The sequence below is a fragment of the Gopherus evgoodei genome, unplaced genomic scaffold (genome assembly GCF_007399415.2).
Source record: "Gopherus evgoodei ecotype Sinaloan lineage unplaced genomic scaffold, rGopEvg1_v1.p scaffold_52_arrow_ctg1, whole genome shotgun sequence".
In the NCBI taxonomy this organism is placed as follows: domain Eukaryota; kingdom Metazoa; phylum Chordata; order Testudines; family Testudinidae; genus Gopherus; species Gopherus evgoodei.
This window is the reverse complement of record NW_022060073.1, coordinates 1291831-1414309: the sequence shown is the minus strand read 5'-3', so window position 1 is coordinate 1414309 and position 122479 is coordinate 1291831. Positions and strand designations below refer to the sequence as shown.

General features: G+C 62.1%; 7 protein-coding genes across 18 annotated transcripts; 3 read left to right on the top strand and 4 right to left on the bottom strand.

The window, feature by feature from the left end:
• Window positions 1–5258: 5258 nt before the first annotated feature.
• LOC115643214 (INO80 complex subunit B-like) lies at window positions 5259–8917 on the top strand. Its single transcript, XM_030547098.1, has 5 exons — window positions 5259–5444; window positions 6160–6358; window positions 6719–6837; window positions 7410–7585; window positions 7966–8917. Exons 1-5 carry the CDS (start codon window positions 5384–5386, stop codon window positions 8428–8430), a joined length of 1020 nt encoding a protein of 339 aa, XP_030402958.1. The 5' UTR covers window positions 5259–5383; the 3' UTR covers window positions 8431–8917.
• LOC115643209 lies at window positions 8701–14237 on the bottom strand. The gene is made up of 3 exons (XM_030547080.1): window positions 10169–14237; window positions 9973–10107; window positions 8701–9565 (listed from the first exon to the last, which is right to left on the bottom strand). Exons 1-3 carry the CDS (start codon window positions 10405–10407, stop codon window positions 8701–8703), a joined length of 1239 nt encoding a protein of 412 aa, XP_030402940.1. The 5' UTR covers window positions 10408–14237.
• Window positions 14238–17301: 3064 nt separating this feature from the next.
• Window positions 17302–21763, top strand: LOC115643219 (WW domain-binding protein 1-like). Its single transcript, XM_030547103.1, has 4 exons — window positions 17302–17382; window positions 19182–19284; window positions 19509–19670; window positions 20164–21763. Exons 1-4 carry the CDS (start codon window positions 17320–17322, stop codon window positions 20844–20846), a joined length of 1011 nt encoding a protein of 336 aa, XP_030402963.1. The 5' UTR covers window positions 17302–17319; the 3' UTR covers window positions 20847–21763.
• A 558-nt stretch (window positions 21764–22321) lies between these two features.
• On the bottom strand, window positions 22322–25281 carry LOC115643223 (mannosyl-oligosaccharide glucosidase-like). The gene is made up of 3 exons (XM_030547107.1): window positions 24983–25281; window positions 24387–24577; window positions 22322–24260 (listed from the first exon to the last, which is right to left on the bottom strand). Exons 1-3 carry the CDS (start codon window positions 25196–25198, stop codon window positions 22523–22525), a joined length of 2145 nt encoding a protein of 714 aa, XP_030402967.1. The 5' UTR covers window positions 25199–25281; the 3' UTR covers window positions 22322–22522.
• A 4837-nt stretch (window positions 25282–30118) lies between these two features.
• Window positions 30119–36412, bottom strand: LOC115643212 (programmed cell death protein 4-like). The gene is made up of 11 exons (XM_030547089.1): window positions 36307–36412; window positions 34348–34621; window positions 33434–33531; window positions 33091–33204; window positions 32650–32871; window positions 32220–32317; window positions 31937–32051; window positions 31746–31853; window positions 31425–31535; window positions 31010–31149; window positions 30119–30478 (listed from the first exon to the last, which is right to left on the bottom strand). Exons 1-11 carry the CDS (start codon window positions 36331–36333, stop codon window positions 30427–30429), a joined length of 1359 nt encoding a protein of 452 aa, XP_030402949.1. The 5' UTR covers window positions 36334–36412; the 3' UTR covers window positions 30119–30426.
• Window positions 36413–42400: 5988 nt separating this feature from the next.
• On the bottom strand, window positions 42401–69633 carry CCDC142 (coiled-coil domain containing 142). 6 transcript variants are annotated; one of them, XM_030547083.1, is made up of 13 exons: window positions 69269–69633; window positions 68119–68243; window positions 67861–67947; window positions 52420–52585; window positions 50055–51629; window positions 48815–48901; window positions 48406–48567; window positions 47535–47695; window positions 47088–47240; window positions 46395–46509; window positions 45025–45202; window positions 44499–44710; window positions 42401–42736 (listed from the first exon to the last, which is right to left on the bottom strand). In XM_030547083.1, the coding sequence occupies exons 3-13, from the start codon at window positions 67909–67911 to the stop codon at window positions 42480–42482; spliced, it is 3117 nt and encodes a 1038-aa protein (XP_030402943.1). In that variant the 5' UTR covers window positions 67912–67947; window positions 68119–68243; window positions 69269–69633; the 3' UTR covers window positions 42401–42479. The 6 variants fall into 6 exon arrangements, with proteins under 6 accessions (XP_030402943.1, XP_030402946.1, XP_030402944.1 ...); XM_030547086.1 differs by having other exon boundaries at window positions 50055–51554; XM_030547084.1 differs by having other exon boundaries at window positions 67861–67944.
• Window positions 69634–69724: 91 nt separating this feature from the next.
• TTC31 (tetratricopeptide repeat domain 31) lies at window positions 69725–98970 on the top strand. 7 transcript variants are annotated; one of them, XM_030547096.1, is made up of 19 exons: window positions 69725–69843; window positions 74705–74787; window positions 77109–77199; window positions 77839–77970; window positions 79320–79573; window positions 81203–81286; window positions 82554–82622; window positions 82852–83031; window positions 83260–83391; window positions 86135–86189; window positions 86535–86625; window positions 88893–89034; window positions 89197–89301; window positions 89856–89943; window positions 90308–90500; window positions 91304–91378; window positions 91903–92005; window positions 92469–92578; window positions 98547–98970. In XM_030547096.1, exons 1-19 carry the CDS (start codon window positions 69792–69794, stop codon window positions 98581–98583), a joined length of 2076 nt encoding a protein of 691 aa, XP_030402956.1. In that variant the 5' UTR covers window positions 69725–69791; the 3' UTR covers window positions 98584–98970. The 7 variants fall into 7 exon arrangements, with proteins under 7 accessions (XP_030402956.1, XP_030402951.1, XP_030402950.1 ...); XM_030547091.1 differs by lacking the exon at window positions 98547–98970 and adding an exon at window positions 96129–96620; XM_030547090.1 differs by lacking the exon at window positions 98547–98970 and adding an exon at window positions 96011–96620.
• Window positions 98971–122479: the final 23509 nt, after the last annotated feature.

The window sequence follows — 122479 nt, the reverse complement described above, 5'->3', positions numbered from 1 at the left end:
TCTTCCGGAAGGGCCCAGGGAGGGCCTGGGCTAAGGACGTACAAGGTATAAATTCGGGTTGCTATTGTGAAGCTGTATTACGAAAATCTAGGTGTGTGGATCCACCACTGCTAGCAGGGCCTGACGCATGTACACCCCAGACAGACACAAAGGGAATACGGCACGTGGACCTCACAAGGGTTGTTCCAAAAAGCAGCAGCATCCTAAGAAAAACTAGTTCAGCTGATTCCTCTGGAGGGAGGGGGGAAGGGAGGAGCAGTGGAAACTTACCAGGAGTAGAAAACAGACCTGGTGACCAAGGGGAGTTTAAATCAAGAAACAGACAGTCGGGAACATGCTTGGGGAATCCTTTCTTCAGTCCAGGAGGGAGAGATCACCCAGCAGTAGCAGCTTCCTGGGGCAGCAGAGGCATGCAGCTTTTCCTGAGCCCAGATGGCCCCAGTGATTCTGTACAACCCAAGGGACTCGTGCCCTAGCCCAGAGAATGCCCTGGAGTGGGGAGGAAACTGAGGCAGGGGCATGCATTTAGTGTTTATTGCTTTGTAGGATCTGTGCTCTCGTGTGCTTTACACAATTAAGTATAAAAGAGAATAAGTGTGTTAGACTGGGCAAAGTGTGAGTGTGTGTTGCCTGCTTCACAACTACTGCTTGCCCGTGAGAGTGAAACTGACCAGAACCGTCACACCTTTGGGTGGAGTTTGGGGCGAGTGTCTGTTTAAGTGCCGGGAAGTCTGAAGTGCTCAAGAGGCAGGTTTCAACTCTCAGAGGGTCTGCACCCAGCCAGAGAGTGTGCTAGGGACCCTAGACTGGGGCAGTAGCGGACTCCATTCAGGATCTAGAAGCATAACACCCCCCAGGGTATACAGCGCACAGAGATCCGGCTTCCTCTCACAGCAGTCCTAGTGGGTGGCCAGGCTGGGGATGCAGTAGGATCTGTGACAGGGATTCAGTCTGGCTTTGAGCCATCCAATGATGGAGAATCCCCGACCTCCCTTGGGAGTCTTGGAGTGGTTAATCACCTGCACCGATAACTAATGGTGCCTAATTTGGGAGATCTTCACCATCAGAGCGAAGGGCTGTGAATTCCTGGGGGGTGGCGGGGGGTGGCAGATTGCTGTGTAAGTCTGGCCTGGAGGCTAATGGTTCAACCTCGGTGCCTTGATGGAAAATCCCCCAAGCAGCCACGCCTGTAAATTAACAAAATTGTATGTGTGGGCATTTCTGCAATACTGGGAACATGCCTAGTGCTATCCAGCCGGTGGGGCTGTGCCCAGCAAGCACCGGGTTCCCTGTCCCAAGCCCCTGTGTGGTGTTCTGCGGTCTGGAGCCGCTCTGAGTGTGAGTACTGACTTCAGGCAGACACCCACTGGCCGATTAGCCACTGGGCCACTGGGGCCCATGCCCAGGGGCCCCAGACTCACAGACTCATAGACTTTAAGGTCAGAAGGGACCATTATGATCATTTACTCTGACCTCCTGCACAACGCAGGCCACAGAATCTCACCCACCCACTTCTGTAACAAACCCCTAACCTATGTCTGAGTTATTGAAATCCTCAAATTGTGTTTGAAGACCTCAAGGTGCAAAGAATCCTCCACTAAGTGACCCATGCCCCACGCTGCAGAGGAAGGCGAAAAACCTCTAGGGCCTCTGCCAATCTGCCCTGGAGGAAAATTCCTTCCCAACCCCAAATATGATGATCAGTTAAACCCTGAGCATGTGGGCAAGACTCACCAGCCAGCACCCAGGAAAGAATTCTCTGTAGTAACTCAGATCCCATCCCATCTAACATCCCATCCCAGACCACTGGGCATACTTACCTGCTGATAATTTGGAAATTGATCTTTGATTAATTGCCAGAATTAGTCTATCCCATCATACCATCCCCTCCATAAACTTATCAAGCTTAGTCTTGAAGCCAGATATGTCTTTTGCCCCCACTACTCCCCTTGAAAGGCTGTCCCAGAACTTCACTCCTCTAATGGTTAGAAACCTTTGTCTAATTTCAAGTCTAAACTTCCTAGTGTCCAGTTTATACCCATTCGTTCTTGTGTCCACCTTGGTATTAAGCTTAAATAATTGCTCTCCTTCCCTAATATTAATCCCTCTGATATATTTATGAAGAGTCATCATATCCCCCCTCAACCTTCTCTTGGTTAGGCTAAACAAGCCAAGCTCTTTGAGTCTCCTTTCATAAGACAGGTTTTCCATTCCTCGGATCATCCTAGTAGCCCGTCTCTGGACCTGTTCCAGTTTGAATTCATCCTTCTTAAACATGGGAGACCAGAACTGCACACAGTATTCCAGATAAGGTCTCACCAGTGCCTTGTATAACGGTACTAACACCTCCTTATCTTTGCTGGAAATACCTCGCCTGATGCATCCTAAAACTGCATTAGCTTTTTTAACGGCCATATCACATTGGCAGCTCATAGTCATCCTGTGATCAACCAATATTCCAAGGTCCTTCTCCTCTGTTACAATTGGGGAGCCCTGAAAAAATGGGCACCCACGGGCCCTGACCCACTCCGCTCACCTGGTGCTCCTGCCAGAGAGCAGTGTCGGGGTGCAGGGGCTTGGCCCGCTCTGCCTGCCTGGCACTGGGGGGCGGGGCAAGCCTCCACGCCCCAACCCCATTTCCCTGGTAGGAGCGGGGGGAGCAGGGTGGGGCTGCAGGTGGAAGGGGTGGGGAGGGGCCTCCCACTTGCTGTGGCCCAGGGCCCCACAAAAGCTTAATCTGCCTCTGCAGATACCCCAGGCTGGTGTGTGTCACCAAGCTTGTGAAACATGAATTTCTGGATTGTTATAACAATCTTACCCTGGAATCACAGACAGGCCCCTCAGACTCTCCAGTCTATCCTGCCACCCAGACAAACTGGACTGTTATAAACAGCCACTTACACCAAAACTCACACCACATTCCAGTCTCAAGAGAGCAGTCACTTACCCCCAGATCAGCCGGTACCCTGGATCTTACACTGCAGATGATGCCAGTAGCCAATCCTGTAGCACACAATCTCAAGGTTTATTAACTAGGAAAAAGAAATGAGTGTTATTTACAGGGTAAAGCCAGCAAATCTGCCAACAAATGAGTTCCCATCTAAATCCGAAGAGTGACCAAATGGTAGCGATTTGTCAGTTCAAATTATCTTTCAGGCAGACCCTGGGGTAAACCCTGGGGGTCTCAGTTGAGAGTCTCTGGCCCAGTCAGAGTTCAAACAACCAGGAGAGATGGGAAATTGTTTTATTTCCTTCATTCAGCTTCCAAGTCCAGAGGATGGTGGATCTTCCTGGCAGGCAGCATTTCCCAGGTGAGATAGGGCCATTAACCAATCCTTTGTATTGGGATAGTCCTTGATGCCCCATCTGATTTTGATAGGCCTTCTGGATGGGTGGTGGGGAGGGGAACCGATTCCTGTGCCTGAGTTCACAAATGCAGAGCAAACATTTTCAAAGTTATCAAGTAAAAGGTACATGTTTTCTTAAAGCCTGGAACCCAGAGATGAACGCAGGCAGCAATGTGCAAATATGTCCTAGTCTAAACACTGAACACATCCTAACACCTGGTTTGAGCAAGATTAACATATGGGTGACCTGGTCTGGGCTCTGGCTGTGATACTGCCAGTTCTTAGCTAATGCCTGCGGCCTGGGCAAGACCTGGCAGCGTCACACATAGGACACACTGAGGAGCACTGGCCCTTTCTCCAGTGCGTCAGAGCAGGAGGGTTGGAAGGGACTTTGCCTGTGTTGAATGGGAGGCAAGGGAGGGAATTAGGAGGGTGTGTGGGGAGACTTTGGACCCTCTGGGATGGATGTAATCAGGCGATACAAGGCCGAGAGAAGGACCAATGATCACCAGGAAGTGTGCAGGGAAGGGGAAGGGGAAGGAGCCTGACCCTCGCACGTGAGAGAGCGCCTAGGCCCAGGGCAGACACCTTGCACCAGGAAGGCCGAATTGTCAGCACCTACGAGAAATGCTGGGTCCCTTTGCCCAGCTCCGGTCCGACAACACCGCACCAAGCAGACACACACGGGGATAGCGTGTGGCCAAGGGAGCCCCTGGGTTCACGGGCAGGGGGAATGAATGCCCCTCCTCATTCCCATTACCGGGCAGCTGGCTGCCCTGGAATCTTGCTAGCAAATCCATCCTCACGCACACGCCTCCAGGGCTAGTCCCCCCATTTCCAGGTGGGAACTGGGGCCCAGGGAGACCAAGAGACGTACCAAAGTCACAAGGAGTTTGGGGCAGAGCAGGAACTTGACCCCAGGCCTCACAGGCTACTGCCCAAAGCCCTGGACCATCCTTCCCGTCATGTCCCTAGCTGCTTAAGGCAGTGAAATCAGATGCTTCTGTGCATGGACCCCCAGTTGTGTTGCCCCCACTCTTTCCAATGCTGGAGAAGCTGTTGGCCCTTGCACTGGCTGCCCTCCATGCCCCTCCTCCCCCACTACAATCCTCTTTGCAAATCTGCTCACCCTATTCCTAGGGCTTCTGCCTGCCGGGTGGGGAGACGTGTGCCTTCTGCTGCCCTTCCCTCTATGTAAGCACTTCCCCAGGCCCTATTGGCGTGGTACAAGCCCCACAGTGGAGGCATGCCAGGGCTACCCTCATTGCGCAGGCAGGAACTGGGGCACAGTGAGTTTAAGTGACTTAGCTGAGGTGACACAGGGAGTCTTGGACAGAGCCAGGAATTGAACTCCTAAGTTACAGGGCGGGAATCCCAGCTGATCCCTTGTCCCAGTCCAGTGCCCTTTTATCATTACCTATAATTTGCACTGCAGTGGCATGTGGGCCCCATCATGGAGCAGGACTCCCTTGCGCCAGGCACTGTACCAGCATAGAACAAAAAAAGATGGTGTCTGCCCCGAACAGCTGACAAGCTAGACTCTCCTTCTCCCTTTCACCAGCTCGGTGGCTCCCCATCTGCAGGAGGTGGCCCCCCAACCCCCTTGCACCAGCAGGCTGTGTTGAAGCAGGCTCTGCCAGTCCCCGGGGTTAATGGGTCACACCCCCTAAGCCAGGGATGGGGGAGGCTCCTGCTGGCTGGGACAGGGTGGGAGGGGGAATTCTGTACTGGCTGCCAGTGGGTCAGAGCCTGGCTGGGGTTGGGGGCTATAGGACCCCGGTGCTGCTCCCTAGTGTGCAGGCCAAGCACCCCACTTGGGCAGCTCCTCTCGGACCTTAACTCTAGCCCGGTCACAAAGTGCCCGGAGCCGTGTTTCTAGAGGGAGCCTTTTAGAACGGACAGAGCCCAGAACAAAGATGGCCGCTGGCCACTGGGGAATATTCAGCGACTGAGCTCCGTGCGGGGCGGAAGCGGGGCCCGAGTCCGTTCGGAATAGCCCTCCCCGGGCTGCCGGCACGTAGCTGAGTCTGGGCCCGATGAGCAAGGCGTGGCGGAGGGGGGGCGCCCCCGGCGGCAGGATGGAGGGGGCCGAGGCGGGTGAGGAGCGAGCGCGGTCCCCAGATCCCCCCCCGGCCGCTGCCGACACCTGGGGCCCGCCCCCTCCCCCCCGTAACGTCTCGGGCCGCTGGGGGCGGGAGGGAGCGGCCGGGGGGGGGCTCGTGGGGGAAGTGGGAGCGGCCGCTGGGGGGGGGCTCGGGAGGGAAGCGGGACCGGCAGGGGGGGCGGGAGCGGCCGCTGGGGGGGGGCTCGTGGGGGAAGCGGGAGCGGCCGGGGGGGGCGGGAGCGGCCGGGGGGGGGCTCGTGGGGGAAGCGGGACCGGCAGGGGGGGCGGGAGCGGCCGGGGGGGGGCTCGTGGGGGAAGCGGGACCGGCAGGGGGGGCGGGAGCGGCCGCGGGGGGCTCGTGGGGGAAGCGGGAGCGGCCGCTGGGGGGGGGCTCGTGGGGGAAGCGGGAGCGTCCGTTGGGGGGGGGGTCGTGGGGGAAGCGGGAGGGGGCTGGGGGGGCAGGGCAGGGGTTATATATGGCCCGTACTTGCTCCCCACCCCAGCCTTGAGGGCCCGGGCCCAGCCCCTGGCTAAGCAGACCTGTGGTGGGAGCAGGACAGGGGGCATAGGACCTTGGGGGGGCTGTTCGGTCTCATCCCTCCCCTGGGGAATCAGTCTTGTGCCCAGCCCCCTGGGAATGCGCCAGGCCCGGTGCCCCTGTGCCGCCCGTGGGCACGAGGTGATGTGAGCGTCTGCGTGTGTTCCCAGGGGACCAGGACGAGTCCAGCGGGCACAGCTCCCACAAGAAGAAGCACAAGAAGCACAAGAAGAAGCACAAGAAGAGGCATCACCATGAGAACGTGGGGCCCAGCTTCTCCTCCGAGACCCTGGAGTCCAGCCCCTTGCTCCCCAAGCCCCAGCTCAAGCTCAAAATCAAGCTGGGCGGGCAGATCCTGGGCACCAAGAGGTAAGGGGGGCCCCAGCATCAGCTCTGGGTGACGGGCATGGGAGGGTTGTGCGACAGTTTCAGGGCCAAGGCTTATACTTCAAAACAGGACTCGCCATACTGGTGAGATGTGGCCAGGATCCATGCCTGGATCAGACCAGCCTGGTCTCTTCCTCCAGGATCAGCAGGCCCCCCTCGCCCTGTGTTCCCGCCCTGCCTCCCACCTCCCCAGAACGCACCCGTGGGCCCCCTGCCCTGGAGCTGTGCACTGGCCCGTGCTGGCATTGCGCTGGAAGACGCACACCCACAGATCCTAGTGCGGCTCTGCGTGGTGCGAGCTCTGCTGCACCCTAACGGGCAGGGTCTGGGCTGTCTCTTCAGCGTGCCGACCTTCACGGTGATCCCCGAGGTGCCGCGCTCGCCTTCCCCCCTCATGGTCGTGGACGATGAGGACGAGCCCATGGAGGGGGTCCCCATTGAGCAGTATCGGGCCTGGCTGGGTGAGTGCTAAAGGGGGATCCTCGCTGTGCAGCTCTGCAGCATTCCCAAACAGCAGTCAAGGAAGCCCAGCCCTTGAATAAGGAGTGGGAGGGGCCCCTGGGGCGGCCGCTTGGCTGGAGTGAGGCCCCTGGGGCAGGGAGGTATCGGGGTTCCCACATTCACCCGGCCAAGCTCTAAGTGCTCTAGTTTCCCTCTCATAGGCAGTAACACAATAGCTGTAAACAGCTTTGGGGGACCCCAGCTTCTCCCCCGTGTTGGGTTACCCCAACTCCATGGCTCTGGAAGGCCGGAAGCTGCTCCCTTGACTCTGTTCCAGCTTGGCTGGTGAGGTTGTGGGTGCTGCCCGGGGAGCCAGAGCTGAGCTCTGCCGTACTCGGGTTTCCCCTGGTGGGAGCCAGAGACAGATCCAACGCCCAGGGGCCAGAGGAAGTGTGCAGCCAGGTCCTAGTCAGGGTTTGTTGGGACGTCCGCCCCTGGAGAGAACAGTCCCTTGGGAGCAGGCCAGCCACTGGGAGTTACCACCTCTACTGGGCCCCCTGTAACGCTGTCTCCCCACGCCGGGACTGTGCAGATGAAGACAGTAACCTGGACCCATCGCCCCTGCCGGACCTGGACTCGGAGAGCTGCTTCCCTGCCCGCGAGGACGAGGAGGAGCAGCGCTGGCTGGATGCGCTGGAGAAGGGCGAGCTGGACGACAACGGCGAGCTCAAGAAGGAGGTGGATGAGTCGCTGCTCACGGCCAGACAGGTGAGGGGGGCTGGGAGCCCTGCAGGGGTCAGTCCCTCCCATGTGGCCTAGGAAGGCTGCGGGCAGCTGGTGCCTGCTGCCCCGTGCCAATGGCCCATGTGCGGCGGTTCTGGCTGCAGCGGCCTGTTTGGTGCAGAATGGAGCCGGGGTAGCACAGAATCCCCTGTGCCCAAAACTCTCCCATGCATGGGCCTTCAGAGCCCCTGTGTCCTGCTGGACTCCCTGCCTTCACTGGACAAGGAGGCCCTGGCACACGCACGGTCCCCAGAGCCAGCCGATCCCCCCAGCTGGGGCCGGATTGGAGCCCCTCCCCCAGCGGGGAAAGCCCCCTCAGCCCATGCATTGGGTCTGACCTCCCTTGCGCTCTGTGTCCCCCGCAGAAAGCCCTCCTGCACAAGCAGCAGAGCCAGCCACTCCTGGAGCTGCCCATGGGCTACAAGGCGAAGGAGATGACGGAGGAGATGCTGGTGAAGCGGGAGGAACGAGCCCGGAAGCGGCGCCTGCAGGCGGCCAAGAAGGCAGAGGAGAACAAGAACCAAACCATCGAGCGCCTCACCAAGACCAACAAGGCCAAGGTGAAGACGCTGCGGGAGCGCAAGGCTAAGCAGGCCCCATGCCCCATGATCCGCTACTGCAACGCCGCGGACCGGATCACCGTGTCCTTCCCGCCCGGGGTCACGCTGCCACTGCCGCCCGGCACGCCGCCACCCGTGCCTGCAGCCACCACCTGCGGGGTCAGCGGCTGCCCCAACCGCAAGCGGTACTCCTGCTCACGCACCGGCGTGCCCCTCTGCAGCTTCGCCTGCTACCAGAAGAACCTGCAGCTGCAGGAGGCGGTCGGCTAGGGCTCCTGGCACCGACCCTGCTGCCAGGCTCCACCTCTTCGAGGGCTTGGCTGAAGATCCCTGCGTCCTTCTAGGGAGGCTCGGGGGATGTTCACGCTCCATCAGCTCAGGATGCAGCTGCTGCCCTTGTGACGGCGAGATGAGGACCCTGGCGTCCGGGACCCCTGCTGGGACCGGCTCATTCCCTGGGAGCTGAGTCAGGTCTGAGCCCAGAGTCGCTGCAGGGTTGGGCCTGTCTGCCCCAGGCCGGCACGGAGGCCCCAGAGCAGCTTACGTGACTCCATGCAGCCTGGCCTCCTCATGTCTCTCCCTCCCTGGTGACTGGGAGGGATGGGAAATGGCACAGGCGGGCACTGGGCTCGGCTGCGTGGGGTCTCCAGGCCCTGCCACGGGGAGCTGCACCCTGCCCTTCGGGGCACTGCTGAGATCTGCTGTGCTTGCGGGAGGGAGGAGCGTCTTCCAGCTCTCGGTGGATGGGCTGGCCGGGCCCCTACACTCCTCTGCCCCAGTGCAGGGGGCCAGCACTAAGTGGGACCTGGTGTGTGGCCCAGACTGGGACTCCCTCCACATGCTCCGAGCTCCCTCTGCTGGAGCCGGGTCCCAGGAGAGTCGCACTCTTGGGTGCACATGAAGTATCGTCCTAGAGCTGCAGTTCCTCACTCTTCTGCTCATCCTGTGCCGGGGCTGGCAGCGCCTCCGCCCCCTCGCCGGGCCCAGCGGCCCTGTGCAGAGCACTCGGTGGGGGAAGGCCAGGGCTGGCCGCGCCTCCCCCAGGTCCCCTGCACCCAGCGACCCTGTGCAGAGCACTCGGTGTGGGAAGCCCAGGGCTGGCAGTGCCTCCCCCTCACCCAGCGACCCTGTGCAGAGCACTCGGTGGGGGAAGCCCAGGGCTGGCTGCGCCTCCCCCAGGTCCCCTGCACCCAGCGACCCTGTGCAGAGCACTCGGTGGGGGAAGCCCAGGGCTGGCCGCGCCTCCCCCAGGTCCCCTGCACCCAGCGGCCCTGTGCAGAGCACTCGGTGTGGGAAGCCCAGGGCTGGCAGTGCCTCCCCCTCACCCAGCGACCCTGTGCAGAGCACTCGGTGGGGGAAGCCCAGGGCTGGCCGCGCCTCCCCCAGGTCCCCTGCACCCAGCGACCCTGTGCAGAGCACTCGGTGGGGGAAGCCCAGGGCTGGCCGCGCCTCCCCCTGCACCCAGCGACCCTGTGCAGAGCACTTGGTGTGGGAATCCCAGGGCTGGCAGCGCCTCCCCCAGCTCCCCTGAACCCAGTGGCCCTGTGCAGAGCACTCGGTGGGGGAAGCCCAGGGCTGGCCGCGTCTCCCCCAGGTCCCCTGCACCCAGCGGCCCTGTGCAGAGCACTCGGTGTGGGAAGCCCAGGGCTGGCAGTGCCTCCCCCTCACCCAGCGACCCTGTGCAGAGCACTCGGTGGGGGAAGCCCAGGGCTGGCCACGCCTCCCCCAGGTCCCCTGCACCCAGCGACCCTGTGCAGAGCACTCGGTGGGGGAAGCCCAGGGCTGGCCGCGCCTCCCCCTGCACCCAGCGACCCTGTGCAAAACTCTTGGTGTGGGAAGCCCAGGGCTGGCAGTGCCTCCCCCTCACCCAGCGACCCTGTGCAGAGCACTCGGTGGGGGAAGCCCAGGGCTGGCCGCGCCTCCCCCAGGTCCCCTGCACCCAGCGACCCTGTGCAAAACTCTTGGTGTGGGAAGCCGGCTGGCAGCGCCTCCCCCTGCACCCAGCGACCCTGTGCAAAACTCTTGGTGTGGGAAGCCCAGGGTTGGCAGTGCCTCCCCCTCACCCAGCGACCCCGTGCAGAGCACTTGGTGTGGGAATCCCAGGGCTGGCAGCGCCTCCCCCAGCTCCCCTGAACCCAGTGGCCCTGTGCAGAGCACTCGGTGGGGGAAGGCCAGGGCTGGCCACGCCTCCCCCAGGTCCCTTGCACCCAGCGACCCTGTGCAGAGCACTCGGTGTGGGAAGTCCATTTAACTTCTGGGGTGTAGCTTTAGGGCTTAGGACTGGCAGCCCTGGTGCTAGTGGGGACCCTACAATAACACAGCTGTGTGCAGCATTCAGAACAAATGGTTTTACCCTCCAGCATACCAGGCTTCCCTTCCCCATGTACGTCCGGCCTGCGGAGCTGTGGGGGGATCAGGGGCTTTGGGGCCTCCACCTCTAGGAAAGGCCACTCAGCAGCAGATCACCTGGCCCCCTCACCCAGGTTCCTGTGTCCGGGGTGCCAGGCCAGCTCTTCGCAGGAAGATGTGAGAGGGTACCCCCCCCCCCCCATTGGACCGTTATGGACCAACCTCTTCAAGGGAGAAGCGCCTTCCTGTCCTGCGGTTAGGGTCTCAAAAGTGGTCAGGGATGGCTGGGTCTGAGCTGACCCCGGCCCCCACCCTGTTCCTGATGCAGGTCAAAAGGGTGGACTCTTAACGTTCGTGAGCTAACCTTGAGCTGAGCCTCCTCTCCAATCTTTAGAACCTCCCATGCGCCTGCCCCCCCGCCATCTGCCTGTCCTTCCTAACCCACCTCATCCCCTCGGGAGTAGCAGGGGAGGGGCCTGGTGCCTATAGACACAGCTGTTCCTTCTTGCCATGTTCCTGCAGAGCTCCTGCTTTCAGTGGCACCCTAGGGCAGGGAGTTCCCCAGGACGACGGTGGTGTGTGTCTTTGTCCTTGGATTGCATTGTCATCTCTTCTCAGACAGGGGCCTCTGGCCCCATCGGGAACCTCCTTGGCTTCTGCTCTGTCCTTTCCCCAAGCTGGCCTGACCAGAACTGGACACCAGACCCCAGGGCAGGGCGGCCCCTCAGTTTATCGAATGCCCCTAGCCCTGTTTGCCTGTTATTCCCCCCGCTTCTCTCTGCACCCTGACAGCTTGTTGGCTGTGCACTCTGAGCTGAGCTGCCTGTGATGCCAGCGGGTCCTGCCCCTGAGAACTGAGCCCCCAGAAAGTGCATGAGGAGGTCAGATTAAACCCACCAATGGGCTTTGGCATCTGTCAGCCTTGAATCCCAGGTCCTGCTCCTTCCCCTGGCTGGCTCTGAAGTTCCTCATGGGCTTCTCTCTGTCCTACAGTTTCCTACCACAATCGGGTGGCCTGGCTGCCTGGCCCTTCCAGCAATTTATGTTGGTTTCAAGAGGAAAGAGGAAGGACAGAAATTTTCCTAACTAAAGAGCTTCTTCCCCTGCAGTTTCTGGCGGCTGTAACCCAGGGGCTGGGCCCAAGCTGGCTGTGTGTGTTTGAGGGGGGTCCCTTGGTGGGCTCCAGGGACCTGCCTCCAAGCCCTGGCTGGATGATGCAATGCCCATCTCGCCCCTTCAGGCTGCTTGGCCCATTGGAGACCCAGGCAGGTCAAGGCAGCAGGTACAAACATCATCAGATCCAATAGAGGCACCTCAGGTAAACCAAAGTCATCTAAGCTCAGAAACCAGAGCCAACGCAAACAGATTTTATGCTCGTTAAGACCACCACAGAGCAAAGGCTTTCCACTAGCGGTTCAGAGACAATCGCCGAGGCCTGTCCTGGGACATACCACCATGCACGGTGACAAGATCGCAGATGCAAAAGCCCCCGTCTCCCCACTCCTTTCCCTTGGACTCTCGCAGGTCGCCTCTGCTCCCACCCACCAGCCAGTCACACCTGGGCTCTGTTCTGCGGTTCAGCTGTCAGGGTTGAGGACGTCGCAGCACAGCCACTGCCCTGACCATCCCCTCCCTAAGGTATGGTCAGCGCTCTCCCAGCTCCCCGGTAATGAGCCATGGCTCTGAATTCACCACAAAGACTTCACCAAATTCCTCCACGCCTCTGCTGAAACCATGGGTGGTGTGTGAACTCGGGGAGACTAGTCCTCCCCAGCCCTGGGCCACCTGACCATCTCCAGCCCAGAGTGCTGGGTGGTGTGAGGACCGGTCCCATCTACCTGGGCCAGCCACAAGCCCCCAGCCCAGGCAGCAGAAGGGACCTGAGGGTGGAGTGTGGGTGGGGCCACGTGGCTGTTGGGGAAAGTCAGCCTTCCCTGGCCTGTGATACCTGCCTCCCATGGCTGAGGCTGTATTACAGCCCAAGAGAACCTGGTTTCAGCTTCCACCAGCGGTTCCTTGGCCAGGAGCTGAGCCCATCCAGGCAGTGGGCACATGCTGTGGTTGTGCATGAGGACGGGTAAATAGAGCTGTCGCCTGCATATCACTGACCCTGGCTCCGTGTCTGGGCCGTTCAACTGGCTGCGGGTGGACATTAATAGGAGTGGGAAGAGAACTGATCCCTGTGGGATTCCCCAGACGAGGGGCCTAGCGATGGAGGTGCAGATTCCCCTCAGGAAGGACTCAAACCATTCTAGTACCTTACCCTGAGTCCGACCCCTCAGCAGTGTCCCACGAGCGATGGTGTCGAATGCTGCAGAGGGGCCCCGGGGGTGGGATGGGAGCTGGTCACAGCACTAGGCAGGTGAGACACAGCCCTGTTATTTACCCATCATCATGCACGACCACAACACTGGCCCCAGACGGAGATGAGATGGGCTCAGGGCTGAGGAACTGCTGGCGGAAGCTGAAACCCACAAGACGGAGGTGCCGCTGGCAGGCAGAGGGAAGCACTTGGAAGAGTTTGCAGCCATGGCACAGTCCCCGGTAGTGGAAAGTTCATGCCCACAATTGGTTGGTTCAGTCTGTAGTTTAGGGGGCTCCCAGATTCCTCTTTGGAGCTGAACTCACATAAGAGCACTCACAACGCCTTCTCCTCCCTCTGGCTGGCTAGGAGACGCTGTCCCAGCCTGGCGGCCAGCGACTGGGCCCGGTTAGACAAGCCCGTGTCACTTCCCAGCTGGACTACAGCAGCGCAACCTGCCTGGGTGTGAAGCCACCCCTTGAGGAAACTCCTGCTCCAGAACCCTACAAGACATCTCCCCGCACTGCGAGCCCAGCAGGTCCATCCTTGGCTCTGTGCTGGCTTCCCATAGACTGTGGATCAAAGTTGTCAATCCTTGTCTTGCAGATACTCAGTTATCTGGGTGCAGGCTGGTAAGAGCTCCCATGCGTCCCTGGGAGGAGGAGAGCTCTGCTCCACTGGCACAATGGGCCTCTTTACAATAAGGGTAAAACTCTTCTGTTCAGGAGCCAGCGTTTTCCTGGGGCCAGTCCTGACTATGCCATGAACGTCCCCAGACAGGAGCAGGGAATATGCCTGTATCAACTTGTGAAGTGTTCTCGGCCTGGGCTGAAATACTGGCACCGTGGCTTCACTTCAGACCTGTTGTGGTGCAGTCTAGACTCGATGGCTGCCCTGCCTGGGAACCGCAGGAAGAGCCCTCATGGAGAATGCATGGGGGGGGGGGCATCCACTCTATAATTCCCAACCAGTGCCCCCCCCATGGAACATACAAGGGCCCGGAAGGGAGAGGGCACCTCAGCATGGGAGCACACGGCACAGAGCTGGTGGTCCTGTTTAAGAGGGGTTCTGCTGGCAGGCTGTGGCCGCTGCATGTGAGAGGGCAGAAGGGACTCTGGCTAGCGGGACTCACTCATGAACCAGCAGGGTGAGCTCTGAAGAAGGGGCGGATGTCTCAGGCCTTCTGTTGATTTCAATACTCCAGGGTTTTCTGGGTAAAAAAATCCCTTTGCTGAGGCTGTGTGCCTTGCTTTCCTGCCCTTTGGCCCCACTGGGGTCAAACTAAGTGCCCCCTGTGACGTTAGGAGTGTGATATAATATCTCACTGAAGGATGACAGGGTCAGAAAGTGTTAATTAACTCACAGACTGACCTGACCCAGGGCCAAACTTTAAAGACTGGTTAGGAAGATCTGTAAATTAAGAGCTTGGAAATGCAAGTCTGCATTGTTATAGAAGGAGAGGTGTTTGCTCAGGTCTTGTGATGTAAGCAAACAAGTCTTGTCTATTGCTGTAGCTTTAATTCAAGGATAAAAAAAGGAATATTAACATTTAGGAATGTACTTGAGGGAAATAGTATTATTGTCTCTGTGTGTCTTTGAAGGTTGTGGTAACCTGTATCTGAACTGTTTAATGGATAAATTACCCTGCGCTAATTACCAGGATTTTTGGGAGAAGGAGAGTTAAGCCTATTATTTTCTCAGGCCAAAAGGCTGCTGGAAATGTATGAAGACCCTGGGACAGGATCCTTCTTTATCCAAGATCTGCTTTGGGTTTCAAGAGGAGGAAACCTTAAGCCACAAGGATTGAGATCCCCAGTCACTCACTGGAGTCACCCTGAATACGGACGTTGAACTATAACCCATGGACTATTTCTAAAAGGACTTTTGGCAACTACAAGCTCATCTCTGCTACGTATCTGAACCTCAAGAATTGAATTCAAGTTTGTCTATATATTGATCTTTTAACCAGCACTCTCACTCTCTTCTTTTTTTAACTCTTCTTTTTTTAATAAATTTTAGCTTAGTTAATAAGAATTGGCTGTGGCATGTATTTTGGGTAAGATCTAAGTTATAATAAAACCTGGGTATGTGGCTGATCCTTTGGGATTGGAAGAACCTTTTCTTTTATATGATGAAGTAAGATTTTCAGGAATCATCATCATATCTGACAGGTGTGTCTGGATGGAGACCTGAGGCTGGGCACTTTAAGGGAACTGTGATGTTTCAACTCCTGAGTAACCAGTGAGGTGCTGCAGAAGCTGTTCTGTGCTGGTTGGTAAATCTAAGTATTGGAATAACCACCAGCTACTTTGGTTCGTCTGCCCTGTTTTGTTTGCGAGTCACCCTAACTGAGTGACCTCAGCTGGCTCCCACGGGCAGCACCGTCACACCCCGAGCTGGAGGGAATTCGGGGAGAGCCTCTGGAAGTCAAGGGCTGCTGGGCCCCACATCCCAGGGAAGGGGGTCAGAGAAGAGGTCTAAGCTTGGGTGCCTGCCCTAAGGCCCCAGAAGTGGAAATAGGGACTAGCCTGCAGCCAGACCCTGCTGGCTCGGAAGTGGTTGGATGTCTGGGAGTGACTCCACTCACAGCAGCCTGGCGCCTGCACAGAGGCAGGGGCGGCTCCAGGCCCCAGCAGGCCAAGCACATGCTTGGGGCAGCAAGCTGCCGGGGGCGCTCTGCCGGTCGCGGGAGGGCAGCAGGCAGGTTGCCTTCGGTGGCATGCCTGTGGAGTGTCTGCTGGTCCTATGGCTTTGGCGGACCTCCCGCAGGCGTGCCGCCAAATTCGTGGGACCGGGGACCTCCTGCAGGCAAGCCACCGAAGACAGCCTGCCTGCCGTGCTTGGGGCAGCAAAATACCTAGAGTCGCCCCTGCGCAGAGGGCACTGGGCCAAGTGCTAACACCAAGGGACAGCCCCACCCTCTGCCCCAGACACGGGGCCCTGGCCACCCTCTGTTCTGCCCTGTGCATGGAGCAGCCTGGGCAATCGGAAACATGCCCTTGAGCCCCTGTGCACCACCAATTCCTTGCCCCACCCACAGCACCCAGATCCCACTCCCGCCCTACCCACAGCACCCAGACCCCCAACCCATCCTGCCCTGTGCACAGCACCCAGACCCCCACCCTGCCCTGTGCTGTCCAGACCGCCACCCCGCCCTGCGCACAGCACCCTGCCCACAGCACCCAGACCCCCAACCCATCCTGCCCCGTGCACAGCACCCAGAGCCTCACTCCGCCCCACCCCGCCCACAGCACCCAGACCCCCAACCCATCCTGCCCTGTGCACAGCACCCAGACCCTCACTCCGCCCCACCCTGCCCGCAGCACCCAGACCCCCACTCCGCCCCACCCCGCCCACAGCACCCAGACCCCCACTCTGCCCCGCCCTTCCCACAGCACCCAGACCCCAACCCATCCTGCCCCGTGCACAGCACCCAGACCCCCACTCCGCCCCACCCTGCCCACAGCACCCAGACCCCAACCCATCCTGCCCTGTGCACAGCACCCAGACCCCCACTCCGCCCCGCCCTTCCCACAGCACCCAGACCCCAACCCATCCTGCCCCGTGCACAGCACCGAGACCCCCACTCCGCCCCACCCCGCCCACAGCACCCAGACCCCCAACCCATCCTGCCCCGTGCACAGCACCCAGACCCCCACTCCGCCCCACCCCGCCCACAGCACCCAGACCCTCACTCCGCCCCGCCCCGCCCCCAGCACCCAGACCCTCACTCCGCCCCGCCCCGCCCCCAGCACCCCGGGAGCTCGCCCCCCCTCGCTCAGTCTCTCTCCCCCTCCCATGCAGAGGACCCTGCCAGCCCCGCCTGCCGGGAACAGCCAGCAGAGGGCGGACTGTAACAATTAGTGCCCGAGAGAGTTGCTTGGTGGTTCCATTGGCTGGCGCCCTTGTCAGTCACGCTCACAGTGGCTAGTATCTGGTTTCCATTGGTCACAGCTCATATCAGTAATAACTTGGTGTGGATCTTTTCTTCCATTGGGCAGATACCTGTTAAATTCCACCCAGAAGGCGGGTTTCCAACCTCCATTGGTTTTCGTACCTATCAGTCTCTCACCGAGAGCGAAATCAGCCCTGCCTTTGGCCAGACCTGCTGGCAGTCAGTCACTGAGAGGCGGGAAGGCGATCTCCATTGGCCAAGCCTCCCGTCAGTCATTGTCGGGGCCGGGTCTCGGTCCCTTTGTCTCCTGTTGTTGGGCGTGAGGGCGCAGGTAGGTCGCCGATGATTGGCTGAGGCGGGCGGGGGCAGCGGCGCGGATTGGCGGCTGGCCGCAGCTCGGGAGCGGATTGGCCGAAACGGCAGCGGGGGGCGGGCGTCGCGGCCCGGGCGTGATGGCGGCGGCGGAGGCTGCGGCCCGGGCGGAGGAGACGGGCCGGGCGGCCGGGATGGCGGCGGCGGCGGCCTCGGGGCCGGGGGAGCGGCGGCGGCTGCGGGCGGCGGGGGCCGGGGCGGCGGCGCGGGAGCGGGGCCGCGGGGGGCTGTAGGCGGCGCCATGGAGCGGCCCGGGGGCTCCGAGGGGGCCTGGGCCGCGCTGCTGGGCCGGCAGCAGCAGCAGGTACCGCGGGCCGGGCCGGGCCGGGCTCCCCGGGCGCTGCCGCCGTTCACCCCCCCGCCCCGTCCCGCCCCCCCGGTCCGCACGAGCTCCCCCTCCGCCCGAGTCCCCCCCGCCCCCCCGGTCCGCACGAGCCCGTCCCCGTCCCGACCTCCGCCCCCCCGGGTCCGCACGAGCCCCCCGTCCCGCACGAGCCCGTCCCGCCCCCGGTCAGCACGAGTCCCTTCGCCCCCCCCCGTCTCCGCACGAGCCCCCCCGCCCCGTCCCGCCCCCCCCGGTCCGCACGAGCCCGTCCCGCCCCCGGTCAGCACGAGCCCCCTCTGCCCCCCCTGGGTCCGCACGAGTCCCCCCCCCGCCCCCGGTCAGCACGAGCCCCCTCCGCCCCCCCTGGGTCCGCACGAGCCCCCTCCCCCGCCCCTGGTCAGCACGAGTCCCTTCGCCCTCCCCAGGGTCCGGACGAGCCCCGCCCCCGTCCCGGCCTCTGCGCCCCCCCCCTCCGGGTCCGCATGAGCTCCGCCCCCGTATCGGCCTCTGCCGTCCCCAGGTCCGCACAAGCCCCCCCCGCACCTCCCCCGGGTCCGCTCGAGCCCCCGGCCGCAGCGCACGCTTCCGTGTGTGCAGTGCGGACTGGCCGGGGCTGGGGGCTGATCTCTCGTGTCCCGCAGCACGTGCAGTGATGGGATCGGGGGACCCCTGTGCGGTGCCTGCCCGTCTGCCAGGAGACATTGGCTGCCCTGGCAGGGCTTCCCCAGCAAACCTTTCCTAGTGTAGACAGGACTGGAGCGAAATCCAGCCCCGCCATTCTTACAGCGAGTGAGGGGCGTCTGTGCGGGGTCTTGCCCGTTTCAGAGACGTCCCTGGCTCCACTCAGTGTTTGAAACCAGCCTGGGAACCCGTGGTGCCGCCTCCGGTGGTGCACTGGGTCTGTTTCGCTGTGATTGAGTCCTGACTGACCTAAGCCAAACCACAATAACCCCGATTTAAAGCAAACTAGAGCATTCACACAGGGCAGTGCACTGGCTGGACGGAACCGTTTACAGTCACACCTGCTGTCCAAATGGTGCAGCTTTCCCATGACAGGGCCTGTATCGCTGTAACATCACACTCCAAAGCCAGCTGGAGCAGGTCTGTGTAGCCAAGGTCTCGGGCCTTGGAGCAGACTCCTCACACGGAAGGGAGAGAGGCAGCTGTGACCCCGGCCTAGGGACAGCCCCCGAGGGGGTTGATGAGAGAGGCTCGGGGGGGACCTTGGAGGCCAGGTGCCTGTGAAGGGAGAGCAGGAGCTGCAGTGGCTGGGATCCCTTTAGCTGGACAGGGGCACTTCATCCTCAGTGGCACCTGGTGCTGAAGCAGGTTGTTGCTAAGCAGCAGCCCTGGCTCCATAGGGAAGTGTGTGTGCGTTGGGGGTGAGGCCCCGGCGGGGCGGGTTCACCTGCATCAGCCTGACCCCTCTGTGCACTTATGGGGCTTGGCCTGACCCTGCCCGTACTTGCATGAGGCATCTCCAGCAGAGGCTCCGTGGATGCCCGGCCTTTGTCCTGGAGCGCTGCTGGGGGGCATCGTGTGGCTAGGAGACTCTCAGCCATTGCAGTGGGGCAGGGAGCGCAGCAGGGTCTGCGTGGGGCTCATTCAGCCTGCTGCCAACCAACCTGCAACACAGGGGGCTCCCGGGCTACCCTGCAGACATCCTGGCAGGGCAGTGCCCCTAATGGGGTGCCAGTGCGGTGGGAGGGCAACACACACTGTGGGAAGAGGACTGGGGGGGTGGCTGTGGAGTGTCATGCCAGGTCCTCTCCCTGCAGGCTCGGGAATACTGCCCAGGGGTGAAGAACCAGCCCTATGTGTGTGAGACGGGCCACTGCTGCGGAGAGACTGGATGCTGCACCTACTACTACGAGCTCTGGTGTGAGTGGGGAGGAGGCGACGCAGCACTAGGCTGCCGCGGTCTTGGGGCCAGCACCTGCCTCTCGGGGATCCTTATTGCCATGGGAGGAGCGCTCAGCCTCTCCTGGCAGGGGGAGCTCCCAGCTGCTCCAGCCCTGGCCTAATCCAGCAGGGGGTGCTGTGGGGCGGGGCTGTTCTGGGGGCTCCTGGAGAAGGGTTGTTCTCAAGTGTTCTCCTGTCTGCAGGGTTCTGGCTCCTTTGGACCATCCTCATCCTCTTCAGCTGCTGCTGTGCCTACCGGCACCGCCGCGCCAAACTGCGTCTGCAGCAGCAACAGCGGCAGCGTGAGATAAATCTCATCGCCTACCACGGTGCCTGCAACTACCCCACCTCCATGATGGATCTCAGTGAGTGTTGCACAGCCTCTCTCCCTCCGATTCCCGTCCTCAGCCCAGCTCGGGCGGTCTGGCCGCCTGTGCATGGCGCTGCCCCCCCCCGGCAGGCTCTCAGACCCGGGAGCTGGAAAGCCAGCCTAGGTCTTACCCCGCTGTTGCTGGAAAGTCGTGCATGGGACCAGATCCCTCCCTGCCTTGGTCTGAGGCTGCGTCCTCAGCAGCTCAGGTGTAAGATCTGTGGCGTGGCTCTGGGCCCCACGGGACGGTCAGCCCGGGAAGCACAGTGAGGGCAGGGTGGCAGGCAGGGCTGTGTCTGGGGCAGGGGGCAATGCCAGGAGCACACAGCTGGGGGGCTGACAGGAGGGGCAGCTCCAGAGGCCTGGAGGTGAGCGGGGCTCACAGGGTGGGAAGCAGGTGGGGTTGCCGGGGAGAGGGCTGTGGTTGTGGCTGGCCCCCTTCGGGTTTCCAGGTGACTCTCTCTCTATCTCTCTCCACCCCCCTCCAGGGATGCTGGCTTCCTTTAAGCTGCCCGCCTATGAGGAAGTGGCTCACCGTCCCAGTACCCCTCCTCCCCCCTACAGCACCATCCTGGCCCAGCTGGGTGGGCCGCATAGCCGCCTGGGCTCCAGTCCCCTGACCCTGTCTCCCAGCTCAGAGAATTTCACCAGCTGCTCTTGCGAGTCGAGCTGCCTCACCTCCCCCAGCAGCACGTCACTGTCGGTGCAGATCACAGATGAGACGGAGCACAGCCAGGCCAGCACGCCCAGCGAGGAAGGTGGCAGCAGCAGCACGGGCACTGGCGCCAGCTGGGAGCTGCCCGAGGAGCCAGCCCCCTGCGAGGCCCCACCCAAGCAGACCCTCTTCTCCTCCAACGTGGATTTCTTCGAGGCCGACTACCACCGCTGCTCAGACATCGAGGAGGAAGAGGAGGAGGGCATGGGGGAGGAGGAGGGCGCAGCCCAGGGGGACAGCAGTGAGCACTTCCGGCACCGGCGCCTGACGGGCGATTCGGGCATTGAGGTGGGGCGCTGCCAGGAGGAGGAGGGTGGGGAGGACAGTGAGGAGGAGACGCACCTGCTCAGCAAGGTGGGGCCCGAGTCCCCCCAGCTAATGGAGCGCAAGAGCCTCTGTGGGCTCCAGAGCGACGGGGGCAGTGAGGAGCCCGGCTCGCCTGTCCTGCCTGTCTGAGCCAAGCTGGGTGCTGCCCTAGACAGCAGCTCCCCGCTTCCTGCCCTGTGACCCCAGCTCCCTTCCCCTGCCCGGCACCTCCAGGGCTCTGGAGCGGCCCTTCCCATCAGCCCCCACCTCTGTGCTGCTGGCCAAGGGGCAGAGGTCCCTGTCCTATGCCTTACCCTGGCAGGCTGCCTGGGAATCCTGCCCGGTGGGGCTGAGAGGCAGCACCCTGGCTTCTTCCTGCCCCACGTGCTGGGCAGCTGCCTCTCAGCCCTTCCCTCTCCTGAGTGCTTGTACCTGGGAGCACTGGGGCTCTGTGCTGCCCAGCGTGGGCTTTCCCCTCTGGCGGGCAGGACAGCAGGCAGCTCCTAGCTGCAGCAATGGGGGGGCTCCCACCCAAACCCCTCCTGGCCCAGGGCCCTGCCTCCAGCTCTGCTTCTGCCCTGTGTGCTGGGTCGGGGACAGTTTGCAGCAGTGCCATGTGGCTGACTGACCCCTCCCTGGGGTGTGGACTCTTGACATGGAGCCCCCAGGGAGAGCATGCCCGAGGGGGGCTGTCACCCCAGACTGACTCTCTGTAGACGATGTGTGTCCCTCACTCTGCGTGCTACTGTCGTTTGTTGGGTACCATGCATAGCGCTGTCTGGCCCGGGGCCATGCCCCCGGCTGGGTCCTTCCCCTCCCTGTAGAGTTCCCACTGGGACTGGGTTTCGGTGGAATTGCACGAATCAGATTATTCCTGCCCAGTGCCCCCTCCCTCACCCAAGGGGCTTCTCTGGGAGAGTGGGGGGGTGGCTGGCCTGGGGCAGCTAGCAGACCTTCCCCATGGCACCCTGGTGCTTGGAGTGGGTGGGGGCTGCCTGGGTGAGGGACGAGGCCTCTGCTCCCAGCGTGCAGGACAGTTCTCATTATTAAAGAGATGTGGAATTACAGCCTGTGAGTGTTTGTGTGGGGGGGGGGAAGAGAGGCAAACCTACATCCTGCTGCTTGGGCTCTCAGCTGGGGGGGGGGGGGAGAAGAGGCAAACCCACATCCTGCTGCTTGGGCTCTCAGCTGTGGGGGGGGGCAGGGGGAGAAGAGGCACACCCTGCTGCTTGGGTTGTCAGCTGTGTGTGTGTGTGTGGTAGGGGGAGAGCAGGGCAGCTCTGTGGGGTGGGGGGTCCAGCTACCAGTGGGAAATGGGGATTGCAGGCAGCCTGCTCCTCACAGCTGCCCGGGCTTGGTGCAGCTCGGAGAGGGGATGGAAGCTGCTGGGTTCCCCTCCAGAGCAGGCTGCCTGGTACATGGTGGAGCAGCACCACAGACCCCTGCCATGGCCCAGGATTGTGATGAGGGTTGCAGGAGAGGCACCTCCAGGGGAAAGGGCTGTGGCCAGCAGCCCCTCTCAGCTCCAGGCAGTGTGGTCTGCCAGGCCCCAGTGCCCCATGGCTGGCTGTGCCCACCCCCTCCCAGGCTGCTGAGTCCCAAAGATGGCAGCAGCCAGCAGAGGCTAGAGCTACTCAGCTTTATTCCTTAAAAGAATTAGAACCCCCCCCCCCACATTCTTATGAAAACACCTGAGAAAGACGAACGGGCAAAGGCCCGGGCAGCGCCGGGTATCCCCGTAATGCAGCCCCCACCCCCACTCCGAACGGTGGCTGCGGGGTCCCAACTACCAGGGTTAGACTAAGAGGTGGGGGTGCCCCTGGCCCCTAATACTCCTCGGCCATCATGAGCACCACCAGGGCAGACCAGCCGGTGAAGGGGTAGCAGCCCTGGCCCTGGCCTGTCGTGTCGCTGTACTGCTCCCACAGGTAGCCGCTCGCCACGTACTGGCGGTACAGGTTGGCAATGAGGTTGGCGCGCAGCTCCTGGTAGAGCACCGCTGTCTGCTGCTGGTAGGGCCCCTCCAGGCTGGCGTAATGGTGCAGCGCCCGCACCGCCAGGTAGTTCATGTTGATCCAGATGGGGCCCCTCCAGTAGGGGGGGTCGTGCTCCGTGTTGTGTTTCATGTAGAGGGGGCTGGTGCGGGCGAGTGAGCGCAGGCCGTAGGGGCTCCACAGCTTCTCTTCGCTGCGCATGTCCCCCAGGATGCTGCCCAGGCGGGGCGAGTCGGGCCGCAGCAGCTGCAGCAGGAAGGGAAAGAGGCTGACGTAGCCCAGGGCCCCCACGAACTGCAGCTTGGGGGGCTTGCGGACCACCCGCACCAGGTGCGGAGCAGGGAGCTGGTGGTGGGGCTGCCCCGGCCCCACAGCCACCTTCTGGCGCTCCAGCCCCACGGCCTGGCTGTGGTTGCCGTAGTCGGCGAACATGCTCAGCTGCTTGGCCCAGTGCTGCTCCTCCAGCAGGGCGTTGTCACTCAGCGCCTGCTGCATGTGCCGGTACTCGGCAGCCGGCTCGCCCAGCCGCTCGGCCAGCTGGGCCATGACTCCCGAGGCCAGGGCCATCCAGCAGCGCAGGTCCAGGTGGCGCTCGGCCGGCGAGGGGTGTGAGGCGCGAGGGTAGTCGTCCAGCCCGGAGGTCAGCGTCTTGGGGTTGAGGAAGAGGTCGGTGTCCTGGTCCCGGCCCCGCCAGCGGAAGGTGTAGGGCAGCGGCCCCACCTGCGTGGTGTTGTACCACTCGTACCACGTGCGCAGGCGGGGGAAGAGCCTCCGCAGGTAGGACAGCTCTGTGGGGCCCTGGCCCGGCTCCCGCAGCAGCTGCTGCAGCACCAGGAACAAGGTGGGTGGGTTGGCAGCCTCGTTGTGCTGCAGGATGAATTCAGGAGGCACCTTGGCTCGCGCCTCGTCGTCCAGGATCTGCTCCCGTGGGATCCAGCCCTCCACGTTCATCAGGTCCAGCCAGTGGGCGATGACCTCGCGGCTCAGGGCTGGGTCCCAGCGCGCCAGCAGCAGCTGGTGGAATCCCTCATCCCAGAGGAAGCCGCGGGGGAAGAAGGAGCGGGAGGGCACGGCGGTGAACAGGGGGCCCTCGGGGTAGGGCAGGGGGTGCTGGCTGTGCGCAGACTGCACGATGGAGTGCCCGTGGAAGTAGCCCATCCCACCCAGCATGTTGCTGAGGGCAGCCTTGGCAAAGCTCTGCTGCTGGGGCGAGAAGCCCTTGCGGGCCAGGGAGAAGGTCTCCTCGAAGCGCCGCTCGAAGGCGGCCATGTGCCTGGCCAGCTCCTCGCTCAGCACCGCCCCCACCAGCGAGCCGGGACGATCGGCAAAGCTGCCGGACTCAAAGGTCACCTCCACGCGGCAGGGCAGCGCCAGCGTCACCTGGTGCAGCAGCAGGTGGCTCTGGGGAGCTTGGTCCGGCTCCCCGGGCAGCGCCCGGTACGTGTCCACAGCAAAGTAGCGGCGGCTGGGCCCGCCCGGCGCAGCGTAAACAAAGCGGTTACTGAGGCTGCTCTTCACCACGTCTGTCAGGCGGTGCAGCCCCGGGCTCTTGGCATCCAGGTGGTTATAGCTGCAAGAGAGGAGGGGTCAGGCCTGGAGCCAGGAACACCCCACAGCCGGAGCTACTGCCCCACTCTCCACAGCGCCCCCTCCTGGGAAAGCCAGGCGCTTCCCCCCTGCTTCGAGCCCCCGATACCTGGCATAGCCGAGGGCTTCCCCGCTCTCTGTGGTGGGCTTGTGGAAGCTGATGTTGAAATGACCAAGTTCCTCCGATGTCCCAGTCACAGACACCAACCGCGTGTTCTCCACGTGCGGCTGCAGCGTCCCCTGCCCGTCTGTGGCAACGTAGAAGAGCAGAGAGATGAGGGAGGTCTGGTCGCCCACGCTCTGCAAAGAGGGAGATGGACATTGGGCTTCACTCACCCTGCAGCTCTCTGTGCTGGAGCCTCCAGGACCCCCCTGCACAGCCACGGGGGGCAGCCCCGAGACCCTGGCAACCAAGGGATCCACCCACAGCAGGAAACACCCTGTGTTCCCTAGGGACAGAGACTGGGGCAGGAGAGGAACCACCACCAAACAGGGGCCGGGTGGTGTGATCCATCATGGGGCTCAAACGGGGGGTCCCCACTCCAGGGCCTGGCGCAGGCAAGGAGCCAGGACTCCTAGCTCTGGGAGGACACCCAGCCTGAGGGTGACAATAGAGACTTGGGGGAGGGGGGAGCCCAGGACTCATGGGTTCCCTTCCCAGCTGTCACTGACCCTGGGCAGGGCCCTTCATTCCCGTGGCCCCACCTCCGGCCAGGCCGTGACCCGCCAGCTCCAGTCTCCACCGTGCTCCCCGCCCGGCCGCTTCACGAAGTCGGTGCGCAGCGTGAGGCCGTGGTCACGGATCTCCTGCACCCCAAAGTGCAGCCCGTCGTGCAGCAGCCAGCCATAGCCAGGCAGCCCGTCGCTCTGCTCGCACGTATGGCGCAGCCGGGCCTCTGCCGCCGCCTGCCGCAGCCACATGAGGCCTGGGGAAGAGAGGGGGAGGCTGAGAGTGGACCGCGCTGGGGGAGCAGGGCCGTTCTTAGTCACAGGCAGAATAGGCAGCCGCCTAGGGCACCACTAGGTCTGGGGGTACCGCTCTGCCGGGAGCCCGGACAGATGGGAAGCAGTGGGGCATGTAAGAGCAGGGCTGTTGAGTCCTAGAGAGAGATGAATGCAGCACAGTCTGAGGGGGTGAGATCGGCTGCTGGGGTCTCTGGGAAGGGGTGGGGGAAGGAACTCACCTGTAGGGTGACCAGATATCCTGATTTTATAGGGACAGTCCTGATTTTTGGGTCTCTCTCTTATATAGTCTCCTATTCCCCCCCACCCCATCCTGATTTTTCACACTTGCTGTCTGGTCACCCTAGGTGGGGGTAATTGGTACCTATATAAGACAATGCCCCAAATATCGGGACTGGCCCTATAAAATCAGGACATCTGGATCTGGTCACCCTAGCTGGGGAGCACATCTCTCCCCTGAGCTGGCAGTGATCCATCTCATCCGGGGGGAGCTGCACAGGGCAGGATGAGCTGCTGTGGCTCCATGGGTGCCCCGTCCCTGAGATCAGATGCTGTGCTAACTTCACCATGGTCTGTTGGGCTGGCGGTGGAGCCCACTGGCGTGTGATCAGAGCTGAGGTTTTGCTGCTGCTGTTGCCACTCTGCACCCCAAGAGGTGGATTTTGGGGTCCTGCAGTTTTCCACCTATCTCCTCCTCTCCTGCAGCTGTTGGACCAGCAGGCTGGGGGGTGAGCCAAGCATGAAAGCAGTACTGTGCTGCCATTTAGATTGTCATTTAACAACTTTGTTTGCCAAAAATTCTTGCTAACAATCCTGAATCCAATTTCAATTTTTTTTTAAAATCAATATCTTAGCCAAAAACAGTAAATTAAATTGTTGACAATTATTAGTGACAGGTTTGGTTTGAGGCAGGGAGTGGGCCAATTTTCATCAGAGAAACAAAAAATGTTGACTGACTTTCCTATAGCCTGTTACTCCTGATAAGAGCCCTCCAACAACTGTAATATGCTCATCTCCTTACTAGTGTATAAAGCAGGGGTCGGCAACCTACGGCACACGTGCCAAAGGTGACACGCGAGCTGATTTTTGATGACGTGGCGGTGGGCTGAGCGGCTCAACCTGCTGCTGCTCTGGGGTTCCGGCTGCTGCCCCATTGCCACGTGGGGTCCCAGGTGCCAGCCCCCCTCAGCACCCGCTGCTGGCCTGGGGACCCCCAAGGAAACCCAGGCTGGCAGTGGGCTGAGCAGGCCAGCGGCTGATACCCTGGCTGAGCCACTCAACCCGCTGTCGGCCTGGGGTTCCATTCACTCAGCTGGTAGCGGGCTGAGCAGGAATAAATTCAACAAAATAGGAAAACAAGAGCAACTAATGACAAAGTGCAAGAACCTAGAGCAGTGGTCCCCAACCTTTTTCATCTGGCAGGCGCCAAATGAAGGACTGCGGCAGTGAACGAGCATCTGCTGAAATGCCGCCAAAATTCGGCAGCATTTCAGCAGCGACGCCTCTGGATGACGCTGCTTATTGGTGGCAAGTGGTGTCATCCAGAGGTGTCGCCAACAAAATGCCACCGAATTTTGGCAGCATTTTGGTGGCTGCTCGTCCGCCAGCCAGTACGTGGGTGCACTGAGAGGCCCCTGCAGGCGGCATGGCACCTGCGGGCACCGCGTTGGGGACCCCGGACCTAGAGAGCCTCCTGAAACACGTCAATCGCTTTGATTTAAATGGAGTTGAACTGTACGAAGAATTGAGTACAGTCATCAGTGATGCCACATGGAAAATGGATGGACATTGTACAGTTCACTCACATCCACAAACTGGTTGACATGTATCCTAATGTGTACGCTGCCATCAACCATCAACCCTAAGCACGGCCTGGGGGGAGCGCCCGGCCCGGCCCGGGACAGCCCCGCCCCCCGGCCCGGCCCCGCCCCTACCTGCCACGGGCAGCCCCGGCCCCGCCCCTACCTGCCACGGGCAGCCCCGCCCCGCCCCCCGGCCCGGCCCCGCCCCTACCTGCCACGGGCAGCCCCGGCCCCGCCCCTACCTGCCACGGGCAGCCCCGGCCCCGCCCCTACCTGCCACGGGCAGCCCCGCCCCCCGCCCCGGCCCCGCCCCTACCTGCCACGGGCAGCCCCGGCCCCGCCCCTACCTGCCACGGGCAGCCCCGCCCCGCCCCCCGGCCCGGCCCCGCCCCTACCTGCCACGGGCAGCCCCGGCCCCGCCCCTACCTGCCACGGGCAGCCCCGGCCCCGCCCCTACCTGCCACGGGCAGCCCCGCCCCCCGCCCCGGCCCCGCCCCCCTACCTGCCACGGGCAGCCCCGCCCCCCGCCCCGCCCCTACCTGCCACGGGCAGCCCCGCCCCCCGGCCCGGCCCCGCCCCCTACCTGCCACGGGCAGCCCCGCCCCCCGCCCCGGCCCCGCCCCCGCCCCCCTACCTGCCACGGGCGGGCGCGCGCTGCGGGGCCGCATGCCGAAGTAGACGTGCGGGCGGTAGGAGCCCCAGAAGCGCTCGGGCGCGGCGCGGGGGCCGCTGCTGCCGGCGGGCAGAGCGCGCGGCGCCGGGTGCGGGGTGACCACGCGGCGGCCCAGCCGCCAGCGCCCGTAGAGCCCGTAGGCCAGGCCGGCAGCGCCCAGCGCCAGCACCGCCAGCAGCGCCCAGCCCCAGCCCCGGCCCCAGCCCCGCCCGGGAGGGGCCCCGCGCTCCCGCCGCGCCGCCTGCGGGCCCCGCCCGCCCTTCTCCGGGCCGCGCCGCCTGCGCTCCCGGGCCATGGCCCCGCCGCCCGAGACAGGGACCGCCGGCCCCGCCCCCAGCGCCACGTCAGAACGGCCCCGCCCCCGCCAGCCCCGTCCCCAGCCTCACGTCAGCCCGCCGGCCCCGCCCCCAGCGCCTACGTCAGGGCACCGGCTCCGCCCCCAGCCTCCACAGCAGGACACCGGCCCCGCCCCCGGCCTCACGTCAGGACACTGGCTCCGCCCCCCGCCAGCCCCGTCCCCAGCCTTTACAGGACACCGGCCCCGCCCCCAGCCTCACGTCAGAAGGCCGCCCCGCCCCCGCCAGCCCCGTCCCCAGCCTCCACAGCAGGACACCGGCCCCCCCCACGTCAGCCCGCCGGCCCCGCCCCCAGCGCCTACGTCAGGGCACCGGCTCCGCCCCCAGCCTCCACAGCAGGACACCGGCCCCGCCCCCCCCACGTCAGCCCGCCGGGCCCCGTCCCCTCACGTCAGAAGGCCGAGCCCCGCCCCTGCCCGCCAGGTCCCGCCCCCAGCAGCTCTCCGAGCCCCAGCCCGTCACGTCGGCAAACCGGGCCACGCCCCCGCGCTCCCTCCTGCACCGACGCTCGCTAATGTCACTCGCACGTCACCATCCTGAGGAGCGCGCGGCTGCAAGGCCGGCATGCCCCGCGCGGTGCGCACCGGCCACCGTAGCCCGACTCCGCCGCGCTGCACGCTGGGAGCTGTAGTCCAGGGCACAGGGCACAGCCAGGCCCCGCTCCCCGGCTGCAGCTCGGTGCCCAGCCAGCCAGCCAGCGGGTGGGTGCAGGCGGGGGGATGGGCTGGCAGCAGGGCCCTGGGGGCCGAGCTCCCAGCCCGCGCCCTGCAGCCGGGGCCACGCTGGCTGGGCTGCCCCCCCCCCCCCCCGGAAGAGAAACCCAGCGGACCAGCGGTTCCTTGGGACACATCTTTATTGTGGGAATGAGCAGCGCTGCCCCGCCCCGCCCGCCCGGGAGGGCCGGCCACTCCTGCCGCACCCAGCTGCTGCCTCCCTGCCAAGCCCAACAGCGGGGACGGGCCACAGCCCCCTCCGGGCGCTGGAAGGCAGAGCTGGAGTAGCCCACCCCCCCGGTCCCACCTGGCTCACGTGCTGGGCTTTAAGGCCCCTGCCCTGGGAGATGAGGCCCAGCCCATCACCTCCCCGCAATACCCCCAGGCCTACAGGCCCCCCAGCTCCACTCCCTTCAGATCGCTGCCCTTTGTCAACTGGCCCCCTTAGGCCAGGCAGAACCCCCCACTCCAGCTGTCACACCCAGTGCTCCTGCATGCGGCCCGTACCCGCGGTTGGTGCTACCTGCTCCCACTGCTACAGCCCAGGGCAGCTCCACTGTCATGAGTCGTAGGGTGGCACAAGGCAGTGGATTGTGGGTAATGCTCAGCCAGTCACCTTAGGGGCAGAGCTGAGCCTAGTCTCTGGGGCAGTGCTTATGTGGGTCCAGGGGGGAGAGCAGGATCTCTGCCTAGAAGAGGAGCAGAGCTGAGATGTGGGGAGCTGGGTGTGGCCCCCTTACCTGTGTCACTGCCCATGATGCAAGCTGATCAGTGTGACCCAGAATCCTTTGCTCTGGAGATTGTTCCTGGCCCTTGGCATAAGATACAAGGAAACAGCTTGTCCTGTGTGGCCTGGTGCCCAGCCCAGGGGAGAGGCCTGGACATGTCTTTTGCAAGCCCCCAGCTCCGCTCCCGGGGCAGCGTAAGGATACACTGCCTTCCCCTAAGACAGGCTGGTTTTACCCAGCCCAGTCCGCAAGCCACGCCCTGGAGTGGGAAGGGGGGCGCCAGGGAGAATGCTGCAGATGGAGTTACAGCCAGGCCTGCGCCTCCAGGCCCCCTCAGCTGGACTGACATGTGGGGTGACCTCAGTCACTCCATTGTGGGGAAGGAAGGAATCCCAAAGCCCCCAAGCTGAGCTCCCCCCGCCCCCCTGGGGGTAGAGTGAGAAGCAAGCCCTTTCCTGCACTAGCCAGCATAAGAGGCTGGGGCGAGGGAGAGAGGAGATGCCCCCTTGCTAACCCCACTGCATGGAGCCAAGCGGCGGGGGGGGGGGGGAGGCACAGACACAGCATGGTTGTTAAGACACAGCCCCACTAGGCGAGGGAGGGGCATCTTCCAGCTAGGGCTGCAGGGAGGTGGAGGGGGCAAGAGTCCTGCAGCTGCGCCCAGCCCTCCCTTCCTGCTCCAGGGCAGCCCCAGCTGGAAGATCAGCCCACCAGCCCCCTCCCTGCTCCTGGACCCCACCTTACCTCCCCCACCTCCCCCCAAGATCCATCACAGCCTCTGCACTGCCCCCTCTGGGGGCTGGGTGGTTCCCTGGCACCATTCCCAGTTGGAGACAGACAAGGAGGAACTCCAGAGCTGGGGGACATCAATCACCTCCAGGGGACTGTCGGGCTGGGGCGGATGAGATGGCCAGTTACTGCTTGATCTGCCCCCCATCACCCTCGCTCACAAATCGCTTCCGGCCCCTTGAAGAGAGGAAAGACAGGAATGTCAGTGAGCCAGACCCCAGACAGCCCAGCCCTGGGCTCTCCCTGCATACAGTTCTGCTGGTGCCCCTCACTCCCAAACTGCAGGCCCTGCTAGCTCAGCACTGCCTCCCACCCTCCAGCTCTGCCGGTGCCCCTTACTCCTGACCCACAGCCCCTGCCAGCCCAACCCAGTCCCTACTGCTCTGCCAGTGCCCCTCAATCCTGACCTGCAGTCCCTGCTACCTCAGCCCAGGATTCCTCACACAGCTCTGCCGGTGCCCCTCAATCCCAACCCACAGCTCTGCCGGTGCCCCTCACTCCCGCCCCACAGCTCTGCCATCTCAGCCCAGGGCTCCCCACACAGCTCTGCTGGTGCCCCTCAATCCTGACCCGCAGACCCCAGCTATCCCAGCACTGGGCTTCCCCCCATCTCCAACCCACAAGCTCCTTCTATCCTAGCCCTGGGCTCCTCTGCAGTTCTACTGGTACTCCTCAATCCTGACCTGTAGCCCCCCATGCTGCAGGTACCTGGCTGGGCAGGTGTCTCTCAGCTGCTTGGTGATAACTCCCTCCTCGAAGCAGAGATCCACCAGCCGCTCCAGGATACGGTGAGCAAGGGGCACATCCAGGCTGATGTCTCCAAGCTCGTCATAGACTCGCTGAAAGCCCTGGGGGGATCAGGAGAACTGGGATCAGAGCCAGGAATGCTAGGGCAGAGCAGGGAGGGGCCATGATGCCCCCAGGAGACCTCGCTTCCTGGACTGGGAATGGCAGCCTGTGCTGCAGTCAATCCTAGAGGCTGAATCTGCTCCCACAACGGCCTCCTCGCCCTCTGCTGCAGCCGGCCAGTCTGCCAAGACTTCACGGCTGGCACCCCCACCCTATTCATGGCACCAACCCAGCCCCTTGCTCCCCGGGCTCCTGTCCCAGCTCCGGCACTCACCCGGTTCATCTGGTCCAGGGTCACCAGGCCCGTCTCCCACAGCACTTTGAGCAGTTTTACCATCATGACGACAGGAGTCTCGCCCGTGGACTCCAGCACCATCACTACAGCCTGCGAGGGTGGAGGAGGGGCATCAGCATGGGGTGTGCAGAACCAGCCACTGCTGGCATCATGGGCACCCCCCAGGATCCAGGTAGCAAGCACAGCTCCCACGGCTGGGCCGTAGCAGCCACTGGGGGTGCCACGGGTACTGCCCCCAGCCAGCGCTGGTGATCACAGCGCAGCCCCAGACGGACACCCCAGGCCAGGCCTGTGCCCTACCTCATAGACCAGCTCATGATGGAAGTGAGGGACCTCCAGCTCCCGCAGGCAGTGCTCTGCCTCCGACACCTCCCCGGACAGCAGGTACTCGCGCAGCAGCAGGTTCATCTGTGGGGAGAGGTCCTGAGGACTCAGCACGGGGATGGGCAGGCGCCCGCCCAGGCCTCACCCAGCCATCTGGGGGCGCTCACCTCTTTGATGAGATGCTTCACGGGCCTCTGGCCACCCCCCACTCCCCACACGTTGTCCAACTGGTTGACGTCCTGCTTGATACGGAGCAGCACTGCGGCGCGGTCCAGGGCAGCCCTGCAACGAGCAGACAGTGAGGGGCAGGGGGCTCCTGGCTGGGGGCAGAGCAGACCAGGCTGGTGCCAGGGTAGCCCTGCAAGGAGCAGACAGTGAGAGGCAGGGGGCTACTGGCTGGGGGCAGGGCAGGAGCACTCTGACCAAGGCAGTGGGGGGAGGGACTCTTACCGGGCGTGCTCACAGTCCACGCGCCCCTTGTAGCGGTCCAGGAAGTCCAGGGGCAGGGCATGGTCAGCCACGGCCCGGGCAATAAACTGGCCCAGCATCTGCAGAGGCACGAGCGTGTGGTCAGGGCGCAGACACCAGGGCCTGGCACAGCATCTCCTCTGCCTGGCAGGGCCAGGTCCTAGAGCCCCCACCCAACCCCAGCCAGCCCCCCATCACCATGGCATTCCCAGCCTAGCCCCACCCTCCCAAGGGCATTCCCAGCTCCTTCCTTCCCATGCCTCGCCCCCCCCGGGGTATTCCCAGTCCTACCTCAGGCATTCCGCCCTCCCAGCTCCCCCCCTCATGCCATTCCTGGCCCTGCCCTCCAGCCAGCTGCCCCCCTTGTCTCCCCAGCCCCACCCCCACCCCCCAGAGGTATTCCCACTCCCACCTGCGGAGCCTCAGGAGTGTCCAGGATAAGGTCAGGCAGGTCCTTGAGCATCTTGTCAAAGGCCCTGGCGATGTCCTCTGAGGTCATGACCTTGCCCACGAGGTCCGAGAGCAGGCGGGAGGTCAGTTCCCGGTGGCTGGCCTTGCCCTCCAGCGCCAGCGCCACAGCCAGCGAGGGGACGGCATGCTTCCTGCTGCCCAGGTTCAGCTCCCTCAGCAGCTCCTGTACCAGCACGGCACGTCAGCCCAGCCCCGCTCCGGCCTCCACCCTCGAGCGCTCCCAGCCCACCCCCACGCCATCCTCTTCCTCTCTCGACGGCTCCCAGCGCCCTTCCCTGGTACTGCAGGGGCCCCCGGGCCTAGCCAGAGGGATGTGGCCCCTGAAACCCTCCCAGACCAAAAGCCCGCGGGGAGGGGCGGGGGGTTGACTCTCCAGACTCACCATCACCTCAAGGGTGTCCCCATGCTCAAAGTACTCCAGCACCATGGGGTGCACATTCTTCTCCAGCTCCCCCTCCTCCAGCTCCGGCGTCACTGTGGCATAGACCGTGTCGCCCTGTAGAGAGGGGCAGAGGGGCTCATGGCCAGCGGCACCCCCAATGGGACAGGCCCCACCCACATGAGCACCAGTCCAGAGTGGCTGGCATGGCTGAGTGAGGGCAGGCAGGCAGGCCAGGGGCAGCAGTGGATGGGTGCTGAGGTCCGAGCTCTGTGACACTGGGCTCTGGGGGGAGGGAGGAAGGGGCCCGGGATTGTGCCACACTGCACTGCCCTTGGGAATGTACCTGAGATGACTCGTCGTAGTTGGGGTCCCGCGCGTCGGGCTCCTGGTACCCGTACACCAGGCCAGGTGCACCCCACACGCCCTTGCCCCCAGCGCCACCTGCAGGAGACACACTGGTTCAGCCACCCCCATGGCCCACAGCATCCCAGCTGGGCACCAACTCAGCTATGCCTGCTACAGAAAACGGACTAGGGGGCTCTGGGCAAGGGAAGTGCACTGCTCAGCGCCCCCAGGCCAGGGCAGAGCTGGGCACCAGAGCAGCAGGCTCTCAGCCCAGGCATGACTATGTCACAAGTGTAGTGAGTTCAGTGGGGCCCAGCAAACCCACAGCACGTGGAAGGAGCAGCTCCCACCCAGCACAGGAAGAGCAGGGGACTGTGTGGGGATTGAGAGAGGTAGAGGGGAGGATCCCTGTGTCTTTGGGGCAGCGGGAGTGGTGGGGAGGGAGCAGGGGCTGCACTGTGCCGGGTGGGGGGACTGGGGAACTGCAGTGTGGGGCAGCAGTGAGCTAGGAGGGACTGCAGGCTGCACCGTGGGGCAGGGATGTGCCCCAAGGCAGCATGAGGGGCCAGGGGGATGCGGGAAGGGAAGTGGGCAGGGAGCCTGCACTGTGAGGCAGGGGTGTGCCCCAAGGCAGCATGAGGGGCCAGGGGGATGCGGGAAGGGAAGTGGGGAGGGAGCCTGCACTGTGAGGCAGGGATGTGCCCCAAGGCAGCATGAGGGGCCAGGGGGATGCGGGAAGGGAAGTGGGCAGGGAGCCTGCACTGTGAGGCAGGGGTGTGCCCCAAGGCAGCAGGAGGGGCCAGGGGGATGCGGGGAGGGAAGTGGGGGGGCAGGGAGCCTGCATTGTGAGGCAAGGGTGTGCCCCAAGGCAGCAGAGGGGCCGGGAGCCTGCACTGGGCAGCTGCACCTCACCTTTCTTGGGGAGCCCACGGCCCTTGCCCATGCGCGACTTCCTGTCGTTGGTCTTGCCCTTGGGGCTGCTAGGGTCGGGGCTGGGCTCCCCCCCCTCGGGTGCTGGCTCCCGGGTGGAGTCCCGGGACGAGGTGCGCCGCAGGCGCTGCTTGGCCTTGGCCTTGAGCCGGGCTTCGTGCAGGGCCTTCTCCTGTGGGGTCCAGGGGCGGGACCCGTCGCCATCCATCAGCTCCTCCTCCCGAGTCTCGTCCTCTGAGCCTGCCTGGCCTGTGGCCTGCAAGGCAGGGTGGTGTCCGAGCCGCCCCGTGGACTCCCCACGCCCGCTCCCCAGAGCCCCGCTGGGAGGCAGAGGAGCCAGGGGCTGCCCCACAGAGCCCTTCCTATGCACACCCACCCCGACTCCAGTCCCAGCCTTGCCCAGCAAGGGGCGCTCTAGGGAGCAGCTGGCTGTGAGTTCACACAGCTCCAGACAACCTCCCACACCAGGGGGAAGTGGAAGAGCCAAGGCCCAACCGCAAATGTCACGCCAAGCAGGGGAGCAGCCTGGGGCCTTGCCAGCAGGCTGGAGGGCAGCTGAGGGGCTGCCCCATTCCTCGCCCCCAGGGATGCAGCCAGCTCCAGGACAGGTCTCTGCCCTCAACCTCACTATGGGGGGTAGCACCCTCCTGCTGCACCCCCAGGCTGAGAGCAGAGTCGCTCAGACAGGCCAGGCTCCTGGCATCCCAGGCCATGTGAACGGCCGAGTTCGCCGCTGGGAGAGAATACGGAGAATCGGGCTAGAGCCAGGCAGGACCGGGCAAGCCCCACCAGTGCCCCCCACTTCCAACCCACAGCCCCCTGGGCTCCCCTACCCCTGCCAGTGCCCCCCACTCCCGACCCACAGCCCCCCAGGCTCCCCAACCTCCACCAGTGCCCCCCACTCCCGACCCGCAGCTCCGAGGGCTCCCCAGCCCCCGCCAGTGCCCCCAGGACGGACAGAAGCACAGGGGGAGCTCGTGCCCCGTGGCGCTCGGCCCAGCGCACATGGTGACAGGGCAGAACACGCCCGGGGGTGCTGGGGGCCGGGAATGGAGCCACGGGGGGGCAGGGCCGGCATGGCCAGCAGGAACTGGGGGGGAGCAGATTGGGAGGGTCTAGGGGGGCTCGAGCAGGGATGGGGGGGCTCGGGAGGTGACTGAGGGTCGCAGGGGCAGGCACGGGGGGGTTGGAAGGAGATTGGAGGGCAGGCGGGGACTGGGGGGACTCGGGAGGGGATTGGGGGCGCGCGGGGAGGGCTCGGGAGGGGATTGGGGGCGGGGGGCTCGCATAGGGAGGGGGCGGGGATTGGGGGCGGGGCCGGCGCGGCCAGAAGGAACTGGCGGGGCGCAGATTGGGGGAGGGTCCGGGGGCCGGGGGGGCTCAGGAGGAGATTGGGGGCGGGGCCGGGGTGGCTCGGGAGGGGGCTCGGGTGGAGATGGGGAGGGGGCGGGGCCGGGGGGGGGCTCGCGAGGGGGCCAGGGGGACTCGGGAGGGGGCGGGGCTAGGGGGCTCGGGAGGGGGCTCGGGTGGAGATGGGGAGGGGGCGGGGCCGGGGGGGGACTCGCGAGGGGGCGGGGCCGGGGGGCTCGGGAGGAGATTGGGGGGCGGGGCCGGGGGGGGACTCGCGAGGGGGCCAGGGGGACTCGGGAGGGGGCGGGGCTAGGGGGCTCGGGAGGGGGCTCGGGTGGAGATGGGGAGGGGGCGGGGCCGGGGGGGGACTCGCGAGGGGGTGGGGCCGGGGGGCTCGGGAGGAGATTGGGGGGCGGGGCCGGGGGGGGACTCGCGAGGGGGCCAGGGGGACTCGGGAGGGGGCGGGGCTAGGGGGCTCGGGAGGGGGCTCGGGTGGAGATTGGGGGGCGGGGCCGGGGGGGGACTCGCGAGGGGGCCAGGGGGGCTCGGGAGGGGAAGGGGGCGGGGCGGGGGGGCTCGCGCGGTACTTGCCAGGGCGGGGCTGACCGAACCCGACATGGCCGCAGGTGGCAGCTCCGAGCCGGGCGCGACCCCGACCCCGATCCCGAAGCTCCGCTGCGCCTCGCTGCTCCGCGCGCCCGCCCCTTGCGGAAGTGACGCACTCGGGGGGCGGGGACGTCAAACAACTCCTGGCAGCCGCAGAGCCCAGGCCGGCCCCGCCCCCAGCCGCGCGCCCAATGCCCCGCCCACGCCAGCGGGGGGCGGGGCCGCTGCACGGACCAATGGGCGCTCTGCACCTCCCCCTAACGGCCCCCGGAGCAACGGCTCCACAACCCCCGGACTGTCCCATGGATCGGGGGGGGAGCAGGGAGCGGACTGACCCAGGACTCCGGGGGGGAGCAGGGAGCGGACTGACCCATGGATCGGGGGGGAGCGGACTGACCCATGGATGGGGGGGAGGAAGCGGACTGATCCAGGACTCGGGGGGGGCAGGAAGCGGACTGACCCATGGATCTGGGGGGAGCGGACTGACCCAGGACTCGGGGGGAGAGGGAGCGGACTGACCCATGGATCGGGGGGGTAGGAAGCGGACTGACCCAGGACTCCGGGGGGGGGCAGGGAGCGGACTGACCCATGGATCTGGGGGGAGGAAGCGGACTGACCCATGGATCGGGGGGGAGGAAGCGGACTGATCCAGGACTCGGGGGGGGGGCAGGAAGCGGACTGACCCATGGATCGGGGGGGTAGGAAGCGGACTGACCCAGGACTCGGGGGGGGGCAGGAAGCGGACTGACCCATGGATCTGGGAAGGGGAGGGGGCAAGGACTGGGCTCAGTCCTGGTTCTTCTGGGGACCCCACCAGCCCAGGCAGTGGGTGGGGGGCAGAGAGGAGGCCAGGGGTCTAGGTCTGTGCACTGGATCCATCCCTGAGACCCCAATATCACACCCCACTGCTCTCTCTTGGGCCCAACCCCCGTGGTCCTTGCACTGACCAGGGTTGTCTTGGAAGGGGGCAGCCAGAGTGACAGATCTGGGTGAGGAGTGTGCTAACTGTCCGTCACGTGGGCAAAATTAAGGGGCAATTAAATGCCCTGTTGTGTTGTGAGAGCTGAAAGAAAGGAAAGCCACTACGCAAGGTACTGGCAAGGCCAGACCCAGAGGTAAGCCCTGCGGCTGATGGAATTTCCTGGGAACTGATTGCCACACGGGCTGGTGCAGCTCTTGTGTCTGGGTGTGAGAAAGCCCAGAGAAAGGAGCAGGCAGCGAGAGAAGCAGTGGTGGCCATGGCCTGGAGAGGGAGGCTCAGGGCTGGCTGGAGGGGCAGACATGGGACTAGTAAGGGAACTACCTGTGTGCTTCTGCTGTGTCCAGGGAACCAGGACCTAGTGTGGTGTTTGTGAATGAACTGGATTGTGCCACAGCAATACCGGCTGACATGAATCAGCCCTTTCTCCCCATGATGGAAACTGCCTGCAAGGCCCCCGCTGTCAGCTAAAGCCAACCACTCACACAGAGGGGCAAGAACACTGCAGGCCCCATGCTGGGAGAGCTGGAGGAGGTAGGGGACAGGGAAACCAGAGGGCTGGAGGCCACATCTGCCTTGGGCCCAACCTCTGGCTGACAGGGTGTGGGGGAAGTATGGCCCCAACTTCCAGCCACCTCAGGGGGCAAAGGAGACCCCGGGGCTCTGCCTAGGAACCTGCGGCTGCTCCCTCCCTTGCTGTGGACCTCCCCGCCAGTGCAATGGGCCGATGGCCCCATGGCTGGGCTGCCCCTTGGCTCTCTGCAATTCACCGTGGTGGAGATAATATAATATATGGAGATATACCTATCTCCTAGAACTGGAAGGGATGTGCCGGAGCCAGAGGGAGCTGGGACCCCTGATGGAGGATGGGCATGGGGCTTGGCTGGATGACAAGGTAGCAGTGGCCTAAGAACCCTTCCTCAGAGACAAAGGAGTGGGGGGCATGGCAAACCCTTGGGGGACCAACCCACCACAGGGGCGAGCTCAGGCCTTGCCCAGCCCCAAGCTGAAAGGAGGCTGCTGAGCTCAGCTCTGGGATTCCTTTGTAAGCGCTTCCGCGCCTGCCAGCCCCTCCTCCATCACCCTGCCCCACTTCCTATGCCCAGCTTCCCCCATCCTACACCACCACCTTTCTGCTTCCCCGCCACCCCTCACTGTCCACCCAGCCCAGCTGCATGGACCCAGCCAGGAGTGCTGCAGGGTAATGCTGCACCATGCTGCACCTTCTCAGGCTGTTCCTGAGTCCTTGGGGACCTGGGGGTACGGGCGTAGCCGCCCTGCACATCCACGCAGGCTCGGAGCACTGACACCAGGCAGCTTGTCCAGTTGCCCTCCACTCCCCCCTCCTGCTCCCAGGGGAGCTCTCGGGAAGCAGGCTCCTGCATCGGGCAGGGCTGGCAGAGGGAGGAGGGGGCGTTTCTGGGGTGCAGTCAGAGCAGTGTGGGCAGCCCAGCAATGGCTGTTGCCCCTCACCCCCTGTCCAGCAAGAGGAGGCTGGCCCTGGGGCCCAGTTGAGGGGTTGCCTCTCTCATTGTGCTGATCCATCACCCATCCGCTGGCTCTTGGGCGCTGTGGGCTTGCAGCGAGCGGTGCCCTGACCTGTGGTGCGGCTGTGGGCTTGCAATGGGCTCATGGGTGGTGGCTATGGGCAGTGCCCTGCCCCATGGCGGTTGTGGGCTCCTGGCAGGCAGTGCCCTACCCTGCGGCGGGTGGCTGTGGGGTAGCGGGTGGTGGCTGTGGGCAGTGCCCTGTCCCATGGCAGTTGTGGGCTCCTGGCAGGCAGTGCCCTACCCTGCGGCGGGCGGCTGTGGGGTAGCGGGTGGTGGCTGTGGGCGGTGCCCTGTCCCATGGCAGCTGGCTCCCAAATAATCAGGTGTATTAACTCTACATGGATGTGCCAGGCCTAGCTTAATGCACACTGCTGCTCCCCCTTGCTTCCAACACAGAAAAAGGAGGCCACCAGCAGAACCCCCACACCCTTCTGAGGAACCGACCCTGTCCCTATATGCCACTGGTAGTTGAACCAGCTCATGGCTTCAGTGATGCTGTGAGACTCAGACAGCAGCAATGTGGCCTCATACACTTTAATGGGAGTCAGAGGACACCGGCTGTGGCTCGTGTCTCCTTTGCAGCAGAGAGGGCAGCTGAAAGCTAGTTGTGCGGTGTGGGAGCATCTCACTTTTGTCTGCAGTCAATGAATGGGACTGGAAAAGACCAAGGTCACTACTTTGATCTGACGACCAAAATCCATCTTGTTTTCCTTCAACTTCCTTGTGCTCTCCCACTGGAACATGGCCCAATCTTACATAAGAACGGCCAGACTGGGTCAGACCAATGGTCCATCTAGCCCAGTGTCCTGTCTGCCGACTGGCCACAGGGAATCATCAAGTGATCCATCCTGTCGCCCAGTCCCAGCTTCTGGCAAACAGAAGCCAGGGACACCATGTTCAACCAACCCAAAGCCTTCAGCCGCACACCAGTCATGTAGCCAAGAGATCACCTCCAACACTTTCTGCCTTGCCACATGGGGGCTGGTGGACTCTCAAAGACGTTCACTTGGACTTCCCTTTACTTCTGCTCCCTTCCAAGCTGCCCGAGGCCTCCTATAATCTGTGTGGTTCCATGGGCTGCTGTGTCATTGGTTTCAATGTGCGTCAGCAGCCCTGGAGGAGACCTGCCAGCCAGCCTCTGAATCCCATGGTTACAGCTCCTGTTTTCACGCGGGCAGACAGCACTGTCCCGTGGGCTTGTGTCCCTGCCTGAATTCTCTTCCACTCCTCTTGGAGTCACCACTGACGACTGGTTGCATTCTTGCAACGGTGGAACCAACTCTAGCCGTAGCTGCTTATTTCAGACCGCAACAACCCCCAGCCCCGGGTTTGTCCTCTGTATATTTTTGTTCCAGGTTCTCCTGTCCTTGATTTCCTGAGTATCTGAAAACATTTTGATCGGTCTAGCTGGGCTGAGAGCCTCCTGGCTCTGTGCCCTCGGTCAGACGTTGCCAGTCTGCTGCTTTGGTTCCTCCTCGCTCCACTTCCCTCGTTGCTGATCCTTTCCCTTGGGGCGGCGGGACAATGATGTCTGAATCTGGTTCTGCAGCATGCAGGAAAACAAAAGCTTCTTGGACATTGTGACGTACAGTACCAGACCAGGTATCTTCTCCTCTGGTGTAGCTGGAAATCTGTTCTGTCCTCTGGCAGACAAAAGCAGCACAGCCAGGGCAGGGCAGAGCAGAGCAGCAGTTCCCTCATCCGTGGTATAGAGCCACACCTTAGACAGGATCAAGCTGCCTCTCTGACCTCTCCCCAGTTTGCCCCTCCTGTTTACCTGGCAGGTGACCTGGATTAAGCCTCACTGCTCAGCTCTCTCCTTTGCAAACAGGTCAGGAATACATAGAGTCAAACACAAGTGTTGTTCAAAGCCCCAGGGGTCCCAGCAACAAGGGCCTTCCCTGAGATACAGACCTGTCTCCCCTCTCCGTTTGCTAGCAGCTGGGAGTGGGTGACGGGATGGATCACTGGATGATTCCCTGTTCTGTTCACTCCCTCTGAGGCGCCTGGCACTGGCCAGACAGCTGACAAGACACTGGGCTAGAGGAGCATTGGTCTGACCCAGTCTGGCTGTTCTTATGTTCTCGTCAGTCCAGGGCCCACAGCCCAGCCATGCAGCCCTCACAGAGAACAACCGACCAACACTCACAAGTCCCTTTACCTGCAAGCCCGTGGGGTCACTGACACCCCGTTTCCACTCCCGAACCTTTCCAAGGGGGTGTTTTGGGGGAGGAGCCACCGATTTGGGAACATTTTTCTTTGCAAATCCGGGAGTTCCACAGCTCAGCCACATCAGAGCAACTGAGAGGGTGAAGAGACGTGGTGCGTGGGGAGATTTATCCTGTCACGAGGAGCCAGTGAAAACCCAGCTCCTAGTCAAACTCCACGACCAAAGTAGCAGTGGGGCGGGGGTGCCCCGTAAGAGCCTATTGCTCAGGAAGGAAGCTGCAGGTGGGCAGGCAGCTGGGCGGTGGTGGGGAGCTGTCACTCGGGGTGTCATGTACAACCCACCAAACCCCAAATGGAAAGGAGTCATCACCACACCCAGGCACGTGCCTTTGGTGAACTCACACTGGTCTCTGCCACTGATTTAGTTGTAAGGAGGTGGGACTGAGGAACCAACTTCTGCCCTGTACGTGCCCACAGCAAGCAGAACACAGCTCAGAGCCCCAGGGCCGTTTCCTTTCCAGGACTCCCCAGCACCTGGAGCCCGCAGCCAGACCACCCCATGAAGTGAGGCCAGTCAAAGCTGCTCCATGCAGCCACAGCACCGGTGTCTCTTACCAGCTCAGATCCCAGAAGCTCGGCAGGGCTGGTGGCTATAGGGGGTGCTAATGCCCCGGCATGGTGCTAGAAGGTCTGTGCTGCAGGGAGCAGGGTGGGGGCTCAGTAGGGGCACTGACCCCAGTGCCGGGCCAGGGGCACGGGGCTGTTCATAGTCTGCAGGGGCCTGGTCCATGCAGCCAGGCCAAAGTCACTGGGCTGAGCTGTTTGTGGGGGGCAGCAACTCCCCCCAGAACACATAGGCTGTCCGCTACCCTGCCCGAGCCAGCAGCTCCCTGCAGAGCTGGCTGCAGGCAGAGAGCCTGGCCCAGCCCTCTCCTGCTGATGGCTGTGGGGGCCTTGTCTCAGGGAGTTCTGTGCCCAGCTGCCCTCGCAGAGGCGCATTGCATGCTGGGATCTGTAGTCCCAAGGGAGACTGGCTGTGGTTTGCTCTAGGAGGCAGGTTGGGGAATGTGCCACCCTGCCAGGCAGGGCCGGCGCTTCCATTTAGGCGACGGGGCACCAGGATTGGGGGGGGCGGGGCAATTTTGCCGCCCTCGGCGGCAATTCGGCAGCAGGGGGTCCTTCTGCGCTCCGGGTCTTCAGCGGCAATTCTGCGGCGGGTCCTTCACTCCCTCCGGGACCCGCCACTGAAGTGCCCTGAAGACTGGGAGCACGGAAGGACCCCCGCCTAGGGCGCCAAAACCCCTGGCGCCGCTCCTGCTGCCAGGCACGCCTTGGCTGGCCATGCCAGGGAGGGTAGAACAGAACCACAGAGCCATGGAGCTTTGAGGCTACTTGGCTGCTCTGTTTCTAACCACAAATACGTGGCTGGGCTCTGTCCCCAGGCTGGGGAGCCCAGCTGCTCAGGGCTCTGCGCTCTTGGTGCAGGGCAGGCTGGGCACCTTCCAGCGCCGCGTGCCGTGCAGCCGCAGGGAGAGCCACTCCTGCTGGGTGCTCGGAAGGTAGGACTCCGGGGTGCAGCTGCCTTGCAGGTGGCTGAGGAGGTCGGAGCTCTGGGTCTCCAGGGCGGTGCTGTTGCGCAAGGCCTGCACATCCAGGCTCTCCAGGCTGTTCAGGCTGCCCGTGGGGAAGTCCTGAGTGCGGACGCCGTTGCGTGAGCCTGGGCCAAGGAGAGGAGATGTCAGCTGGGGGGGGGGGTGGCATGAGGGGAGGCTAGTTGGGGGCGGGGCTAGGAGAGGTTAGCCAGGGGGGCGAAGCTAGGAGAGGTTAGCCAGGGGGGCGAAGCTAGGAGAGGTTAGCCGGGGGGAAGGGGGGGGGGGTAAAGGCAGGTTAGCTGTGGGACAAGGGGCAGAGGGGAGGTTAGCTGTGGGAGGGGTCGTGAGGGGTTGTTAGCCTGTGGGGGGCAGGGGGAAGGTTAACTGTGCAGGGGTCGTGAGGGGTAGTTAGCCTGGGCGGGGCAGGGGGAGGTTAGCTGTGGGGTGGGAGGCTTGTGAGGGGTAGTTAGCTATGGAGGGCGGGGTCGTGAGGGGTGGTTAGTCGGGGGGGCAGAGGGGAGGTTAGCTATGGACGGGGGGGTCGTGAGGGGTAGTTAGCCTGGGCGGGGCAGGGGGAGGTTAGCTGTGAGGCAGGGGGGTCATGAGAGGTGGTTAGCCCGGGGGGGGCAGAGGGGAGGTTAGCTATGGGGGGGTTGTGAGGGGTGGTTAGCCTGGGTGGGGCAGGGGAAGGTTAGCTGTGGGGCGGGGGGCTTGTGAGGGGTAGTTAGCCTGTGGGGGGGTTGTGAGGGATGGTTAGCCGGGGGGGCAGAGGGGAAGTTAGCTATGGAGGGGGGCGGGTCGTGAGGGGTGGTTAGCCTGGGCGGGGCAGGGGGAGGTTATCTGTGAGGCAGGGGGGTCGTGAGGGGTGGTTAGCCTGGGGGGGGCAGAGGGGAGGTTAGCTATGGGGGGGGGTCGTGAGGGGTGGTTAGCCTGGGCAGGGCAGGGCAGGGGGAGGTTAGCTCTGAGGCAGGGGGGTCGTGAGGGGTGGTTAGCCCGGGGGGGGCAGAGGGGAGGTTAGCTATGGGGGGGGTTGTGAGGGGTGGTTAGCCTGGGCAGGGCAAGGCAGGGGGCGGTTAGCTGTGGGGCGGGGAGCTCGTGAGGGGTAGTTAGCCTGTGGGGAGGTCGTGAGACGTGGTTAGCTGGGGGGGGGGCAGAGGGCACGTTAGCTGTGGGGTGTCGTGAGGGGTGGTTAGCCTGGGCCATCCTCCGACTGCCCTGGTCCCCCGCCCTGCTGGGGCTGATCAGAGCTGGGGGAGGCGATGCCCCAGGCCGGGGGAGGCGGTGCACCACGCAGACTCCTGCCCGCTCCGTACGAACAGCTGCTCCCCCTGGAATCACTCAGCGCATGCGCAGGGGTCTGGGGCGAGTTCATCTGGGGAGCTGGGCAGTGGCCCCTTGGACAGGATCTTGCCATCTGCGGAGGAGCCCAAACCCAGTAGCACGGGGGATCCCAGCCCACTGCCCCCTGGCTGAGTAGCCCTCAGCTTGGCTGAGCCATCCCAGGGTATCTCCCAGCCACCCATACCCAGCCCCACCACCTACGGGAGGGCCTCAGTCAGGGGATACTGCTCCCCTGTGCCCAGCTGGGCCACGGACAGGCACCTCCACTTCGACGGGCGCCCACTAGCCTCCCTGCCACCGCTGGGCCCAGGGGTGCCGTGCAGGGTGGAGCCGGTCCCCCCCAGTGCCCCCCCCGGCCGGTGCAGAGCTGAGCAAGTCCAGCTGGTCCCCGGGCCTGGGAGCAGGACTCCATGTGCTCAGCACATGCACATTGATTGTGCGCCGGGAACAGCACCCAACAGAACCCATCTCTGGGCACGTCCGGGCTCCAATCTCTGACCCGCCCTCAGGCAGCTGGCTGGGGCAGCCCAGCCCCACGGCACTCACAGCACTTGCGGAAGGACTCCCAGGTGTGGGAGGGCAGGCAGGCCTTGCTGCTGGGCTGCTGCAAGAGGCAGACGATGGCGTTGTCCATCTGCTGGAAGATGCGCAGCGACAGCACCGACTGCTTGATCTCAGGCGACAGGCCGGACTCCTCCGACTGCACCAGCTGCCGCACGGTGTCGAAGTCCTGCTTCAGCTGCAAGGCACCCTGCAGGCTGGGGAGCCCCGGGTGAGAGTGGGGAAGAGATCGCAGCCCTGGGCGCCCCCAATTCCAACCCGCAGTCCCCTGGGACCCGAGCCCTGGGTGCCCCCCATTCCCGACCCACAGCCCCCTGGTACCCCAGCTCTGGGCTCCCCCCAGCTCTGCTAGTGCTCCCCAATCCTAACCCGCAGCCCCCTAGCACCCCAGCCCTGGGCGTCCCCCAATCCTGACCTGCAGCTCCCTGGTACCCCAGCCCTGGGCTCCCTCCAGCTCTGCTAGTGCCCCCAAATCCGGACTCGCAGCCTCCCACCCCGTGAGCTTCATTACCTGAACTTGATTTTCTGGGTGAGGATGTGATCCATCCAGGCTTCCACGAAGGCTGATATGACATGGGTGAGCGCGGGCACCTGGGACTCGCGCGGGAGCAGCTGGATGCCCTGCAGGACCTGGCCCAGGACACTCTGGGCGGCGGCCAAGGCGTACTCACCTGGGGTGCTCGGCAGGTCTGAAAGAGGTGGAGAAGGGGGCAACATTACCCCTGCCATGGCTGGAAGGAGCTGTGAGGGGTGTATGCCCCACACTGGCACTGCCAGGGTTACAGGGAGCTGGGGAGCTCTTCAGGGCACCCGGGTGCAACTCCACAGCGTGGTAGGCCCAATGCAGACGGCCAGCTGGGTGGCTGCAGGCAGGAAGAGCCCAGGGAGAGCTGGCAGCACTGGCCAGGGGGCCGGGCCCAGATCTCCCAGGCGAGCGCTGGAAGGGCCACACGAGGGCGGCAGCAGGGAGTTCAATTCCCACCTTGGGGAGCCTGGAGCAGATCCGGAGCTGTGGGAAGGGCCTGCTGACAGGCAGAGCAGGGAGGGGGTATGACTAGGCAGACCCTGCCAGGTCCCCGGCTGGAGCCCAGAGGAGGGTGGGGCTGGCAAGGAGATGGGCAAATCCTGGGGAGAGGGAGGAAGGACTCGGTGTGAGGCCGATGGACCGTTTGTGGGACGCTCCACCGGGGGCGGCTCTAGACATTTCGCCGCCCCAAGCATGGGGGGCGCTCTGCCAGTCACCGGTCCCGTGGCTTCGGTAGACCTTCCGCAGGCGGGACCAGCGGACCCTCTGCAGGCATGCCGCCGAAGGCAACCTGCCTGCCACTCTCCTGGCGACCGGCAGAGCGCCCCCCACAGCATGCCGCCCCAAGCACGCGCTTGGCGTGGTGGGGCCTGGAGCCGCCCCTGCGCTCCACCCCCGAAGGGCAACACTTTACAGTGACCCACTGTGGCCCCAAAGAGCCGGCTGTGCCAGCTCGGCCCCCAGGGGGCGCTGGCTGCCGAATCGCTTGCCCACTGGAGGGAGGGGCGGGATGGAGGAGGGCAGCACTCACACTGCGCCCCCAGCAGCAGGTACCTCCAGTTCTCACTGGGACCAGTGGGGCAGCACCAGGCCCAGAGACTCAGGCTGCAGCCAGCCCAGCATGCTGGGGTTAGTGATCCCTGCAGGGAGAGCCGGGTCAGCGGCCTGCTAGCAGGGGCTGAACCCAGAGCCAGTGCTCCAGGCTGCCTTGGCAGGGCAGGGCAGGGCAGGGCCGGGCCAGGACAGACCTGGGCAAGAAGGAAGCTGCTGTCAGCTTGACATGCCAGCTATGAGCAGCTCTGCCCACTGGATCTGTCGGCGGGCAGGGGCTGGGCACAGGACACGGAGGGACGTACCTGCACGGAGGCCTGCTCTCCAGTGCTTGCCCAGCGGCATGGTCTGGCCGAAGATCTCTGCCGACATCCGCTTGCAGTTGGTGGAGAACATCCGCAGCACGTCCTGTGAGAAGCTCTGGGGAACAGAGGGGGAGCTGGGCTGGCACCCCACCCTTGGGAACTGGCAGCTTAGTCCAGCAAGCATGGCAGCGCCCTGCCAGGACGCAGTAGGGTCCTGGGCACGTGTGCCAGGAGATGGAACAGAGCCAGCCTCCATTCAGCGCCGCCAATCTGGAGCTGGCCCCACTCCCAGCCTCCGTCCAGCGCCGCCACCATGTGGCCGGCCCCGCCCCCAGCCTACCCAGCACCGCACACTCCACACCACCCATCTGACTGGAGCTGCCACCAGCCGTTCCCCCTACAACCTGCCCACCTGGATCACAGCCAGTCCCCTCCCTCCCCCCCCACCCCCCAGCCCTGCCCTGCGGCCCAGAACAGGGCAGGGGACAGCCAGGTGCAGGGGTTTCCAGCCCGGGCCCAGCTCTGTGGCCCAGCTCCCCGGGCTCGCCAGAGGAGTGCGGCCAAGCCTGGCCCCTTCTCCCAGAAGGGCTGCGGCTCACAGAGGAAGGGGCTGGCCTAAGGCAGGGACCCTCCCCTGAAGCCCTGAAACCTGAACCCTACGCAGCCACCGTGAGGCAGGGCAGGGTCCCCTACCTGGATTCTGGCAGCAGTGGAGTGGATCTGTAGGCACAGTTGCCGCTCCTGGTGGGAGCCAAGGGCCGGCCGCACCCACCTGGGGCTGTCCCCCACCTCAGGGAAGGCCCCACTCACAAGCTCCGCCAACCTGGTGGTCTCTGCCTTTAACAACTGCCGAGGAGAGGAAGACGTGAAGCCCTGAGCTCAGCCATAGGCAAAGAGAGCCTGGCTGGGGGCCAGCTGCAGCCCCCCCCCCCCCCCCCCCCCGGGCTTGGGATCCCAGCCCCACCACCGCTGTGCCTGGGCACACTACAGGGAGGGACGCTGGCTTGGGAGCAGCTGGTGCTGGGGGTCGGTTGTCTCCATGACTCCCTATGGCTGCCGGAGGGAGAGGCCGCAGGCCCAGCCAGCAGCTCCCTGGCTGCGGGTCCCGGCCCGAGGAAGTGTCCCAGGAGCCATACTTGCCTGGAGATCTCCCTGGGTGACGAGCAGGAATGGGCAGAGGGACCAGGCCGCAAGGTGCTGATAGGCCTTGGCCATGAGCCAGGAGCAGGAGGCCTGCCCCGTGGCCAGACAGCGAGTCAGCAGCTCCAGCCGGAGGCTCGGGGAGACGAGGTTGCTGCTCGCTGCAAGGAGGGACAATGGGTTAATGGGCAAAGCCAGGAGACCCCGTGGTATAGAGTGAGCTGGCACAGGGGACAGCCCAGCAGGATGAGGACTCGTGGGGCGCGGGGGGGAGGAAGGCAGTGCCAGGGGTGGCCCTGGAAGGGGGGGGGGATTGGCGCTGGGGTGGTGGGGTCGGGCAGTGCCAGGGGCGGCCTGGGGGCGCGAGGGGGATGGTGTGAGGATTCAGGGCCGGGAAGTGCCAGGGGCAGCCTTAGGGGCATGGCAGCATCTGGGGTGGCCTGGGGGTGGGGAGAACAGGCAGTGCCAGGGGCGGCCTGGGGGCGCGAGGGGGATGGTCTGAGGATTCAGGGCCGGGAAGTGCTAGGGGCAGCCTTAGGGGCATGGGAGTGGGGCCGGGCAGCACCTGGGGTGGCCTGGGGGTGGGGGGAACAGGCAGTGCCAGGGTGGCCTGGGGGTGCAAGGGGGATGGTGTGGGGATTCGGAGCTGGGAAGTGCCAGGGGCAGCCTTAGGGGCATGGGAGTGGGGCCGGGCAGCATCCGGGGTGGCCTGGGGATGGGGGGAACAGGCACTGCCAGGGCCCTAGAAGCTGATTTCTCAGCAGAGCACTGGGGCACATGTCCCCACGGTGAGCGCCCCCTCTGGCTGATACAGAACCCTGCTCCACCTCCCTGAGTCTCCAGCCCTGCAGCCGAGAGAGCCCTCACTCACCAGTCCTTGCAGTGAGCGGAGGCTCCAGGCATTTCAGGGCGAAGGCCAGGGGAGGGTGGAGCTCCCGGAGCAGCTGCGCAGTCCTGCTGTGCGCCGTGCCCACTGTCCTAGGCCCAGGCACGCACTTATCGCTGAGGCTGGAACCCAGGGCCTGGCAGAGCCCTGCGGAGAGGGGAGAGCACCACGGTGGGGGAGGGAGATGCTGCCACCACCAGGGGCCCCTGAAACACCCTGCCTCTGTCCCCCCGAGGTCACCGCAGAGCCTCCCCACTCCCAGCGTGCCCCCAAAGTACCCCACGCAGGGCTCCCTGTTCCCAGAGCCCCTCCAGTCCCAGTGCCAGCAGCCAGGTCTCCCCACAGCACTCCTGCCGGCCTCAGGGCCTCCAGGCCAGCAGCCCCTGGGCCTTACCTCGGTCCCAGCTCTGGAAGACAGCCTGAGAGATCAGACACAGGCACAGGCGCCGTAGCGCCGCTTCGCACTCCGGGGGCACATGGGCTGCAAGCAAACACGGGTGAGCACCACGACAGGGAGGGCCGGCTTTAGGCTGATTCGCCTGATTCCCCTAAATCGGGCCCCACGCCCAAGCCCCGATATGGCGTACGGGCAAGAGCCCCAGGCTCAGCTGCTGTTCCAGCTGCCTCTGCTGCCCCGATCCTTTAAATAGCCATCTGAGCCCCACCGCTTCCCCAGGGCTCCCACAGCTATTTAAAGGGCTGGGGCAGTGGAAGCAGGGCCCTTTAAATAGCCCCCAAGCCCATGGCTGCTGCTACTACCCTGGTGGGGGAGAGAGGGAGGAGGAGGAGCACTCACCATATAGGGTGGGCTATACCCCCTATACCCGCATCCCCTGCCCACAGCCAGCCCCTGCTGCACCCCCTGCCCGGCCCACAGCCAGCCCGTCTCCAGCCAGCCCCACACTCCCTGCCCTGCCTGAGGTGTACAATAAAGTTCCTCTTAACCAACTCAATATTTATAATATATGACACAATGTACGTAATATATAATTTTGTTATGATTTATATAGTTATGGAAAGTAAATAATACATGGAAGAAGTGAAAGGCACTTTTTTTACGTTTTGTTTTTTTTTTAGTGATCCCTGTCGGGGCCCCGCACTTCCTAAAGCTGGCCCTGAGGACGGGCCCTGCCCCTGGCGGAGGAGGAGGGAATCAGGCCAGTCAGCCTTTGGCTTCCCACTGCTGGTGCCAACCAGGGAGCCAGATACTGCCAGGCCAGGGCAGACCCCTGGCCTGAGACCCCAACTCCTGCACCAGGAGCCATGCCGCAGCCCTGATGGGAAGGATATCTGGGCACCAAAACCTTAACCTGGATGGGAGCCAGCGCCCTCAGAGGGGAGACACACCGTGTCCCAAACCCTCCCCCAAGAGCCAGCCAGTCCCTGAGCTGGGTCCGGATCAGCGCCAGCATCCCTTGGAGAGGAAAGACCTCATGTCCTATTACCTGCCCCCCGATCCAGTCAATCCCTGCCCCAGGGCTGGATCAGAGCCAGCACCCCCTGGAGAGAAAAGACCCTGTGCCCCATTCCCACCCCCCATAACCAACCAGGCCACCACCCTGAGACGGGATTGGAGCCAGCGCCCCCTAGAGGGGATAGGCCCCACGTCCCAGTCCCCACCCCACTGCACTCACCCTGACTCAGTGCCTGGCTCAGCGCCTGTGCCAGCGCAGCTGCTGCCCTTTCTGTGCACTGGGGCAGGCCTCCACAGGGCTGTGCCTGGTCCTGCCGCAGCTCCAGGTGATGGGCCAGCGAGGTGGTGGTGGCCTCCCAGAAGAGCGGGCGGTACTGTGCATACAGAACCTCAGCAGCCTCCGAGTAGAACGCGTCCAGCCAGCGCACAGACTTCCAGCTGGGCAGGGAGGCCGGGCTCAGCCTCTCGTCCAGGTCCAGGCTGGCGGCCGGCGCCATGAGGGGCTCTTGGTCCTCCTCTGCCAGGGGCTTCTGCTTGGGCCTCTTGAGCACATGGTGCCAGAGCGTGTCGGTGGAGGCCACCAAGACTCCCAGAACAAGGTCCAGGAGCTCCTTGTCCTCCCTGCACAGCACCTGCAGCTCCTCAGAGAGGCTCGGGAGCCCCTCCACTATGGGAGGCCCACAGGACCCCACATCTGTCTCGCTGCTGCTGCGGTCCGTGGACCAAGGCACCACAGCATTCTCCCAGTGCACTTGTTCCAGGCTGTCCCTCTGTGCCCGATGCAGGAGCAGCTGGTGGAGTCGGTGGGCAGCCAGCCTGCCTCTCTCGGCTGCCAGCACGCCCAACACCCGACCAATGGGATAGGCCTGAGCGCCAACCCCCACCTCTCCTTTGTGCCGGAGTGGAGTGGCAGGATCAGTCCCCGGCTCGCCAGAGGCTCGCTCCAGGGCCTGGTCGCTCAGCAGGTGGTTGTAGATCTCCAAGCCCTGGAACAGGTCGGAGAGCTGGGCAGGGGAGACGGCGGCGGGGCTGGCCCGTGCCAAGCAGTGCAGCTGCACCTCTACGTAGCGCTCTACCAGGCGGATGGCGTGCAGGGCCAGCAGATCCAGCGCTTGCTTCATGTGTGTCACTGACTCGTGAGGCTGCAGCAGCAGCTCCCGCAGCCAGGGGTCACTGCGCATCTTGCGCTGCAGCCCGCTCCAGTGGCTGGTATGAGTCCGCAGCTCCTCACAGAGTCCCCTGAGCTGCCTGCTCCCCCCAGGGTCCCCTCCCCGGTCCTTCAGCACCAAGAGAGCCAGGAGGTGACGGACGAAATCCGAGGCCCTTTTGAGGCGGTGGCTGTACTCGCGGGAGAGGCGGAGGCGGTGGCGGTGCTGCAGCAGGGCGTGCAAGGTGGCACAGTGCTTGGCTACACAGGGGTGGACAGGGTGGTAGGAGAAGGCGCCCTGGGCCGTGTCACTGGTCGCCGGCTTGACGTGGCCTTGGAAGGTCTCCGTGCGGGGGTTCTCCTGCACACAGAGGCAGCGGCTGAGTCCCAGGAAGCTGTGCTCCACCTGGGCCAGGCGGGTGAGGGTGCCGGGCGAGTCCTCCTCATCGCTGTTGTAGGCACTGGCGCTGGCATGCTGCTGCAGGAGGCGCCGCACACTGGGGTTCACACAGTTCCACAGCAGGGCCTCCGCCTTCTGCAGAGACTTGGCAAAGCCACTCAGGGAGCTGCAGCCTGCAAGGCACGGAGTCTCAGGGAGGAGGAGCCCCCTGTAACCTCCTCCAGCAGCGAAAGCAGAGCCAGACTGGGCTGAACGGAGAGGGCACAATCTGTAGGGGAGCAGAGATATGCCCTCCCACAGCCCGTCATGCCCTTGCAGCTGTGCCTCCAACATTCCCTAGGCACTCCCAGCTCCAGTGGCCTGGGGTATGGGGAACCACAGGGGACCTGCTTTATAGCCCCTGGACCCCCCATAATTACCCCATCCTCAACCCACCACTCTCACATGCTTCTTTGGGGGGACCCCCCCGCCAGCCCTGCCCTGGGGAAAGGAGCGAGACCCCTCGCTGGAGGCCCCAGCACTATGGTGCCTGTGCTGCAGAGGGACAAGGGAGCAGCTCCAGCATAGCTCTGTCTCCCCTGCCTCCCGCTGCTCTCAGAGCTGTGACACGGGACTGCAGGTCCCCCTCTGCCATCTGCAGTTCCCTGCACTTCCTCAGCCTGCCCTGCTTCTTACCCTCCCCCATCCCTGTCTCTGCTGCGCTGGGACCTCAGCTGCCCTTCCCCTGCCTGTAATTCCCAGGGATTAAATGGCCCAGACTGAACAAAAGGAGCTGCAGGAAGGAGGCACAAATGCAATTAAAGGATCAAGGGACTAAAAAGAGCAGCCACCCAAGCCCCAGGTGTCTACCTGAGCTGCAGCAGCCACGCATGCCCTGGCCCGCAGCGAGCAGCCTGTGCCACCACAGGCCGCCAGGGAGTTGTCGTCACAGCCCTCGATTGGGGCTCACGGTCTCTGCCTTCAATGGGAGGCTCTGGTGTCCAGCTCTCCTCCTGCCCGAACCGGTGCTGCCCAGCCCCACCGAGTTTCTGTGCTCACCTGAATCCGCTGACTCCTCTCGCTCCCCCTGCCCAACAGTGGGAGACACCTTCTTGGGCCCCACCAGTGAGCTCAGCGGCGGCAGGATGGAGCCTGAGGCCTGTGACATGCGCGACATGATGAGGATGAAAACAGCGTTCAGGCCAATGCCATCTACTCCGATCATCTGCAAGAGACAAGGGCTGGAGGGTCAACCGCAGCATTGCCCGCAGTGGCAGCTGCCAGCTTAGTTGCCCCTGACCCTGACCCTGACCCCTCCTGAGGACAGCAGCACCCTGACAGCCCTAGTCACACGGACCTCAGCTGCCACCTTAGGGCAGTGCCCCAACCCCCAACCTCCACGTGCAGGGGACAGGCACCCAGAAACTGAGAGGGTGTCCACATTGCAGTGTGAGCCCAGGGTTTGAACTCAGCCTCAAGACTAACCCCCTTCTGCCTACACACAAATCACACTAGCTAACCCAGGGTTTGGACCCAGGGCCCCATGGGGGATAGGGTGGTGGAGAACCTGAGCCTCAGTCAAGCTTGGAGCCAGGGTTCAAGCCCAATGTAGATGCATCAGCCCCAGTGGACTTGTGCTCTGGCAATCTGCCCAACGTAGCCACAATCCCAAGTCCCGACTTTCTTTGTCTTCCTGACAGGCAGCTTGAGCGGCCAGTCAGGTTTCCCCACCTTGCACCAGGAACATGGACTGGAGTGGTCCCGCTTTGGGAGGGTGCAAGAACTCACGGCTCTGGGTGGTTGGACTCAGGCCTGCATAACACAGTGTAGATGCTGCAGCCGCAGGCGGGGCCAGGGTGTAAGAGCTCCACACCGGGCTTAGGGACGAGTGTAGACGCTCAAGGCCAGGGTGTAAGAGCTCCACACCGGGGCGTAGGGACGAGCGTAGACGCTCAAGGCCAGGGTGTAAGAGCTGCACACTGGGGCGTAGGGACGAGCGTAGACGCTCAAGGCCAGGGTGTAAGAGCTGCACACCGGGGCTTAGGGACGAGCGTAGACGCTCAAGGCCAGGGTGTAAGAGCTCCACACCGGGGCGTAGGGACGAGTGTAGACGCTCAAGGCCAGGGTGTAAGAGCTCCACACCGGGGCGTAGGGACGAGCGTAGACGCTCAAGGCCAGGGTGTAAGAGCTCCACACCGGGGCGTAGGGACGAGCGTAGACGCTCAAGGCCAGGGTGTAAGAGCTCCACACCGGGGCGTAGGGACGAGCGTAGACGCTCAAGGCCAGGGTGTAAGAGCTCCACACCGGGGCTTAGGGACGAGCGTAGACGCTCAAGGCCAGGGTGTAAGAGCTCCACACCGGGGCTTAGGGACGAGCGTAGACGCTCAAGGCCAGGGTGTAAGAGCTGCACACCGGGGCTTAGGGACGAGCGTAGACGCTCAAGGCCAGGGTGTAAGAGCTGCACACCGGGGCTTAGGGACGAGCGTAGACGCTCAAGGCCAGGGTGTAAGAGCTCCACACCGGGGCGTAGGGACGAGTGTAGACGCTCAAGGCCAGGGTGTAAGAGCTGCACACCGGGGCGTAGGGACGAGCGTAGACGCTCAAGGCCAGGGTGTAAGAGCTCCACACCGGGGCGTAGGGACGAGTGTAGACGCTCAAGGCCAGGGTGTAAGAGCTGCACACCGGGGCGTAGGGACGAGCGTAGACGCTCAAGGCCAGGGTGTAAGAGCTGCACACCGGGGCGTAGGGACGAGCGTAGACGCTCAAGGCCAGGGTGTAAGAGCTCCACACCGGGGCGTAGGGACGAGTGTAGACGCTCAAGGCCAGGGTGTAAGAGCTCCACACCGGGGCGTAGGGACGAGCGTAGACGCTCAAGGCCAGGGTGTAAGAGCTCCACACCGGGGCGTAGGGACGAGCGTAGACGCTCAAGGCCAGGGTGTAAGAGCTCCACACCGGGGCGTAGGGACGAGCGTAGACGCTCAAGGCCAGTGTGAAAGAGCTGCACACCGGGGCGTAGGGACGAGCGTAGACGCTCAAGGCCAGGGTGTAAGAGCTCCACACCGGGGCGTAGGGACGAGTGTAGACGCTCAAGGCCAGGGTGTAAGAGCTCCACACCGGGGCGTAGGGACGAGCGTAGACGCTCAAGGCAGGGGTGTAAGAGCTCCACACCGGGGCGTAGGGACGAGCGTAGACGCTCAAGGCCAGGGTGTAAGAGCTCCACACCGGGGCGTAGGGACGAGCGTAGACGCTCAAGGCCAGGGTGTAAGAGCTCCACACCGGGGCGTAGGGACGAGTGTAGACGCTCAAGGCCAGGGTGAAAGAGCTGCACACCGGGGCGTAGGGACGAGTGTAGACGCTCAAGGCCAGGGTGTAAGAGCTGCACACCGGGGCGTAGGGACGAGCGTAGACGCTCAAGGCCAGGGTGTAAGAGCTCCACACCGGGGCGTAGGGACGAGCGTAGACGCTCAAGGCCAGGGTGTAAGAGCTCCACACCGGGGCTTAGGGACGAGCGTAGACGCTCAAGGCCAGGGTGTAAGAGCTCCACACCGAGGCGTAGGGACGAGTGTAGACGCTCAAGGCCAGGGTGTAAGAGCTGCACACCGGGGCGTAGGGACGAGCGTAGACGCTCAAGGCCAGGGTGTAAGAGCTCCACACCGGGGCGTAGGGACGAGCGTAGACGCTCAAGGCCAGGGTGTAAGAGCTCCACACCGGGGCGTAGGGACGAGTGTAGACGCTCAAGGCCAGGGTGTAAGAGCTCCACACCGGGGCGTAGGGACGAGCGTAGACGCTCAAGGCCAGGGTGTAAGAGCTCCACACCGGGGCGTAGGGACGAGCGTAGACGCTCAAGGCCAGGGTGTAAGAGCTCCACACCGGGGCGTAGGGACGAGCGTAGACGCTCAAGGCCAGGGTGTAAGAGCTCCACACCGGGGCGTAGGGACGAGTGTAGACGCTCAAGGCCAGGGTGTAAGAGCTCCACACCGGGGCGTAGGGACGAGCGTAGACGCTCAAGGCCAGGGTGTAAGAGCTCCACACCGGGGCGTAGGGACGAGCGTAGACGCTCAAGGCCAGGGTGTAAGAGCTCCACACCGAGGCTTAGGGACGAGTGTAGACGCTCAAGGCCAGGGTGTAAGAGCTGCACACCGGGGCGTAGGGACGAGCGTAGACGCTCAAGGCCAGGGTGTAAGAGCTCCACACCGGGGCGTAGGGACGAGTGTAGACGCTCAAGGCCAGGGTGTAAGAGCTCCACACCGGGGCGTAGGGACGAGCGTAGACGCTCAAGGCCAGGGTGTAAGAGCTCCACACCGGGGCGTAGGGACGAGTGTAGACGCTCAAGGCCAGGGTGTAAGAGCTCCACACCGGGGCGTAGGGACGAGCGTAGACGCTCAAGGCCAGGGTGTAAGAGCTCCACACCGGGGCTTAGGGACGAGTGTAGACGCTCAAGGCCAGGGTGTAAGAGCTCCACACCGGGGCGTAGGGACGAGCGTAGACGCTCAAGGCCAGGGTGTAAGAGCTCCACACCGGGGCTTAGGGACGAGTGTAGACGCTCAAGGCCAGGGTGTAAGAGCTCCACACCGGGGCGTAGGGACGAGTGTAGACGCTCAAGGCCGGGTGTAAGAGCTCCACACCGGGGCGTAGGGACGAGCGTAGACGCTCAAGGCCAGGGTGTAAGAGCTGCACACCGGGGCGTAGGGACGAGTGTAGACGCTCAAGGCCAGGGTGTAAGAGCTCCACACCGGGGCTTAGGGACGAGCGTAGACGCTCAAGGCCAGGGTGTAAGAGCTCCACACCGGGGCGTAGGGACGAGTGTAGACGCTCAAGGCCAGGGTGTAAGAGCTCCACACCGGGGCGTAGGGACGAGTGTAGACGCTCAAGGCCAGGGTGTAAGAGCTGCACACCGGGGCTTAGGGACGAGCGTAGACGCTCATGGCCAGGGTGTAAGAGCTCCACACCGGGGCGTAGTGACGAGTGTAGACGCGCAAGGCCAGGGTGAAAGAGCTCCACACCGGGGCGTAGGGACGAGTGTAGACGCGCAAGGCCAGTGTGTAAGAGCTCCACACCGGGGCGTAGGGACGAGCGTAGACGCTCAAGGCCAGGGTGTAAGAGCTCCACACCGGGGCGTAGGGACGAGCGTAGACGCTCAATGCCAGGGTGTAAGAGCTCCACACCGGGGCGTAGGGACGAGTGTAGACGCTCAAGGCCAGGGTGTAAGAGCTCCACACCGGGGCGTAGGGACGAGTGTAGACGCTCAAGGCCAGGGTGTAAGAGCTGCACACCGGGGCGTAGGGACGAGCTCCACAGCGGGGCTTAGGGACGAGTGTGGACGCTCAGGGCCGGGGTGTAAGAGCTCCACACCGGGGCGTAGGGACGAGCGTAGATGCTCAAGGCCAGGGTGTAAGAGCTCCACACCGGGGCTTAGGGACGAGCGTAGACGCTCAAGGCCAGGGTGTAAGAGCTCCACACCGGGGCGTAGGGACGAGCGTAGACGCTCAAGGCCAGGGTGTAAGAGCTCCACACCGGGGCTTAGGGACGAGTGTAGATGCTCAATGCCAGGGTGTAAGAGCTCCACACCGGGGTTTAGGGACGAGCGTAGATGCTCAATGCCAGGGTGTAAGAGCTCCACACCGGGGTTTAGGGACGAGCGTAGATGCTCAAGGCCAGGGTGTAAGAGCTCCACACCGGGGCTTAGGGACGAGTGTGGACGCTCAAGGCCAGGGTGTAAGAGCTCCACACCGGGGCTTAAGGGGTACGAGCTCCACACGGGGCGTAGGGACGAGCGTAGACGCTCAAGGCCAGGGTGAAAGAGCTCCACACCGGGGCGTAGGGACGAGCGTAGACGCTCAAGGCCAGGGTGTAAGAGCTCCACACCGGGGCGTAGGGACGAGTGTGGACGCTCAAGGCCGGGGTGTAAGAGCTCCACACCGGGGCTTAGGGACGAGCGTAGACGCTCAAGGCCGGGGTGTAAGAGCTCCACACCGGGGCGTAGGGACGAGTGTGGACGCTCAAGGCCGGGGTGTAAGAGCTCCACACCGGGGCGTAGGGACGAGTGTGGACGCTCAAGGCCAGGGTGTAAGAGCTCCACACCGGGGCTTAGGGACGAGCGTAGATGCTCAATGCCAGGGTGTAAGAGCTCCACACCGGGGCTTAGGGACGAGTGTGGACGCTCAAGGCCAGGGTGTAAGAGCTCCACACCGGGGCTTAGGGACGAGCTCCACACCGGGGCGTAGGGACGAGCGTAGACGCTCAAGGCCAGGGTGAAAGAGCTCCACACCGGGGCGTAGGGACGAGCGTAGACGCTCAAGGCCAGGGTGTAAGAGCTCCACACCGGGGCGTAGGGACGAGTGTGGACGCTCAAGGCCGGGGTGTAAGAGCTCCACACCGGGGCTTAGGGACGAGCGTAGACGCTCAAGGCCAGGGTGTAAGAGCTGCACACCGGGGCGTAGGGACGAGCGTAGACGCTCAAGGCCAGGGTGTAAGAGCTCCACACCGGGGCGTAGGGACGAGTGTAGACGCTCAAGGCCAGGGTGTAAGAGCTCCACACCGGGGCGTAGGGACGAGTGTAGACGCTCAAGGCCAGGGTGTAAGAGCTCCACACCGGGGCGTAGGGACGAGCGTAGACGCTCAAGGCCAGGGTGTAAGAGCTCCACACCGGGGCGTAGGGACGAGTGTAGACGCTCAAGGCCAGGGTGTAAGAGCTGCACACCGGGGCGTAGGGACGAGTGTGGACGCTCAAGGCCGGGGTGTGCGAACCTGAGCTGACGCTGCAGTGCAGACAGACCCAGAACGGGCCCCCGGGCACCGGGGGGGCAGCGCAGGGACACACGTCCCCACACGGGCTCAGCAGGGACAGATGCCGAGGGGTGAGCAGGGCTGGGGGGGCTGCATATCCCAGACTGTGGGGGTGCGGGGGGCCGTCAGCCCCGGCCTGGCTCCCCCTTCCCCGCTGGGGGCCCCGGGGGCAGGCCAGGGGGCGTGGCGTCGGCAGGGGGCGTGGCTCGCCCGGGATTGGCCCCGCCCCCACGACACACCTCCGTGTCCATCCGGGCACTTCAGGGGGCACAGGGCGGCCCGCGGTAGCCATGGTAACCGGCACCTCCGAGGCCGCCCGGAGGCTCCTGGCGCCGGCGGCTCTGGTGGCCGCGGAGCGCCGGCCGCGCCAGCCCCACCCCGGCCCCGACACTCACCGGCCACCGCCGCGCGCCCAACCGCTCCCAGCTCAGGACAGGGCGCTGGGACCTTAGAGCCAATCAGCGAACTAGGAACTGGCACGTGATGGGGATCCCCGCGCTTCAGTTCCCGCCCGCTCTCTCACGTGATAAGGGAAGGCGGCGTCTCTGCACGTCAGGACGGTGATGGGCGGGGCCGAGAGGTGGGCTCTGCCCCTCCCCCTCCGGGGTGCCCCCGGGCGCAGGGGCGGGGCTGCGGGGCGGGGCCACCTGCGGAACTGCTCGCTGCGCCCTCGGGAGCCAGCAGGAGACTGCCCCTGCCATGAGCCCCCGTCACACCCCGGGAGTCCCCCGTGACTCCCCTGGGTCACCCCAGTGATCCCTGCAGAGCCCCCCGAACCCCCTCTGTCACCCCCCATGAACCGCCATGAACCCCCTCTGTCACCCCCACTGAACCCGTGACACCCCCCCGAACCCCCTGTCACCCCCACTGAACCCGTGACACCCACACAGAGCCCCCCCATGAACCCCCTCTGTCACCCCCACTGAACCCGTGACACCCCCACAGAGCCCCCCATGAACCCCCTCTGTCACCCCCACTGAACCCGTGACACCCCCACAGAGCCCCCCATGAACCCCCTCTGTCACCCCCACTGAACCCGTGACACCCCCACAGAGCCCCCCATGAACCCCCTCTGTCACCCCCACTGAACCCGTGACACCCCCACAGAGCCCCCCATGAACCCCCTCTGTCACCCCCACTGAACACGTGACACCCGCACAGAGCCCCCATGAACCCCCTCTGTCACCCCCACTGAACCCCCATGAACCCCCTCTGTCACCCCCACTGAACACGTGACACCCTCACAGAGCCCCCCATGAACCCCCTCTGTCACCCCCATGAACCCCCATGAACCCCCTCTGTCACCCCCACTGAACCTGTGACACCCCCACAGAGCCCCCCATGAACCCCCTCTGTCACCCCCATGAACCCCCTCTGTCACCTCCACTGAACCCGTGACACCCCCACAGAGCCCCCCATGAACCCCCTCTGTCACCCCCACTGAACCCGTGACACCCCCACAGAGCCCCCCATGAACCCCCTCTGTCACCCCCACTGAACACGTGACACCCCCACTGAACCCCCCATGAACCCCCTCTGTCACCCCCACTGAACCCGTGACACCCCTACTGAACCCCCCATGAACCCCCTCTGTCACCCCCACTGAACACGTGACACCCCCACTGAACCCCCCATGAACCCCCTCTGTCACCCCCACTGAACCCGTGACACCCCCACAGAGCCCCCCATGAACCCCCTCTGTCACCCCCACTGAACCCGTGACACCCCCACAGAGCCCCCCATGAACCCCCTCTGTCACCCCCCATGAACCCCCTCTGTCACCCCCACTGAACACGTGACACCCCCACAGAGCCCCCCATGAACCCCCTCTGTCACCCCCACTGAATCCGTGACACCCCCACAGAGCCCCCCATGAACCCCCATGAACCCCCACTGAACCCGTGACACCCACACAGAGCCCCCCATGAACCTCCTATGTCATCCCCACTGAATTCATGAACCCCCTATGTCACCACCACTGAACCCCTGTGACACCCCCACAGAGCCCCCATGAACCCCCTATGTCATCCCCACTGAACACGTGACACCCACACAGAGCCCCCCATGAACCCCCTCTGTCACCCCCACTGAACCCGTGACACCCCCACAGAGCCCCCATAAACCCCCTCTGTCATCCCCACTGAACCCCCATGAACCCCCTATGTCACCCCCACTGAACCCGTGACACGCCCACAGAGCCCCCATGAACCCCCTCTGTCACCCCCACTGAACCCCCCATTAACCCCGTCACCACCACTGAACCCCCCTGAACTGCCTATGTCGCCCCCACTGAACCCCTTACACCCCCACAGAGCCCCCCATGAACCCCCTATGTCATCCCCACTGAATTCATGAACCCCCTATGTCACCACCACTGAACCCCTGTGACACCGCCACAGAGCCCCCATAAACCCCCTATGTCAGGCCTACACAACATACGGCCCGCGGGCCGGGCAGCCCAGAGCCCTTTAAATCCCAGCCGCGACCAGGATTCAAAGGGCTCTGGTCTGCCGGCAGTGGCGGGGAGCCCTGAGCCCTTTGAATCCCAGCCGCGACCAGGATTCAAAGGGCTCTGGTCTGCCGGCAGTGGCGGGGAGCCATGAGCCCTTTGAATCTCAGCTGCAGCCGGGATTCAAAAGGCTCTGGGCTGCCCGCAGAGATTCCCAGCCACAGCTGAGATTTAAAGGGCTCAGGGCTCCCCGCTGCCATGGGCAGCCCAGAGCCCTTTGAATCCCGGCCGCGACCAGGATTCAAAGGGCTCTGGTCTGCCGGCAGTGGCGGGGAGCCCTGAGCCCTTTCAATCTCAGCCGCGACCAGGATTCAAAAGGCTCTGGGCTGCCCGCAGAGATTCCCGGCCACAGCTGAGATTTAAAGGGCTCAGGGCTCCCCGCTGCCATGGGCAGCCCAGAGCCCTTTGAATCCCGGCCGCGGCTCCAGCAGATGGGCTGGGGCTGGGATTTAAAGGGCTTGGGCTCCCCTCAGCAGCAGGAGCTCTGGGCCCTTTAAATCCCTGCCCCAGCCCCACGAAGCTCCGAGTTCCCCCAGCTGCTGGAGCCCCGGGCCCTTTAATTTGCCCCTGACAGCTCCCAGTCGCCTCTTCTGCTGGGCGCCCCTGGCTGATTTAAAATCAAGTATCACCTCCCCACCCCCAACCTTCCTTTTCGGCCCACTGCTGTTTTGGTGGGGCGGCGCTGGGGAAGGAGGGTTTGTTTCTGCAGGGCTGGGCAGTGCTGGGGCGGGGTGTTTCCACGGGGCCGGGGGATTTCAGCCCTCAGCTGTTTTCTCTGGAGTAATGCGGCCCTCGCCGCTTTACGAGTTGTGCAGGCCTGCCCTATGTCATCCCCACTGAACCTCCCATGAACCCCCTATGTCACCCCCACTGAACCCCTGTGACACCCCCACAGAGCCCCCATTAACCCTCTATGTCACCCCCACTGAACCCCTGTGACACCCCCACAGAGCCCCCATTAACTCTCTATGTCACCCCCACTGAACCCCTGTGACACCCCCACAGAGCCCCCATTAACCCTCTATGTCACCCCCACTGAACCCCCTAGGATGCCCCTGCAGAGCCCCCCATGAACTCCCCACGTCACTCCTGAGTGAATCCTCCATGACACCCCCACTGAACCCCTGTGACACCCCCACAGAGCCCCCATTAACCCTCTATGTCACCCCCACTGAACCCCTGTGACACCCCCACAGAGCCCCCATTAACCCTCTATGTCACCCCCACTGAACCCCCTAGGATGCCCCTGCAGAGCCCCCCATGAACTCCCCACGTCACTCCTGAGTGAATCCTCCATGACACCCCCACTGAACCCCTGTGACACCCCCACAGAGCCCCCATTAACCCTCTATATCAGCCCCACTGAACCCCCTAGGATGCCCCTGCAGAGCCCCCCATGAACTCCCCACGTCACTCCTGAGTGAATCCTCCATGACACCCCCACTGAACCCGTGACACCCCCACAGAGCCCCCCATGAACCCCCTCTGTCACCCCCACTGAACCCGTGACACCCCCACAGAGCCCCCATTAACCCTCTATGTCACCCCCACTGAACCCCCTAAGATGCCCCTGCAGAGCCCCCCATGAACTCCCCACGTCACTCCTGAGTGAATCCTCCATGACACCCCCATGAACCCCCTCTGTCACCCCCACTGAACCTGTGACACCCCCACAGAGCTCCCGTGCATCCCCAGTGTCACTCCTGACTGAAACCCCGTGATGTCTCCACGACACTCCCTACAGAGTGCCTACAATGCCCCCGTGACACTCCAACCGAATCCCCTACAACAGCCCCCATGAGCCTCCTGCGACACTTCCTAGAGCCCCCCATGACACCCACCAGAGAGCTCCCTGCAACACCCTCTGTACAGCTCCCCCTGTGATGCCTCTGGCTAAACCCCCGATTCCCCATGAAGAACTCTCTGCAGCACCCTGGTAGGGTTCCATGTTCCCCATAAATTTTGATGCCCCCTGCAGAAAGTGCTGGGCGGAATCTGTGCCTGGGCCCCCTGGATAAGCTGGTGTAGCCAGTGAGTGCTGGAGCCCTGCTGCTACCTGCCCCATAGTGTGCTCTTTGGGGCAGAGACCAGTCAGGCCTTCTCTGCCTAGCATGCCCCAGGCCCTTTCAGAAACAACTCATCCAAGGGCTGGGTAAGGTCTTAGCAGGGAAGGAGGCGAAAAGTCAGGTTGGCTGGGCTGGCCCTCAGCTGGGGCTCTTCCCTCCCTCCCTGCACAGCCTGTGTTATGGGACCTTTACACTTTGCCAAGTAGCCTGATGTGGGGCAACCAGGTGGCAGGCCTGCCACGTAGGTGCCCACTCATCTGCTCCAGCACAGCCTGGGGGAGCATCAGGCTAGCAGGGCCCCCAGATTTATCTGGCACAGGAATGTCTCTCTGTCTATACTTCTGCTCCCCATTCGAATGTGGCTGAGGGCTGACCCGAGCCCAGCGGTCTCCCAGGCCCCTTGTCTCAGCGGCTGCTTTATGCATGAAGGAAGTGGACTGAAAGCCAAGAGTATCCTGAGGTCTAATCCCTGCCAATCTCCTCGTTTAGTGTGTGCCACTGGGTCAGTTGCTTGGCCTCCTTAGCCCAGCCAGCCAGGCCTCCCTGAACACACACGGGATCCGCCCTCTGAGAGAGCAGGGGCGCCTGGGAACCCCAGCCGGGCATTGTTCTGGAAGAACGGATTCCTGAGTCTCCCCTGCTCCCAAGCCGGCTCCAGGCTCCGTGTAGCTGACCCTCCCCTTGAGTTCGTGCTGAACTCACTAGGTGCTGGGGTGTGGGGGGCAGCTGGCTGGGTGACCACAGGGGGCTAATGATGAAGGGAGAGAGCCAGAGCGGGGTTGGGCCATGCCTTGGGTCTGCTGGGCCTTCTGACGTGTTCTTGACAAGGTTTGCTTTATGCTCTTTGGGGAAGTTCTCCAAAGCAGAGCGGGGTCCAGGGGGCGTGTGTGTCGGGGGTCCACGTGCACATTGGGGATGGGCGCGGGGTGCACGCATAGGAAGGTGTGGTCAAGGCTATGCTAGGCTGGGCGGGGGTGGTGCATGCACTGTGCCTTGGGCTGTATGCACACATGGGTGGGTGCTTGTGCGTGCAGAATGGGGTGGGGGTAGGGCAGGTGTGCATGTGCTGGGATCGCTCATCTCCTGCACCAGGAAAAGCTGCTGGACGGGCTTGGCTTCATCGGCACTGCCCTCCCGCAGCTCCCCAGGAGCAGCAAGCGCCTGGACTCTGCTAATTTCTAACTGAACTCTCCCTGCCCCTTCCCGTCAGCAAGGGGCAGGCAGGCCGGGAAGGGGGCAAGGAAGCTGAAGAGGTCAGAGACCTGCACTTTGCTAGGAGGCCACAGAGGTGACACTGGTCCCTGCTGGGCTGCAGTCTATCAGCTGCCCCCTGGGGGAAGCGCCTCAGCTGGGACCAACCTGGCTTTAATGGGGGAGGAGAGATGGTAATGAGGAAAGCCCAGCAGCTGGCCCCAGGGCTGAGCCACTGACTCCTGGCCCTCGCTGCGGAACCCAGTTCTCTGGCTCCCTAGTTTGGTGCCCGCCCCCCACCCCTCCAGCCAGCACAACAGGCCTGGCTGCCGATTTCAGGTCTGGCACATTCCCACAAGCCAGCCAGCTGCACTCTGCCTGCACGTCTCCCTGCCTGAGCCCTGAGCGCATCCGGCCCAGGGACAGGGCTGCGCACTCACCCTGTCGCCTAGGGAAGCCACCCCAGTGCTTCAAGGTGCTTGTGTAACCCACAGGCCTGGCTGGAGCTCAGGAGGCTGTTCGGCAGGATGCAGGAGGAGAGCAGAGGGGAGCAGCAGGGAGAAGGGGGTAGAGAGGTGCAGGGAAGGGGGGGCGGAGGGGTACAGCAATAGGGGAGAGGAGAAGGGGCAGAGAGTGAAAGGGGGGATTAGGGAACAGGAGAAGGGGTGGGGTGCAGTGAAGGGGGATGGGAGAGTGCCACAATGGGGGAGGGGAGAAGGGTGCAGTGGAGGAGGGTGGAGGGGTGCAGCAATGGAAGGGAGAAGGGGCCAAGGGATGCAGGGAAGGGGCACAGGGGTACAGCGATGGGGGAGAGGGGGCAGAGGGGTGCAGCAATGCGGGGAGAGGGGACAGAGGGATGCAGGGAAGGGGGCACAGGGGTACAGCGATGGGGGAGAGGGGGCAGAGGGGTGCAGCAATGCGGGGAGAGGGGACAGAGGGGTGCAGGGAAGGGGGCACAGGGGTACAGCGATGCGGGGAGAGGGGCAGAGGGTGCAGGGAAAGGGGCATAGCCGTACAGCGATGGGGGGAGAGGGGGCAGAGGGGTGCAGTGAAAGGGGATGGAAGGGTGCCGCAGTGGGGGTGCAGCAAAGGGAGCACAGGGAAGGGGGAGGGGTACAGCGATGGGGGGGAGAAGAGGCAGAGGGGTGCAGGGAAGGGGCACAGGGGTACAGCGATGGAGGAAGAGGGGACAGAGGGGTGCAGTGAAAGGGGATGGAAGGGTGCCACAGTGGGGGTGCAGCAAAGGGGGCAGAGGGAAGGGGGGAGGGGTACAGCGATGAAGGAGCAGAGAAGAGGCAGGTTGCAGGGAAGGGGCACAGTGGTACAGTGATGGGGGGAGAGGGAGCTGATGGATGCAGTGAAAGGGGGTGAAGGGTACAGCGATGGGAGAGGGGAGAAGAGGCAGGGTGCAGGGAAGGGGGGCACAGGGGTACAGCGATGTGGGGAGAGGGGGCAGAGGGTTGCAGCGATGCAGGGAGAGGGGGCAGAGGGTGCAGGGAAGGGGCACAGGGGTACAGCGATGGGGGGAGAAGGGGCAGAGGGATGCAGTGAAAGGGGGTGGAAGGGTGCCACAGTAGGGGTGCAGCAAAGGGGGCACAGGGAAGGGGAGCACAGGCGTACAGCGATGGGGGGTGGGGGGCAGACGGGTGCAATGAAAGGGGGTGGAAGGGTGCCACAGTAAAGGGGGCAGAGGGTGGGGGGCACAGGGGTACAGTGATGGGCGGAGGGGGGCAGAGGGGTGCAGTGAAAGGGGGTGAAGGGTACAGCGATGGGGGAGGGGAGAAGAGGCAGGGTGCAGGGAAGGGGGCACAGGGGTACAGCGATGTGGGGAGAGGGGGCACAGGGGTGCAGCGATGCAGGGAGAGGGGGCAGAGGGTGCAGGGAAGGGGCACAGGGGTACAGCGATGGGGGAGAAGGGGCAGAGAGATGCAGTGAAAGGGGATGGAAGGGTGCCACAGTAGGGGTGCAGCAAAGGGCGCACAGGGAAGGGGGTGTCACGGAGTGTGGGGGAGTCCGGCCCTGCACCCCTCTTCCTGGGACTCACAGTGGCTCTCAGCCAGCCAGTAAAACAGAAGGTTTAGTGGACAACAGGAACACAAATTACAGCAGAGCTTGGAGGCCCAACCAGGACCCCTCAATCGAGTCCTTCTGGGGGTTCAGGGTCTTTGGAGCCGAGCTTAGGATTCCCTGAATTCCAACCACCCAGCCCAGAACCGAAACTGAACTGCACTTCCTATAGTCCCTTCCTTTGTCCAGCTTCCTGGGCAAAGGTGCTGACCCCCCCGCCCCCACCTGGCTCAGGTTACAGGCCTAGGTCCTGTCCCTCACATAAAGCCCTCCCCGGCTCTCTCATCCCCCACACAGACAGTCCCTACTCCATCACAGGGAGGCACAGGGATACAGCGATGAGGGGAGGGGGGCAGAGGGGTGCAGTGAAAGGGGGTTGAGGGATGCAGCAATGGAGGGGAGAAGGGGCCGAGGGGTGCAGGGAAGGGGCACGGGTACAGCGATGGGGGGAGAGGGAGCAGAGGGATGCAGTGAAAGGGGATGGAGGGGTGCTGCAATGAGGGAAGGTAGAAGGGATGGGGAGCAGAAAAGGGACAGAGGGGTGCAGCAAAGGAGGAGCAGGGAGGAGGGGCACAGGAAAGCAGTTTCTTATTGGTCAGAAGAAACAAGGGACCCAGGACAGGCCGCACTCCCCCTGGCAGGGGAGTAGGGGGCACCGAATTAGGGAGCCAGAGAACTGGTTCCACAGCTGGGCAGTGAGGGCAAGGAGTCAGTCGCTCAGCCCTGGGGCCAACTGCTGGGCTTTCCCCATTATCAATCTCTCCCCGCCACACACACACCTAGTGCCCCCCTCCCCCGCATGCACACACCTGTGTGAAGCCTGGGTCCCAACCTGGGCTGGGGGAGATGGGCCGGTGCACGACCTCGCTGCGCACTCCCTGTCCCTGCCCTGGCGGTGTGGAGGCGCAGGAACGGTGGGTTTGTGGCAGGATGGAGGTGAACCTGGTGCTGCTCCTGGCTTTCCTGGCACTTGTGGGGAGCTGTTCCCCAAAGGGGCATAGTGCACACGGGCTGGGGGCCAGGACTCCTCGCAGCTTTGGTCGTGACTCAGTGCCGCTCTGCTCTGCGGAGCTTGGCATGGGCGCCCGTCTCCATTAGAACCCTAACCCCGGCCATGTGCCCCATGTGGCAGTTCTCAAAGCTCTTTGCAGACCAGTTAATCCAGGGTAACAAACTAACCTCCCACCTCCAGGGTAACAGCACTGTTCCCACTTTACAGAGGGAAACTGAGGCATGGGGCAGGGGGCTGGCTGCCGCAGGCCAGGCCCATTGGTGTGCATTGGAATCCCAATGCCAGGGCTTAGCTCCCAGCCCACCCCTCTCCCCAGAGGACACTGCTTCTCTGGGTGGCTGGCATTCTGCCCGTACAGCCATTGCCAGCTGGGGCTGGCGACGGGCTACAGTGACTTGTGTCTCCTCTTGCTGGGTTGCGGGGAGAGTTTCAGGGGGTGCCTGGGCAGATGAAGGGTTAGGAGGGCAGGATGCTGGGAATCCACTCTCCCTTGTTCATGTTGTCCCAGCCTGGGGTCCCCCACAGTTACTTATATGGCAAGTCAAGCTGCTTGAAGTCCAGCCAGAGATGTGTCTGTCCCTGGGGAAGGACCCTCTTGGCTCCATAGTCAGCTCAGTGCCTGGGGCTCACCAATGATTCCACCCATAGGGCTGTGGTGTGTTGGAGACATTCACCCCCTTGCCTGGCCTGAGAAACACTCAGCCCCCAAGGGGGAGAACTCCGTGTGCCAGCTGGGGCCCCATGTGACAGGGCTGCTGTGGGGTTAGCTCAGCCTTCCCTCCAATCCCCAGTGACTGGCCTAAGTCCCCTGCTCCCATTGGCACCCCAAAAACACCCAGCGCAGACGCAGTGCTCCCCGCAGTCCTCACCTCAAGGTAGGCATTCCTGTGACTTCTCTCCATGCTGCTCTCCTTGTCCATGGTGGGTCAGCAATGGCCCCACGCAGCTGCCTGCTGCTAAAGCCAGAGAGAAATGATCTTAAGAGCAGCTCTAATTAGCTACTAATCCAGGCAGTCCTGGAGAGGGGGTGGGCGGGCAGGCAGGCAGTCCTCCTCTCTGGAGCAGCCCTCTGAGCACATCCAGCCCTCTGGGGATCCCGCCAGGGTACTGGGGAACCGCAAACCCACATTAGCTTCCTGCCTGCAGTCACAGCGTTGTCCTCAGTTCCCCATCCCGTGTATGATTGTAGGATTCCCCCGGGCACTGGGCTCGCCCACACCTCGAATACTGTGTGCTGTTTTGGCCACATCATCTGAAAAAAAAAATATTACAATGGGAGAAAGTACAGAGGGCAGCGAAGTGATTGTGGGGATGGAACAGCTTCTATATGACAGGTGATTAAACAGATGGGGACAGTTCAGCTTAGAAGAGAGACGACTAAGGGGGGATACATTAGAGGGCTATAAAATCACGGCTGGTGTGGAGATAGTAAAGCAGGAAGTGTTATTTACTCCTTGGCAGAACACAAGAACCAGGGTCACCCAATGACATTAACAGGCAGCAGGTTTAAAACAAACCAAAGAGAGTATTTCTTCACACAACACAGTGGCAACCAGTGGAACTCCTTGCCAGGGGATGCTGTGAAGGACAAAAGTATAACTGGGTTCAAAAAAGAACTAGATATTTAATGGAGGATGGGTCCATCAATGGCTGCTAGCCATCAGGGATGCAATCCCATGCTCTGAATGTCCCTAGCTCAGTGGTCCCCAAACTGTGGGGCATGCCCCAAACATAGGGGATGCAGAATACGGTACAGTACCTAGGCCAGCCCCCATAGAGGGTGGGGAGGGAGAACCACCCAGCCCCTCTCGGCCCCAGGCCAGCTGCATCTCTAACTCTAGCGCAGCTACTCACTGTGATAGTGCTGCCCGTGGGAGCCTGCTGAGGCCACTCAGTTAGGGTGAACTGCAAACAAACCAGATAAACCCCAAACGCTGGTGGTTATTCCAATACTTAGATTTACCAACCAGCACAGAACAGCTTCTGTAGCACCTCACTGGTCACTTAGAAGTCCAAACCATGCAGTTCCCTTAAAGTGTCCAGCCTCAGGCCTCCGTCCAGACACACACGTCAGATAGGATGATGATTCCTGAAAATCTTATCATATAACAGAAAAGGTTCTTCCAATCCCAAAGGATCAGCCACATACCCAGGTTTTATTATAACTTAGCTCTTACCCAAAATACACACTACAGCCAGTTCTTATTACCTAAGCTAAAATGTATTAAAAAAGAAAAGAGAGAGAGTGTTGGTTAAAAGATCAATACACAGACAGACTTGAATTCAGTTCTTGAGGTTCAGATACACGGCAGAGGTGAGCTTGTCGTTGCCAAAAGCCCATTTAGAAATAATCCAGAGGCCCACAGGAAAGGTTGGGGCACCGCTGGCCTGGCCTCGGTGTGCCAGGAGCTGGATCACTCGAGGACTGCTGGCTCAGTTCATGCCCTGGGCGCTGGGCTGCATGGACCATGGGGCTGACCCAGCCTGGCCACTCGCCCTGTCATTGCAGGGAGCCCTGGCAGCTTGGCGGACTGGGGTCTCTGAGCCAGTGAGCGCTGCTGCGGGAGCAGGTGGAGCCCCAGGACCCAGCGTGCTCTCGTGCCCCGAACAAAGATGGCGGGCTCAGGGCTCACGGGCCGTCGTGCCCCGAACAAAGATGGCGTCAGCAGATGACAGTTTCCGGTCCGCTGGCAAAGCGGACTCCTGTGACTGTTTCCGTTCGCGGCGCGGCGCAGAGGATTGTGGGTGCGCTGAGGGGGCTGTTTCCGGTGTGGGAGGGAGGCCACCCCTCCTTGGGCTGATGCCGAACGCGGGACTCGGAGAGGCGGGAGCCCCCGGGGGGCCGGAGCAGGGTCAGTGGAGGGGGGGGGTCTGAGGGGCTGGATGAGGAGGGCGGGTTGAGGCAGTGGGGGGGGTCTGAGGGGCTGGGTGCAGCGGGGAGGTGGGGGGGGGTCTGAGGGGCTGGGTGCAGCGGGGAGGTGTCGGGGGGGTCTGAGGGGCTGGATGAGGAGGGCGGGTTGAGGCAGTGGGGGAGGTCTGAGGGGCTGGGTGCAGCGGGGAGGTGTCGGGGGGTCTGAGGGGCTGGGTGCAGCGGGGAGGTGTCGGGGGGGTCTGAGGGGCTGGGTGCAGCGGGGAGGTGTCGGGGGGTCTGAGGGGCTGGGTGCAGCGGGGAGGTGTCGGGGGGTCTGAGGGGCTGGGTGCAGCGGGGAGGTGGGGGGGGTCTGAGGGGCTGGATGAGGAGGGCGGGTTGAGGCAGTGGGGGAGGTCTGAGGGGCTGGGTGCAGCGGGGAGGTGTCGGGGGGTCTGAGGGGCTGGGTGCAGCGGGGAGGTGTGGGGGGGTCTGAGGGGCTGGATGAGGAGGACGGGTTGAGGCAGTGGGGGGGTCTGAGGGGCTGGGTGCAGCGGGGGGGTCTGAGGGGCTGGATGAGGAGGGCGGGTTGAGGCAGTGGGGGGGTCTGAGGGGCTGGGTGCAGCGGGGGGGGTCTGAGGGGCTGGATGAGGAGGGCGGGTTGAGGCAGGGGGGGGGTCTGAGGGGCTGGGTGCAGCGGGGGGGTCTGAGGGGCTGGATGAGGAGGGCGGGTTGAGGCAGTGGGGGGGTCTGAGGGGCTGGGTGCAGCGGGGGGGTCTGAGGGGCTGGATGAGGAGGGCGGGTTGAGGCAGTGGGGGAGGTCTGAGGGGCTGGATGCAGCGGGGAGGTGTCGGGGGGGTCTGAGGGGCTGGGTGCAGCGGGGAGGTGTCGGGGGGTCTGAGGGGCTGGATGAGGAGGGCGGGTTGAGGCAGTGGGGGGGTCTGAGGGGCTGGGCGCAGCGGGGAGGTGTCGGGGGGTCTGAGGGGCTGGATGAGGAGGGCGGGTTGAGGCAGTGGGGGGGTCTGAGGGGCTGGGTGCAGCGGGGAGGTGTCGGGGGGGTCTGAGGGGCTGGGTGCAGCGGGGGGGTCTGAGGGGCTGGGTGCAGCGGGGAGGTGTCGGGGGGTCTGAGGGGCTGGATGAGGAGGGCGGGTTGAGGCAGTGGGGGGGGGTCTGAGGAGCTGGGTGCAGCGGGGAGGTATCGGGGGGGTCTGAGGGGCTGGGTGCAGCGGGGGGGTCTGAGGGGCTGGGTGCAGCGGGGAGGTGTGGGGGGGTCTGAGGGGCTGGATGAGGAGGGCGGGTTGAGGCAGTGGGGGAGGTCTGAGGGGCTGGGTGCAGCGGGGAGGTGTCGGGGGGGTCTGAGGGGCTGGGTGCAGCGGGGAGGTGTCGGGGGGTCTGAGGGGCTGGGTGCAGCGGGGAGGTGGGGGGGGTCTGAGGGGCTGGATGAGGAGGGCGGGTTGAGGCAGTGGGGGAGGTCTGAGGGGCTGGGTGCAGCGGGGAGGTGTCGGGGGGTCTGAGGGGCTGGGTGCAGCGGGGAGGTGTGGGGGGGTCTGAGGGGCTGGATGAGGAGGACGGGTTGAGGCAGTGGGGGGGTCTGAGGGGCTGGGTGCAGCGGGGGGGTCTGAGGGGCTGGATGAGGAGGGCGGGTTGAGGCAGGGGGGGGGGTCTGAGGGGCTGGGTGCAGCGGGGGGGTCTGAGGGGCTGGATGAGGAGGGCGGGTTGAGGCAGTGGGGGGTCTGAGGGGCTGGGTGCAGCGGGGGGGTCTGAGGGGCTGGATGAGGAGGGCGGGTTGAGGCAGTGGGGGAGGTCTGAGGGGCTGGATGCAGCGGGGAGGTGTCGGGGGGGTCTGAGGGGCTGGGTGCAGCGGGGAGGTGTCGGGGGGTCTGAGGGGCTGGACGAGGAGGGCGGGTTGAGGCAGTGGGGGGGTCTGAGGGGCTGGGCGCAGCGGGGAGGTGTCGGGGGGTCTGAGGGGCTGGATGAGGAGGGCGGGTTGAGGCAGTGGGGGGGTCTGAGGGGCTGGGTGCAGCGGGGAGGTGTCGGGGGGGTCTGAGGGGCTGGGTGCAGCGGGGGGGTCTGAGGGGCTGGGTGCAGCGGGGAGGTGTCGGGGGGTCTGAGGGGCTGGATGAGGAGGGCGGGTTGAGGCAGTGGGGGGGGGTCTGAGGGGCTGGGTGCAGCGGGGAGGTATCGGGGGGGTCTGAGGGGCTGGGTGCAGCGGGGGGGTCTGAGGGGCTGGGTGCAGCGGGGAGGTGTGGGGGGGTCTGAGGGGCTGGATGAGGAGGGCGGGTTGAGGCAGTGGGGGGGTCTGAGGGGCTGGATGAGGAGGGCGGGTTGAGGCAGCGGGGGGGTCTGAGGGGCTGGATGAGGAGGGCGGGTTGAGGCAGTGGGGGGGTCTGAGGGGCTGGATGAGGAGGGCGGGTTGAGGCAGTGGGGGGGTCTGAGGGGCTGGGTGCAGCGGGGAGGTGTGGGGGGGTCTGAGGGGCTGGATGAGGACGGTGCGTTTAGGCAGTGGGGGGGTCTGAGGGGCTGGGCGCAGCGGGGAGGTGTGGGGGGGTCTGAGGGGCTGGATGAGGAGGGCGGGTTGAGGCAGTGGGGGGGGTCTGAGGGGCTGGGTGCAGCGGGGAGGTGTCGGGGGGTCTGAGGGGCTGGATGAGGACGGTGCGTTTAGGCAGTGGGGGGGTCTGAGGGGCTGGGCGCAGCGGGGAGGTGTCGGGGGGTCTGAGGGGCTGGATGAGGAGGGCGGGTTGAGGCAGTGGGGGGGTCTGAGGGGCTGGGTGCAGCGGGGAGGTGGGGGGGGTCTGAGGGGCTGGGTGCAGCGGGGGGGTCTGAGGGGCTGGGTGCAGCGGGGAGGTGTCGGGGGGGTCTGAGGGGCTGGGTGCAGCGGGGGGGTCTGAGGGGCTGGGTGCAGCGGGGAGGTGTCGGGGGGTCTGAGGGGCTGGATGAGGAGGGCGGGTTGAGGCAGTGGGGGGGTCTGAGGGGCTGGGTGCAGCGGGGAGGTGGGGGGGGTCTGAGGGGCTGGATGAGGAGGGCGGGTTGAGGCAGTGGGGGAGGTCTGAGGGGCTGGGTGCAGCGGGGAGGTGTCGGGGGGGGTCTGAGGGGCTGGGTGCAGCGGGGGGGTCTGAGGGGCTGGGTGCAGCGGGGAGGTGTGGGGGGGTCTGAGGGGCTGGATGAGGAGGGCGGGTTGAGGCAGTGGGGGGGTCTGAGGGGCTGGACGAGGAGGGCGGGTTGAGGCAGTGGGGGGGTCTGAGGGGCTGGGTGCAGCGGGGGGGTCTGAGGGGCTGGATGAGGACGGTGCGTTTAGGCAGTGGGGGGGTCTGAGGGGCTGGGCGCAGCGGGGAGGTGTGGGGGGGTCTGAGGGGCTGGATGAGGACGGTGCGTTTAGGCAGTGGGGGGGTCTGAGGGGCTGGGCGCAGCGGGGAGGTGTCGGGGGGTCTGAGGGGCTGGATGAGGAGGGCGGGTTGAGGCAGTGGGGGAGGTCTGAGGGGCTGGGTGCAGCGGGGAGGTGTCGGGGGGGTCTGAGGGGCTGGGTGCAGCGGGGGGGTCTGAGGGGCTGGGTGCAGCGGGGAGGTGTCGGGGGGTCTGAGGGGCTGGATGAGGAGGGCGGGTTGAGGCAGTGGGGGGGGTCTGAGGGGCTGGGCGCAGCGGGGAGGTGTCGGGGGGTCTGAGGGGCTGGATGAGGAGGGCGGGTTGAGGCAGTGGGGGGGTCTGAGGGGCTGGGTGCAGCGGGGAGGTGGGGGGGGGGTGAGGGGCTGGGTGCAGCGGGGGGGTCTGAGGGGCTGGGTGCAGCGGGGAGGTGGGGGGGGTCTGAGGGGCTGGGTGCAGCGGGGGGGTCTGAGGGGCTGGGTGCAGCGGGGAGGTGTCGGGGGGGTCTGAGGGGCTGGGTGCAGCGGGGGGGTCTGAGGGGCTGGGTGCAGCGGGGAGGTGTCGGGGGGTCTGAGGGGCTGGATGAGGAGGGCGGGTTGAGGCAGTGGGGGGGTCTGAGGGGCTGGGTGCAGCGGGGAGGTGGGGGGGGTCTGAGGGGCTGGATGAGGAGGGCGGGTTGAGGCAGTGGGGGAGGTCTGAGGGGCTGGGTGCAGCGGGGAGGTGTCGGGGGGGTCTGAGGGGCTGGGTGCAGCGGGGGGGTCTGAGGGGCTGGGTGCAGCGGGGAGGTGTCGGGGGGTCTGAGGGGCTGGATGAGGAGGGCGGGTTGAGGCAGTGGGGGGGTCTGAGGGGCTGGACGAGGAGGGCGGGTTGAGGCAGTGGGGGGGTCTGAGGGGCTGGGTGCAGCGGGGAGGTGGGGGGGGTCTGAGGGGCTGGATGAGGAGGGCGGGTTGAGGCAGTGGGGGAGGTCTGAGGGGCTGGGTGCAGCGGGGAGGTGTCGGGGGGGTCTGAGGGGCTGGGTGCAGCGGGGGGGTCTGAGGGGCTGGGTGCAGCGGGGAGGTGTCGGGGGGTCTGAGGGGCTGGACGAGGACGGCAGGCTGAGGCAGTGAGCAGTCTGTCCGAGGGGCTGGGCGCAGGGGCGGTTTGGGAGATGTGGGGAGTCTGGGGACATGCAGGAAGAAAGTAACTCCCGAAGCCCAGGCTGTTCTGCTGGGGGCGTGGGAGGGAGCACCCACTGTCTGCGTGGGGAGGAGGAAGTGTTGCCCCCGCTGCCTGGGGGCATGGCCTACCTGGGGCGCTCCCCCCAGTGAGCAAGCGGTGAGGAGATGGTTTGAGCCTGATGCAGGGGTGTTATGGGGATGTCACCGTGGGAGATCTTTGCCCAGCCTGCAGGGGAGGGGGGTGTTTGGGCTGCAGCTCTCTGCGGAGCTGGTGGGTTGGTGTGTTACCTGCCTTCCTGACCCTGTGCACATTCACTTTCGGTTCTGGCCCACTTGGCTGCTGTCTTACAGGGCCCTTCCCGCCGGGTCACTTCCCCCAGAGCCTGCTCCCCAGGTATGGCTGGGACCCCAGCTCAGAGCACCACAAGGAAGAGGTATGTGTCTGCTGTCCCTCTGCCTTCAAGGGAGTGCGTGGGGTGCATCCCCCAAGGGGATCATGGGGCTCCCACCTTCCCAGCCAGACCCTGGGGTGGGGGACGGCCACTGGAGATGGCTGCTGAGTCTCTTGGGCTGGAAGGCATCTGTGCTTTGGCTGCCTGGTTTGCAGGAGGGGATGGGGAGCTTGAGCCAGGGCTATGAGAGAATCTCACTCCTGCCTCTTTTGTCTGGTTTGACCAGAGCTTCAAGTTGTGTGCGGCAGTGAGCCCGGGGCGGCGCTAAGGGACCCAGCGGGGGCTGCTGTAACGGGGGGGAGTGCGGCAGTGAGCCGGGGTGGTGCTAAGGGACCTGGCAGGGGCTGCTGTAACCGGGGGAGATGGGGGGGCGTCAGTGAGCCCGGGGTTGTGCTAAGGGACCTGGCAGGGGCTGCTGTAACCGGGGGAGATGGGGGGGCGTCAGTGAGCCCGGGGTGGTGCTAAGGGACCTGGCAGGGGCTGCTGTAACCGGGGGAGATGGGGGGGCGTCAGTGAGCCCGGGGAGGTGCTAAGGGACCTGGCAGGGGCTGCTGTAACAGGGGGAGATGGGGGGGCGGCAGTGAGCCCGGGGTTGTGCTAAGGGACCCGGCAGGGGCTGCTGTAACCGGGGGAGATGGGGGGCGGCAGTGAGCCCGGGATTGTGCTAAGGGACCCGGCAGGGGCTGCTGTAACCGGGGGAGATGGGGGGCGGCAGTGAGCCCGGGGTTGTGCTAAGGGACCCGGCAGGGGCTGCTGTAACCGGGGGAGATGGGGGGCGGCAGTGAGCCCGGGGAGGTGCTTAGGGACCCAGCAGGTGCTGCTGTAACCGGGGGAGATGGGGGGGCGTCAGTGAGCCCGGGGTTGTGCTAAGGGACCCAGCAGGTGCTGCTGTAACAGGGGCAGATGGGGAGCGGCAGTGAGCCCGGGGAGGTGCTTAGGGACCCAGCAGGGGCTGCTGTAACCGGGGGAGATGGGGGGCGGCAGTGAGCCCGGGATTGTGCTAAGGGACCCGGCAGGGGCTGCTGTAACCGGGGGAGATGGGGGGGGCGTCAGTGAGCCCGGGGTTGTGCTAAGGGACCCGGCAGGGGCTGCTGTAACCGGGGGAGATGGGGGGGCGGCAGTGAGCCCGGGGAGGTGCTTAGGGACCCAGCAGGTGCTGCTGTAACCGGGGGAGATGGGGGGGCGTCAGTGAGCCCGGGGTTGTGCTAAGGGACCCAGCAGGTGCTGCTGTAACAGGGGCAGATGGGGAGCGGCAGTGAGCCCGGGGAGGTGCTAAGGGACCTGGCAGGGGCTGCTGTAACCGGGGGAGATGGGGGGCGGCAGTGAGCCCGGGATTGTGCTAAGGGACCCGGCAGGGGCTGCTGTAACAGGGGGAGATGGGGGGGCGGCAGTGAGCCCGGGGTTGTGCTAAGGGACCCGGCAGGGGCTGCTGTAACCGGGGGAGATGGGGGGCGGCAGTGAGCCCGGGGAGGTGCTTAGGGACCCAGCAGGTGCTGCTGTAACCGGGGGAGATGGGGGGGCGTCAGTGAGCCCGGGGTTGTGCTAAGGGACCCAGCAGGTGCTGCTGTAACAGGGGCAGATGGGGAGCGGCAGTGAGCCCGGGGAGGTGCTTAGGGACCCAGCAGGGGCTGCTGTAACAGGGGGAGATGGGGGGCGGCAGTGAGCCCGGGGAGGTGCTTAGGGACCCAGCAGGGGCTGCTGTAACAGGGGGAGATGGGGGGGCGGCAGTGAGCCCGGGGTGGTGTTAAGGGACCCGGCAGGGGCTGCTGTAACCGGGGGAGATGGGGGGGCGTCAGTGAGCCCGGGGTTGTGCTAAGGGACCTGGCAGGGGCTGCTGTAACAGGGGGAGATGGGGGGGCGTCAGTGAGCCCGGGGTGGTGCTAAGGGACCCGGCAGGGGCTGCTGTAACCGGGGGAGATGGGGGGGCATCAGTGAGCCCGGGGAGGTGCTTAGGGACCCAGCAGGGGCTGCTGTAACAGGGGGAGATGGGGGGCGGCAGTGAGCCCAGGGAGGTGCTTAGGGACCCAGCAGGGGCTGCTGTAATGGGTGCGCGGCGCTGAGCTAAGGAACCCACTGGGTCCCGTTGTAACTGGAGGGCGCAGCAGTGAGACCAGTGAGGTGCTAAGGGACCCAGTGGGGGCTGCTGTAACGAGAGGGTGTGGCGGTAACCCTGGGGCAGCGCTAAGGGACCCAGTGGGGGCTGCTGTAACGAGAGGGTGTGGCGGTAACCCTGGGGCAGCGCTAAGGGACCCAGTGGGGGCTGCTGGGGACCTTGAGTCACTAAATGTGGTTCCTTCTTCTAGGATCTCAACAACTTAATGGAGAAGCTGATGATGGAGAACTTGTACGGCTCCCCCAACAGTGCCATGAAGTGTAAAGCCCAGGAGATAGCTGGTATGCGGGGTTGGGAAGGGGAGGCCAGAAGCTTTCCTGGGTGGACCTTGTTGGGTCAGAAGCTCTTGGAGGCAGCATGTCTCCTGTTCCTGTGGAATCAGCCTATCTCCTCAGGCAGAGCAATCCCCAGCCCCTCCTGGCTCCACCCCTGCAGTGCTAACAGTCCACCTGCTTCTGGTGCTTGTATGAGGCGCTGCCGTGCCCAGGGCTTGGGGCTATGCCTAGGGCTTGGGGCCCTGGCGTATACCTGCTGCAGGCAGGCTTCGCGCCCCTCACTTGTTCTCATCCCTGCTTCATGAGCCCTGTTTGCTTCACACACCGCACAGTGAACCTGCGGAACTCCTTGCCAGAGGATGTTGTGAAGGCCAAGACCATAACAGGTTTCAGAAAAGAACTGGATACGTTCATTGAGGACGGGTCTATCGATGGCTAATAGCCAGGATGGGCAGGGATGGTGACCTCAGCCTCTGGTTGCCAGAAGCTGGGAATGAGCAGTTAGGGGATGGATCACTTGATGATTCCCTGTTCTGTTCATTCCCTCTGGGGCATCTGGTACTGGGCACTGTTGGCAGACAGGACACTGGGCTAGATGGACCTTTGGTCTGACCCAGTCTGGCCATTCTTATGTTCTTGGTAAAGTGCTCAGGAACCCCGTGGGGACAAGCCAGCGCTGCCGAGAGGGGCCAGTCCCACAGCCCTGGCCCAGAAGCTCTTTCCGAACGATGCACCCTGCCTTCTGCCAAGTGCCTCACCCTGCCCTGGGAGAATCAGGTTTGCGGTGGAGGGTGGGGTTCAGACTCCATGGGCTGAGAAGTCCTTTGCCTCTGATGAGGCTGCCACAAGGGCACCTGTTGTAGCTTTTTTTTAATTCTCCAGTACACAAGGCCCTGGTAGACTATACTTCCCAGTGTGCAATTCAGGCTGCTTGGAGCACTGCATGCTGGGAGAGTAGCCTCTGGGGCCACTGCGGCAGGGTACAGACAGAGGACTCAGCTGGGTGCTCTTTCCCCTCTTAGTTTGTGACCAATCCTGGCATGGTTCGAATCTGCGTGGGGCTGGGGAGTGAATACCCATCCAAAGACCTGTTAGTCAGCGCCCTGACCTGGACATTCCCCAGCCACGTGCATCATGACATTACCTGTATCGCGGCAGAGCCAAGCAGCCCCAGTTGTAGCCCAGGACTTGGTTGCGCTGGGCACTGTGTACGTACAGCCCCAGTTGCAGCCCCAGAGACCTCACAGTTGAAGTACAGGACAAGATGTAGACAGACAGAGGACCAGAGCTATGGGCTGGAGGCATGTATGGGGTGGGATCCTGTCAGCAGATCATCCCGTCCCTGCTAAAACCCAGTGGTGGAGGAAATTCATCCACATTCTAGGATTAGGTCTACACTCCAGAGAAAACCCACAGCACCCAGTCTCAGAGCCCAACTCAACTGATTTGGGCTTGCACTACAGGGCTTAAACCAGCAATGTAGACGTTCCTGCTTGGGCTGGAGGCTGGGATCCGAGCCACTGGCTGGGTTTCAGAGCCCTAGTGGGAAGCTTTGCACTGCTAGTTTTAGCCTTGCGAGTTTGACTCTTTTGACTGGGCTTTGTGATGTGGCCTTGCAGGTTTCTCTTTGCAGTGTCGCGGTCCCCTGGGGGACTTGGGAATGAAGTTTCCCCAGAGTGAGAGCCCCTCCTAGGCTGGGATTTTGAACTGCCAGGAATCTCCCATCCCCTCCGGCCCCATCCTGACAAGCCCACCCCCTGCCCTTCACCACAGAGTCTGGGCAGCTCCCATGGCAGATTGACAGAAGTAGGGAAGGCCTTGGGGGTCTGTGGAATCTCAGGCTCCTCCCTCGGCAGGGAGGGGTTTGGGGTGAGTTGGTTTATTTCCGTGTTTTGGTTTTGGGATGGGGCTGTTCTGTCCCTGATCACGCGAGCTTGGGGAGTGCTGGGGACTAAGAGGCTTGGAGTGAGGGGGCGCATCGAGAACTCCACTCCCTGGGAGGTATAGGCTGGTGGAGTCATGCACTGGGGACCGTCTCTGGAGTGTTGCTGGAACCTGGTGGGGGGTGGTACAGCACAGGCCATTGCTGCATGGGGTTGAGCGCCTGCCGTGCTCTCCCTATGCAGACTCGGACGAAGAGCTCTGCTATTACTATGACAACGATGGGGATTATTACGAGGATGATGATGAGGAGAAATGGGATGTTTCCAGCAAGGAATGCGATGCAAAGACTGACGAGGACTCAGTCCCTGGCACCTTCTGTGGCTTCAGGAAATCCTTCCTGTGCAAGGACACCTCACCAGCTCCCCCGCCCCAGAGCTCACTGGACTATCAACTGCTGGACCTGAAACTGCCCCAGAGGCAGCGGGTGACCGCAGAGGTGAGCAGAGCCCTGAGGTCATCCTCTTTCCCTTCTGTTCCCCTGGGCTGTCTGTCCTCTCCCGCAGTCGGTCCGTGTAACAGGGTGTAGCAGGGACCCCTTTGCTCCTGCCCCTGCTCTGCTCCAAAAAGCACTCCGAGACCACCTGGCTCAGCAATCACCGGTGCAGTTTATTTACAGTGTGACACTCCCCCCCACCTTCTCACCATATACAGCTTGGGGGGTTCAGTCTGAAGGACTCCCCAGCCTTTGCAGCCAAAAGAGAAGAGCTTCCACTCTCTGGCTTTCCCCCTTTTTGTCTGCCCCCCATTGGCTTCCTTCCTCTGAGGCTTTTGTGCAGCCCCAGGCTAGTCAAGCTGGCCGTTGTTTTCCCTTTGCCAGTCATGCACAGGTTTCTCTAGCCAGCTCCAATTTACCTACCTTAGTGGCAGAGGGCTGGCTTAGGAGTTCCTGCCTAGCACCCTGTCACAGTCCCCTGGAAGACCCACTCTGGCCAGGGCAGGATGAGGCCCTCCACGCATTTGCTAAGGGCTTTGTCCACTGTGGTCCCTCCTGCATCTCTGCCAAGGAGGACCTGCTGGCAGTATCCTGGCTGCAGAGCAGAGTGGACAGAACTTGGGGAGCATTGGCCCATCCAGCCCAGAGAACCACCCAGGGATTCCTGCATCCAGCCCCAGGCATTTGTGCATTTGAGCAGCAGCCTCTCTTTGGCCTGGGCTACACTGGTGGGGGAGGGGGTCAGGGGGGTCGAACTAAGATACGCAACTTCCGCTGTGCTATTTGCATAGCTGAAGTCGAAGTATCTTAGTTCGACTTCCCTGGCCGTCCTCATGGCTGCGAGTTGACCGCTGCAGCTCCCCCGTTGACTCCACTTACTCCTCCTGCCGAGGTGGAGTACAGGTGTCGATTCGGGGATCGATTTATCGCTTCTACACGAGCCGCGATGACTCAATCCCCGATACATCGAACACTACTCAGCTATCCGGCGGGTAGTATAGATGTGCCCGTAGAACACACAGTGCACCACGTCCCTGCTGAAACACGTCCCACGTGGGGCTAGTCTGAACTGGGCTTGCTTTGGCTCCTAGCCATTGGTCCTGCCCTTGTGTGCTCGCCTTAGGCTCTCAGAAGTCTCCTCCCTGGGGAGGACGTACTCCTCGTCCCCTCAGGGCTCACTCTTGGTTCAGCTGAATAGACCGAGCTGCTTGTGCCTCTCCTGAAGGTCAATGCTCAGAGCATCCTCAGAGCTCTTTCCAGTTTGTCACCCAGCCATGAGCCGCTGTCCCAGCGAAGGACGCACTGATGCTGCAGACAGAGCTGTTAACACCGCCTGGCTCCTGCTCACCACCCCTCTGCCTGCCCAGCTACAGGCCACGCTCCCCTATTAGATCCAGCACGGCACTACCAGGAGCACATGCTCAGCTGCCTATCTGCCACGGCTCCCTGCTCTGGACCTTGGTTCTGCTGTCCCTGCAGTGTGATTTCCTGTGGGGGAAGGGGTCCTTCTCATCATCACCTGTGATCTCCTGGGGTGTAGAAACTCTGGGTTCCAGCAGTGTGCCCCTACCCCCAGTTGGGCAGGGCTGGCTGAGGTGGGGCTGTGCCCAGCTGGTGTGGTTCTCTCCCCAGGAAGCGGAGAAGAACGCCAAGGAGCTGGTAGCTGAGGAGGAGCGAGTTAAAAGGAAAGCAGAGAAGAAAAGACTTAAGAAGAAGGTGAGTGCCCAGGGCTGCGTTCTCCCGCCCGCCTGGCGTGCCTGCTTCCTCCTCCGCGTTCTCCCGCCCGCCTGGCGTGCCTGCTTCCTCCACGTTCTCCTGCCCGCCTGGCGTGCCTGCTTCCTCCTCCGCGTTCTCCTCCTGGCCAGTGACCCCAGGGGATAGGGTGGGCATCTCACCTGCAGTGCCAGTGGCACAGACCCCACCACACCAGTGACAGCGCTTGCCTCCCCCCAGCAACGCACGTGCTGTTCTCTCACCCCCAAGCAGGGCAGGGAGGCTGTGGCCAGGAGATGGGTTTGTTTGGGGCCCATACCAGCTCTGTTGGCAGAATGGACGTGACAGCAAACTCAGCCTCTGTCATGCCAGCGAGGCAAGGGTCCTCCGCTGGCACTCATATCCAGGGTCTCCCAGCCTGACTCGTGACAGATTGGGGGTGCAGGGATTCCAGCTGTGGGGAGACCTTCCCCTTGTTCCCTGTCCAGCCAACCAGCTGTGCTGCACAGCCTGATGGATCCTCTGGAGGGCAAACTTCTGGTTCTCTGCTACCCAGTTGCACTGTGTTTTGAACTCTCAAGCTCCATCTCTCAGCCTGTGGGAAGGGGCCATGTCGAGTTCAGTCCCCTCCTCATACTCCTTGAGGAGGTTGGTGTCAAGCAGCCCCATAGGAGCGGGCAGACTGAACGGGGTCTGGGCTAATAGCGGGCAGACTGAACGGGGTCTGGGCTAATAGGAGCGGGCAGACTGAACGGGGTCTGGGCTAATAGGAGCGGGCAGACTGAACGGGGTCTGGGCTAATAGGAGCGGGCAGACTGAACGGGGTCTGGGCTAAGGAGCCAGGGTGGGGAGTCTCTCTCGGACCATGCAGCAATCGCACGCATTGGAGGGACTCTCTGGTCAGTGTGGGACAGGGAGTGCTGGCCAGGCTGTAACCATGCACTCCCTTCCCTGGAGTCCTCTCGCGCCCAGGCTCCTAGCTCCAGGCTGCCAAGCCAGGAGCTCAGCCCGCCCTGCATCCAGCCTCTGCAGGAGAGCCTGTCTCAGCCCCGTTCCCCTTGCCGGAGGAGCTGCCCTGGCTGGCTGCCCTGCTCCCCGCAGAACCTGCCCTGGGGTGGGGGGGTGGCTGCTGGGTGGCCCCCGGCTCCAGGCTGTGTCCACGGTGATTTGGAAGCTGATGCAGCCTGCCCCAGGAGGGAGCGGGGCCAGAACCCCTGGCTGGGGAAGGTGCCACCTCTTTGGGGCTCACTCGTTGCTCTGTGGCTTCCAGAGGCAGAAAGACCGGAAGAGGCAAGAAAAACTAGAACAAAAATTGAAGCCCAAGCCCGAGATGAAGTCGGTAAGTGGCTGGGGTGCCTTGCTGTCCGGGCTTGGGAGCGGGACTTGGAGGCGCAGCGTTCTTGGTTCCTGTGTGTCCGAGAAGAGGAGGGGCTGTAACCTGCGAGCGCTGGGCTGGGCTCTCCCCTCCCAGGGGAGTCGGGTGGGCGGGTGCCAGGTGGCAGAGCCCTGCCATCCTGGGGAAGCTGCGAGTGGAGCTCTGATGTCACAGGCCGGTGCTCTCCTTGCAGAATGAACCTTGTTTGAATGATGACGCGGAGGAGGAAGGCGCCGTGATGTCATTGCGGAAGGGGCCCCTGGACTCCAGCCCCTCCCAGAGAGATCCCAGCAAGGCCTCAGCTCCTAGGAGAGGGGAGGGAGTCAGGGTCCAGGTCAGGAGTGAACACATGAGCACCGAGGAGGAGATGGAGGTGAGGCTTCGGTGTGCTGGGCTGTGGCCCTGTCCTGCTTTTGTGCAGGGCCCGGCGCTCACCCAGCCTGCCTAGATGGAATGGTTGGGGTCAGCTGGCTTGGTTTTGGCTAGGGGCCAGGGACCCTCTGCCTCTGGGGCCAGGTGTCTGCTGGTCATTCACCCAGCCGGGCGCTGGGCAGGCATGCTGTTGGATTGATCTCCCTGCCCACCTGTGCCCCTCCCCCAGGACGAGCTGGACTTGAGCAGCACTTTTGTCTGCAAAGCTCAGCGGAAGGTGGGTGTGAAGCCGCTGACGCCCAGGAAGGAGAAGGCACCCAGAGCTGAGCACAAGGAGCCGGACAGGAAGCCCCAGCAGGAGGTGAGTGTTGGGGTCCTGGTCTGATGCCTCCCTCTGAGCGGGCCGGGTGACTGCGCCTCCCCTAGCATGCCTCAGCCATGGGAGGGAGGAGGGAGCTCCCTGGCTAGGGGGAGGAGCAAGAAAAGCAGGACAAGCGCAGGTAATCTGCCCCTAGCCTGATGGAGCAGCGGCAGGGCAGGCTCTGCCCAATGACCAGCTGGGAGCACCGCAAGGGAGCCAGCGGGGAAAAGAGGCGAGTGATCCACAGTGTGGACCCTGGCCTAGGACATCTGTGCCCCGACAGAGCCCTGGGTGGCGTGCGGCTTCCCGGGGCCTGTGCCAGGGTCAAGGCCAGGCTGGAGTGTGCCAGGGCTGCTGCTGGGAGCAGCGAGCGGCTCGACAGACGTGTGCCTAGGATGGGGCGTCAGGCTGCAGAGTGAATGGGGGAAGGTGTGAGGCAGCCCCATAGCAAGCTGCTATGCAAGCAAGCCACATCTCCCTGCAGACCGAAGGCTCAGGGGACTCTGGCTAACGCTAAGAGCAGGCTAACGGGGCAGCGTCGCTCCAAGCCCGGCCTGCAGCCTGGGCTAGTGAACAGGCCAGAGGCCCTGCGTAGGCAGGAAGCTGCTCAGTTGCTGGCTCTGTTGGCCCAAGGAGAAGGTGGGTCGCCACCCTGGCCAGCACACTCAGACGCCTCGTCCTGCAGCCTCCTGGGCTTGGCTCCTAGCTGGGGTAGCGGCGCCTCCCGGGGGAGAGGAGGGGCCAGTTCCGGATCCGCCTGTTCTCCTTGGCAGCGCTGTGGCGGCTGAGGGAAGCGGGTCTGTCTGCGTGTCTCTCTGGAAGGTGCCAGTCCCGTGGCATGTAATTGTACAGGTGCCTAGTTCTGGTGCATGGCACCCCCCTCAGGGCAGGGGCCTGAGACTGAGTGAGAACTATTGAGTGTGCAGATCCCGCTCAGGCAATCCGAGTGGAGGGATTTGGTGCTGCGCTTTCACAGAGGGACGGCCCCGGCCAATGGGCGTGTGGGGAATGGTTAGCAGAGCTGGCAGCGCTGTGCCAGAGCAGCCCGGGTACTGTGATGTTGGGCTCAGTACCCAGGTGCCAGCCGAGAATCCCAGCACGGGAGCTTTGGGTGCAGGCTGGGTGAGGCGGGAAGGGCTGGGCCGTCGTGTGCATTGTGTCCTGGCTGATCTCACTTGGTGGCTAAACTGTGCCTTCGGGGGCGGGCTGGGCTAGCTGGGTGCGCATGAGTCCCCACCCCCAGAACTCCCAGCACAGCATTGGAACCGCTGGTGTGTTTGCATGATGTCCGGCATGGGGCAGCGATGTGCTGGAAAGTGACAGCTGAACGACTTCTAAAGGCACCTTGTGGCCACAGCCCTGCGCTTCCCCAGAGCTGTCCTGCCTGCGGGGCCCTGGCCGCAGTGAGGCCCCACCTTGCCCACACAGACACCCCCATGCTCTGGAAGCAGAACTGGGCTGGGCTGGCTGGTCCCTGCTAGCTGCCTGGGGTAGGAGGCTGGAACTGCCGGCCATTCAAGTGGCTGGTACAGGGAACTGCCGGTTTTCAGAAGTGGGGGCCCTGTGTGAGTCACAGGCCCAGAGGTGGGGGAAGGGCTTGGTGGGTCATCCCCCAGGGAGCAGGGCATGGGGCACAAAGCCTTCAGCTTGGGCAGGAAATATCCTCTTCCCCTTCTGGCTGAGGGGAAAGGCCAGGGTGTGAGCCTGCTGCCCACAGCTGCCATGGCAGTGGGTGCAAGTCTGGCCAGAGCCACACTGCCCTTCAGGGCCCTGTCTGTGTCCCCTGCTGCCCGGGCTGGTCATGGCGAGCCGGGCAGCCTGTGTGGGCAGGGGGAGTAGCCAGCTTCAGGTTTTTCCCTGCAAGCCAGAAGCACTGCTGGGGCAGCCCTGCCGGGGTGGCAGTTGCAGTACCCTAGCCTTGCGGGTCCCCGTGCGTTGTTCGTGTCCCTGGTAGGGAGCACAGCAGTTCTTTGCTGTGTGTCCCAACTCCGGGCAGCTCTCCGGCCATGGGCTGGAGACATTGAGAACATCTTGGAGGTGCCTGGTACCACCTGCGTTCGCTGGGCAGAGACAGGTCTCCGAAGGGCCCCCGCATCCTCCCACTGCTGCACCCCAAGGTGGTCAGCACTGCTCGGCCTGAGAGCTCCCTGGGGCAGGCGGGTGGGGAGCCTCAGACTGACTGGTCAGAGGGGTTCCTTGAATGCTGGGGCCGGTGCCAGCAGGGGAGCGTTGGTGTAACCTGGTCCCCATCGCTGCAGTCTGAACTGGAGCTGGTGCGTCCCCAGGAGGAGCTGTAAAGTTCCCGCTGCCCTGCCTGTGCCAGAAGAAAGCAGCCTCCCGGGGGCGAGGCCAGGGCAATGGGCAGTGCCAGTCGCTGTCAGCAGCCGTGGCCTGAGGCGTGGTGCAGTGGCAGTGGTGGGCCGGGTGACTCGGGCCTGGGGGAGCGTGTGCTGCTGGGACGGTGCAACTGTCCTTGCTCTCGCCAGGGGCTGAGTTCCCACATGGTCTGTGCCCAGCTCCAGCCCATTCACTGGGCTCTCAGGTGAGCGTGGGTTCCCAGACTGCCCACAGCTCCCAGGGGAGGCTGGCCTGGCAGCTCTGCAGGTGTGCTGCTGCCTCTCCCCCTGCAGGACCCCATCACCACGCTCGCCTCCTGCCAGGGCTCTCAGGGGCAGGGCATGAGCCCAGCTGCCCTGGCCCCGGCAGCCCCGGCCCTCACCCTGTTACTTGGCTCCCTGTGCAGGTGCCGAGGCCTGGGCAGGATGTGAGCGCAGTGGATCCCAGCACAGTGCTAGCAGGTCAGTGTCCGCCCCTCACAGGCCCGGCCTTCCCACACCAGAAAGAAGGGTCGGGGCTGCGAGGCCAGAAAAGGGCCCCGCCTTCCCTGTGCCAGCCTGGCTCTGCCCTGCCCTCCCACTCACTGCTGGCCCCTCACTCCCGACCCACAGCCGAGCCCTTCCCAGGGCCCTGACATCAGGGCTGCATTAACCCTTTGCTTCCCAGCCTTGTTTGCCCACCTCTGCCCCTGAGCAAATGGCCCATTCCGTGCTGCATCCCTCTCGTCTCGCGGGGAGTATGGTCTCTGGTAGGCACCCCGCAGGCCTGGCAGCTCCTATCGTGGTGGCCCTGTTTCCTTCTCACAGGCTATGGGAACGAGGCGGCGGCGCGGGGCTACTTCCAGGAGGCCGTGCTCTTCTTCACTGAGGCTGTCAAACTCAACCCTCGGGAGCACAGGTGGGAGTGCTCAGGGGCTCTCGGGGCGGGGGAGCTGGGAGGAGTGTGTCTGTTTCTCTGGGGAGTGCTCGTTGGGGCAGGGCTGGGGGGAGTTTCTCTCATTGGGAGTGGTGGGGGCTCTCCCTCGCAGCCCGCGTAGCTCCCTCCCAGTCCTGGCTCTGTATCCCCAGCCTGATCCCTCTGGGCCTGCAGCCCGCGTAGCTCCCTCCCAGTCCTGACTCTGTATCCCCAGCCTGACTCCCTCTGGGCCTGCAGCCCGTGTAGCTCCCTCCCAGTCCTGGCTCTGTATCCCCAGCCTGACTCCCTCTGGGCCTGCAGCCCGCGTAGCTCCCTCCCAGTCCTGGCTCTGTATCCCCAGCCTGACTCCCTCTGGGCCTGCAGCCCGCGTAGCTCCCTCCCAGTCCTGGCTCTGTATCCCCAGCCTGACTCCCTCTGGGCCTGCAGCCCGCGTAGCTCCCTCCTAGTCCTGGCTCTGTATCCCCAGCCTGACTCCCTCTGGGCCTGCAGCCCGCGTAGCTCCCTCCCAGTCCTGGCTCTGTATCCCCAGCCTGACTCCCTCTGGGCCTGCAGCCCGCGTAGCTCCCTCCCAGTCCTGGCTCTGTATCCCCAGCCTGACTCCCTCTGGGCCTGCAGCCCGCGTAGCTCCCTCCCAGTCCTGGCTCTGTATCCCCAGCCTGACTCCCTCTGGGCCTGCAGCCCGCGTAGCTCCCTCCCAGTCCTGGCTCTGTATCCCCAGCCTGACTCCCTCTGGGCCTGCAGCCCGCGTAGCTCCCTCCCAGTCCTGACTCTGTATCCCCAGCCTGACTCCCTCTGGGCCTGCAGCCCGCGTAGCTCCCTCCCAGTCCTGGCTCTGTATCCCCAGCCTGACTCCCTCTGGGCCTGCAGCCCGCGTAGCTCCCTCCCAGTCCTGGCTCTGTATCCCCAGCCTGACTCCCTTTGGGCCTGCAGCCCGCGTTGCTCCCTCCCAGTCCTGGCTCTGTATCCCCAGCCTGACTCCCTCTGGGCCTGCAGCCCGCGTAGCTCCCTCCCAGTCCTGGCTCTGTATCCCCAGCCTGACTCCCTTTGGGCCTGCAGCCCGCGTAGCTCCCTCCCAGTCCTGGCTCTGTATCCCCAGCCTGACTCCCTCTGGGCCTGCAGCCCGCGTAGCTCCCTCCCAGTCCTGGCTCTGTATCCCCAGCCTGACTCCCTCTGGGCCTGCAGCCCGCGTAGCTCCCTCCCAGTCCTGGCTCTGTATCCCCAGCCTGACTCCCTCTGGGCCTGCAGCCCGTGTAGCTCCCTCCCAGTCCTGACTCTGTATCCCCAGCCTGACTCCCTCTGGGCCTGCAGCCCGCGTAGCTCCCTCCCAGTCCTGGCTCTGTATCCCCAGCCTGACTCCCTCTGGGCCTGCAGCCCGCGTAGCTCCCTCCCAGTCCTGGCTCTGTATCCCCAGCCTGACTCCCTCTGGGCCTGCAGCCCGGGTAGCTCCCTCCCAGTCCTGGCTCTGTATCCCCAGCCTGACTCCCTTTGGGCCTGCAGCCCGGGTAGCTCCCTCCTAGTCCTGGCTCTGTATCCCCAGCCTGACTCCCTCTGGGCCTGCAGCCCGGGTAGCTCCCTCCCAGTCCTGGCTCTGTATCCCCAGCCTGACTCCCTCTGGGCCTGCAGCCCGCGTAGCTCCCTCCTAGTCCTGGCTCTGTATCCCCAGCCTGACTCCCTTTGGGCCTGCAGCCCGTGTAGCTCCCTCCCAGTCCTGGCTCTGTATCCCCAGCCTGACTCCCTTTGGGCCTGCAGCCCGTGTAGCTCCCTCCCAGTCCTGGCTCTGTATCCCCAGCCTGACTCCCTCTGGGCCTGCAGCCCGTGTAGCTCCCTCCCAGTCCTGACTCTGTATCCCCAGCCTGACTCCCTTTGGGCCTGCAGCCCGTGTAGCTCCCTCCCAGTCCTGACTCTGTATCCCCAGCCTGACTCCCTCTGGGCCTGCAGCCCGTGTAGCTCCCTCCCAGTCCTGGCTCTGTATCCCCAGCCTGACTCCCTCTGGGCCTGCAGCCCGTGTAGCTCCCTCCCAGTCCTGGCTCTGTATCCCCAGCCTGACTCCCTCTGGGCCTGCAGGGTGTGCTGCAGCCTCAGCCCCACGCAGGCCCAGCGCTGCCGGGCGCTTCAGGGCAGGGGCAGGAGTGGGCAGCAGCTCTGGTGCAGGCTGTGTGACTGGCCCAGCGCTGCCAGGCGCTTTGGGGCTGGCGCAGGAGCAGGCAGCCAGAGCTGGGGCAGGCTCGCTGACCGCGCTCTCCCTGCAGACTCTTCGGGAACCGCTCATACTGCTATGAGAGGATGCAGCAGTACGACAAGGCCCTGAGTGATGCCCACGTGGCCTTGAGCCTCCTGCCCGGCTGGCCCAAAGGCTTTTTCCGCAAGGGCAAGGCCCTCTTGGGGCTGAAGGTACCTGGATGTGGGGGGTGGGAGCCAGGGGAAGGGGGCAGGTGCCTGGCCCTGTGGGGCAAGGGGGAGCCTAGCCTTGGTGGTGGGGGTGACGGGGTGTGGAGAGGCTCTGGGCCTGGTGGGGGTGTCAGTGAGTGACTCTGTCTGTCTGGCTTTCCCCAGCGCTATGCCGAGGCCAAAAGCACCTTCCTGGAGCTGCTGCGGCTGGACAGCTCCCATGCCGATGCAGCTGCCCAGCTGGAAATCTGCCAGGTGCAGCTCACCCTGGTGAGTGGCCCTGCTGCTGGGGTGGCATGGGGGGAGACAGGCCCTCCAGCCATGGGCACAGCACGGCCTGAGCGAGTGTGGGATGGGCTGGCTGGCTTGGACCCTGCACGGGACACGGCAGGGGCAGCCGGGCACAGAGCGTGAGGCAGGAATAATCTCTGCCTGCTGGGCATGCTGGGACATCACGGGGGCTCAGCGTCATCTCTGCGAGGATCACCCCTCTCAGGCTGGGACCCTCCGTGCTCTAGGCTGCCTGTGTCCTGAGTCCCTGGTGTCCAATCTGCCCCCCAGGCAAGGGGCTCCGTGCTCTGACCCCTGGCGACAGCCCAGGGCAGCCAGGAGCCCGGCTGCAGGAGGAGATCCCCGAGGGGGTCTGGCAAGGCTGGAAAACTATGCCGGGGCCTCTCCCTGCGAGGCCGCCTGCACCAGCCCGGGTTGATTTGATGTGCAGGTGCCCAGATACCAGGGTGATGGTCAGCAGAATCAGAGCCCGAGCTCACTGGCTGGGGAAAGGGGAGTGGGGCTGGGCCGCTGACCTGCTCCCCTCCCGACAGGAGAATGGCTTCAACAGCTTTATCGGTGAGAGGAGCCTGCCCATGGAGCCGTCGCTGGGAGCCATGGAGTCTCAGCTGGCAGGCTCTGGTAAGGGCACAGGGACATGGGGACCACTGGGTGTGGAGCTCTGCTTCCCTGCAGAGACCTGGCTTGGGCCCCGTCTTCCTTGGGGAACCAGTAATGCTGCAGGCTGGGACTGAGGGGCACTGGCAGAGCTGTGGGGGGATGGGGAGCCCAGGTCTGGGATAGCAGGGGGCTGCGGGCTGCGCTTGAAGGGCAGCTCGGGGTTGAACTGCCAGTCCCCCAGCCCTGTTTGCCCCCTCTGCAGTGTCCGTGCTGGGGGGCGAGTCTTCTGTGCAGCTTGTGAGCAGCCTCCCACTTGTCCCTGTCTCTGACCGACCGTCGCTGTGCCTGCGTAGTGGGGGGTGCTCAGCCTGCCTGTCCCCCCCAGGTGAGCAGGCCAGGAGCTGGTCCCCAGGCAGCAGTGGCTGTGGCGAGGGGGACGAGGATGGGGAGAGTGGGTTTGTGACCATCACTAACTCACGGAGCCGAGGGAAAGGCCCAGGCCAGCAGGAGCTCCGGGCCAGCGGCAGGGAGATCCCAGCTAGCACCAGACACCCTGTAGCCACTGCGCATCAGGCCAGGTAATGGGGCGCCTGGGAGATGGGCTGTGGGGGGAAACAGGCTAGTCTCCTGGGTGCATCTCTGGCTATGCTTGAGGAGCAATCTGGGACTAGGGCCTGGGGGTGGGGCAGGCGCTGGGCCCTGGGCAAAGAGCCAGATGGGCCTGGGGGTGTGGAGGTCTGGGGCAGGAAGGGGGCAGATACTGGATCTGGGGCGGGGGTGGAGGGGCTCTGTGGCTGGGGGGGCAGGGGTGTGAGCTTGAGGGTGCAGTGGGGGAGCAGATGTTGGGCCTGGAGGCGGGGAGGGGCAGGCGCTGGGCCTGGGGGTGCAGCGGGGGAGCAGGTGTTGGGCCTGGAGGTGGGGAGGGGCAGGCGCTGGGCCTGGGGGTGCAGCGGGGGAGCAGGTGTTGGGCCTGGAGGTGGGGAGGGGCAGGCGCTGGGCCTGGGGGTGCAGCGGGGGAGCAGGTGTTGGGCCTGGAGGTGGGGAGGGGCAGGCGCTGGGCCTGGGGGTGCAGCGGGGGAGCAGGTGTTGGGCCTGGAGGTGGGGAGGGGCAGGCGCTGGGCCTGGGGGTGCAGCGGGGGAGCAGGTGTTGGGCCTGGAGGTGGGGAGGGGCAGGCGCTGGGCCTGGGGGTGCAGCGGGGGAGCAGGTGTTGGGCCTGGAGGTGGGGAGGGGCAGGCGCTGGGCCTGGGGGTGCAGCGGGGGAGCAGGTGTTGGGCCTGGAGGTGGGGAGGGGCAGGCGCTGGGCCTGGGGGTGCAGCGGTGGAGTGGGGGTGATACTCTTGTTGGCTCACTAGGTGACTCTGTGCTGTGTGCCTTCGGCAGGGAGTGGTACGCTGTGTGGGTCGGGAACGTCACCCCCAGGATCACCCAGAAGTTGCTGCGCCGCTGTTTTGAGGAGTGAGTGATTCCCCACTCCCACACACACACATCCTCCTAGCTGTCTGGGGCAGGGCACAGTGGGGCTGGGGTGGAGCCTGGGCCCTGCAGCATAAACCTTGCCCTGCCCTGTTGCTTTGGGTCTCCTTCCAGCTCATCTGTCCCCTGCTGGGGCTCTTTGTCCCCTAGCCCCGCTCCTACACTGTTGCCCTTCCAGGCCCTTCGCCCCAGTCCCACTGGTGCCCCCTCACGTTGCCTAGCTAGCAAGCGCCACGTTTCTGGAGTTGCCACAGGGCCAGCCTGAGGGCTGCCCAATCCAAGGAGCGCTGCCTTCTGGACCAGAGCCTCTCCCGTCTGGCTCTGGCTGCACCTTCCTGCAGCGTGGGGCCGGCAGCCAGGCCTGCCTTGAGGCACGTCAGCCTCCCCTCCCTGGAGAAACCCGGCCATTCACAGCCCCCTCGATGGCTGTCTCCCTCCTACCGACACAAGAGCCTTTCTTGTCGGCTGCCCCGAGCCTAGGGCTGAGCCCCCTGTCTGCTTGGCAGGTTTGGTCCCATCCACTCGGTGCGGATGCTGCCGGAGAAGTACTGCGCCTTCATCAACTACACCAAGAAGGAGGCGGCGGAGGCGGCCTACGCAGCCCTGCAGGTCAGGCCAGGCCTGGGGAGAGGGTCTGGGGGCACTGGCCCATGTGGCTTGGCAGAGGCTGCTCTGGGCTGGCAGGGCCCCACTGCTGCCAGCCATCAATGCAGCCTGGTGGGCAGCAGGCAGGACCGGTCATGGCAGGCGCTCGGCTCTCCTAGGGCCAGGTCTGCTGTGCCCAGGGACCCACTCATCCTGCCTCTCTCTGGCAGAGCAGAACCTTCCCTCAGTGCCCCGCGCTCGGGCCGGGCTGGGCCATCTGCACAGGGCCTGTGCCAGCGACACCGGCTTGGTGACACCAGCCTGGGCTCGTCTGCTTTCCCCAGGCCCCTCTGCACCACAGCCTGGGGCCTCCTTGTTCTCCCAGACCCCTGCCTTGCTGGACTGTCTCCTGCTGTGCCGTGGTGCCCTCCCTGCGAGTGCCCCGGCCCATGGGGTGGCCTGTACTGACTGGCCCCTTTCTCCCCAGGGTGCTGAAGTGGAAGGAACCAAGTTTGTGCTGCAGCTGAAGCACCCTGACCATGCCACCCCAGCCCCTGGTAGGGCTGGCCCTGGCAGCGCCCTGTGGCCTGTGGGGAGGTAGGTGCTGCCCTTGGGAATGAGTGCTGAGGCCTGCAGCGGGCAGAAGTGGGACTGCTGAGATGTGGAGCTGAGGAGATGAAACAAGGCTGTCCCCAAGCCTGAGGAGGGGTCTGCCCAGTGCCCTCCAGGTGCCCTGGCCCTGCTTGGCTCTGGCTCGGAGGAACTACCCCACCCCTCCAGTGCCAGCTTGGATTATTTCCCTTTGGAGCCGTGGCCTGGTACTGGCTTGTCATGATGCCTTCACCAGTGGCACCCCAGCCCCAGGTCTGCCAGTGGGGGGCTGGAGCTCTGGGCTGTGCATGTTTGGGGGATGGGCTGGTGAGGCGTGTGCAGGCTCTGGACCCTCTGTGTGCCCCCGCAGGGAGCCGGTGCGAGTGCCCCCCACCCTGGAGTGCCACTTCTGGCGGAACGCCGGCTGCAGCTACGGGGCCGACTGCCGTTTCCGCCACCTGCCCCACAGCAAGGGGCTGGACAAGAAGCTGGCTCAACACTAACGCCCTGCCCTGGCCCCCTTGTTGCAGGAGCCTGGAGGCCGGATGTCCCCAGGCTGACAGCTGGCTCCCACCTGGCCACGCTGCCTCGTGGGCACACGAGTGACTGGACGGCCACGGTGCTGGGCCTTCCCGAGGTCCCTCCAGCTGCTGCCTGGTGCCTCCCCATGACCCAGCACCAGCCAGTGGGCATCACCCCCCAGGGTAGGGCTGGACTCGCTGCTCTATGGATCAGGACCCTGGCTGGCTGGGCTGGGCTGGGCTGCAGGTTTCCCTCCCCTAGGAAGGAGCCATGCAAGCTGGGTGGGGCAGCTTCGGGGTTGGTTGGCCTGGAGGGAATTGCTGGGCCTCTCCTGACATGGAGGGCTGGAATTGCCCAGTGGGGGCACTGTGCCCCACACCTATGGGGGCACTGGAGCTGGCTGCAGCCCCCTTTGCCTTATTATGGAGTGAGGCCTATGGGTACTACGACTCCCAGCATGCCCTGGAGCCAAGCTGTTGGGATGAGGGGAAGTGTGGCATGCTGGGAGTTGTAGTCTGCACCCCCCAGGCTGCACTTCTATGGCTATTTCATACCAAAAATTGTCCCAGGTCAGGTTCCTCCCTCAGCCATGCTCTCTGCTTCCTGCCTTCTGATTGCCTGAGCCCTGGGCCTGTTACACGGACTCTGCCCAGCTCGGGCCTGTCTGTGCTGCAATGCTTTGCGCTCTCTAAAGCACTGGGCACTGGCCCCTGTTGGCAGACAGGACATTGGGCTAGATGGACATTGGCCTGACCCAGTCTGCCCACTCTTCTGTAGCTCTTTGCGGGGGCTGGCTGGGTGGGGAGTGTGGCGCCTGTCCGTAAAGCCGCCCACGATTCCACGTACTCGGGCTTTTAACATGTTCCCTTTGTTCATGGAACATTCCTCTGCTCTCGGAGCTAACCTGGGCCGCCCCATGCAGAGCCCCACAGGCCTGGGCCAGGCCCTTGCTCCCCTGCCACGTGGTGCTCTCGGCACCAGGCAGGCAGGTCCCCGATCCCCATTCGCTCATGTGCAGCACTGTCCCTGGGGCGCTCTGCCCTAGTGCCGGCTCTGTTCTTCGGCTCCGGCCCAGTCTGGCTGTCCTCTGCCTCACCTATCTCCCACGGCCCTGAGTGCAAAGCCAGCTGGGTACCAAGACCCGGCCTTGCCTTGCTGATCAGAGACCGACTGGCTGCTGGGGGCAGGTGCTGGGCTGTGCGTGGCTGAGGGGCCACGATCTGCCTGTGGGAGATGATGCGAATTAACCTCTTATGGCCCTGAGAGTGTTCAGTGGGTGGGCCTTGCTCCCGGGCTGTGGGGAGGGGAGCCGCTGCCCTGGTGGGGCTCTGCAGACTCTTCCCCCGGCCTGCCCCGGGTTTGTAGTGGCCTCGGCACCCAGTGGGAATTTGTTCAGTGGCCTCGGCACCCAGTGGGAATTTGTTCAGGGATATGTACCTGCCTGGAGATTTACAGATTGTTCTTAATAAAACTCATGGAAGAACCCACCCTCTCCCTTCCACCTTCCCACTCTGGCCCTGCTGGCTTCCCCCACCACGGCCTCCCAGCCCCCTCCTGCAGCTGTATGTGTGTGGAGCCGCCCTGCTTGCTGTGTGGGTTGTGCCAGCAGGTGCCGCTGTTCTCCATGGCACGCATGGCAGAGCCAGCCGCACCTCTTCCTGGAGAGCTGGCGCAGCCTGCCCTGGCTGTTTGCCTCTCCTGTGCTCCTGGTGGAAGGAGCTGTGGACGGTGCAGCCAGCACAGGGGACCAGCCTCCCCCTCCCTGCCCCCCCCTCGCCATGGCAAAGTGAAAACGGACCAAAGTAATAACGGGATAGGCTGGAATGGCCTCTAGGGTGTCTCCCAGGAGCCTCCCTGCACTCTGAACACGGTCTCCCCAAAGCGGTGGAGTCTGGGCGCACTCCACTTCCAGTCCTGACCCCCGAGCTCCAGTGTGGGGTAGGGCTGTTTAACCCTTACGGTGCAGTGTCTGCAGGTGCTGCCCACCATGGGGACGTGTCTGGAGGATGAGGGGGGCAAGGAACCCGAGAGTCCTGGTGGCTCAGTCCCATGGCTCCCCTGCTGCCCCGTGCCATTGTGAGCCCCACAGCTGGGGCCTCTTGCACCAGGAGCCATCTCCCATTGCACTGGTGGGCATGGCCCTTGGCTTGGTGCCCGCCTTACGTGGCAAGCTTGGTGCAGGGCCCCCGAGCAGCGCTCCTGTCTCCCTGCTCTGCACAGGAGATGGAGCTGTGCTGGGTGAGGGGTCAGTGCTAGATGGATCTGCATCGCTGGCCTGGATCAGCTGGGTTGCATCTGAGGAGCAGGCATCACCTGGGGTACAGGTGTTTCCAGGCACTGCTGCCCCCCGGGGGCAAGACCCACAGGAAGGAGGCAAGGGCAGCGGCGGCTGTGCGGGGTGGGCGGAGACCAGGCTACAGCTGTAATCCTGAGCAAAAGCGTGGAGACCTTAGGAAATGCCCCTAAGAGGTGGGGCTGAGGCACTAACTCTTAGGGCGCAGCCAGCCATGTGCTAGAGGGGTGCCAAGGCTTAGAAAGGGGAAACTGCTTCTCCTCAGCTGGGAGGAGCCTGTGGAACTCATGGCCACAGGCAGTGATGAGGTGAAGTACTGAACAGCAGTGTGAACGTGAGGCAGTCCTGAGTTCCACGACGAGGCGAGTAATTGTGACCTGGCTGGCCCCAGGGCCCTGCCCTGCCCCTTCCCCTCTGAACTAGGATGCTAGGGCATGAGGTAGAGTCCAGCCTGGGCTGTGAGCTGGCGCCAGCCGACTTGTGCAGGGGGACAGTGTGCCCATGGAGTAGCGTGGAGGGGCTTGTTCTGTAGCCTTTTCTCCCCATTACGGTACCTCTGCGATGGATCAAGTCGCCTCAGGTGTCCTTCTGACAAGCTACGCAGGTTGCACTTCTGCTGGCAGGTGTTTTCTCCAGCTCTTGGAGTCACGCTGGTGGCCCTTTTCTGCACCCTCTGGTGCACCTTCCTTTGAAAATGTGGATACCAGACCGGATGCAGGATTCTGGTGTCTCTCTCCCCAGTGCTGGACCAGAGGGAAATCACCTCCCTGCTGTTGCTCATCCCCACTCTGCAAATCCGCCCGTGGATCCCTCTTCGGAGCTGCTTGTCTGCAGAGACCCCAGGATCTTTCTCTGTCGCTGCTTTCCAGGAGCCAGCCGCTACTCGGGCCGTATGGTGTGCCTGCCTTGCTCCTAAGTGGGTAATGCTGCTGTATGAAAATGTTCTGGTTGAATGGGCCCAGCTTACCAAGCAATCCAGACCACACAGTCCTCGTTATTCCCGGCTCCCCCAATCTGTGTCGCATGCAGAGTTGATATTTACTTCGACATCATCGGCGAAGGTGTTGGCGTCTCGGGCCTGCTACCGGCCCTTGTGCTGCTGCACTGACTGTTCCCCCGCTCGGCGAGGAGTCCCCAGGGCCGACTGCTGTTGAAGACTGTGACGAACTGGGAATGTTCTTAATGTTTTCTCTGAATACTGTGTTGGTGCCTCAGTGTCCCCATGGCAGTTCTTAAGTATCTGGCAGAGCAAAGGGCCAGTGCACCTAAATGCCTGACACTCTGTCTCCTAGCAACTGATGGCCTGGGCCCCTTCTCTGCAAAGGTGCCAGCTGAAGGTGTTGGAGACAAAGGGATCAGGTGACCTCCTGGCCCGGGAAAGGAACTGAGCAGAGAGGAGGGGCTGGAAGGGGTGGTTAGTCTGGAGCTGGCTGAGGGCAGACGTGGGGGTCTGGCTCACTGCCCCCCAGAATGGACCCAGCCGAGGGGTCCGGTTCGCTGTATCTACAAGCTCTGTTTTAGACCCTGTTCCTGTCATCGAATAAACCTCTGTTTTACTGGCTGGCCGAGAGTCACGTCTGCCTGCGAAGTGGGGGTGCAGGACCCTCTGGATTCCCCAGGACCCCACTGGGGCGGGCTCTCTGTGGACAGCGCCCGGAGGGGCAGAGGATGCTGAATGCTCCAAGGAGAGATCCAGGAGATAAAGACGTGTGAGCTTCTTGCCCTGAACAAGTCTGCTCCAAGGGAGAGGAGGCTCCCCAAAGTCCTGCCTGGCTTTGTGGGGAGCAGTTCCAGAGCATCGCCCGGGGACTCCGTGACAGAGACGTCAGCCAGTTCTTAAACCAGTCAACATGGGCTCTGTTCAGAGGGGATAGAGCTGATTTTTCAGACCGAATACTATGCATTACTAAGACAAATGCCTTACAGATGTTTAAAGATACTGCATTTAGGCAGTCACCTTCATCAACCAAATCTGTGATCTCATCAGAAAATGAAATTCAGTTTGTTTGACGAGCCCTGTTTTCCATGAAATCACCTTGACTGGACTTAGTGATGCGCCTGGCCTGCCTTCCTTCGCTTTTCCGTTATTTCAGCTAGGATTGATGTCAGGCAAACCAGCCTATAGTTACCCAGCTCTTCCTGTATCTTTACAAACACAAACAGCTAGTTACTGACCGCAGCTGCCTTTTCTGCATCCTTACAACACTCGGAGCATTTCCATTGAGCAGGGACCCTGTACCATTGCTAGGATTTTGTTTGCTCCTAATATACTTTAAAACTTCTTTATGTACTTAGCCCTGCCAGCCAGAGATTTTTCCCCTGGTGTTTTTAGCTTCTGTGATCAATTATCTGCAGTTCAGCTTTATCCATCATAATGAGGTCCAACATTTCCCCGTGTTGGATGTAATGCTCCTTGTGGTAAAAAGTTTTCTAAAATCATCATTAGAGTTTTGAAAATTAACTGCTGGCTGCATGAGACCTCCAGCCTGTCTCCCCCAGATCGAAATCCACCAGAGCACCACAACTTCTCTTTCCACACACTTAGACAAGGAGTAACTCTCTCCCCCTTCTGGGGTCACATCTGCCTCGGGCTCCAGGCCCCTCCCATTCCTGCAGCACCAGCCCAGCGAGAAAGCCTGGCTGGCTAGTGCCCGCCGCTGAGCTCGGAGCCATGTGAACTCATAGGGGCTCAGGCTGAGAGATGGGTATAGGGTTGGGGGAAGCAGTAACTAGTGGGACCTACTTGTGCCAGGACCGGGGTAGCTGCGGCTGTCCTGCATCGCCGAGGACAGGGCTCCAGCAGGGCCAGCTCTGTGCTGGCCGGGGAGAGGTGGGGCTGGACCTATGGGGGCCGAGCAAGAGACTGATCCTGCCCCAGGCATAGAGCAGTTAACCAAGGTGAACAAACATGTGGCCCTCCCCTCCCCTCCCACACCCCAGCACAAGGCTCAGTGCTCTCCCCCTCCCACACCAGCTGGGATTGCTTGTTGCCATGACAACATTATGGATGCAATGATCATTGCAGGCAGCATCTGTCCCTGTGTCTGCCTGTCTCTTCCCCCCTCCCTGTATCTCTCTCTCCGCCCTGTGTGTGCGCACCTGCCTGTCTCTTCTGGCCCTAGCTCCATGGGTTGTACCCCCCTCCCTCTTTCCTTTCAGACGCCCAGGGCTGGGCACCGTAGGGGATCCCTGCTGACTTTGGTGCCAAATGTGTAGCTGGAATGGACCCCACAGCTCCCATCTTGTCCTCTCCATAGCCCAATACAGACCCTTCCGGCAGCGTTCCAGGTACCATGGGGACATCAACAGTGTGTGGCTTGGAGTGTTCCCAGCAATGGGGCCCGGCCCTTCTCCCTCTGGGGGGGGGGTAGTGGGTTTCCTACCCAGCCACTCGGGTTGGGGAGGGATCTGTAGGCCAGAGCAGCTGGGCAGGAATCCCCGGGGCAAGAAAGAGGCTAATGGGAGATGCTGGCTGAAGTATTTTATCCAGCGGCACATGTTCAGCAAGGGGGCTGGAGAACCCTCCTCCCCCATACACTAGCCTCGTGGCTGGGGCAGACCCCCCGTCCTGCTGTGAATCAGGCAGAAGGGGATGTGACCCTGCTCTTCCACCCACAGCCTGAGGCTCCAACCACAGGCTGCCATGGTGGCTGTGAGAACAGGCTGGTCTGGCTCCAAGATCAGGTTCATGGGCATGGGCCATGTGTGACGCACCGGCAAGGGAAGGCTTGTTCCCATTCTACGCCTTCTGTCCCCCACCACAGCCACCAGCCTAGGCCCAGGCCAAGCGACTGGGACTGGGAGGGTGGGCGGGGCGGGGCCTCCCGCTCCCCCAGCACCGGGAAGGCGCACAGCCCCAGCTGGAGTTGCAGGGAGCAGTGGTAAACAGCGGAGGGGCTGTGCCAGGCTGAGACCCATTGGCCAGGCTCACAGGAGTGGTTCCTGAGCAGAGGGCGGCCCAGACATGGGCCCCCAACTCCCTCGCAGGGCTCTGCCCTTTACTGTCATCAGCGTTTCCTCTTGGCTGGTTCAGGCAGCTCCCCGCTGCGGTTTGGGAGCTCCCAGTGTGCTCTAGGGAGCCTGCACCTCGCTGGGGGCTTGGGCGCAGCGTTTGTCTCCTTTGCGGCTCCTGCCCTGTGGGCCTCCCCCCACCTGGGAAATCAAAAGCATCATTGGAGTGGTCCCCACCTGGCTGCATCTCCAGTGTGGCCGGGCTGGGGACTGCGAGACCAGCGCTGCGTTTCGCTGGCTCTGCAAAGGGCTTGGCCATGAAGGCAGCTTACAGCCGGTTCCCGCAGCAGCTCTGCTGCCTTGTGCACTTGGTATCCCACCAAGTGTCTTTTCTGACGGGGGAAGAGGCCCCCACGTTCTTGCCCCTCCGTTTCAGGTCTGGCTCACACACCACCAGACTCGCGCTGGCCTGCGGTGTGAAAGAAAATCTTTTTCAGAAGTGACTGTTCCCTGACACCACAGAGTAGGGTGACCAGAGGTCCTGATTTTATAGAGACAGTCCCAATTTTGGGGTCTTTTTCTTATATAGGCTCCTATTACTCCCCACCCCCATCATGAATTTTCACACTTACTGTCTGGTCCGCCATCACAGAGCCCCACTTCCCCTGGTCTGGGCCAGAGCATCACGTGCACCCCATGCGGCTGGGCCTGCCCTTCATCCCTCCCATCCCCATGGGTGATAACATCCTGGACTCGGGCCATTGTTCTGTGAGCAATCCGAGCAGGGCTTTCTCCGTGGGGCCACCCCCTGCCCACAGCTCCTTTCTCGTTCTGGTAGCTGTCCTATGAGGCCCCTGCTTTGCAGCTGACACCCACCTGTCCCCCCAGTTCCAGTGAGGCAGGCAGGGGCCGAGAGCTGAGTTTGTGGTTCCAGTGAAACTCCTTGATTCCTTCAGAGACCCTAGGATGACCCGTCTCCTGTAACGGCAACGCCTGGCCAATCTGCCCCTGGCCCCGGGAGCCAGGAACTACCCCCCACTACCACCAGCCATGCCAGGATCTCTTACCCTACCTCCGCGTGTCTCTTCCTTGCTTCCGGGGGGGGGGGGCAGCCAGCAGGAGCTCTTACCCTACCCCCGCATGTCTCTACCTTGCTTCCTGGGGGTGTGGGGGGAGCAGCCAGCTTTTCACTACGGCTCTAGAGCTCAGCAGGTCCCCAGGGGCTCTGCCTGCGTGAGCGGCTGGTCTGCCTCAGGAGAGTCTCCATAGCAGCCAGGGCAAAGCTGAAGTGGGAGTGGAGTTCCTGAGTGAGGGGACAGGAGGGTTGCACCCCGTGCATGTGAAATGGAGCAGGGGGCCAGGGAGCTCCAGGATGCTGCGGTGCCCAGCCAGGGCCGTGCAATAGGGCACAGCACCGTGCAAATAGCACCGGGATCAGTGGGGCCCGCCCCTCCGCTGCCTGCTGGGCCGCCGCAGAACCCTCCCTGCTTCCGGTGCCTGGGGGCTGCAGGAGGCGGTGGCTGGTGCAGGCAGTGGGGAGTGGTGCGTCCCAGGGAGCCCGGCGGCACGATGAGTGGCAGGGAGTGCTAGTTCCTGCCCTCACCCCCAGCCCAGGGTTCGTGTCCCTGCAGGGCTGGGCTGGCCGCCCCAAGACTGGCTGGAATGCTGCCCCTTACAATGTGCTGCCCCAGGCATGTGCTTTTCTCATCTGGTGCCTGGAGCTGGCCCTGGGCCTAGCGTGCAGGGCCCCATGGCGGGCTAGGAGCTGTAGAGGCTGCAGGCAGCAGCTTTGGGTGTCAGCAGCGCTAGTTGTGCAGCTGCCTGCCCCATCCACCCCCCACTCCCCTGAGCTAAGGCATGAATGGGCCTGGGGTTGGCTCTGCCCCAGCAGCATGGTCAGCTGGTCTCTGGGGGGGGGCTGGGGTGCTGCCTATAGCCTGTCTCCCACCCCGTGTGTAGTTGGCCAGGGCATGGCTCCGCTCTGGTTCCTGGGTCTCCTCAGGAAGTGAACTGCCGGCACCTGGCTCTCCCCAGGCTGCTGGAAGGGGAGACTGATTTCAGTGCGGACGGATGGGTGTCCCTGTGCAGGGCCCCCAAACCACCCAGCTTACACCCTTCTCCCACAGGACTGGGAGCCGGGGGGGATGGCGGCTGTCCCGGAGCTCCTGAGTAGGGGGAGGAGGCGCTGGGTCCTGGGTTCACCATTTGACTGGCTGAACTGGGGTGGTGGTGGAGGCTCCATCCCGTGGAGTGTTTCTGGCCAGACTGGGAATCTGGCAGCTCTGCTCTAGCTGAACCTGCTCTTCTGGGCTGGCTGGTGTCCCTGTGGGAGGGTCGCTGGCTGTCACGCAGTGTGGGGGAGTCCAGGCCCGGCACCCCTCTTCCTGCGATTCCCCGGGACTCTCAGCCAGCCAGTAACACAGAAGGTTTATTAGCCGACAGGAGCACAGTCCCAAGCGGAGCGTGTAGGTACAACCAGGACCCTTCAGCCAGGCCCCTCGGTGGGGGGGCAAGGAGCTTAGACCCCAGACTTGGGGTTCCCTGCGTTGCACCCCCGAGCCCAAGACTGACAACAAAACCTCCTCCAGCAGCTCTCTTCCTCCTCCCCCAGCTCCTCCTCCCCTTTGTTCAGTCTCTGGGGCAGGAGGTGTCACTTCTCCCCACTCCCCCTCCTGGCTCAGATTACAGCTCAGGGAGCTTCCTTCCCCTCCCCAATGTAACCCCCCTGCAAACTTCCCAGGTCAAATCCACCCTGCTCCCTGCTCTGGCACACTGGCCTGCAGTGTAGTGGAGTCAAAGTCAATAGTCACAGTGGTCACTTCTGGCCTTCAAAGCGGAGACTAGAGTGGGTCCAGGGTAGGAGGGGACGGGACAAGGCGTCGGAAAGCTCTGGCAGTTCCCTGCTTTTGGAGTCTGCCCTGAAAAGAATTGACCTTGGCAATTGCTAACCCAGCTGCCCAGCCCCTCCTTGGAAACTGGCCAGCAGCTGCCACTCGCTGGTCACACAAGTGGGGCTGGTTTACGCAGAGGGGTGATGTTCCAGTGAAACGTGCATGGATGCTCTTCCGCCAGTGCAAAACCGGGTTGGGGCGGGGAGGGGGGGGTTCGCTTGCACCTGTTCATGTAGAGCTGCAACTTCAGCCGGTTCCACCTCGCACCTTTACGTGCAAAGCTGCTGCGGCAGCATGTGCAGAGCCGGCTGAAGAAGTGGAAAATCCCATTCGCTCGCTTGAACGGTAATGGGGCGTGAGCCGCCGCAGCTCAGGCACCGTGTGAAAGAGTCGATCTCGGCAGACAGCTGGGGCTCGGAAAGTCAAACAGTGAGATGAGAGGCCACAGAGCTCGCAGGCGAGGGCGGGGAGCTGGAGTTCAGTAACCGAGCTGATGCTGCGGCTCCTGGAATCGTAACAAACACTCATTGCCATGGCTTGGTCGTGCCCTCGTTGTGTGTGCTGACAGCAGGCTGACGGGGTGTGAATGAAGGGGCGACTGGGCTACGTCTCCACTTGAACTGCAGCAGAGCTGCAGCGCTTCAGCAAAGCCACTCGCTCCAGCGCTGGGGTTCAGCCTCCTCCCCGAGTGGGAGTCGCGGGGGCAACAGAAGAATCCTGCCATCTGCCAGGGGAGCTCAGCGGAGTGTCCTCGCTCGGGGGGATGCGGCTTTCACACTCCCGACCGGCCTTAGCGTGAGCTGGGGGAGCCACGCGGGGCCCTGAGAGCCCCTGTTGGGTTTCCTGTCGTCTTTAAGGAAGTGAAAGAGGCGAGCAGGGCACGTGGATGAACTCAGTTAAGTCAGAGTGGGAGGAGGCCCCAGGCTCCGTCGGGACAGAGAACTACCCAGGGGCAGGGCAGAACCCAGCAAGAAAAATGCAGCTAATCCACGTGGGGGGAATAACCAGACACCCTGCATGAGGGAACAGGGATGGCCAAGGCCATGGGAGGGTGGAGGGCACAGCAGTGGGACCTACCTATGTAACAGGAGAGGGTGGGGAATAGGCCAGTGGTTGGCAGCTGTGAGGGAGGAGGAAGTTCCTCAACTCTGCAAACACTTGGAAGGTGGTAAGGTGATAGGGAATAGCCAGCATGGATTTGTAAAGAACAAATCGTGTCAAACTAATCTGATAACGTTCTTTGATAGGATAACGAGCCTTGTGGATAAGGGAGAAGCGGTGGATGTGATATACCTAGACTTTAGTAAGGCATTTGATACGGTCTCTCATGACATTCTTATAGATAAGCTAGGAAAGTACAATTTAGATGGGGCTACTATAAGGTGGATGCATAACTGGCTGGATAACCGTACTCAGAGAGTAGTTGTTAATGGCTCCCAATCCTGCTGGAAAGGTGTAACAAGTGGGGTTCCGCAGGGGTCTGTTTTGAGACCGGTTCTGTTCAATATCTTCATCAACGATTTAGATGTTGGCATAGAAAGTACGCTTATTAAGTTTGCGGACGATACCAAACTGGGAGGGATTGCAACTGCTCTGGAGGACAGGGTCAAAATTCAAAATGATCTGGACAAATTGGAGAAATGGTCTGAGGTAAACAGGATGAAGTTCAATAAAGATAAATGCAAAGTGCTCCACTTAGGAAGGAACAATCAGTTTCACACATACAGAATGGGAAGAGACTGTCTAGGAAGGAGTATGGCAGAAAGAGATCGAGGGGTCATAGTGGACCACAAGCTTAATATGAGTGAACAGTGTGATACTGTTGCAAAAAAAGCAAACATGATTCTGGGATGCATTAACAGGTGTGTTGTAAACAAGACACGAGAAGTCATTCTTCCGCTTTACTCTGCGCTGGTCAGGCCTCAACTGGAGTATTGTGTCCAGTTCTGGGCACCGCATTTCAAGAAAGATGTGGAGAAATTGGAGAGGGTCCAGAGAAGAGCAACAAGAATGATTAAAGGTCTTGAGAACATGACCTATGAAGGAAGGCTGAAGGAATTGGGTTTAGTTTAGTTTGGAAAAGAGAAGACTGAGAGGGGACCTGATATCAGTTTTCAGGTATCTAAAAGGGTGTCATCAGGAGGAGGGAGAAAACTTGTTCACCTTAGCCTCCAATGATAGAACAAGAAGCAATGGGCTTAAACTGCAGCAAGGGAGATTTAGGTTGGACATTAGGAAAAAGTTCCTAACTGTCAGGGTAGTTAAACACTGGAATAGATTGCCTAGGGAAGTTGTGGAATCTCCATCGCTGGAGATATTTAAGAGTAGGTTAGATAAATGTGTATTAGGGATGGTATAGACAGTATTTGGTCCTGCCATGAGGGCAGGGGACTGGACTCGATGACCTCTTGAGGTCCCTTCCAGTCCTAGAGTCTATGAGTCTATGAGTCTATAACTCTGAGCCCCGAGGTTCCCATCTTGGAGCAGCAGCGAGGGGAGACCCCCTCTCTGCCCTGATCTGGCATGACTGCAGCTGGGTACAACGTTTGGTCCTGGGCCCCTCCTTGCTGGGACAGTGTGGACAAGGCAGAGGAGGGTTAGAGCAGCTCCAGAGATGCTCTGGGGGCCTGCGGGGCTCAACTTTGGGTAGAGATTTAAAGGAACCAAATGTGACTGGCTTGGCTGAGTGATGTTTAAGGAGAGGGTGGGCTCAGGCTGGATCTGAGCAGTCTGGCTGGTGAAGCATGGCATGCTGGGGTCTCCTGCCCGGCGCTTGGAGTGTCCAAGGGCTGCACCTCCATAAGGTGGCTGCAATCTGCTCCATTAGGAACACCCTTGGTTGGGCGGCCCTGGGTTGCCGTTAGCTGGAGAGGGAAAGGGTACCTGGGGCCAGCACCCAGGCTTATCTCAGGTGCCAGGCCCGCAGACCTTGAGGAGAAGAAGCCAAGCAACCAGGTCTCCACCAGGTAAGCCATTGCTCTGCCTCAGTGGCTCTGTAGAGCATGGGGTGGGGCTTCTGCTCCTCTTCAGCTCAGGCAAGTTGGGGGCTCCTCCAACATAGGGAGGTGCTGCACCCCAGTAACCCAGCTGCCTTCCTGGGAGAGCTGCATCTCCTTCTGAGGCGTGGAATGGGCCACACAGCCCCAGAGTGGGCAGCAGCCGAGAAACCAACCCAAACATGGGCTGGGGATCTGACAGTGGCTGTGACCTCCAGAAAGGATGGGGCTTGGATTCAGCATTGCAAGGCATGAGTGGTTACAGCTGTGGGTGGGGGGATGAGGGGGCTGTGCTGCCAATCCGAAAGGGAGGAAATCCAAAACGCATTAAAGATGAGGGGGGTGAGGTCCCCCTGCCGCTGTGAGAATTAGCCCTGCCTGTATTGTGTGTAACAGTCCTAGAAATGCAGGGCATCCAGGCCAGCCTTTGCACTTTGGTAGGACGGGACTGTGTGACCTCGCAAGGTCCCTTCCAGTCCTATGACCCCATATTACCTAGAGCAGCCCTGGCAGGTTTGTCTGACCTGCTCTTAAACACCCCCGCCCCCGGCCAGAGACTCCACAGCCTCCCTGGGCAATTGATCCCGGCGCTTAACCACCCGGCCAGTGAGGAACTTCTCCTAGTGCCCAACCCAAACCGCCCCTGCTGCGCTTTGAGCCCATTGCTCCTTGTCCTGCCCTCAGTGGCTAAGGAGAACCATTTCTCACCCTCCTTCAGAACAACCTTTTACACCCTTGAAACTCTTCTCATGGCCCCTTCTGCCTTCTCTTCTCCAGCCTGAACGGCCCCCGTGTTTTCCGGCTCCCCTCACAGCCCCTGTTCTCCAGACCTGTCAGCATCTTGTCGCTCTTCTCTGGACTCTCACCGATTTGCCCACTTCTTCCCCAGAGTGTGGGCTGGGACCACCCCTGACACCCATTAATGCTGTGGGCCAGCTCAATCCCCTAAACTACAGTTGTGCACCCCTCCCCCACCCCACATTGACCCCCCAGCCACAACTCTGCACCCCTCCCCCACCCCACATTGACCCCCCAGTCACAACTCTGCACCCCTCCCCCACCCCACATTGACCTCCCCAGTCACAACTCTGCACCCCTCCCCCACTCCACATTGACCCCCCGGCTGCAAATCTGCACCCCTCCCCCACCCCACATTGACCCCCCCCAGCCACAACTCTGCACCCCTCCCCCACCCCACATTGACCCCCCCAGTCACAACTCCGCACCCCTCCCCCACCCCACATTGACCCCCCCCAGCCACAACTCTGCACCCCTCCCCCACCCCACATTGACCCCCCCAGTCACAACTCCGCACCCCTCCCCCACCCCACATTGACCCCCCCCAGCCACAACTCTGCACCCCTCCCCCACCCCACATTGACCTCCCCAGTCACAACTCTGCACCCCTCCCCCACTCCACATTGACCCCCCGGCTGCAAATCTGCACCCCTCCCCCACCCCACATTGACCCCCCCCAGCCACAACTCTGCACCCCCCCAGCCCCAAACTGACCTCCCCAGCCACAACTCTGCACCCCTCTCTCAGTGGAGGTACAGTTGTGGAGTCATTCAATGGACAGCACCAGGAGAGAGAGCGGAGGAACATCTGTGGGGAGTGGGTGACGGGGTAGGGCTGAGGAGGGAGGGGTAGCGGTGAGGAGCTGGGGGGTAGCGCTGGGGAGGGAGGGGAGGTGGTGAGGAGCTGGGGAGGGAGGGGTAGCGCAGGAACTCCCATCCCTTACATTGGAAAATATAATCCCAACTATACCTAGAAAATGATGGGGTCTAAATTAGCTGTTACCACTCAAGAAAGATCTTGGAGTCGTTGTGGATAGTTCTCTGAAAACATCCACGCAATGTGCTGCGGCAGTCAAAAAGGGGATGAGAATGTTGGGAATCATTAAGAAAGGGATAAAGAATAGGACAGAAAATATCATATTTTCTCTATATAAATCCATTGGACACTCACATCTTGAATACTGTGTGCAGATGTGGTTGCCTGATCTCAAAAAATATATATTGGATTTAGAAAAGGGCAACAAAAATTATTAGGGGTGGGGAACGGCTTCCATATGAGGAGAGATTAATAAGCCTGGGACTTTTTAGCTTGAAAAAGAGACGGCTCGGGGGGATATGATTGAGGTCTATTAAAATCATGACTGGATAAGGAAGTGTTATTTACTCCTTTTCATAAAACAAGAACTAGTGGTCACCAAGTGAAATTAATAGGCAGCAGGTTTAAAACCAAAGGAAGTATTTCTTCACATGACGCACAGTCAACTTGTGGAACTCCTTGCCAGGGGATGTTGTGAAGGCCAAAACTATAACAGGGTTCAAAAAGGAACTAGATAAGTTCATGGGGGACAGGTCCATCAGTGACTATTAGCCGGACGGTGTCCCTCGCCTCTGTTTGCCAGAAGCTGGAAATGGGCAGCAGAGGTTGGATCACTCAATGATTCCCTGTTCTGTTCATTCCCTCTGGGGCACCTGGCACTGGCTGTTGTCGGCAGACAGGACACTGGGCTAGATGGACCTTTGGTCTCACCCAGTACAGCTGTTCTTATGAAGAAGAAAAAAGGGTTACTAACCTTTTGTAATTGTTGTTCTTAGAGATAAGTTGCACGTGTCCCTTCCCTGCACCCTTCTGCACTGGAGTTTCTGGAAAGAATGAACTGAGGGGGCGAGGAGTTGGCTGGGCCCTTTGTGCTGATGCCAGCGGCGCATGGCAGCAGAAGGCACTCAAGCCACCCTGCCGGGCACCACTGGGGGAAAAGCTGTCTGGAGACTGTGCACAGGGCATGTGTGATGAACTAGGAATGTTCTTAACCTTTTCTCTAAATATGGTGTTGGTGCCTCAGTGTCCCCATGGCAGTTCTTAAGTATCTGGCAGAGCAAAGGGCCAATGCACCTAAATGCCTGACACACTGTCTCCTAGCAACTGATGGCCTGGGCCCCTCCTCTGCAAAGGTGCCAGCTGAAGGTGTTGGAGACAAAGGGATCAGGTGACCTCCTGGCCCGGGAAAGGGGCTGAGCAGAGAGGAGGGGCTGGGAGGAGTTGTTAGTCTGGAGCTGGCTGGGGACGAGGAGTGAAGTGCAGATGTGGGGGGTCTGGCTCACTGCCCCCCAGAATGGACCCAGCCGAGGGGTCCGGTTCGCTGTACCTACAAGCTCTGTTTTAGACCCTGTTCCTGTCATTGAATAAACCTCTGTTTTACTGGCTGGCTGAGAGTCACGTCTGACTGCAAAGTGGGGGTGCAGGACCCTGTGGCCTCCCCAGGACCCTACTGGGGCGGGCTCGCTGTGGGAAGTGCACGGAGGGGCAGAGGATGCTGAATGCTCCAAGGAGAGACCCAGGAGGTGAAGCCGTGTGAGCTTCTTGCCCTGAACAAGTCTGCTCCAAGGGAGAGGAGGCTCCCCAAAGTCCTGCCTAGCTTGGTGGGAGCAGTTCCAGAGCATCGCCTGGGGACTCTGTGACAGCCTGCACACACAAGAGTGGAAGGAACATGGGCAACACAGCTTGAAGAACAAGTTACGAAAGGTTAGTAATTGTTTTTCATTTGTTTCTGGTTTCTTCTGTTGTGGCAGAGGTGGCTGCTCATTCTGTTGTGGGGTGCATCCAGCTCTGCTTTTCACCCATTTCATTGACTTGGTTAAGATTCAAGCAGTCTTGGCAACAACCAGCATCTCACTCAGCCGTTCTGTATTCCAGAGGGGAGCTGAGCCTTTATTAAGAAGACACACGGCTCCCCTAATGCTGACGTCTGAGCTTTAAGCAGTCGCATTCTCGACAACTGTCTCATTAATGCCCTTGATTATTAATTAAAAAAATCAATAACATTTTTCAGGGTGTCAAGGTTCCTCCCCCACTCTGAACTTTAGGGTACAGATGTGGGGACCTGCATGGACACTTCTAAGTTTAATCACTAGCTTAGATCTGGTAACACTGCCACCATCCAGAAATTTCAGTGTCTGGAACACTTCCTGTCCCCCCAAAACCTTCCCCTCCCTGGGCAGCCTTGAGAGGCTTTTTCACCAAGTTCCTAGTGAACACCGATCCAACCCCTTGGATCTTAAAACAAGGAAAAATCAATCAGGTTCTTAAAAAGAAAGTTTTTAATTAAAGAAAGAAAGGTAATCATCTCTGTAAAATCAGGATGGAAAATACTTTACAGGGTAATCAGATTCATATACCCCAGAGGAACCCCCTCTAGCCTTAGGTTCAAAGTTATAGCAAGCAGAGGTAAAATCCTCTCAGCAAAAAAGGAACATTTACAAGTTGAGAAAACAAAAATAAGACTAACACGCTTTGCCTAGCTAATTACTTACAAGTTTGAAACACCAGAGACTGATTCAGAAAGATTTGGAGAGCCTGGATTGATATCTGGTCCCTCTTAGTCCCAAGAGCGAACAACCCCCAAAACAAAGAGCACAAACAAAGACTTCCCCCCACCAAGATTTGAAAGTATCTTGTCCCCCCCCTTGGTCCTCTGGTCAGGTGTCAGCCAGGTTCACTGAGCTTCTTAACCCTTTACAGGTAAAAGAGGCATTAACCCTTATCTGTCGGTTTATGACACAGGGGTTACATCGGTCTAGACCAGTGGTCCCCAACCTTTTTCATCTGGCGGGCGCCAGATGATGAGCCACCAAGAACCATGGCTGGTGGACAGGCATCTGCTGAAATGCTGCTGAGAAGCAACAAGGTGAAGAAGAGTTGCTGCTGAAATGCCACTGAAAATCAGCGGCATTTTGGTGGCGACACCTCTTAATGATGCTGCTTTTTGGAGGCTTTTTGGCAGTGATGCCTCTTGATGTTGCAGCTTTTTGGTGGCATTTCGGTGGATGCTTGTCTGCCGGCCAGTACATGGGTGCATATAGATGCCCCGGCGGGCACCATGGCACCAGCGGGCACCGTGTTGTTGACCCCTGGTCTAGATAATACTTAGTCCTGTTGTGAGGGCAGGGTCCCTTCCAGTCCTACGATTCTAAATGTATATCTTTAAAAAGCCAGCCAACAAAACTACCCCCTCACGAGGCATTCATCTAGCTGGTCCGTATAACCATGTGTAATCGCCCCTCGTAGTCCCACATTAGTTACAACCTCGTCTTCGGGAAGGGAGTGTCTCTGTCGATGTGCTTGTGCAGCCTGGAGGCCCTGCGCTGATGGGGTTCTCTGCCATACAGATAAATACTGCTCAGTAAGAGCCTTTGAGCTCGAGGGGTGGTAACAGCAGGACCACCCCGGGGAGGAGAGTGGAGGGATTCCTTTAAGGGATCCGTTTCCAAACCGTGGCCTGGGTTTTGCCCTCAGCTATACCCGAGTGAGCCTGCTGATGGGCGTGTAAGTGAAGACACAGTCGGTTTCACTGGTGATTTCAATCCTTCCCTTCTCAGCTGGCCTCCCGGAAGGGTTAGGAGCCCTCAGCCCTGTCTTGAGGCCGAGGGGAAATGCTATATCAGCCGGTCCCAGTGCCAGGCTGGTCAGCAGATCCGCTCCCCTGTCCTGTCTAGGGCCTCTGGTGGAGTCAGTTCCACAGAGCCGAATTCCCAGCAGACCACAGTTGAGGACTCAACGTCCCAGCCTTGTGAGGGGGGATCTCTTCCCCTCGGGTAGCTGCTGGCTGGGGCAGGGTCAGAAGCTGCTGTCTGCCTGTCAGCCATCCAACCTCCCTTATAATCTGAGGAGCTTTTCCTGGCCACTCCTTTCTCCTCTCCCAGGAATCCCTGGCCACGCAGCCTGCCAGCTCCCATCTGTCTCTCGTGGCACTCGGGCTGGCCACGACATCGGAGGGCAGCATCGCCGTGGCAATGCTGCTGGAGCCCTGTTCCTGGAAGAAGCCGCAGTGCCCAGGCCTGGAGGATGGCGCAGAATTACTGGATAATCCTGTTACTGCCGAGTTCCCACTGGGGCCTCACTGGAGCTCCCCTCCCCCATGGCCAGGGGAGGCTGTGAGATGGTGATGGGCCCGTTGTGTGTTTGCCACGTCCCCCACCCCCACATGGCTTGGAAAACCCTGGGTGCTCGGGTCAGGCTCCAGCCGATAGGGTGTGGGGGGAGAGGAGCCAACTCCCTCTCCTGGGCCCCTCACCAGCCACCCTAGGGACCCCCGCCTTAGAGCCACTGGCAGGAAGGTTTGGGGCTCACAGGGAGATGCGAGCTGAGGTTCCTTAGCACTTACAGGGGCTGGAGGCTGCTGTTCATCCTCAGAACAGGGCCCCCACAGGCACTGTCAGGGCACGCTCCCCCCACGCAGCTTAGCAGGGCCCTAAGGGACCCGGCTGAGGGGGAGGGAATTCAGGCTCCAAGAGCCATTAGGCCTTAGCCTCCGTGTTGAGGCTGCCAGCAAGGGGGCCAATTACTGCCAGTTGGGCTAATGGCTGCTAGGATGTGGACACCTATCACCAAGGTGGAAGGCAGCCCATTCCCTGCCCCCACCCTGAGCCAGCCTGTCCGCCTGATCTGGGGTAGAGCAGAGCTGGCACCCACTAGAGGGGAAAAGTCCTGGATCCTATTCCTCAATGCCCTAAACTAGCCAGGTCCCAGCATAAAAATTATCCATTGAAATAATCCTCCGTGGTGCTTATAAAGCCCCAGGGTGTCAGGGCTCTGGCAGGACTTGGGGCAGCGAGAACAGGCGACACTGGGAACCAAGGCTGGGTAGTCTGCAGAGAGGGGCTGCTCCCAGTCCAGCTCTCTGCCCAGCTGTGACTAAGCTGGAGTCTCCATTTTCATTTCTTCCTGCTTGATGACAACTTGCCCCCTTGCCTGGCTGCCAGACCCAGGCTTCTTTCCTGCAGCTCTGGCCAGGGGAGCACCCCACTGAGGGGCTTTCTGCTTGGAGCTCCCATGTTATTCCCCTCCTCCTACCCCACTCTGGGGCTGGTTCTCGCTCCTGTAGGCAGCAGCTCCCCTTCAGGTTCCCAGGCACCTGATCTGCTGAGCAAGCAACTGCAAGACTGAAAAGCAGCAGAGCAAAGGGCTGACAATAATAGGAGGCTGGTCACTATGGGTGAGCAGCTCCTGGAGCCAGCCTGGAATGCTGGGACTGGTCTCCAAAGAGAACCAGGGACTGGGGAAGGGTGAGGCGACAAGAGGGGGAGAATAGAGGTGTGGGCAGCTGCTCTTCTGCCTGCAGCCTCGGTATGCATCATGGAGGTGAATGCCTGGCTGCGAAGATGGTGTCACCAGGAGGGCTTTGGCTTCCTCGACCACGGGATGCTAGTCAAGGAAGGACTGCTAGGCAAAGATGGTGTTCACCTTTCGAGGAGGGGAAAGACCCTATTTGCACACAGACTGGCTAACCTAGGGAGGAGGGATTTAAACTAGGTTCAACGGGGACAGGTGAGCAAAGCCCACAGGTAAGTGGGGAACAAGACCTGGGAGATGGGTTGGAAACAGGTGGGAGCACGGGCTATAATGGCAGAGAGAAAGGAGGGTCAGGGCAAAACTGGGAGGCAAGATCAAACCAGTATCTTAGATGCCTATATACAAATGCGAGAAGTATGGGTAATAAGCAGGAAGAACTGGAAGTGCTAATAAATAAGCACAACTGTGACATTGTTGGCATCACTGCAACTTGGTGGGATAATACACACGACTGGAATGTTGGTGTGGATCGGTATAGTTTGCTCAGGAAGGATAGATGGGGAAAAGGGAGGAGGTGTTGCCTTATATATTAAAAATGTACACACTTGGACTGAGGTGGAGATGGACATAGGAGATGGAAGTGTTGAGAGTCTCTGGGTCAGGATAAAAGGGGTAAAAAAAAAGGGTGATGTTGTGCTAGGAGTCTACTACAGGCCACCTAACCAGGTGGAAGAGGTGGATGAGGCTTTTTTCAAACAACTAACAAAATCATCCAAAGCCCAAGATTTGGTGGTGATGGGGGACTTCAACTATCCAGATATATGTTGGGAAAATAACACCGCAGGGCACAGACTATCCAATAAGTTCCTGGACTGCATTGCAGACAACTTTTTATTTCAGAAAGTTGAAAAAGCTACTAGGGGGGAAGCTGTTCTAGACTTGATTTTAACCAATAGGGAGGAACTCGTTGAGAATTTGAAAGTAGAAGGAAGCTTGGGTGAAAGTGATCATGAAATCATAGAGTTTGCAATTCTAAGGAAGGGTAGAAGGGAGTACAGCAAAATAGAGACAATGGATTTCAGGAAGGCGAATTTTGGTAAGCTCAGAGAGCTGATAGGGATTCCAGAAGACTGGAAAAGGGCAAATATAGTGCCCATCTATAAAAAAGGAAATAAAAACAACCCAGGAAACTACAGACCAGTTAGTTTAATTCTGTGCCAGGGAAGATAATGGAGCAGGTAATTAAAGAAATCATCTGCAAACACTTGGAAGGTGGTAAGGTGATAGGGAATAGCCAGCATGGATTTGTAAAGAACAAATCATGTCAAACCAATCTGATAGCGTTCTTTGATAGGATAACGAGACATGTGGATAAGGGAGAAGCGGTGGATGTGGTATACCTAGACCTTAGTAAGGCATTTGATACGGTCTTGCATGATATCCTTATCGATAAACTAGGCAAATACAATTTAGATGGGGCTACTATAAGGTGGGTGCATAACTGGCTGGATAACCGTACTCAGAGAGTAGTTCTTAATGGCTCCCAATCCTGCTGGAAAGGTATAACAAGTGGGGTTCCGCAGGGGTCTGTTTTGGGACCGGTTCTGTTCAATATCTTCATCAACGATTTAGATGTTGGCATAGAAAGTACGCTTATTAAGTTTGCAGACGATACCAAATTGGGAGGGATTGCAACTGCTTTGGAGGACAGGGTCAAAATTCAAAATGATCTGGACAAATTGGAGAAATGGTCTGAGGTAAACAGGATGAAGTTCAATAAAGACAAATGCAAAGTGCTCCACTTAGGAAGGAACAATCAGTTTCACACATGGGAATGGGAAGAGACTGTCTAGGAAGGAGTATGGCAGAAAGAGATCGAGGGGTCATAGTGGACCACAAGCTAAATATGAGTCAACAGTGTGATACTGTTGCAAAAAAAGCAAACGTGATTGTGAGATGCATTAACAGGTGTGTTGTGAGCAAGACACGAGAAGTCATTCTTCCGCTCTACTCTGCGCTGGTGTGACGATGTGGTTCTGGCGGGACCCAACTGAGAGTGCCAATTCAGGACCAATTGCTCAAACAGGGCAGTCACAGACCAAGGCTGGGGTTTTTCCACCTCTAAGGCAAACCAAACCAGCCAGACAAAGAGGACTTCGGTTTTACCCCACTGGCTAACCACAAGTCACACAAGCAATTTCCTTAGACACTCCAGTCTCCCAGTATCACCACCAGTGCCACCCGTCCTGGGATGAATGCTTGTGAAAACCAACACCCCAGTAAAAGAAAAAGGTTCTCTCGATCCCAAAGGACCAAGCCCCAGACCCAGGTCAATATACACATCAGATCTTACCCACAAATCACGCTGTTGCCAATCCTTTAGAATCTAAAATCTAAAGGTTTATTCATAAAGGAAAAAGATAGAGATGAGAGCTAGAATTGGTTAAATGGAATCAATTACATACAGTGATGGCAAAGTTCTTAGTTCAGGCTTGTAGCAGTGATGGAGTAAACTGCAGGTTTAAATCAAGTCTCTGGAGAACATCCCCCGCTGGGATGGGTCCTCAGTCCCTTGTGTAGAGCTTCAACTTGTAGCAAAATCCGTCCAGAGGTAAGAAGCAGGATTGAAGACAAAATGGAGATGAGGCCTCTGCCTTATATAGGCTTTTCCAAGTGTAAGAACACTCCTTTGTTCCTGCTGTGGAAAGTTACAGCAAAATGGAGTTTGCAGTCACATGGGCCAGTTTCTGCACACCCTGCTGAGTCACAGGGCATAACTGCCTTCTCTGGATGGGACAATTGTGTAGGTGATGGTCCTTAATGGGCCATCAAGCAGGCTAAACAGAGCTGACACCAACTTATCTGGGATCTTTCCCAGTAACACAACACAAGTTTGCAATACAGACAGCATACAGCCAATATTCATAACTTCAACTACCAAAATGATACAGACATACAGACAGCATAATCATAACCAGTAATCCGTAACCTGGTCTTAGACACCTTATATGACCCCCTTTACCTAGGATTTGGTGCCACTACAGGACCTTGGTTGCAACCCATGTTCTATATGGTCCCAGTTTATATCAATAAAGTCACAGCTGGTTAGGCCTCAACTGGAGTATTGTGTCCAGTTCTGGGCACCGCATTTCAAGAAAGATGTGGAGAAATTGGAGAGGGTCCAGAGAAGAGCAACAAGAATGATTAAAGGTCTTGAGAACATGACCTATGAAGGAAGGCTGAAGGAATTGGGTTTGTTTAGTTTGGAAAAGAGAAGACTGAGAGGGGACATGATAGCAGTTCTCAGGTATCTAAGAGGGTGTCATCAGGAGGAGGGAGAAAACTTGTTCACCTTAGCCTCCAATGACAGAACAAGAAGCAATGGGCTTAAACTGCAGCAAGGGAGATTTAGGTTGGACATTAGGAAAAAGTTCCTAACTGTCAGGGTGGTTAAACACCGGAATGGGTTGCCTAGGAAGGTTGTGGAATCTCCATCTGTGGAGATATTTAAGAGTAGGTTAGATAAATGTCTATTAGGGATGGTCTAGACAGTATTTGGTCCTGCCATGAGGGCAGGGGACTGGACTCGATGACCTCTCGAGGTCCCTTCCAGTCCTAGAATCTATGAATCTATTCCCAGCTGGAGCTGTTGCTGGAGGCTAGCGATGTCCAAGTTCCAGCTGCATGCACACAACTGCCATGAAACCTGCAGCATGAGAGCCAGACACCGGGGGGTCCTGTGTCTTCTACAGCCCTACAGCTAGGGAATCTGCTGCCAGCTACTTCCAGTGCAACTGAATCTCAACTTCTGGCACAAGATATGAGCTTCTAATGGGTTTGCAAAGAAAACTTCCAGAAAGTAACCTGTGTGCGATTCACTGGAGCGCTGCCTGCCTGACAACACCCACCGCAGAGGCAGGAGCTGCCCCACTCATCTCAATGGGATGTTAACTCTGACCTCTAGTGCTATGTCTATATCTTGCCAATTCTTTCTGCCTAACATCTAGGGCCTTTTCTACCCATCCATGCAGTTCAGACTTTAGTCCAGGCTCTTACCATCTTGTCTTGATTTCTGCAACAGCTTTCTCTCAGGCCATGACAAATGCAGTTTTGTCCTGCTTATATCCAATCAGAAGGCTGCTGCAAAGATCATTTTCCTAGCTCATTGCACTAACAATCTCCCCCTCTCTTTGCATCTCTCCCCTAGCTCTGTCATATCAAACATAAGCTGCTTGTCTTTGTTTTCAAGGCCCTTCACAGTCTGTCACCACTTTACCTGCCATCTCTCATTTGCTATTGAAATGGCTACTCCTGCCTCCAATCGGCCCATGAGCCTGCCCCCCTAACCTATTGGTTATATTTTCAAGCAAGCGCCTTTGTGCTTCTCCAGTTCTCTCTCCATAAACATGTGCAAAGCGAACTTGTTACCCTCCTTTCAAACCCTCCCTAATGCTCCCCTTTGCCGTGAGGCCAACAAAGAAGCAGAAGGAGGCTTCGGCTGCTGGTGCACTGAGGTTGCTGCCTGTCATGCTGATCAGCACTGGCTCACTGGTTCCTTCATACTGCCTCATTGCTCCTGTCGCTTCTCTGACGTGTTCAGTGCCAGCTCTCTGGGCAGGGACAGCCTTTCTGGGCTGGGCTACCACTGTGGGGCCCTGGGCTCCTTGGTGCTCTGGCGTTACAAATAACGAGCACTTGGCTATGTCACTGCTGTCACCTTAGCAGGAACCTCCAGCCCCATTGCTATGGCCTGCCCAGGCAGTTCTTGAGGGAGGAATATAGGGCAGTTGGCTGGTGGGGTGAGGGAGCCGGAGTTTCATGTGTCAGTGGGGAAGGGAAAGGAGAAAAGCATTAACAGAACCCCTCCCGCAATGTCCCCCCTGACCCTCCGCAGCTGCTGTCCTCCCGCCATGACACCAGCAGCCCCTGTGTAGTGATGTGCTGCCAGCGGGAACATGGGGGCAGGGTGGCTCTGGCTCAGCACACGAGCCAAGCAGCTTTCACACACCAAAGGCCTCTGGCTTGGAAGGTGCCTGAGCAGCCACAGAGACGTCGGCCAGCAGCGCTGCACCCCCAGGGAGCACGGGGCCCTGCTCTTCACACACAGAACAGCCCGTAACGTCCCTTCAAGTTCGAGGGTGAGCTTGAGGGCCTGCAGGCCCGGCCCAGGGTGACAGGCATGAGTGGGGCTGGTGGAAGGCGAGGGATGGCAGAGCTGGGCTCAGAGCCCCACGTAGCCCCAGGACAGGGGCAGCACAGGCAAGGCAGGGTCCCACTGCTGGCAGCGGTCGGTCCCGCCGGGGCTGGTCTGTGGGCAGCATCTTGGCTGGGCTCTGCTGTTGGCTAGGGAATGTGGGACGGTGCCTGGCCTCCGGCCTGGGTGTGTTGGCTCAGGTACCGTGCGCCAGACAGAGCTCACACAGCACTGGGCAGCTCCTGGCACACCCAGCTGGGACTCTGGAGAGGGGAGGGCAAGTCGCTGGCTCTCAGCTGGGTGTGTTTAGCCGGGGCCAGCACCATCTCCGGGAGCCCTAGGCAGAGGCAAACCCAGCTGCTGGATCCAGCTCGCCGGCCTAGAGTCCTCATGTCCGTGAGAAGCTTTTCTGATCAGGGAGCCCCCAGGGCCCACTTACAGGATTTGGGGTGGAGTGTCAAGCCTCACAGGCAGTGCCCAGGATATGATTTGGTGTGGGGTGTCAGGCCCACCAGGCAGTGCCCTGTTACAGGATTTGGGGGCGGGGTGTCAGGCCCCACAGGCAGTGCCCAGTTACAGGATTTGGGGACGGGGTGTCAGGCCCAGCAGGCAGTGCCCGGTTACAGGATTTGGGGCGGGGTGTCAGGCCCAGCAGGCAGTGCCCAGTTACAGGATTTGGTGTGGGGTGTCAGGCCCAGCAGGCAGTCCCCAGTTACAGGATTTGGTGTGGGGTGTCAGGCCCCGCAGGCAGTGCCCGGTTACAGGATTTGGGGACGGGGTGTCAGGCCCCACAGGCAGTGCCCAGTTACAGGATTTGGGGACGGGGTGTCAGGCCCAGCAGGCAGTGCCCGGTTACAGGATTTGGGGCGGGGTGTCAGGCCCAGCAGGCAGTGCCCAGTTACAGGATTTGGTGTGGGGTGTCAGGCCCAGCAGGCAGTCCCCAGTTACAGGATTTGGTGTGGGGTGTCAGGCCCCACAGGCAGTGCCCTGTTACAGGATTTGGGGTGGGGTGTCAGGCCCCACAGGCAGTGCCCGGTTACAGGATTTGGGGGCGGGGTGTCAGGCCCAGCAGGCAGTGCCCTGTTACAGGATTTGGGGTGGGGTGTCAGGCCCCACAGGCAGTCCCCAGTTACAGGATTTGGGGGCAGGGTGTCAAGCCCCACAGGCAGTGCCCAGGATAGGATTTGGTGTGGGGTGTCAGGCCCAGCAGGCAGTCCCCAGTTACAGGATTTGGGGGTGGGGTGTCAGGCCCCACAGTCGGTGCACAGTTACAGGATTTGGGGTTGGGGTATCAGGCCCCACAGGCAGTGCCCGGTTACAGGATTTGGCGGCGGGGTGTGAGGCCTGTGACGAACTGGGAATGTTCTTGATGTTTCCTCTGAATACTGTGTTGGTGCCTCAGTGTCCCCTGTGCAGTTCTTAATATCTAGGTGGTGGGATAAGGGTGTGTGATTGCTACAGAGCAAAGGGCGAGTGCACCTGAATTCCTGGCACTCTGTCTCCTAGCAACTGATGGCCTGGGCCCCCCCCTCTGCAAAGGTGCCAGCTGAAGGTGTTGGAGACAAAGGGATCAGGTGACCTCCTGGCCCAGGAAAGGAGCTGAGCAGAGAGGAGGGGCTGGAGGGGGTTGTTAGTCTGGAGCTGGCTGGGATCGAGGAGTGAAGTGCAGACGTGGGGGGTCTGGCTCACTGCCCCCCAGAATGGACCCGGCCGAGGGGTCCAGTTCTCTGTACCTACAAGCTCTGTTTTAGACCCTGTTCCTGTCATCGAATAAACCTCTGTTTTACTGGCTGGCTGAGAGTCACGTCTGACTGCAAAGTGGGGGTGCAGGACCCTGTGGCCCCCCCAGGACCCCACTGAGGTGGGCTCGCTGTGGGAAGCGCACGGAGGGGCAGAGGATGCTGAACGCTCCAAGGAGAGACCCAGGAGGTGAAGACGTGTGAGCTTCTTGCCCTGCAGACAGTCTGCTCCAAGGGAGAGGAGGCTCCCCAGAGTCCTGCCTCGCTTGGTGGGGAGCAGTTCCCGAGCATCGCCCAGGGACACCGTGACAAGGCCCCACAGGCAGTGCCCAGTTACAGGATTTGGGGGCGGGGTGTCAGGCCCCACAGGCAGTGCCCGGTTACAGGATTTGGGGGTGGGGTGTCAGGTCCCACAGGCAGTGCCCGGTTACAGGATTTGGGGGTTGGTGTGTCTGGCCCCACAGGCAGTGCCCAGTTACAGGATTTGGGGGCGGGTGTCAGGGCCCACAGGCAGTGCCCAGTTACAGGATTTGGGGGCGGGGTGTCAGGCCCTGCAGGCAGTGCCCGGTTACAGGATTTGGGGGCGGGGTGTCAAGCCCAGCAGGCAGTGCCCTGTTACAGGATTTGGGGACGGGGTGTCAGGCCCAGCAGGCAGTGCCCGGTTATGGGATTTGGGGGCCCTGTGCACTGGGGTGATGAGCATGGTATAAAGAGCTATAGAGAACCAACTGGAACGAGAGGAGCCCATGGTAGTGAGAAATGGGGAGCGACCAGAGCTATAACACCCCCTGAAATCTGACCTGTCCCAGGGCTGCGGAGATGCCAGAAGGTGCAGGCTAAGAGCCAGTCAGCCAGGCCCAGGGACATGGTCGAGCTGTCAGCAATATGGAGAAAGGCAGAAGTGTTCAATAGATATTTCTGATGTCTATTTGGGAAAAAGACAGAGGCTGGAGTTCTGGCAGTTGAGGAGACACTTCCCTTTCCAACAGTAATTGGGAGGCTGTTAAAGAGCAGCCAGTAAAGTTAAACATTTTAAAAGCAGCAGGTCCAGATAACTTCCAGGCAGGCATTGTAAAAGAGCTGGCTGAGAAGATGGCTGAACCAGGAATGCTGATTTTCAATAGGTCTTGGAGCCCTGGGGAAGTCCCAGAAGACAGACAGCTACTGCTGTGCCAACATTTGAGGAGGTAAAGGGGACTGTGCCAGAGGTAAGAATGACCTAGGTAATTATAGGCCTGTCAGCCTGACATCAGGCCTGGGCACGAGAATGGAGTGGCTGGTATGAGAGTTGTTTAATGAACAATTAAGGGAGGGCAATATTACTACTGCCAATCAATGCAGGTTTATGGAAAATAGATCCAGTCACACGAACTTGCTATCTGGCTTTGATGGATTACAGGCTTGGCTGGAAAGGAAACAGGGTTGATGTAATGTACTTAGATGTCAGTAAGACGTTTGATGTGGTACCACTTGTCATTTTGATTAAAAAGCTAGAACAATACATCATTACATGGTTTACAAGCTGGTTAACTGACAGGTCTCAAAACGTAATTGTAACCAAGGAATCATCGCTGCGCTGGCTTGTTTCTCGTGGGGTCCCCCGAGATCGGCTCTTGGCCCTGTGCTATTAAACAGCTTTATCAAAGAGCTGGCAGAAAACATCCACTGCTCACTGATGAAGTTTGCTGATGACACAAAGCCTGCGGGAGTGGGAGCACTGACAGCAACCTGGGGCACTTGGCAAGGTGGCAGCAAGCACCAACGTGCATTTCAATACAGCCGAATGTAAAGTCACAGTCTGTGAACAAGGAATGCACGAGCCTTGCAGGAGGGGGACTCTGGCCTGGGAAGCGCTGACTCTGACAAAGACTCGGGGCTTGCGGTGGTTGAGAACCAGCTGAACATGTGATGCTTTGGCCAAAGGGTGATTCTGGGATGTATACGGGGCAGCTCCAGGCAGCCAGCATGCCAAGCTGCGTGCTTGGGGCGGCAAGCCAAGGGGAGCGCTCTGCAGGTGGTCCGGGTCTTCGGCAGCATTTCGGTGGCAGGGGCCCTTCAGTGCTGCAAAGACGCGGAGCGACTGAAGGGCCCCCTGCCGCCGAAGACCTGGACCGCCGCTGGGTGAGTACAAGCACCGCAGCTTTCCCGCTTTGCCTCTGGCCCCATGATTCCTCTGGGTGGCCCTGCGGGGTGGGGAGCCAGATACCCTGGGCAGCGCTGGAGTGAGATGTTCAATAGTGGGGTGGTGCCAGCCAGTGTACGTGTGAGCTCCCTGGTCCCCGGTCCAGTACAGGCTGGACGTGAACACGTGGCTCAGCCGCAGCCAGCTGGCGCCGGGGAGCGGACTTTCTGGCTGCTGTCACCAGGACCGGCTCTCCAGGTTTTGCCGCCCCAAGCAGCGTACCGAATTGCCGCCATGGACTGCGGGGGCAGTCAGTGTGCCCTTAGGGCAGCAGGTGCGTTTCCACGGCAGCGGCAGCTTCTATGTTTAGCTGAAGCCACCGTGGACAGTTAAATATAGAAGCTGCCGCCGAATTGCCGCCACCACAGAAAGGCACGTGCCGTCCTACAGGCACACGGACTGCCCCCACCGTCCGCGGCGGCAATTCAGTGCCCTGCTGCGGGAAAAACAACAGGCACTGCCGCCCCTTGCAGACTGCCGCCCCAAGCACCAGCTTGGAATGCTAGTACCTGGAGCCGGCCCTGGCTGTCACCATGTGGGCTCCAGGCTGGGGGCCAACTTGACCAGCAGAGGCAAGTGCCTTCCCCAGCAGGCGATGGTCCTTCGCCACATCTCCCTGGGCACTGGGTGCTTGGAGTTGGTGCTTATCTGGAGGGGAGCGTGCCCCCTACCGAGCCCTCCCAGCCCGCACCCTGCAGCACATCGCTGTTCCTCAGCACATCCATCCAAGGCAGGGGCGGCTCCAGGCCCCAGCACGCCAAGAGCATGCTTGGGGCGGCAAGCCGCAGGGGTGCTCTGCTGGTGCCGTGAGAGCAGCAGGCAGGCTGCCCTCAGCAGCTTGCCTGCGAAGGGTCCACTGGTCGCACGGCTTCGGAGGACCTCCCGCAGGCGCGCGACCAGCGGACCCTCCGCAGGCAAGCCGCCAGAGGCAGCCTGCCTGCCGTGCTTGGGGTGGCAAAATCCCGAGAGCCACCCCTGATCTGAGGCTGTGCTGGCTCAGGCCTGCTGAGTTTGTGAGATCAGGGCTGGCCACTTCCTCAGGTTCCAAACCCTCCT

Excerpts from the sequence above, each read along its gene's own strand:
- LOC115643214 (XM_030547098.1), top strand. The coding sequence starts at position 5,384 with ATGAGCAAGGCGTGGCGGAGGGGGGGCGCCCCCGGCGGCAGGATGGAG. Across the intron at positions 6,838-7,409 it reads GCAGTATCGGGCCTGGCTGG|ATGAAGACAGTAACCTGGAC; the intron begins GTGAGTGCTAAA and ends GGGACTGTGCAG. Across the intron at positions 7,586-7,965 it reads CGCTGCTCACGGCCAGACAG|AAAGCCCTCCTGCACAAGCA; the intron begins GTGAGGGGGGCT and ends TGTCCCCCGCAG.
- LOC115643209 (XM_030547080.1), bottom strand. The coding sequence starts at position 10,407 with ATGGACTTCCCACACCGAGTGCTCTGCACAGGGTCGCTGGGTGCAAGG. Across the intron at positions 10,108-10,168 it reads CACCAAGAGTTTTGCACAGG|GTCGCTGGGTGCAGGGGACC; the intron begins GTCGCTGGGTGC and ends GTTTTGCACAGG. Across the intron at positions 9,566-9,972 it reads CACCAAGAGTTTTGCACAGG|GTCGCTGGGTGCAGGGGACC; the intron begins GTCGCTGGGTGC and ends GCTCTGCACAGG.
- LOC115643219 (XM_030547103.1), top strand. The coding sequence starts at position 17,320 with ATGGAGCGGCCCGGGGGCTCCGAGGGGGCCTGGGCCGCGCTGCTGGGC. Across the intron at positions 19,285-19,508 it reads CTACTACTACGAGCTCTGGT|GGTTCTGGCTCCTTTGGACC; the intron begins GTGAGTGGGGAG and ends TCCTGTCTGCAG. Across the intron at positions 19,671-20,163 it reads CACCTCCATGATGGATCTCA|GGATGCTGGCTTCCTTTAAG; the intron begins GTGAGTGTTGCA and ends ACCCCCCTCCAG.
- LOC115643223 (XM_030547107.1), bottom strand. The coding sequence starts at position 25,198 with ATGTGGCTGCGGCAGGCGGCGGCAGAGGCCCGGCTGCGCCATACGTGC. Across the intron at positions 24,578-24,982 it reads GGGTCACGGCCTGGCCGGAG|AGCGTGGGCGACCAGACCTC; the intron begins GTGGGGCCACGG and ends CCCTCTTTGCAG. Across the intron at positions 24,261-24,386 it reads GAAGCCCTCGGCTATGCCAG|CTATAACCACCTGGATGCCA; the intron begins GTATCGGGGGCT and ends CCTCTCTTGCAG.
- LOC115643212 (XM_030547089.1), bottom strand. The coding sequence starts at position 36,333 with ATGTCGGGTTCGGTCAGCCCCGCCCTG. Across the intron at positions 31,854-31,936 it reads TGAAGCATCTCATCAAAGAG|ATGAACCTGCTGCTGCGCGA; the intron begins GTGAGCGCCCCC and ends CTCTCCCCACAG. Across the intron at positions 31,150-31,424 it reads CCCTGGACCAGATGAACCGG|GGCTTTCAGCGAGTCTATGA; the intron begins GTGAGTGCCGGA and ends TGATCCCCCCAG.
- CCDC142 (XM_030547083.1), bottom strand. The coding sequence starts at position 67,911 with ATGGACAAGGAGAGCAGCATGGAGAGAAGTCACAGGAATGCCTACCTT. Across the intron at positions 48,568-48,814 it reads CTTCCAGAGCTGGGACCGAG|GGCTCTGCCAGGCCCTGGGT; the intron begins GTAAGGCCCAGG and ends CCCTCTCCGCAG. Across the intron at positions 42,737-44,498 it reads GGAGTCCTTCCGCAAGTGCT|GCTCACGCAACGGCGTCCGC; the intron begins GTGAGTGCCGTG and ends TCCTTGGCCCAG.
- TTC31 (XM_030547090.1), top strand. The coding sequence starts at position 69,792 with ATGCCGAACGCGGGACTCGGAGAGGCGGGAGCCCCCGGGGGGCCGGAG. Across the intron at positions 83,032-83,259 it reads GCACCGAGGAGGAGATGGAG|GACGAGCTGGACTTGAGCAG; the intron begins GTGAGGCTTCGG and ends CCCCTCCCCCAG. Across the intron at positions 92,006-92,468 it reads CGGCCTACGCAGCCCTGCAG|GGTGCTGAAGTGGAAGGAAC; the intron begins GTCAGGCCAGGC and ends CTTTCTCCCCAG.